Source organism: Coturnix japonica, chromosome 2 (genome assembly GCF_054131305.1).
Source record: "Coturnix japonica strain WE chromosome 2, WE-NBRP24, whole genome shotgun sequence".
NCBI lineage: Eukaryota > Metazoa > Chordata > Aves > Galliformes > Phasianidae > Coturnix > Coturnix japonica.
Window position 1 is genome coordinate 102,117,004 of NC_140664.1, and position 113,751 is coordinate 102,230,754.

A 113,751-nucleotide genomic window follows, 5' to 3' on the forward strand; every position below is an offset into this window, starting at 1 on the left:
GCCTCACCATCGCAGAGCAGAGAGGCAGGATCACCTCCCTCACCCTGCTGCCCACACTTCCTTTGATACAGCCCAGGACACGATTGGCTTTCTGAGCCATGAGGGCACATTGCTGGCTGATATCTGGCTTCCCATTCTTCAGTAACCCCAGACCCTTTCCATTAGGGCTTTATCCTCATATCCCCCAGCTTGTAATGATAGTGTGGGTTACCATGACCCAGGTGCAACACCTTGCACTTGGATGTGTTGAACCTAGTGAGGTTCACCTGGACCTACTGCTCGAGCCTGTCTAGGTCTCTCTGGATGGAATGTGGAGCAGCAGGCAGCACCATTCCTTCATCCAACACCAATGAGACTGGCAGTCACAGGACCATCTCTCAGCTTTAAACTCCTGACCCAGCAAAGAGCTTCATCTCCAGGGGTAATTTTAGGTCAAGGCCTCAGGACCTGTGACCTGCAAAGTCTTCCTCCAGGACAATAAATGAGCTGAAACTCAATGAGCTAAATTTTTTTCCTGAAAAAAAAAATTGTGTTTTTCTCTGATTTATTGTCTTTACATTGTAGACTGCAATGTGACTGCACTGTGCAGCCACACCTCAAGCACCGAGTGCAAATTTGGGCATTGCAATACGATAAAAACATGAAACCATTTAGAGGGTGTCCAAAGGAAGGCTACAAAGGTGGAGAGGGATCTGGAGACGAGTGAGGTAGATGGATGCGATGGAGCAACCCACCGCTGGGTGCCACTCTTGTCCTACCAAAGCACTCCAGAGAGGCTGCCGAGGAAGAGGAAAGCCCTGAAAGAGGCACCTGGGGCGGCCGTGGGGATGCCTGAATGGAGGCACCTTCTGAACGGAGCCATACCATCCCTCCGCAACTTCCTTGTAAGCTGGCCGAGATGCGACGGGCTACTGCTAGCAAACGTAATAGCGGCAAGGGCAGCTATCCAATTGAAATCACATAATTGAGACCTCAGTACCAGAATTCACCTAAAAATGGGAAGCTCTTACTGCAATTGTCAAATGGATTTTCTTCATGAATTATTGGCGATGCCTGCTGAGTAGTATTTTATCTATTTAGTAGACACCTACTAGCAGTATACACAGAAATTTAGGGTTATGTAAGACATCTATGCTGACAATTGAGAAAGGAAGGGAAATGAAAAGGAGGAGAAGGGAAGTGAAGGGGAAAGAAGATGAGGAAATGATTTTGTAAGCAGAGGTTTCAGATTTAACGTCTACTGAAAAATTCATGAGGTACCCACCTACATCTCTGTTTGACCCCAAGGCCATTAACCCCAGTGTGAAACCCTAACAACCACCTCTCCATGTGGGCTGTTGGAGCAGCCTTTCTTCTTGTGCCACATGGTCCCCCTTCAGAGGAAGCCCCATCCCACACGTGCTCAGTGTTCCCACAGCCCACAGCAATGTCCTCGCAGCAGTGTTCCTGTGTTACTTTTATGATCTCTGGAGATGGATGGACCCAGATCTCTACTGACACCTTTCTGTGTGTGCACAGCCTGTGCTCAGTCGGATGAATCCCTCCTGAACATGCGAGTGTTGATGGAATGTGAGCTGTATGAGTTTTCATATGCTGTGGGATCAATCTCTACTCAGCCCCCACATGCTGGGGAGGAAAGTTTAAGCAATATGTTGAGAAATGTTGTCCCCCAAAGACACTAATCTCTCTCCCATTGTTTTTTCTTTTCTTGCCTCATTTCCCCTTAAGCCTTCTTCAGGAAATTGCTTATGCTTTTAAGGTGAGATCTCTGATCTACCTGCAAGTGCATCTCCCCTTGGCCACAATCTGTACTTCACGAAAACTACTTCAGCTGTTTCAGGTGTTTGTCAAAGCGCTGAAGTGTAAACTGGGGTGAAAGAAGGGATGCAGGGAATGGAAAAATGTGTACCTGGATTTGAGGCAGACGGGAAAGTCCACCTTATGGGGCTCAGTGCAGAGCTCTGAAAGCCAGGATTTTAAATCAGAGCATGGGCCACCCCCAGGCTGCTCGTTCTCCTAAGGAAATCATCAACCTGAAATACATCAGTCTGCTTCAAAACCGAGCAGCTTGGAGGTAGTGGGGCAGGCCAAGGAGCATTTATTACCCCAAATCCTGCAATAGGCTGTGAAAATTTCAGTCGTGTCCAAGACATGCAACCAGGTCTTCTATTGGGTTGTTCTTTTTTTGGTAATTAATATCTCCCCAAATATCTCTGAGCTCAGTACTCTGTAAATCTCTCTCTCATTACTTTGTAAATTTTCACCAAACAGTTCAGACAAATTGTCTTCAGCAGATGGCTTGTTATGAATAGCTTGTGAATTTTTCACTTTGACATCTGCACTGTGTTTGTCGGGTGGTTTAATCAGTTCCTGGGCGGGATGACTGAGATGTTTGCAAGGGAGGAAAAATGAACACAGGATACTAAACAAGAAACAGTGCGTTTCAAGGACAAACATGTTAAGCTGACTGGAGTCACAAACACTTCCAGAGATTTCCAGCCCTCCCCGACTCTACTGTGGATTCCGGGTGCTGTCATATATGCCTACAAATCAAACTCACGTTGCTCGTTCAGAAGGGTGATTGTGAACCTCTTCTCATTATTTAAGAGCCACCTTATGTAGCCAGAACTCGTGAGCAGAATTTCCATTCCAAGGAGTTATGTTTTAACCACGTGCCGGGTTCTTACTGTCTCGACACTGACCGGAGGGTATTGTTAAGCGGAGCTGCAAGTCAGAATGGGCTGCGTTTATCTCCTTGCTTTGTCTTACTCAAAATAACGTCGGAAGATAAAGAGCGCTCTTTGATCATGTAATCTCCATCTCCTAAGTAGTGGCCACAAAGGATAAGTGTGCGTTGAACAGAAGTTCTAATGGCCGGCAGGGCAAGTGATTACAGTTTCAAGGAATGGGGAAATTAAAGAAGAAAGCAAAAGCCCAAAACACGGGGGAAACTGGAAAGGAAGGAAAAGGGCCAGTGTAAAAACCTGCAAACATCTTCAACAGAGCAGAAACATAAGACAAACAGAAGTATTTGTGGTTGGGAATTGGCATGTGCTCACTTTAGCTCCATCCCCTCCTAACTAAAGATAATTTAATGAGAAAATCACAGTAACAGGGATCAAATTATTGGGACAAGATTCATCTTTGTGGTATACAGCACATGGTGCAAAGAGCTCTTGGCTCCTAGTTGCTGGCACTGTGCAAATATGAAATAAAAACAGGACAGTGAGAAGCAGCAGGAGGTTGAACAACTGCACTAACAGGGGCAAAGCTGGCTGCGGTAGTGCAGGCTGCAATATGCTGCAGGGATGGCTGTGCCTTTTCTCACACCAACACTGGTGTGAGAAACGCTGGCCACCTCCAGCCTACCCAGTCCCCAGGATGCCCAGAAAGCCATAGTTGCCCTCATGTTTCTTGAAAGACTTGTGATTTTCAAGGCTGAGTTGCCATCCAAATGGTAAGTAATAAACACTTTAATAATTCATAGCCAGTCAGCAATACCTTAAATAATTGAACGAACAATTTGTCATCTTTCCTTGTGATGGAAGATGCTGGCTGAAGAGCAACTGCAAACAGCTTCGTGTCCACCTCACCCCTCCCCTGAGAGCGTGCTTCACCCCAGTGCATTCAGCAGCCTTCTGCCATCCATGCTCAGCACACTCAGAGCTTTGTTTCTGGAGCCATCTTCTTGCCCACCACCCTCAGTGAGGAGACCCTGATGTCCCAGCTCCCTCCCACCCACCTGAATTTGGTGACAGATTTCACTGCTCTGCAGAATGGTGTAGACCCAGATACCACTGATCCCACCCTGTGGCCAGAGGGACAGCGGCAGCCTGGAGGAGTCTTGGTGAGCCAGGTGGCCTTTCATTCCCACACCACCCAGCAAGTCCCAGCATGATGGATGTTATCTTCCAAAGGCATGTAGAAGTCCTTGGAGCAATGCTCAGTTCAGAGAGCCAAATCAGAAGATAAAACCCCAAGAGAAGTGCTTTTCAGCTAAAGCACTTGCTAGGTCTAATTGCATTTTTTTAATCCAAGAGATGAGCAGTGAGCTGCCTGCTCCAATTGCAGCCATGATGTCCCTAGCACGCTTTGAGGAGGACAGCTTGGTTGCACTGCAGGAAGCCGTCCAGCTCAGGGAAGTGCATGAAACTCCAGCAGCATCCTTCTTACCCTGCAAACACATCCATGCCTAATCAGCATGGCAAAGCACTTTCACGAGCAGCAAAGCAAGGCTTAGGAGCTTTACCCGTCCATGAACAGGTGTAAACTTCTAAGCATCAAATCACTTTGAAAATTCCCTCTTGGATTAGAAGTCACTTTGGTGTATTTGAGAATCTGACTCACGGCAGGAAGGCTCTGTTCTGGGCCCTTTGGTGGCAGCCCAGGCAGCAGGGAGAACAGGGATGGCAGCCCCGGGAATCCTGTCTGTGTCCCCTCAATAAGCTCAGAACCATTTTCAGTGAGATATGAGCGGATGTGCTTGGTTGATGTCAGGAAAACTGTCAGTTGCTGTATGGGCAGCAACCAGCCTTCTGGGAGATGCAATACATTATTCATCGTCTTCCGAAGATCATCGAAAGGTCAGGCTATTTTGGCCTCAAGGTGGATGTGACGTGCATTCAGCCTCCTGGGCTGGCTGTGCTCCTGTACCTGAAAGCCAGTGGTGTTGCACAATGTAAAACCCATAAAGCAGAGAAGACTGCCTGGCCATGCAGAGCGCTCTTGATGGGACCAGTCACAGTGGGTAGAAACTCTCAGCTGCCACTACTGGACTTGGGAGTCTTCATTTTCCTGACTGCACTGTGTCCTGGGGGAGCTCAATGTTGTTTTGACAGCCATACCCCCCAGTCAGGGCTTGACCAATATTTAAAGTGTCTTTGGGAGATGCTTAGCGTTCCCAATTAAAAATTTCCAACTTAAAAACAAAATGTACCTTCCTATTAGGTGACATCTTACAGGATGATGCATCAAGCAGTGTTGAGACAAGATAAAAAATGAATTTTAAAATATTCAGTTTCACTTATCTGACATATAAAAAGACAGTGACTGAAAGAAGTTTAATTCTGTTATTGCTATGACCATGCCAAAATGCTGCTTCATCCAGGAAATACAACACACTCCTTCGTACCTCCAGAATCACCACGGTGCTGTTTGCTCTCATGTTGCTCTAGCAACTCTCTAGCTGTGATGCCATGAGCAGCTAACATGCCACACAGGGGCTGTCCATGCTCCTTTTATTTCACATGAAGGCTGCTTTGTACATCCAGCAGCTTTAACCAGATTTGTATTTGAGCCACCAGTTGATGCCTGACTTGATATTCACCATTAGCGTCAGCCTGTGTATGGCCTGTTCAGATTTGGTTGGTGAGATGTAAAACATGATATTGGTTCAACAACCTGCTAGGACATGCATGAGGCACACCAGGCTGTGATGGAAAATGCAACTCATACCACTGTTGGTGATGGGCATTTGTCTTTTTCCCTCTTGGAAAGTTGGCCAACACTGTTGCGAGGCCACTCTGTCCTATCTGGAAAGTCGTGGCAACCAGGAGAATCATAATATCATAAAATTATAGAATTACTCAGGTTGGAAAAGACCTTAAAGATCAAGTCCAACCTCAGCCTAACCATAGCACTAACTCTAACATAGTACTAACTCTAACAACCCTCTGTTAAATCATATCTCCAAGCATCACATCCAAACGGCTCTTAAACACATCCAGGGACGCTGACTCAACCACCTCCCTGGGGAGCCTATTCCAGTACTTGACTACCCTTTCTGTAAAGTAGTATTTCCTAACTCCAACCTAAAGTTACCTTGGTGCAACTTGAGGCCATTTCTCCTCATCCTATCACTTGTCACCAGTGAGAAGAGACTCGTCCCTCTCTCACTGTAAGCACCTTTCAGATACTGGAAAAGGGCGATAAAGTCTCCCCTCAGCCTCCTTTTCCCCAGACTAAACATCCCCAGCTCCCTCAGCCTCTCCTCATAGGGCTGATTTTCCAAGCCCTTCACAAGCCTCGTTGCCCTTCTCTGGACCTGCTCCAGCACCTCCATGTCTTTCCTGTACTGAGGTACCCAAACCAACACAGTACTCGAGGTGAGGCCTCACCAATGCTGAGTACAGGGGCAGGATGACTTCCCTAGTCCTGCTTACCACACCATTCCTGATACAAGCCAGGATGCCATTGGCCTTCTTGGCCAGCCATTGGCCTTCTTGGGAGAGCACCCTGATGACTAGAGAAATGTGCCTGCCTTCAGAAAAAAGGCAGAAAGGAGAATCTGAGGAAGGAGCAGCTGGTCAGCCCCACCCCAGTGCCTGGGAAAACTATGAAGCAAATCCTGAGGGACACTGTTTCTACATCATGGGAAACAGGACAGTGGCCAGGAACAGCCAGTATGTGTTCTCCAAGCACAAGATGTGAAGGACCAGCCCTCTGGTCTTATAGTGGAGCAAGTGGCCCATCTGCAGGGGAGAGGAGTTAGTGGATATAGCTCTCAGCTTCAGCACGGCTTTTGCCACAGTCTCTGTCTCCCATAGCTTCCCTGTAGCCACACCACACTGCTATGGGCTGCACTGAGGGACTACAAGGTAAGTAAGGAACCAGCTGGATGCTTGGGCTCCAGAGGAAGTTGTCAGAGCTCATCAGCAGCCACTTACAAGCAGTGGGGCCAGAACTAATTTATACAGCCATCACCAACAACCTGCACAATGGCAGATAACACATCTTCAGCAAGTTTGCAGACAGTATTGACCTGGGATGAGGTAATCTCCATGGAGGGAGATTTCCTGAGCTGCTCTTCTGAAGGACCTGGACAGGCTGGAGAAATGGGACAGTTAGGAGCTTCATCACAGATCCACAGAACAACCCCTGTAGCTTTTCTCTGCCTACTACCAATGCAGCAGCTGCACTTCCAGAAACTACTAGTAGCAAACATTTTTTAGCTGGCTTATTCCTAAACACTTAGCAAGAGCCAGAGCACCAAAACATGCCATTTGCAGAGTCAGGGGCTGAATGCCTCTCAGAACACCAAAGTCACGACCAGCCCCAGGGCAGCATGAGGGCAGGAAGGTGAGTGCCTAGGGCTGAGGCAACACTTGGTCTCATCGCCTTGGTATGGGCTTTATGAAAGGATCAAGAAAGCTGCTAGTGGCCACTGTTTAGCTGGAATTTGGCCTGGAGTGAAGTCGACAAGAAAGAAGAAAAAGAAGAAAAAAAAGCCTAACATCAAAGCTTTCTTTTCAGGGTCAGTTTACACCTTCCCTTTGTCCGTATGCTGGGTCAATCTAGCAACTGGCTGCTGCACAGGGAGGAGCTGCTCAACCCTGGCACCCAGGCCTGCCCTCCCCAGCCCTGCTGTTGGCTGCTTGCAGTGTCCTGCCCAGCAAAAGCAGGAGCTGAGGGAAGGAGCATGATGAGACCTTTTCCAAAGCATTGAGCTGCCTGATTGGCTTGGCCACCTCCTGCCCAAGGGCTGGGAGGAGAAGGGACCTGACGGAGCTGCCTCACAGCAAAATGAAGTCCAGCCATTGAGAGGGCACAAGACTGAACTTCCCTATCCCAGATGCCCAGTGTGGTGGGACTACTGATCGACCACTTGTTTTTATTTAAAGTAAGGCAGCAATGTGTGGAGCTCAGATCATCCTTCTTCTCTGTGCACCACATAAGACTGTTTTCCTACCACCTCAGTGTAGCCACTACAAAACAGTCCTTCAGAAGTTTCCTGTCACGGCCTCCAAGTCACTTATCATTGATTATTTCTAGTTGCACTGTGCGGTCCATCCTGTCTTGAGGCCACAGGACAAAAGCCAGGAGTCCTACAGAGCGGCTGCTGCTCGGTGCCTTGGGTGTCTTCCCCGCTGATACACAGCAGAGATTGGCAACTAATCTATATATAGTACAGCACCGCAGCCCAGACACAATGGCAGCATTCAGCGTGCATACATGATGATGTCAGCAATGGATGTTTAATTGCATCATGGGAAGTGAGGGGAGAAAAGAATTGGAAGAAAAAAAAAAAGAAAGGGGGCCCCTCACCCCTCCACTTTACATAATTTCCTTCGCCGCCAGATGGGAACGCATGGGAATGCTGCCCCACATCTCAGCAGCTCCCTCCCCTAAGCCTGGCACGGCCACATCTGTTTCCCCGATTTCCTACGCTTCTGATCTTCTTCACCTGCCCTGCACCCCACCATCTTGGGAGAGCTTCCTGAGATGCTGCAGCCACATTTGATTCGGCTTCCTGAGCCTTGCTCCCTCCTTCCTTGTTTTTCTTTCTCCACTTGTGGCAGCATCCAGGGGCTCACAGCTCTGAAGGGCTGAGGAAGGGAAAGGTCTGCGCTGCAGGCACCACGCGGGCTGCTTTTATTTAAGCAATGAGCATCTTTAGCACAAGGCAATGGCTCACAGAAGGGGCAGTTCCCATGTGAGACTTGCAGCACCAGCTAAATCCTTCCGCATAGGGGTTGTGTACATTGAAGACAACACTACCTGGTGACAGCATGTGCAACATACAGACTAGCACAGCGCTTAGTTTCCAGCTAAGGGCACTGCAATGGCACCACCGCTTTTCTCTCAGTTCACACCTCTGCAACATCAGTGCCACACAGACCACACGTAGCACAGTCACCCAAGGCCCTGTTCCGCTTTCTGGATGCTCCTGGAGCAGCACCTGTGTCCCCACGAGAGCAGTGGACCCCATGGAACAGGGATGAGATGGGTAGCAGCAGGCTGCAGCCGGCCTGCATCAGGGGACACGCACCTCCCTCACTGGGGGCTGCTACCGAGGAGCCGCAATGCCGGCAGCCGGCTCGGGGAACAGCTGCCTGCTCCCCGCGTTTACACAGCTGCGTGGAAGCATTAGCAGCTGACAGGTCCTCTCCCTGCAGCAGCCGTGTGTGCTGCCTCACAAGGCTGAACGTGAGGAAATGGATCTGTGGACGTGGAGGGGAGCAAGGCAGGGCTGCCTTGTGGGCCATGGTTGGGTTGGCTGCAGGGACAGGATGACAGGAGCTGGATTCAACAGTCCTTACAGGTGCCTTCCAGCTTGAGATAATCTATGATTCCATGATTCTAAGATCCTACTAGCCTGTAGAGCTGGCATCTAACTGTCTACCTCCAGCTGCAAACAAACTTGCATTTCTTGACCTGCAGAGCGTGTTCACAAGACATGTGTCCTCTGCAAAGCTTTCCTAAGGGGATTTGGTGGGATATCTCCCTGAGGGTGAGTTGGAGTGCCTTTTTCATGCCACTCCAGCATGAACTTTCACATGCATTGTATGAAGTCCAACACCCAGCCAGTTCCAGACCTGGATTCAGAGCTTTCTTCATGGCAAGCATCGCCTTTGGAAGCCATTATGAGATTAGGTGAGAAGAGTAGACATTGTCATTTTCTGGCTCCCAGCCCATCTTGGAGGACAACAGCTGCAGGTTGTGCCATCAGCATTAGCGACTGCAGACAACTGCAGGTACTTGGTCCAACAAGGGATCTGATGGGGCAGGTGCGAAATGCAGAGAGAGTCCAGAGGTCTGGAAGAGAAAACTCATTTTTGAGGTGGAGTTACTGGGAGAAAAAGGTGCTAAAATTCCTTGTGAGGTAAATCCCACATAGTGAGTGTAAGTGCCTGATTTTCAGCCAGAATTTCTGTAATGAAGAAGGAATGAATCAGAAAGCAGAGGAAAAAAATTGCTCGGATGCAAAGTTACATACTCACCAACAGGATCTAGAGCTTTGACTTGCATAAATGTATAGGGGGAGTTCCCTTCTGGATCCCACCAGATCCCCATGAACACATCTTTAAACTGAAGGTGATCCCACTGAAGCGGATATGGATAGGCAGAAGAGGAGGCTTGAATTAATGTGTTACTTAAGCCAGCTCCCCTGATTTATACCACAGGGACAACACTCAGCACTGCTTTGCTCCCCAACCTTCCTTGAGACCCAGTATAGCATGCAGGAAGCTCAGCAACACATGCAGAAAGCTGAACTCAACTACCGTACTTACTAATGGATCCAATGACAGATATATGGCTGAGCCAGAGTCAGTGTGCAAGAGCAGGCATGGCAAATGTGGAATCTGAGGCAAACTTAGCAGTTTGTGTTCTCGGGGGGAAAGACGAGGAAAGGGGGGGAAAAAGCACAAATCAGTGCTAAAGTGGCTGGACTAATGTGGCACAGTTGTCTGTGGAGTGCAGTTGTGGTGAGAGCCAAAAACGAAAAGGTGGACATTCCTCAGAGTGTAATGAATAAGTCAGTAACAGTGAGTTAAGGAACAGCAGCAAAACCTTCCTCTTCCATTTATTTGGGACTCTTTGACAAGTGAGAAATCCCTCACGATGAAGGCAGCATCAAAGTATTGCTGAAGCTTTTATCATGGTGAGATCTGGAGAGATGTTCTCCGCATCCTTATGTGCAGAGCAGCCACAATGCCAAGAGGAGCTCACTGCCATTCGTTCACCATTATGTTGTGTGCATGCTAAGGGATGCACACCAGCTCCTCAGCCTCATCTGCTCTCAGCCACCCTGAGCTTTGAGATCACACACTGCTGTTATGCTCAATGCAGAGGAGGGAAGCTGTCTGCCTGCTGGGCCACTGCATACAGGTAGTACAAGGAAGAGCTCCTTGAGTGAGTGTTTGCCTCTAAAACTACAGTAAAATAACCCCAAACCCACAATCACTGTACCTGGTTCTACTTTTAACAAAGCTTTTAACCTCCAGACCCCGGACTTTTCCAGCTGTATTGCTGTTGGCAGAATACGTATCCATTCGTCCCATCGTGCTGCTGGCAGAAAGCAGGTGCTTTCCTTCAAGCGAACAAAATTTCCAAGTACAGGAGGAGGAAAGCACAACACAACCCCTGCAGCAGATGCCAGGCAGCCATTCAGGTGCAGCCTTCCACCCTGGCATCCTACTTTCCTCTGCAATAGAAGGAGAAAAAAATGTATTTTCAATGCAGAGTTCAACTGTGGTGGCTGGGCAGTTGGTCAAATTTTACCAAGTAGAGATGCTCCACATAGGTGACAGCTGGCCCAAACCTTCAGAGCTATCCCGAGGTGAGATCTGACTGAGGCCAGTTCTTCATGTGGTTGGAATGCTTTAATATTTTAATGCAGATGTGATGTGATCATGGCACAGCTGTGGTTTCACTGTGGTGGAAGCGATGGGCTCACCCTGTGTATGTGCTACGTTGTCCCAAATAGAGACTGGCAGTGGTGTGTGAGATGGGAACAAAGGAAAGACAAGAGAAATGGGCACGAAAAATCTGGGAGAGATGGGAATAAATGCGAGAAAGCTCCACAGAGCAACACAAAGGAGAAGGCGCAGAATGCCTCAGCCACCCACGGAAGCAGTGAGATTTCATTTATTTGGCACAGAGGAACAATGGCTGCTAACCAGGATAGCCATTGTTCTTTTGTTTTGGGAAACACAAAGTGTACATGTGCAGCACCAGCTTCCCAGGGAAAAATCACCCAAACAAGTTCTCATCCTGCTGTCTGCGAGGAACCTGCCATTTCACACCTCATCCATCGCCCTCGTGCTGCTACTCACCCGAGTGCTGTTGAGTTAGAAAATGAGTGAGGTACACCACTCTGCCTGCGGGGAGCTGAGGGGCTAACGGCTGGAGGCAATGGATTGAGCAGCATCGAGTCATTGCACTGAGCACCCTTCTGGGGGTCTTCATAAGGAAGTCTTGGAGTAGCCACTCCACACCACTGACTGCATCCTCTGGAGAAAGACAACTCCATGACACCATAATCCTCTTCCACAGCCATGGTGCAGAACTGAGAAGGGGCTCAATGGTTTTTACTCTCTGCAAGTCAGACCCATGGTGGGCTTCACCTGCAACCTTTGATGTGAACACACAGATATGTAACACAGAGAACACAGCCCATGGGCCCCGAGAGCGGCGGTTCGAAGGGACGGAGGCGAATCGCTGCCAATTCCGCCGCGTCGGAAGAAGGGCAGAGCCCGCCCCCGGCCCGATGCTTTCAAAGAGCGGCCCCGGCGCCGCGTCTCCGAGCGAAACGGGGGAGAGCGCGGCTCGAAGCGCGTGCAAACGGGGGGTGCCCGGAGCCTCATCCCCGCGCGGCGGCGGGCGGATGGGGGCAGGCCGAGAGAGAGGAGGGCGAATGTTTCCTGCCGCCGCCCCCCGGCCGCCCCCCGGGGCCGGGCGGAAGTCAGCCCGCGCCGTCGGAGCTTAAAAGGCTCCCGCACGCCGCGCCGCCCCAGTGCCGCGGCCGCAGCCGAGGCGGGCCCAGCGCTGCCCCGCGCCCCCCGCAGCCCGGGCCGGGCGGCACGGCCCGCACAGCCCCGCACCGCCCCGCAGCGATGGCTCTACATGGATCCCGCGCCGCCCGGGACAACGCCGCCTCCGCATCGGTGAGTGATGGCCGCAATTCGGCCGGGCCGGGCGGTGGGCTGAGGGCTGCTGAAGGGGGGGGGGGGCAGGGCGGTGTGGGGGTCGCCGCGTCGCTCCCCTCCTCGTTCCCCCTCTTCGGCTTTTCTTATAATTTTGTTTTCTCAATAAAACACCACGCGAAGAGGCGCGATGACAAAGGAAATGTGATCCCGGGCGCTGCAGGGGCTCGGAGCGAGGGAGAACCGGAGAGGAGGAGGAGGAGGAGGAGGAGGAGGGGGCGAGCGAGGCGCTCTCGGATAGCATTGCACAGCGGCTTCAATTTGTGCGAGCGAATATAATCCACCCTCCATGAATAATGCAGGGCGGCCGGCGGGGACCTGCCGCCTTTCCTCTGTGCCGGGCACCGCGTGCGGGCAGCCGCGCTCGCAGGGAGGGAAGGAGCGCCCAGGGCTACGACCCCGGAGCCGCCCCCCCCCCATCCCCAACGCGTCCCGCCCGCGTGGGTCTCCGCCGCAGGGTGGGCGCCGCCTCCAGCCCCGGTCATGCGGCGGCGGAGCGGAGAGGGCGTCGGGGGCGGGGGGAGCCGGGGGGATTCGGCGGTTCGGTGCCTCTCCTAGAGTCGCTCCGCGCCGCAAAAGCGGGAGGGGGGAACTGAAACGAAATTTCTCCTTGCCCCCCGCCAAGCACAGGTTTAAAGGAAAAGAGGACGCCACGCAACGCCCCACGAAAAGAGAGCGCAAAGGGAGGTAGAGCCCCGCCGCCGTCGTCGTCCGACTCAAAGCGACCCGCGCAGCCCGGCACGGACGGAGCCGCTCCCCGCGCCGGGGGGGCCCGGGCCGCCGGGCCCATGCGTTGGGCTCCGGGAGAAGGACGAGAGCCCGCAGCACGTCGTGAGCCTGCGGCCCCGAGGGGGAGATGAGAGCGCGGCGCTCGGGACGGAGCGCTCCGGGCACCGGCACCGTTCGTCTCACGCCGCGGGGAGCGGGCGCCGGGCGCTGAGCGCCGTGACACCGAAGCGCGGCCGGGCCGGGCGGCGGCCCCGGCTCCCGCAGCGCCGGATCGATGACGCCGCGTGCGCGGAGCCGGCCCCGCTGTCCCGCCGGGCGGAGCGCCTGAGCGATGCCCCCGAGCCGCCGCTGAGCCCCCCCGCCCCTGCCCCGCTCTGAGCGCCGCTCTCCCCGCGCCGCTGCCCGCCCGGGCGGGGCCGCGCCGCCCTCTACCCCCCCTCTACCTCCCCCCCGCCGCCAATGGCTTCGTTCCCGGAGGCCGACTTCCAGGTGTGCCCGCTGTGCAAGGAGATGTGCGGCTCGCCCGCCCCGCTCTCCTCCAACTCGTCCACCTCGTCGTCCTCGTCGCAGACCTCGGGCTCCTCGGGGGGCGGCGGCTCTTCGTGCGGGGGCGCGGCGCGGCGGCTGCACGTCCTGCCGTGCCTGCACGCCTTCTGCCGCCAGTGCCTGGAGGCGCAGCGGCACCCCGCCGCGGGGGACGCGCTCAAGCTGCGCTGCCCCATCTGCGACCAGAAGGTGGTGATCTCGGAGCCCTCGGGCATGGACGCGCTGCCCTCCTCCAACTTCCTCCTCAGCAACCTGCTGGACGTCGTGGTGGTGGCGGCCGCCGCCGACGAGCAGAAGAACGGCCGAGCCGCCGGCTCCGGGCCCGCGGCCGGCTCCGGCTCCGGGGGCGGCGGGGCCAACAACCGGCACCACGGCCGCCCGCCGCCGCACCGCGCCGCCGCCGCCTCCTCCTCGCCCGCCGCCGGCTCCGCCGCGCCCTCCGCCTCCTCGTCCTCCTCGTCGGGCGGCGGCGGCCCGGCGGCGCTTCTGCTGCGGCGGCCGCACAGCCGGCAGGGCGAGCCGCGCTGCAGCTCCTGCGACGAAGGCAACGCCGCCAGCTCGCGCTGCCTGGACTGCCAGGAGCATCTGTGCGACAACTGCGTGCGGGCTCACCAGCGCGTCCGCCTCACCAAGGACCACTTCATCGAGCGCTTCGCAGCCGGCCCCGCCGCTGCCTCCGCCGGCCCCGCCGCGCCGCTCGCCCTCAGCCCGCCCTACCCCGCATCGCCCTACAACATCCTCTCCGTGTTCCCCGAGCGGGCCAGCTACTGCCAGCACCACGACGACGAGGTGAGTGCCGCCCGACCCGCGCCGATCCCCATTTCTCCCTTCCGTCGCCCTGTGCGGGGCCCCACGGGGCGGGATGGAACCCGGCTGCGGGGAAGGGAGGGCTGTGGGCCGTTAGTGGGGTCCCCCGTTGTAGGGTGCTGAGCGTACAGCGCGCCCGACGGGGAAAGTGGGTCGATAGTTGAGGAGAATCGCTGCGTGGGTTGGGAAACTGCCGTTTAGGGAGCCAGACAAGTATTAGAAGCGCTGGCCCGTGTCGGGCAGCTGCCCGACGGCACAGGGAGCTGCGTGAGCGGCCGGCGTGGCGGTGGCCGTGCCGTGCCGGGGGCTTTTCCTCCTCTCCTTCCATCCCGAGCGCCGGGTCGCCGAAGGGGCGACCGCTGCTGAACCGCGCGGTGCAACTGTTGCGAGTTTGGTTGGGACGTGGCTTCTTGCGGAGGTAATTTGAGACTCGGTTTTCCTCGGAAAGTGGGCAATGGCTGTTCGCTGTCCCCCCGTCTGCGCTGCAGGTCCAGCCGGGGCGTGTTGCTGGAACCTTCCGGCACCTTTAGCGCGCTAAAAGCCCGTTTCCGTCCCGGTGGGACGGCCGCTCGCAAACGCGTGTGGTTATCGAACCTGGGGAAGCGTGTGGATGTGCTTGGTTTGCTCGGCTCCTCCAGCTCTGTGCTACCTCGAACTTTCTGGAAAGCTCAGGAGGAGCTTTTCCTCTTCCCTAGGAGTTGCCGGTGGCAAGTACGAGTTGAGCAGATGCTGAATATTCCCAGCATTGCTCTTAAAAAGGAGTAGCTGGGCCAGGAGCACCGAGGTGTACTTTGCTGTAGACTTGCTGAAAGCCTCAAACCAGAGGGAAGAAAGATGTTCCCAACTGGTGCAAACTGTACAGCTTAACAGAAGTGTAGACTATTAAAGGAGATTCTAGAATTCCTATAAGAAATAAAGAGTGTGCTTATTTTTGTAAGCGATGCTTTCTATTTTCAAAGTGTGGTTGGAGAAAAAGGGTCCGTGTCTCTTAGGGTTGGTCTCGGATGTCCTTGTGTCCTGTAGACCGAGAAATTGTTTTAAAACAAGTGAGCGCTTTCAAGCCTTCGACCCCTGTTGAGAAAAGCTTTTATCTGCAAATTAATGATCTACTGCTGTTCTTGATTGGTGAGTTTTGGTGGTTCCTTAATGTGGGTGCGCCTGATTAGTGTTTGCAAGTATTTATTATTAACTCGAGGGGAAGCATTTGGGTGAGACTGTGACTGTAGAGAATGGTTTAATGCTGTAAATCTTTCTCTCTTTTGCTAAAAATGGTGGGACAAGATGTGTACCGTTTTTGAGAAAGGATGGCTGCAAAACAGCGAGGGTTATTGCTTGTTTAATTCTAAGAATGCTATTTACAGCCTCATAAAAGGCATGATAATAGAAAGGCAGCCTTCCAGGAGAGTACTTAAGTGATACCCTAAACGCACTGTTAGACAGCCAAACAATGTGAAGTCTAACCTAAAATGCAGGGCTGAAATGGCAGCTTGGAACTTGAAGTCCTTGTAGTTACTAATTGTGGCTCACAGTATGCAAGTGGACAAGCTGGTGACTGCATAGGATGTTTCTTCACCATCCAGTGTCCCGCAGGTAAGTTCAGGTGCAGACAATGTCATGCATAAGCTTATGGAGCAGTAGCTCTCAGCTGTAGAGTTCTGCTTCCCGAGCATGCACCCTCCTCACCCTACATGTGATAAGTTGCAGTGAGGTTGACCTTGATTCTGCCATTTCTCTGGGTAAAAGTGGCTGGTTCCCTTATCTTCCTCCTCTGAATGTGACCTTCCAACATCACCGTTGCTTCCCACCTTTCAGTTCTAGTTTTGTCTGGTCTTTTTCCAAGTTCTATTTAGTTCCCATACTTTTCCTCCAACACATCCCCATTTTGGAATGCCTGCAAGTTAAATAGGGAAACAGCACTGTGGATGGCTGCTTCCTGGGTGTCGCAAGTCCTCCAAGATGGGTATTTGCAAGGCAAGATCAGCATAGTCGTTCATCCTTTTAGTGTACAAAGGTGACAGTTTCTGTTCTTTAGTGGGATATCAGCTGTGATCTCTGACTTGGTTCTGCTCTCATTTGAGCTCTTGAGTGCCTGCAATCACTGGCAGCGTGGCAGACTGACTTACTGTAACAGTAGTATTGAAGAAAATGAAATTCTAGGCACTAGTTGCAGGGTGGATAGTGCCTGCAAATACTGCAGTGCTGCACAAAAGGAAAGGAAGTAAACCATGTTCCTGGAAAAGTGCAAAAGCCAAACTTGCTATCTTTGTCATGAAGTTGCTCTTGAAACCCAGTCCAGTTGCTTAATGCGTGGAACCTCCCTGCATGGTATAACATGCTTTGGGGGCAGCCTGGAAAAGACTTTGAGATCAGTTGGATGTTACAGAGCTTTCTATGCAATACTTCTGCAGCAACTCTGGAATCATCTTCCATGTGACCGTGTTTGTTGTGTGGCTGGAATTCTCAGTGTTGTAGTCGCAATAGAAGCCAGTAGAACCTTCACCCTGAAGAGGATTCTAAGTTATTCTAATCTCTTAAGTGAATCAAATGTGCTGACTCCTGTCAGCATGCCTGATTGTCTCATATATTGGAATGAAAGGTCACCTATTTCTTTTTATAGAGATGTCAATAAGACTAGAAGCCAAGTTAGATGCTCAGAAAACGCTGGGATTGCTGCAGAATATTTGTTTAGGTGAAACTACCTGGATTCAAACGACTTCATTGTTGCAAAGAGTGGAAAACACAAGTCACGAGTCTCAAGTTGAATAATGCAGGGTTTCCTCGGTCTCACTCGGTGATGCAACACTGGTGGTTGGTCAAAACACTTAAATAGCGGACTTGTAACACTTGTGGGAGGGGAAGTGCAGAGCTGCCAGATCCAGTCAACTTAATGGTCTGTGACTCCATGGTTCTCGTATATTTACAAGTTCCAGCTTGGGAGTGGTTTAGAGACCACAGAGCAAAACCATGCAGCACCATAGCTTACTCCACTTCAAGAAAGGATTTTGAAATCCTTTTCCTTGGCCACACTGTTCTTTTTGCTTGCATCAGTTACAGCTTTGCTCAGGTTCTTTAATGATCTGCTTAATTTGCAAACTCATTAGTGGTTTCTTATCGAATCAGTGATTTGAAATAGTTTTGTGGGGATATTGTTGCACTTAAGCAAGGCTGTCTGAAATTAGATAGCTATTTTGAATTATAGAGTTGAATATACTCCTAATTTGTCTCCTTAGATTAACAGGAATAATTACATTTATTGCTTTGCAGGCTGTAAGAGAGACAATTTTTGTGCAGCTAGAGGGAGGAATTCCAACAACTGCCAGTGCAGCTCAAAGGTACTGGTCCTGGGTCATTGAATTGACATGTTAGCTCCTCTCAGCAGCCTGATTGTACAACAGGAGCAAGCTGTCTTAACGTGTCATGGCTGCTCAAAGGAGAGCATCTGTTCTCTTCCCACCAGCCTTGATTCGGTGCATTCATCAGGTGACTCCATCAGCTAGTTAAACCAGTTAACGTGGTAAATAAACTCTTCATGTAGCATTAGTGTACATTTACTTGAATCACGGGAGCCTGGTTAAAACTGAACTCCAAGCAAAAAGGAGGAAGAGATTCTGGGAAGGAAGAGTAGGTTGGATATGGTTCCCTTTTGTGGTTTGCCATCATTGCCAAATGCTAAGTGTTCTATATGGCACGCTCCGTGCTGTTCACCTTCACCCACCAGTTGCAGTATGTAAGTTGACAGTAGTGCAGCTGCTGTGGCTGCTTTAGCAGGAGAACTTGCACATCAAGAGAATCTAGACAAATACACAGTGCCTAGTGTACAGGACTGTTGTACAGGGTTTTTACACAGTGCTGTGCCCTTCATTTATCATTTTTGCCATGCCACTTCAGATAGCAAATGCATGTGCCAGCATACAGTCTTAAGACAATATTTTGGGTTTAGGTTCTGACACTTTTCTGTTTTTCTGTGCAATTTTCATCCCCGCTGAAAAAAAACCAGAACATTCTTAAGTTAATCCATTCATATATGGTCTATGTAGAGTGGACCTGATATATTCTGAATGATGAAGGGCTTCAAAAGGTGTTAAGTTTTTGAATGTCCTTTGTGTTTGTTTGTTTTTTAACTTCCATGCAACATTCAGATACCTGTTACTGAACAGGTCACTTCTTAAATGACCCTGCCTTGCTTTCCTTCAAGTTGTGCTTTCCCTCAGCAGATGTTTAACTCCTTGCTATTCCCTGTATGAAAAGAGATTATTCCTCAGCTGTTTTGTAAGAGGATGTTAACTTTACTGGGTGTGAAACAGGACTTAGAATACCATTCTGTACACAATCAACCTCTGTCCTCTTTTCCTCAGATACTCAAATCTCCTCAGCATTTAAGGAAAAAATTGAAGCTTTTCCTGGCAATAATTTAATATCCTTACGCTCCTGGCCCATTTAAATGTCTCTTCAGACAGTTTCCAGTGAGTAAATTGGAAGGAATGAAGATGCCTTATCTACTTGAGGGGCTTTCATGAGCTGTTTTTAGTGGGACACACTTTTCAGAAACCAGCAGTATAAGTGCAGTAGAAGCTTGCATACAGACTGCATCATGGATTTCTGAGGTTATCATTGTGCAAGCAAGATAGGCATGGAGCTAGTCTGCTGCATAGTGAAAAAAAATTCCCTTCAGTTTTATACTTGGAGACTTCATTGCTTCAGTAACATGGAGACAAGATCTGGCTGAATTTGATATCAGTTTAGAAAATGAGTCTTGTACCTTATGTGGAGTTTATAATTTCAGTTAATTCTTCAGAGCGAGCGCATAAACGCAAAAGCACATAAACATGCCTGGTAGACCATGCTTCCTTAGAGGAAAACTACCTGGTTACTCCGTTCTAAAGAAGGTACCATTCCTCTTTCAATACTGTCTTGACCCTGTCTCTTCCTAATTCTCCTCCCATGCTCCCTTCCTTCCTGCAGAGCTGTTGGTGTCTTTCATTCAGACAAAGAATCGTGTGTTGGGAGTGCAGACCTTAGGCTGTATTAACAATGCACTGGGTCTGAGACTAATGTTACCAGAGAGAAGAATCCATATAAGAGGTTTGTCTTTACCTGTAAAGAGTAACAGACCAACAACAGACTTATTAATACGATATTGGGTCATAAAAAAATCTCAAATATGTATTAAATAATTCTTAGAAATGTATTTATGTTGTAATTTTAAGTTTTAATGAAGTATGGAAATACTGAATGGGAGTAGCTTAGCAATGCAGGGATTTTTCTTAATGGTAGTAGATGTATGACCCTGATTCTAAAACCTCAAGGTGTGTGTCCTTGTTCTACATGTTTTTGTATGTGGACTTGTCGCCATCTCCTCCCACTGGAGGGCTGTGGGGCTGGGATGGGTGTCATCCTCTCACTTAATGAGCTGTTTGTGCATCCCAAAACAACTTCAGAATTCACAGGAATAGAACAAAGATGTTGTGAAGAATCATTGATACTATCTGACTGTCTTCTAGTCTTTACAGTGCAGCACTTCTCCAGCTATGTTCATCTTCTTACCTCTCCCATATTAACAGCAACAACTAAAAAAAAACAAAGTATGTGGCTAATATGGCATTAGCCCTTGTTTCCTAAATATGAGCCTAAGTTACTTCTCTCTTTCTCTCTTTCACCAGCACCCAACAAAGTAAAGTTTAGTGTTAGTTCCTATAGCTGATAGTCTCATTCACGTATTACAAATGCTGAACAACTTTGAATGCTCTAGTTCTTCAGCATGAGAAGGAGTAAAGTTTTCCCACAGACGAGGCTTATGAATGTATGTTCTGTGTTCTGCTGGGCTGCATTTTACCTGTGCATACAATACTCACACTTGACAAGAATTCATTCGTAGTTGCATGTGCAGCAGCAAGGAATGAGTGTTCCACTCCTCTGTTTCACTTTTGAATATACAGCATGCATTTCTAGCACCTCGAGGTGTGAGCAGTGATAGGGTGATGTCCTCTCAGCAGCTTTCCTACTTATGTAGGTGAATTATTATTTTTTTCTGAAGAGGCCAATTAATTCTTCACATGGAAACTTAAAAGCAGAAACTTCTTTCTTAGTGGTTCTGCTTGCTCAGCACCAGTGCAACAGAATAGCACTAACTTGGAGTCTTTCTTGTGTCAGTGACTATGGTATAATCCTCCTTAACTAAGGTGACACAGGTAACCACCAATGCTGGTCTCCTTGCTAGTGCTCTCCAGGACTGTCAGATAGCAACTGCTGCCCTTGAAACTCTGGGCTCTGGGGGGAGAAGTGGGTTGAATCCTTTTTAGTGAGCTAAAGGTAATAGCTAAACTTGAGTTGCATCATCTTCCCTTTAATGTTGGTTTCCACGCATAAGCAAAATATTCAAAGGCATTTCGTCAGGTTTGCTAAGCCTCGTCTCTAGTTGTTTGCATGTATTATGTGCTCATCCCTCCCATATATTCTGTGGACAGGCAACGTTATAAATCACCATCTACTGTAAATATTTCCTTTCCCTAGGTAAGGTACTGCCAATGTATTTAACCACCAAATGACTTGCTCAGATGGGTTAAAATGCTACCTGGGACTTCTGATTTGGATATGAATCTTACATGGGGTTATCAGGTGGTAGTTACAGCTTGTTGCTATATCTTACCCATGTCCCAGGCTGTCTTGGGTTCTGTTTGTATACTTGGGTGTTTGCTGTCCAGAGTGGCACGTGTGTGCCAGAAGACTAGTGTTGTGTAGTTCTTTGTTCAGCTGGTGTTGGTTAACAAAAGGCAAACTGTTATTAGGGGAAAATGTCGCTATCAAACTTAAAAACACCCTCTTTACCCTTCATTTCAGTGATTCTTGTTATGCATGCCATTCAAATTGTCGGTTAAGTGACTTGAATCTTCAGTAAGCAAAGCTTGAAAGCCATTTGCATTGTAGATGCCTTTAAGCTTTGTAATCCAGCCTAGTGCTGCATCGAGGAGCTATAGGATGCTGCAGCTCTCCAGTGGGAAGGCTGGTAGTGTGGGATGTGAAAAGCTAGCCAGAACTAGTTGGTACTGGTCTGTCAACTGACAGGGTTACCATTCCTATTCTTCTGTAACCTTGACTAATATCATGTTGTGTGATTGAGGGGGTAAGATAAATGTCAGTAAGTTTCTAGGGTTCTTCTATTGCTGTATCTTTCTGTTGTTCGGATGTCAGCTACAGAACTCTGTAGTACTGTGCATGTATATGTGGGGTAGTGAATCGGTTACTTTGAGGAAGAAGTCTGTAAGGGAACAAAAAGAGTCACCTCAAGTTGGTTTTTTGTTGTTATTGTTTTGGTTTTTTTTTCTTTAAAAAAGGAAAAACCTGCTGGTAAAGGGTTAAATTTCACCCCCCGCCCCCACTGCTATATATGGTGTGCCCAAAGGCACTGGAGATTTAATACATTGAAGTTGGAGCGTGAAGGGGGTCTGCGGGCTGCTAGACAAAGTCACTCAAATTTCAGGAATACTTGATCCATACAAGGATGTTACTTGAGAAAGGCATGACTTCTCTGGAAGAAACTGGTTGCCAAATGAGCCAGCTGAGTGTGTCCCTGAGCACAAAGTTTCTCTGGCTACATGAGCAAACTGGAAACCCAGTTTTCTTTAATGATGACTGATAGAGTCGTGTTAGCTATCTCCGTGCAGACAACAGTGCCTATCTGCAGGGATAATGAAAGCTGTGCTTCTCAGCGAAGTGTGAGCAGGCTTCGGAAACTGTTAAGCAGATAACTGAATTCTCTATTGAGCTATACTGAAATATCTGAATAAAAGACTGAACAAATGGCAGATATCATCCCCTGCCTACATGTACCACTGTAGAAACAGCTGCAACATGACAAAGGTGTCCCAGCACAATACATTTGATGTTGACTTGTGCTGAAGGGCTTTGGGTGTTATGGGCAAACATTTTTTGTAGACAGAAGGGGAACTATTTATTTACTTATTTATTTTTTAAAGCAGAGCAAGAGATACCAGACAGTGTTCTGGAATACAGCAAACCTTAGAGAAGAATTGCATCAAATGAGATATGAAAGAACAACTAGAACAGTGAGGTCCCAGTCTTCCCAGTGCTGCTCGTGCTCAATACAACAGCAACTGGGGGTGAATTGTACCAGCTTTGTTTTCCCTCCTCCCTTTGGAGTACTGAGGAAGTGAACAGGGCTAGCCATTAGCTCAAGATTACGAGTGGTGCTGGGTGACCATGTCCAAAAAGGTAATAGCATGCCCTTCCTTAAAGTCTGCTGCTTTCTCCATTGTGGATAATGCATATGTTAGTTGACAGTACTGTTCTGTGGGAGCCCATGCTCTTTTAGCATCACCTGTTTTCTCAAGGAGTCTGAACCTCTTAGCAGAACAGAAATAACATTTGACCCTTGAGCTTTCTGTTGCTGAAGCATGATTCCTTTACTTGAATTACACTGTGGCTGTAGGTGGTGGGATGGCTGGTACAGAGGTTAGTTAGTGGGCAGTCTGAGCAGGCTGCTATGAATAGAAACAGCTTTGGAGGGTCTTGAGCTGGTTTTCTGCATATCTGGCATGCTGCTGGAAGTCCATCCGCTCCAAACCTCAAGCCACTCTTGAGATGTGCTTTTGTCAGGGAGAAGCTGCACACAGGTTTGATATACTTGCTGTATATGTTCTAGACGTTTGTCATTTATCAAAATAATCATGATTTATCTTCATGTTATCTCGTTTTTGTATCTTATCAAAAAGTGGTTCACTAAGTACCTCTGAATCTAAACTCAGGAAGTAGAAGGTGTGTTCCTAAAGCCAGTTTTAGGAAACGTACCTCCTCTATTTAGTTACATTTGTACCAAGAGTAGGAAACCTCTCAACTATGTGTGTTTGAAAAGAAAGGATCTTGATTTCTCTAATTTTAAAACCATTTAATAGCTTCATTTTGATTCAGAAAACAATCTGAGTTTAGCGTCTCTGTTCTGTAGGTAGCAACCCATCCATGAAACCTATTCTTAATGTCTGTGCATTCAGCAAAGAGGGCTGCTGAGAAGTTCAAGCTAATGAAGCCACTCAGTAGTGTGGAGTTTGGGTGGAAGCTGCATTCATCCTGGGGATGAAGTGAATTGGTGTTTGGAATGCAGTTAACTGAGAAACAGCCAGTTGTCTCACTTCGCACAGGTATCCCTTGTCATCTGAATCAGTGCTTCCTCTACTTCAGACTCTTCTAGTCAGTCTGTACATTCTGTCTCTGATCTCTTTGTGGCATAAAGCAACAGGGTGAGCTGGCTCAAAACTAGGAATAAAGAAGCAAATTGCCAGGCTGACTCAACACTAAACAGTGAATGTAAGAATACACAACAGCTGAAAATGTGGTACAAAGGCAGGACAAAAAGTACCAACTAAAGTTCCTTATCTCTTGCCCACACTTGCTCTCTTCTTCTTCCACAAATTACATTCTCTTCCACAAATCTAGCAACCCATACACTGAAATGGAATTAAGGGACTCAAATACTTCAAACAAATTACAATAGTCGCAATTTGCTTTTCATTAGAAAGCATTCTTGTGTGTTAGTATTTCTTATTCCTAGATTCTGGTCATTGTCTAAACATCGTACATGTATTCACTTCTATTCAGTGATATGCATTTGTGAATTTGCCTTGATTTTATGTATTATCAGTATACTTTTACAGATACAATTCTATGTAGTATTTAGGAGTATTTGGCTAGCGGACAAAGATTCTTTTTTTCCCTAGATGAAAGGTAAATTTGATAGCTAGTCTAAGAATAGTATCTTGAGCCTGTCAGAATTGCTGTTTGGGTCTTCAGTGTGGATAGGTGTTCCACGAGACAATAACAGAAAGCTGTGCAACATATAGTAATAGAATAAATGATTCACACAGTGTCCTTTCTAATTAATTTGTATCCTAACTGAGCATGGGAAAACCCTGAAGTGTGTCCTATTGCTTAACGCCTATTTTCTAGCATGAATAATAGCAAAAACACGGTCTCAACTGAATGCATTTACTACTTGAAATTTTATCTTCTAGAAGAGAGACTATTTTCATCTGTTTTTACTTTGAAGATTAAATTCCTTTTAGTGCCCTCTAAAGTGTAAATACAAAAGGAAACATTTCTCATAAGCTAGGGGGTAGATTAGAAAAAGGAAGTGTTTTATGTAAAAACAAACACCAAAACAAAGAATTGAGTATAGCGATACTTCCCAGCTGAGATGACTGTGCTATCCAAATATGCTGTCAGCAGGTGAGAGGGATTCAATGAAATGCTATGCTGTCTTGGAAATGCCGTTTACTCTTCCAGGTATTTTCTAGCATAAGGAAGAACAGTTACAGTCCTCCAGAAATTAATGTGCATTTATGTATAGCTTGCCTTAGAATGAAAATCTGCTGTACTAAAGAGAATAAACTTTTTATAATTCAGCTCTGTTTGTCATTTCTGGGGAAATTCTGAGAGTTTTGACAAACTGGTTTATTCCTTTCTTTGAGGCATTCTGTGTTATGGCTTATAGTTTTCATAAGGAAATTTTAAGGTGTGTATGCGTAAAGAAATAGTTGCCACCTATTCTCACAGTAGGGGATTCTCATATTAGAAATACTGGCAATTTTCCAGTCGGTTTCTGTGGCATCGACTGGGCTTGATGGACAGCTATATAGGCCCTTGCCCTCATAGAAGGGGAAATATCCAAGGTGGCTTCCATAGCTGTAGATCTAGTTACTTGTTCTGGGTGCATATATTTGAGTGAAGAAGGAGCACGTGTGTCTTGGGTGATATGATGTGAAAAGATACAAAATACTACACGTGTGGTCTAAGAAAGGAAACCCATCTAACTCGGGCAAACTGCTGCCAGCAGTTTGCTAAGAGTGAATGGCTGTTGTTGAAACATACTTTCTACTAAATCAGTGAGAGTCCTGAATATCATGGTGTGGGTTGTTATTCTGCATTTCATATATGTTTCTTTCCAAGCAGGGGATAAATTCTTGCCAAATGTGTATGGTATGGCTTTTTTTCCCCAGTACTATTAGATATGCGTAAGTGCTTTTGGAAAGAAAGATCCTTGTAAATCAAAGTTTAAACAAAACAAAAAGAAGAATCAAAACCAACCAGATGAATTCTCAAAATACCCAGCTCTCATGCGGTCAAAGAAGCCACTTCTTGAAGTAAGCTGAGTTGTTTCATGTTTGATCCCATATGGAGTTACGGAGAGAAACCATTCCTTGAGTGCTTTTGTTAAATAAAGCTGTTGCCATGAATTAAGCAACACTGCCCTGGAATGTTTCTGATCATGGTCTTGCAGAGCTTGTGACCTTTGCACTGAACATGTGAACTGAAACTTCATCTTCCAATGTTCAATAACCATGTTAAGAATTTAGAGGTGAGGCAGTCTTGGGATTTCCTTAGGCTAGCTTAAATTCTGAGTGAAATTTAAGTACTGGTTTATACAGTTCCTCTTCCTTTTTTTTGTAACTAAGTCAGAAATGAAGAAGCTAAAATCAGAGTTCTATAAAACTGAGGATCCTTTGTCAAGTTAAACTGCCTTGACAGCCTTTTAATTTAATGGCAGCTACTAAAACTTAAAATATTGCCACCTTGTCTAGGAGCATCCAATTACTATAAACCTGGATGTTTGCAGTAATATACTCCAAATGATACTTAAAGGAAAAAAAAAAGGATTTAAATTGGATAGCCTCTTCAGGCACTGCGTCTCATTCTTGGTTAACTGCAGTGAGGAAGAAGAGCAGCTGAGAATCTGCATCTCCTGTGCTCTGTCACAGTTTTAAGTAGCTGGACTTCCTACTCTACGAGAAAGCTATCAACCATTCTTATCTTTCTTGTTTACTAGATAGAAGCACTGTAATCTCTTGGTCATCTTTGCCCTGACCTTTTAAAAATATTTTCTAGTTTATTTCTATATTTTGAGATGATTTCTGAGTATTTGGGAGGCTCTTGTCAACGTCTTAATGTCATACTCTATAGACTTGATTTTTGTATGGAAATGTTATTCATTAACTAATCTTACCCAGGAATAAAAGGGTGAGGGATTAGAACTTGGTTATAGCAACTCAACTTTCTGACCTGCCTCTGTGTGCATCTCTTAAAAACACTGGGCTAGGATGGGCTTGTGTTCTTGCTAAAATTAGATGACCAAATAATTTTAGCAGCAGTACTGGCATTTGAGAGTAATGATGTCTAGATATAATAAGGGGATTCAGTCTTCCTTTTCCCTAAAAAGGAACTGACAAAGTTTCCCACTGCTCTTGTTTCCAATAAAGAATGTTGATCGATTCTGAATTGCTCAAAGATGGAGAAAGAGGGTCATGTTCTAATTATGTTTCTGAGAGCAGTTTCAGTGAAGCTGGCTTGAATTTCTAAATACAGTTCTAAATACGAGTATTGCCTGTGTTGCATGGGGTTACAGTTTATCCCTAACTCATTAAAACTTCCCGAATAAGAGGAAAGTTGCACTTCTACCCAAATTACTTAGTTGTTGTAGGCAGCCTTGTCTCTTCCTGTATGTGTCTCATGTTATGCCATCCACAAGTGTTTGGTTATGGTCATCACTGATTCCTGAAAATGCATAGAAAAGGCTGACTTTGGCCCAGCCAGTCAAACCAAAACTGAAGCCAGGAAACCAACCTTGAGGACCATCCAATGCTTGTTAGACCTAACAAACCAATTCAACTGAGTGCTGGGAAAACTTCACACTTGACTAAGTGAAGGAGAAGTCTGACATGCCACTTCTCCGAGGGCAATTCACATAGAAACTATCTGGTGTAGAGCAGTAACACCCATATCCCAGACTGCAATCCCTACTTCATGTAGAAGACGTTAGAGGCATGCAGAAACTTAAGGAAGAGACAAGGTACTTAGAGAAAATGAGAAGATTGTGATTGTCAGGTTGTCTTCATTCAGAAGACGTGGTAGAGTGGGATTGTCAGGTTGCTAAACATCCTGACTTCTGTATTAGAAAATGGACTTAATTTCTTGGTATGCTACTTAAGCTACTATGATGGAGAGAGTGGTGGGCACGTGTTTGCAGTGTCTGTTCAGAAATCACATCTCAAAATCCTCTCCCAAATGTATTTAGTATTCTTACACTCCCACCCACATCAAGTATGTAATACAGGGGTGGGAGGTCATGGTGGAGGTTTGGCTTTGCTCTGTTGTATCCCTACTGTTTGCAGTTAACAGAGATGAAACAAGAATAATTCCAAGTTCCTGTTCTGTGAATGAACTTTCAAGTTTAACTTCTGAGATGGCGGTGTTGGGGTATCTTGTTGTGGCAGCTCATCAGCTTTATGGAGCAAAACCTCAATAACTGGCCTAAGAGAGATCAAGGATGAGCCTGGTTTTCTTTTCAATAGGGAAGAACGGTCTAGGCTTCCAGTCTGTGTTCCTGTGGTTCTTATTTCATGTCACTATTTTTTTTTTTTTTTTTATCCTGGGCTTAAAAAATAAAATAAAAAATCTTGTATTACTACAATACAAACTAGAAGATAAGCTGTCTGCACACGCTGTAGCCATAGCAAAAACGGTTTCACTGTGCAGGCTGTATGCATCATTGCAGATTTTAGAGTAAGGAAATAAAAAAGGGTAAATCCCTAATATCCTATTAAGTCTTACAAAGCCTTTCTTCACATCTTGTCTTTCTGTAAACACTTAATAAGTCTTCTTCATAAACCTTAAAGTTTAGGAGAGCTCTGAAATTTCATTCTTAAATGGCAAAAGTCATCCGTCAGTCCCCAGTGTTCCTAAAATATTTGTACTTTTTGATAATGAAAAAGTATATCGTGCTTAGTTTCGATAGCATACAGAGTAAATGGGCATTATGCAGAATAGTGTTGCCACGTTTTTAGTGGAACTGCTACTTATTGTGTATTTCCCAGAATCTTTCATATTGCTGAGTTAAGTCATACTATATGAGCAGTACTAATTTTAAAATGGAGGCTTGTTGAGAAGAGGACTGGCTTAAAAATTAGCTTCCTAACAATGTTTGTCATAGTGAGATAAATTCTTTAGGATAAAATCTTAACTGGGTCGTTTTTGACTGGGGGAAAAAAAAAAAAAAGGCCACGGATCGGGACTGCTTGCAGCTATTATGATGGCTAACAATTCTGAGAAGAACAAAAAACTACCTTAAGATTTTTTTCAGTCTTTTCTGACAGACCTTAAAGAGTTTTTTAACATCTCAAAACATGTTTGACCTCCCCACCCTTAAGCCATTTTGACACTCTTTACCGTTGCATTTCAACAGGAAAGAAAGATCCTTTTTATAGCCAAATGGCTTCCTCTTCGCTTCTCCCTCTTTTCCCTTCCACCCCCCACTCCTGAGTGCCTACATCTGTCTTGTTTAGATGGTCCTAAGGAAAAACAGCACAGAATGTGACCATAGGGTCAATAAGAATATATATTCCTTTTCATATTTGAAAGTAAGCCCTGTATTTGTTTCTGCCTGTTTCTCTAAAGTGTTTTAAAATCAGTTTTAGGGCTAGTAAGTATGCTTTCTCTTCCCTCGCTATACAGAATACTCAAACTGCAAAACAGCGTAGTCTAATAAGTTAACTGTGGAGTTCACAGGGCTGTTTCCCCTTCTACTGCTTCCAGTTTGATGAAATAAACTCTTTTTATAGGCCCTGTCTTTGAGTCAGCCATTGGGGAAAGCTTCAAAGAGGAGACCGGGATGGAATTTCAAGGTCTGCAGCTCCACAGAATGTTTGCACTAATGGTAGTGCTTGTATTAAAAAGGACAAGATTTGGGGTCTGAGTACTGCTTGTTTTGTGGGAATTGTGGTGTAATAAAGATGGTGAGTGTCAAGAAAAGTCCTAAGTGGGGATGACCGAGGACAGCATAATTGCTGTTTTGGGGAGTTCAGGATGAAGGCTGGGACTATGACAATCTGTGGCTGTCAGGAATAGGACTGTAATCTTGGGGTGTAGGAGCTGTCTTTCCTACAGGTAATTAGCTGAGGCTTGGGGGTGGGAGGTAATTAATGTGGCTTGATCATAATAACTAAATTTTGCTATAGTTAAAATCTATTTTTCTTGGAACAGTATCTTACATGTAAAATAGAAAATAGTTATATCACAACCCGTGTGTTAGCTCTTCTGAGGGGCCGGCTTTTGGATAGTGGTCACTATTGTGGAATATGAGCAAAGTATTTAAGGCTAGGAAATGCAGCCTAAATAGCATTGTCACAGAGCTGCTGCCCAACAACTTTGGTTCTCTAAATTTTGGGGAAACCAGTGCTTATAGTGACTCTCCTGGATTTCATTTCCGTGTTTCCTCTAGTAAGTGCTTGAACTTTGGAATCTACTTTTCATGCTTTTGTGTGGGGAGGCAGAGTGAAATGGATGTTTGCACTGAACTCAGCACGTGCGCCGAGCTTCAGATTAACAATGATTTGGCTCTTTAACATCCTTGTATTTGGCTTGTTGAACCAGCTGTACAGGGCTGTCCCATGCATTGGCACACTAGGTGCAAAATGTCACCTGGTCAGCTCACAGGTGCTTTACTTTTCATCAGCCATGTGTCGCTCAAAAACAGCTTGTGATTCTGTGCAGTGATGTAACCTAACCTTGCTCTCTCTCAGGCTTCTTTCTTCAGCTTGCTTTTGTCAACAGAGACTGCCAACACTTGACCAGGATGTGTTTAAAGAGGCAATCTCTCTTAACATGTGGTGCAGAATTTGTTGTAAATTAGTAGCTTGGGCCTAAACATAGAAGGAATGTTTTCAAGCATGTTCCGCCGTGAAAATGTGAATAGGGAATTAGATTAAGAGCGTAGATTAAAATGGCGTACACACTACACTGCCTAGGCCCTGGCTTTTATTTTCAGCATAGTAAAATTGGTAAATTTTTTGAGTGTGATTTACCAAGAGCGTGGCCGCCCCTCAGCTGGCACTAATGATGGCCTGTGTTGGAAAGCACGAGTACGGATCTGCCACTTTTATTCCTAGTCGTTGAAGGCTGAGGTTTGACCTCCCCAGGCTGCCCCGAAACCTTCAGCTCCTCAAAATGGAGGCTGTTTGCTGATACAAAGGCAATCAGCAATGCTGCCGGAGGGCGTTCCCTCTCCACCACTTGGCTCCTTCGGGCTGTGGTTGTGCAGTGGCCAGAGCGAAGTGCATGCTGTGGGGAGGAGGGGCGGCCCGGCCCCTCTTCCTCTTCAAGCTGGCTGCTCGCACACTGTCACTACTCTAGGTGTAAAAAACTGTCTTCCCTGTTAATTCCCAGCAGACCACACCAAACTGACTTGTGAACAGCCTTCAGGGTAGTTTTCAGCCCATCGGTTCTCCAGTGGCACCAAGAAGATGCTAATGTTCATGTAAGTGAGTTTATAAGGAGCAGAAGGGCTGCAACACGAGGTGCGTGGTCCTTAATAGGAGGGTCATGCCTTGAAGCAGTTGTGAAACCTCAGCTGTATATTTGCAAGCGTAAACCTGTGGGGCTGTGCCGTGTGCTGCTATCATGGAGAGGGCACTTCTTGTAAGTTAATGATCTTTGCCAAAGCAAAGCTGACTTCCTCTGACTGCTTCCCCATTGCAGCACTAGGATCTTGCAGTGCTGATGATGCTAAAGGGGAGGAACAGAGATAATTACCAGCGGCTGAGAATCCCTCAGGGTTGCATTGCATCTAACCACAATGCTAAATAACTATTTCTCAGAATAAACATTGAACCATGTGCACCTTCGCGTCCCAAGTTCTGCCTGCAGTGAAACTGTTTGGCCTTTTCCACATTATGCTATTCAGTAAATACAAGAACAGTCTTTATCAAGAGGCAGCTTTGGTCACAGCTTGAGCTGAAGGCTGTCAGTGTTACAACCGAAATCGGTAATGATGGGGTTTCCCCCTTGTAAATACTGTTTTAGAATGCAGCTATTATCACTTAAGTTGTGGCCCTTTGTCTTTCAGATTTGATGCTTGTGTCTGGCACCACAGCTCTTCACCTGTCTTACTAATTCAATTCTAGTTTTACTTTCTGATTCAGACGTTAATGAACAAATGTAACCTTGGGGGTAAGGGAAGAATATTCATGTACAGTGTAACTGGGACTTCTGTTCACTGTAAGGGTCTTTTGACCTGCTTATTAGTGGGGGCATTGTTCTGGTAAGCCATTCCAGGACCCATCCTGCCAGTCTTCTGCACAGGATTAATCATTTCCTCTTGACCTCCTGCTCTCTTTTCCTAACATGTTGCATTGATCAAAATCCTTAACTCTCGCAAGTTTGCTCCTGTTTTTTAAAAATGGGAGGAAAAGAGGGGGGTGGTGGAAGGAATGCAAAGAAATTAGATATAATGTCTGCTGTTAACATTCTGACTAAGTTTTTTTCCTTTTTCTTTTTTTCGTCTCCTTCTTGACTCCTCCCTTCTTCCCCCAAGAAAAGAAATCCCTTCCTGGTCTGTATTAGCTCCAGATCTCAAGCATCTTGAGTGCCTGTTTCACTGGAATTACTTTTTTTTTTTAAGCATGCAACTTCCTGCAAGATCAGTTTTGTTTCTAAAGGTCACAGTTAAGCTTTACCTAGCAGGGGCTTTCTGCTACTGATCTACCAGATTAGAGCACTGTATTCAACTTTTCCATCGTAGGTAAGGCAGCATCAATAATACTGCATATAACTTTTTTTTTTTTTAATGTCAGTAGGGGAGGGTATTAATGAGGTCATATAGGGTACCTCCTAAGAGAACTCCATGTTTATTTTTGCTGACATCTGTTAGACCTTTAAGGGAGCTGTTGACGTTTCAGATACAAGAGTCTGCTGCCAGCCAGCCTTGATTATGTCAGGAAGGAATACTTTGTTCACATCATCCAAGGGTCCCTTGGATGTCTCCTCTACTCCCTGCCTGATACTGGTGGCTGAACCAGAATTCCCAGGAGCAGTTTCTTTCGGATTCAAACTTCCAACAGAGAGGGTTGTTTAGACTCACTGTCCAGAGTGTTAATGACAGCCCTGAGGAGGGAACTAAGCTGGAGAAAACCAGTGGGGCTGAAACAAAGGCCTCCTTCTCATCATACCTGTATGTGCAGCTGCAGCTTCCCAGATAGTTTCTACTCTTAGCTCTTGAGGTGAGGATCTCAGCCTTTGTTTTTCTCTAAGCAGGAGAGAAGGCAAGGTAGGATTTTACACTTCCTGGAAATAAATCACTTAACCTATGTTGTTTCTGCAAATAATGATGCCAGCTGATAGGTTGTTTTTATGTTCATGGCCTTGCAGATCAGAGAAGTACTAGGTGCCAGGGCCACTCCCAGGAGCACTTTGTGCTTCTCTAGGCTGCCTCCATTTGGTTCAGCCTTGACACTCTGCTTTGTCTTCTGTAGGGGAATGGCTCCAGAAAGCTGGTTCATGGGACTGAAAATGCAAACCTGAGCACACACTCCTGAGTGTCAGAAAGGACATTGCTAGAAGTGGATCATGAGCTTAAAGTAACTTGATGTGGTTCTTCTATCAGAAATAGACTAGTCTCTGCTCTTCGTGAAACTGGAACTCACATGGAGTAAGAGGGACAGTGTGACTAGAAAGTCCATGGAGTCTGCCAAGATTGAGTCAGTAGCCCTGTGTTTCTGAAACTGGGGAGTTATTGGCTCTTATTAACCATTTGTTTTGGAGGAACCACTGAAATCCACTCTAATTCTTATCCTAAGGTAGTTACAGGATCATCCCCCTGGTCAAAAAAAAATGGTGAGTGATGTCTTTTCACTTCCCAAAGAGCAACGTATTAGGACCAAGCAAAAAGAATCCAATACAAAACCCACTTTTTCTTGCTTTGTGTGCATACACAAAGGAGTTGGAAGCAAGAGATCCTTTTATGAAAGTACGTCTGTGGAGGTGGAAGTGAGCTTGTTGCCTGTTTGGTGATAGACCAAGCAAAACTGTTTGCACAGAGGGGGAGTTCAGGTTGATCATTTCAATATCATATGTAGATCTGGAGAGCTGTATCTCTTGCTTCTCCCAGAAGGTGTTTTGGAATGTGGTGGGGTGGGTGCTTTCAGCAGTGCCCAAGACTTTGCATTAATTAGTTGTTTTTGGCTCCTGTTGGTCACCACACCCGAATGTGCAGGCTATTGTCCCTGACTTCTGCTGCTGCCTGTTACTCTCTCCAGCAGCTCGCCCAGCATCTGGCTCTAGTGATAAGAACCATGGTAGTGGAGAGGAACATGCAGTTGCAGAAAGGGGACCTCTGTTCTAACTCCTGCAGGCTGGTTTTTTTTTGACTTAGGTCCCTGCAGGGGAGACTACAAGGTCCCTTATTGTTATTAGGTGGTATTGAATGGACTGCTTTTGCTGAGGAGTAACTGCATAACATTGTACTTCTCATGTATTATCTCAGTTTTCATCCTTGAGATTGGATGCTTGAGGAAAAAAAAATTGATGTATTGGTTACTCTCTGGTAATTCCTTGTAAATGCTTTTGATTTTAGATTTTGAGTTTCTTCTGTAAACTTAAACAGTAGCAGTGTTCCATTCAGAAATGAGACTGGAGGTTCAATGGAAGTTTTTCTAATATAAGCAGAGAAGGTATTTTTCACAGAGCAGCCAGAAGAGAAGAGGTCTGGTCAGTCACCTAGATGATAACCATATTGTTTCACATCCATGGCACGCTCTGTTTATAAGAGCAAATTACTTACCTGTAGCACTGGTGAGTATCAGGCTGCTGCTCAGAGGGCAGAACCTTGTCTCATATCGATAGCTTAATAAGCAGAATGGCCATCAGAAGGCTCTATCCAAACACATGGATTCCATGGTTTTGTGGCAGAAGCTACATCACGGTGTGTGGTGCCCAGTTCTGCAACTCCAATTCTAGAAATATCCTCTATTGCCCAGTCCTAAAAAAAAATAAAAAAGCCATCATTCAGTGACTGACCGCAAGTTGGAAAGCAAGAAATGTGGGCAAGGTCTGTATGTAGAAGAGCTACTTTTTCTGGTTTGGCACGTCTTGCACCTATCAGCACCATAGATGAGAAGGCAGTACAGCACCAGCTGTAAGAGTTAATTCTTGTTTAAAGTTGTAGGTTATAGATCTCATGCAAGCCTTGGCCTTTCCCTCTTAAGAAGAAATGCTTCAGTGATAGAACCTGTCCTCCCTTTAGGAAACAGTGGGCACATGCTGGCTGCTCAAAGGGAATGCAGCTCTTTAATGGTATCTTAGAAGGGATTTTGAGCTTGTGCTACAATGTGACTAAACCAGAATGCTTACTGAGGAAAACTGAGCTGGCCTTTCTCTGAAAGGTCTTAATGGAGTCATCAAACATCTGTAACAAAAAGCAGCTGGTGTGTGTGGTTCTTCAGTGCTACCCAAGTTGAGTACCTGCAGAAGAGTTTAAAAGATAAACAACTCATCTGTAGCTCATTAATTTGCCTGCTGGCTGAACTGTGAAGTTGCTGTTCCTCGAGAAGTTACTGTTATGGTCTTCCATACTGCTTCCTTGAAACAGAACAGTTTCAGGTAGTATTTGTTACTAATGCGCAGGTAACTATGTTCTCACTGCTTTGAGCATTACAGCAGTAGGCTCTTTTGAGACGGGTCTCATTTCCTGTGGTGAGTCTGTGTTCAGGGCTTGTTACTTTCTACTGAGAATTTGAATGTTTCCTATAGGTTGACCTGCCCATCCCTAGTCACTAAGGTATTTATTAAGGGTGGTGTGCATTTCCCCATTGGCGGTGAAAGTACTGATTGTAAAAAGAACAGCAAGAACATGTTTTTTCACTCGCCATCAGTGACTAATTTCAGTTTTCAAAGAATACTTTTCCTTCCTTGCGCTCCTGCATATGTGGCTCAGTCCAAGCCTAAAGACACTGATGTGGCTCTTGGCGTCTCCTGGGAGGAGTTGGCAGTGGTTAATCCCCTAGCACTGGGGCACGGGATGGGGAAGGAGCTCCTCTGTTTGGATGACTTGCTGTTCCCTAAAATAGAGGAAAGCAGTAGCTTTTACTTTTCTTAGATCTGTCACAATAAGGTATAGGCTGGGTGACCCTTTTATACTAAATAAATTGATGAAAAATGCTTTAAGAATATGCACACTTTTTAAGTACACAGAAATCTCTTACCAGCTGATCACCCACAAGCTGTTTTGTGTATGTGCATGTGCTCAGCTGCTAATGGAAAATCAATTGTGCTTTTCAAATACACTTTGGTTGTATCAGAAACCACTTTGATACCTGTACTGCTTTTTTGTCACACAGCAGTAAAACCAATCCCTTTCTAGGAACTTGAAAGCAGTTAGACCAGAACTCTGTATGTGCAGACTTTGCATTCAGCAGGACTCTGCATAAAAACTGGGCTGGGAATTATTATCAGAGGGCAGCAGCAGATAAAATGTAATATTCTGGAGACTACAGAAAGACAACGTAGTAAACTGGCCTTTGCTTTCTGTGTTTGCTGCCTTAGCTGTGTTAAAGTGTTATCGTTGTTCCATCTGAAGAACCATGACCTCTTATCTCAAATGTATTGCTAAAAAGGGAGCTTTCCAATGCAATTTCTGAACTTAAATAATTCAAGGAAATAAATACAGTATTCCAGTGTTCTCTAGTATTTGTTATGTTCTTCAATTCCTTTTGCTCTCCCTACTAAATGAATAAAAGTAGTTGCTTGAGTTATTCAAATCACTTGAGTCTCTTTGCTTTACAGCTTGATAATTTCATATTCACTAATTGCACTTGCAGTTTAGCAGAGTAAACTTTGTCTGGAGGGACTGAAGGGTTAGTTTAATCTCTTGCCTAAACTCCTTTCCACCCCCACCCCTCTTAAGGATAATATTCCAGTGTGCCAGATTGCCCATATTGCCACCAGAAAATTGCTTGGACCACTTCTTAAAAAAATCAAAGGTCAACTCCATGCCTTGGTGGCAGCTGGGAAACTAATGATTTAATACTGCTTTGACCTTTGGCTTCCTAGTCCGTTGGAGTCTGACCCAATGTTTTAATTTTCCAATACTGCTGGGCAGTTGGCTTTTGTCTGTTTCCAGATGTAACTTGCATATAGAGGCCAGTTACCGAAGTGAGAACAAAACAACAAAACATCTCAGCCTAAAAAGGGAGGAAAAAATAACAGCACCTAAGTTCTTTTAAAATACAAAATACAGCTGTCCAGTGAGACTCCACTCTTCTACAACAAGCAACGTCAGGGTTGCCCTAACAAAGTGTGAAATACTTCAAGCCTAGATGCAAAGGTTGGGCAACTACTCAGCGGTTTTTTTACTTGTCTCTCAGAGATGCCACTTCTTACAGCTCTTTAAAAGGTAACTAAGTAAAACTAGTAGCTCTTTCCCATTATGCTGTTAATCTTTTCAAATCAATCTATTTTTTTCTTGTCCTTTCCTCGTGGAATAAGGGTCGATAATGTTTGATCTGATACCAGGAAATGTGAGAAAGGGATCCAGTTGGTTCATGAAAACGTGCCTGTTAGCTGTTGATGGGGGAAGAGAAGTGTAAATTGAGATATGGAAGGCAGCAATGAGCTCAGCCCAATTAGGAATTTCCTTCTTTCTGTTTTTTTATTTTTTTTTTTTAAACTAACTGAGGATCAGTGCTTTGTCATGGATTGTGAGAGTGATGTTGAAATGATGTTTCTTTATGGTCATTACACAAGGTACCGCTTGAATTTGCTATTAATGGTGCGGTAATGGTGGGGGAAGTACCCTGAAAGTCTTTCTTTAATGAAAAGGCCGTTGATTGTTTGTAAAGATTCTCCTTGAGAACAGGGTGCATATGGAAATCTGCTCAAAAGCGCCAATCGCTTGTTTTGTCTGACCTGCCTCTGCCCATCAGGTACCAATTGGATTTGAATCTTGCCTAAGTAAGCTACAGTGCAGCTTTCAAAGGTCAGTTCATACCCAGCCTGTGAGAGGTTAGTTTTGCAGAGCAGATGGGCTCCTAAAACTTTTATGGTCTCCAGTCAAATCACCTCAAGCTGTAATCTCATTAAATCCTAAGTGAATCAGTGGTCTGGTTATTACTTGAAAGGGGAGTTACAGGAAGCGATGTTCCTGAAGCAGTAGGTCTGTCTTGGTACTAAGCTACCAGAGGTACTTGCCTGTGTGTGGCTCTTAAAGTTGCTCCATTATTTTGATTGCAGTGAAGGTGGTATGCAGGGGACGGAGGTAGAGTTCCAGCTATTCCAGAAATCCCTGTCATGGGGAAAATGTTAACTTTCAGAGTTTAATTCTCCCCCGTGCTTTTTGTCACACGCACCCATTATGTTATCCCAGCAAGTCATTCATGTCTTAAAATAAATAAACCTAATAACAGACTAATGAATGGTTAGAGTGATTAACACAGCATAAAGTTGCTGAAAGGACTGCCTGACAACACCATTCAAAAAAACTTAGGAAGCCTGCCCTTCCTTCTTCCATCAGCATGTTGTCTTTGGGAGTTCCTTTGCTGGACTTAAGATTAAACAGATGAACAGACTTAAAGCAGAGGAAAACGAGTAGCTTCCCTGACATTCTTTCGACCCAAGCTGACTTCGTTCAGTGGGTTAATTTTCTTCTGCTTGGAAATGTGGTTAAACGTGTTTTGTTCTTTTGCCTGGATTGCAGAAAACCTTTGACTGGCCAAAATACTATCTCTGACCTTCTCAAACTTACCTTAACAGGCAAGGAACGTATCGGGCTAGTTTCACAGTACTTAAAAATAAAGTAATGAGTTAACTTCTGTTTTATCTTGTGTTTTACAGATAGCTGCGTTTGTCAAACCTTTGTTAGCTGAGTGCCAATTATGCTTGGCTCTAGAGCACAGTATATGTATGCAAGAGTATTTATAAAGACTTCCTGTTGATTGTACTGTGATAGTCTTAAAAAAGAGAGAAATAAAAAAGAATTCTCCTGCGTTGCTTACCTGGGCAAAAACCCACACTTTGTGTAAACATGGCCTTTGGGTGAAAAGACATGCCCAAAATACAAGCGTCTGCTGGTGCTTGCCAGAAATACTGTATTTTTAATGTGGGTGTTCGTGCTGTGTTTCATACATCTTTGCGCTGTAGAAAAGACTTCTTCCTTACGAGTGTGTTCCGTAACAAAGCAGTATCTCTTCCATCACAAAATTACTTTTCTGTAGTTCACACTACATGTGTTTTCCCAGACTTGAGCAAGGAGCTGTCTGTCTTAGCTTTCCCTTCTCCCCACTGTCTTTGTTAAGGTGTCCCGTTGGACACTCCTGCCTGGTTCTGCCTCTATGGCTTTTCTTTTGTCTTTGCTTTTGACTACTGAACAAACCTGTATTTGCTTTTATCCTGATTTAAAGCTCAAACAAGGATGCAGTGGAAGTTTAGACAAGGTTAACATGCCTGCATAGTAGCAGTTTAAAGCTAAAAAGTGTTTAAAGCTAAAAAGTGCTAAACAGCTGATGCTGTTGAGGAGGCATGATATTTTCACACAAGTTTTAAAATTATTTTACAAATGCCAAATGCTTTCAGATTTTTAAACGGGCCTGTGATGTATATTGCTGAACCATGCGAGTGTGTTAAAAACGTGTTTTAGTTTGGTTCAGCCAAAAATATAATGCTCTACAACAAATCGTTTCGCAGTGTGAGTGTATACACTACTTGCTACCTATGGGGTGTCCCATGGAATGGGTTAAAAATAGTGTGAATCATAACTTAAACCTTGACTGGGATGGAAGGCTGTCCTTAGTCTCCACAAACTGAATCTACTCTGTAACAGCATCTATGACCCATTGAAAAAGCATAATTAGTTGTTCATTGTCTTTAAGTTCTTTAAATCTACTCTGCAGTTTGAAGGAATACTCCTCTCTCCTTCAGTTGATAATTGTGTATTTGTCCTGGAACACTCATCTCTTTCCTCTTCTTCCAAATTCAGAAGGAGAGCTTTCTGAAATATCTCCGTGAGGAAAATAGCTGCGTATAGCAGAACACTTGAAATTAACAGAATGAAAACAAATAAAATTGCAGTACTTTGCTTTCTGATCTCTTGCCGTGGTGCCATCTCTTGGCTTTTAAAAAACAAACAAACAGAAACGAACGCAAAAACTTGAGGAGGGGGAAGGGGAGCCATAGGGTTTGAACTTGTTTGTTCCTGTATTTCATCAGTTTGGAAAGAAGAGTGGAGCAGAGGAGTGATTAATGTATAGCACTGAAACTTCTGAGGACTTGCTTGTGCTGTGTCACTAGAAAGACAGCTAGAGGTGTATAAAGACATACTTGAACTCTTCATCAAGACTTGCCTTAAATCTTCAGGAAGAAATATACATGTCTCATTCTGTGTTAACAGCTTGTAAACAAAGGTTTATCTGTTCTTACTGCTCTTTAATGGTGGAGATAAAATTATTCTGAGTAAATACCATCTGCCTTCTAGGAACAGATCTCCTTATTCTTAGATCTGTTTTTCTTTTATGATTTACAGTGCCTTTTTGGCAGCAACTGCAGAGCTGTGTCATAATGTGATACGTGGACAAGAACTTACTCATTCACTCACAAGGGATTAAAGAGTAACCTGCGGTAATGTTTGTTATATGATTATTGAAATGCCCAGTGGCTGTTAAGACAGCCAGGTCTTCCAAAACAAACATCAGATAGTAGAGTTCATTTGGAAGTAACAGTGCACTAGCACCCAAAGGATAACACTTTCATGAGGTGTCTTTCATAAGACGTGACTGTATAATCCTTTTCAAAATTAAGTGGAATTGTAACAAGCATATTAAATCTGATTAATTCAGTTTTGGCATTCTACCACTAGCAGTGACATTTTGATCCTCATCTTTGGCTTCACTTCTCTGAATGAGATACTCAAGACATTTGCACGAAGTTGTATGTTCAGAGCAGATAATGATTATTTTGACATGGATAGTAAAGTACAATTAGGTGGTATTAGCTGAGGAACCCTGATATGGTGTGTATATAATGTGTTGTTGGAAGCTACTGCCTGGCTCTGGGACTTAACCACTTTTCCCCCCTTCTTTTAATGCAGTCCAAATTTGGTTTTGCTTAATTAAGTTTCCACATTTATGAGGAATCCCAAGCAAAACCTCAGCATGTTGTAATTTTTCTTCCTGGTCTGAAACATGTGTACTTAGGCTAGTAAAGTTTTTACACTTGTGTATTTCTAGTGTGCGAGCATTAGAGAGGATGATGGTATAGACAAATGAAGTGTTTTTTGAGTCTTTTTTTCTAAATGTTTGTGTTAGCCATTTGGGGTTTCAGCGAGAAAAAAGCAAGTTTCTTCAAAGATGTTATCTAACAAAGACTTGTTACGTGGCTGTGTAGTTATAAAAGCAGTGATTGGGACAGTGCAAAAGGTACAGAGAAGGTAAAGAACAGAAGAGTGGGGCAATTCACTGCTGCCTTTGTGCTTTCAAAAAAAAGCCTGTTCCACATAATCAGTAACTGAAAACACTGCAGTATAAAACACTTGGAATGGGTTTATATGTCAGTTTTCCCAGACGAGTCTTGCCTGTATTTTCTAATAAAAGGCTGCAGTTGGTCGAATTTGCTCTGACCTGAGTTTGATGTGCATATGGTACTTGGTGGTAACTGGACCTGTTTAATAGGAATGGATTGTTTCACAATTAAAGAAAAAAGGTTAACAGCTCCTGCTGTGGGTGTTCAGTACCAAGACAGTTCTTGTTACAGCTTCTCTCTTAAAGATGGAACAGCTGAAAGGCAGAATTGGGAGCAACAGCCAGATTGTTCTCCATCAGACAGTCCAGCCTGCAGTAGCAGACAGTGCCTGATGCTGAGGGGAGAAGGATGGCATTTTCCTGCATCCATCTCAGAACGCACTCACAGTTGGCCAACCAGTTCATTTCTCACTGAGAACGTGATAGGCAGGAGGAATTCTTTCCTAATATCCCAGGTGACCAGCTTATGCCCTAAAGCATAAATTGGTATTGCTGTTCTTTGTTTTTACTGAGCATAGTTTCTGCTGGTGGGTCACAGTAGAGTTTCACTTCTAAATTTAAACTGATGGAGGTTTTTTTGTTGTTTGTTTGTATATGCAAGAGTGTTTAACTTTTACCACAACGCATCATTGCAAGCAGCCAGTAATTGCAGTCTCTGTAGTGATACTAGCTTGCATAAAACTAAGTAAATCTGTTGGAGAGTTGATAGTGGAAAATGGAGAAGGGACAGTGTCTTGGGCAAGTATGTGAACTTCCTACAAGGCTGTTACTTAAACTAGTATTACCAGAATCTGGCAGTGATGGTGTTAGCTGAATTGCTTAATTCTGTTACATGTGCGTTAGCAGTCCTCTTTGTTGAAAGAGCTTTGAGTTTAGTTAGCCTGAAACTTGATACACTTTACCCCTCCACCTTAATCTTCTTTTCAGAAAAGGTACAAGGAAATGCTTTTTTAATTCTGTAGAGATTATGTAATGTTATTAAAATTGTTTTGAACAAATCTGAACAGAGGCACCTTCCTCAAACAGCATTTACTTCTAAACATAAAGTAAAAATGTTGAGCCATCCCATGCTTAGATTATTTTAAGCCAACATCATTCACATATATAAATGGTTTTTTATCTCTGAAATTTGTTACTTTTGATGAATATTCTGTACCAATTGTGACTCTGGATTCTTGTGTTTGTTATTGACACATAAGCAAGTGGGAACAAGTAGGCTATAAGTCAGAGAATCATAGAATGGCTTAGTGTGGAAGGGAACTTAAAGACCACCTAGTTACAGTTACGCCAGACTCTCCTAGGGCCCTCTGGATGACATCCCTTCTTTCTGTTGTGTCAACTGCACCACTCAGACTGGTGTCATCAGCAAACTTGCTGAGGATATGCTTGACCTCACTGTCAAAGTCTTTATTAATAAGATGTTGAAGAACACTGGTCTCGAAATGGACATAGAGGAGAGAACACTCATTACTAGCCTCCATCTGGACATAAAGTCATTGACCACAACCCACCGGCTATGATCATCCAACATATTAGGCTAAACATCCATCTGTGGATGGGAATTTGTGGTTGTTCAGTTTTCTAGTATTTAGCTGCTGTGGATTGACTGAAAATTAAATTACTGTAATGTTGAAACAGTTGGATTTCTGAAATATGCACTTCAGTTTTCTTTCTTGCAAGAAACTTTAGATGCTGCATTTGCAGCATTACATGAAAGGGTAAGCAGAAATTCATGCTCTAAACATTTTTCCAAACCAAGGTACCGAGTACTGCTTGTTTAAAAACAAACCCTGCACAGTAACACTGGTGTGGGACCTGTATGTGTGTGTGTATCCATACACATAAACTGCAAAGCTAGGGTTTCTGTGGATAAATGTGTTCTTTCTCCTCAGTCAAGCTTTTCCTCCCTAACAATTAAGCATTATGAATTTAAGATGTCTAGCCTGGTAGGTTCTCTGCCCTCCCAGAGAAGCCCACTAAAAATATTAATAGGAATCTGTTGCATAAATAGGACTTAGTTCACCAAAGAAATTTCTTAGGGAGCAGTGGTTTGACTACAGGCTTGCTCTATAAGAAAACTGAACCTACAAAAGACCTGTTTGTGCTGGGATCAGGAAACTACTCTGGCATGCTGTACAGTCCATCAGCTTTAAGATATGTTCCACAAATGGCTTGTCCTCAACATAAGGGCTAGCTCCCTTGAAGGAGAGCTGGGAACTTTGGAGTTGTAGAATTCCTATTTTCCTCCCCTGGCCCCCCCTCTCCCCCCCCAAATCAAATTTTTGTAGCTTTTTGTTGGGAAGATGTATAATAGCAGCCTTGCTGTCAGACTTGTCAGCAGTTACCAAGAGCCAGAATGGAGAGGCAAGGCTGTAGGGACAGGACAAAGCTGAGGAATACATACAGCTGTTGAGATGAGGCCTGTACTTGATGTTAGTTGCAGGTGAGGGATTGTACTTCAAGCTTACTTTGATACCTGTTTCTAATAATTCTTGGAGGAGAATTTGAGAAGCTCCAATGTTGAGCTGTGTGTGAGAGGAGAAAGTGTGTTAAAGGAGTCTGTAGGGACATTTAAACTTGCTGTTTTTCTTTAAAACAAACAGACATAAAAACTCAATATGTGATAGGAAAAACCAGCAGTTGTCAATCCTTTACAGAATCACTTAAACTGTAGGCATGCTTTGTCTGAGCACTCAAGCATTTTTGGGAGCTGAAGAGTCAGGGAAGCTCAGTGATTGACTTGCAGGGACTTTGTAGTGGCCTGGACAAAACTTGGCTTGAAAGTGGAACTGGGTCCTGACCCGCTCCAGTATCTGCTTCCACAGCAGGCTATTAACTTGCTTTCTTGAACTGTTGAATATTTAGATCCGCCCACTGTCCCCTTTGCCAAGACCACCCTGCTGCTACTCGTGTCATGCAGATTTGGCATACAAGCTGCATTTAAACAGCTAATGAGTTGCATGCTGAAGCACAGGCTGGTCTCCCCTATTGAAAGCTCTAAAAGACCTGACTTATCACTGGCTGCATAATCTACTAGTTACTGATACTATTGCATCTGCCCATAGACTGGCTCCTTTACTTCCCTTTGTGCTGAAGCAGATGCTTTGACTTTTTAAGATGAAAGAGAGATTTTCTCAGCCCGAATAATTTTTATGGAAGAAAATCCTGAAACGTAGACTTGCAGTTATTCCACTGTGAAAATTATGCCTGTACCTCATCAGTATTAACATTAGAAGAATATTTAGACGTACTTATTTAGGGGGGAAAAGAATAAATCAGTTTATAAGGTGGATATGGAATGTTCTACCAATATCCAGTCTGTCAGTAACCTGAAGCAGTACAGTGGATCAGTGGGCCCAGTTAACTTGCACCCAGGAGCCCCGAGAATGCTAGCTGGTGAGCTGTTAACCTTAAAATTCCAGGTAAGTGGTGAAATGCTTTCTCTGTATTCGGATCAGATAAACAGTGCATTGCAGCTGGTGGAGGTGCTGCTGGGATACTTGGCATGCTGCAGTTTAAGGGCTCTGGTGGGTTGCTGTAACGAGTAGCTGCAGTCATCAAATGGAGTTCTAGTTGTAAGACTGCAATCCAAAGCATTCAGTTTTGTAGTACACTAAAGCCAGCAAATCTTTAAATTAGCTTCGGCAGTGATGCGACTTCATGTCTCTTAGCCACTTTGTGCAAACCTTGTTGCACCGTTACTGAGGATGTGGTCTTCAAAGTGTATCTTGCTTGTCACAGAACTAGCAAATACTGTTTTCCCCTCCTGAAAAGGACCTTCTAGGTGGCCTTTGCTTCAGTACCACCTAATGCCCAATGGATTTTCTGACCTTGATTAATGAAACTACACAACTTCCAAATAGTTTTTGCTTTTTAATCAATCTAATCTGACTGACCAGCATTGTCACAATACCGTTCTCTTAAATACATGGTTTCATGTCCCTTCAGCAGGTCTGGATTAGTCAAAAAGCCATGAACTGCTGAAGCAGCACGTTCATTCATTTTAAAAGCCTGTTATAACAATTTTAATTAATTATAACTTGTGATGAGCACCACCTAACCAGATTAAGATGCAGACTTCCACCTGCAAAGCTGGTTAAATGTGGAACTGTGAGGCTGGTTAAATATGGGACTGAACTGTGTTGCTTAGCTCTGTAGCTCAGCTGATACCTTAAATAAATCAGATAATAATAATAAAATCACCAGGGTTGGAAAAGACCTCCAAGAGGTCTGGTGCAACTGTCTACTTACCACCAATCTTGCCTTCTAAACAGTGTCCCTTGGTACAACATCTAAAACATGGTGACTCAACCTGGTACAACATCTAAAACATGGTGACTCAACCACCTCCCTGGGCAGCCCATTTCATTGTCTGACCACTCTTTCTTAGAAGAAATGTTTCCTAATATCCAACCTGGACCTCCCCTGGTGCTACTTGACAGTCTTCCAGCCACACTCTGTCATCAGCTGTGGATTCTTTTGCCCCTTCCCTTGTGCTGGCCCTATTGCTGTTGTCTTCACAGGGCCAGTTGATTTAATAAAGTGCTTTCTAATTTTTTTCCTGTTGTTAGTAAAGATCCACAGGTATCTTAATTGAGATGGGAGGGAAGTAAAGGAGGACACGGGAGGTACAGTACTTCTTGCAGTGGTGCAAGCCACCAGGTCAATTTGTAAGGTGAAATCACAGCCATGAGCCGAGGTTTCACTGGGAGCAGTGCTGGTTAGGTAGGGACTCAGCTCCTCCTTATGCGCTGGGTCAGGAGAGCTCCATATTTGTCGATTAATTATTAATTTGTTTGTTAGCTGGTACTCACAGAAGTTCTTAAAGCATCTCTAAAAGTTAATGTCCCAAATATAATGGAGACATTAGATGTGTATCACATAGCTTACTTGTATCTTCAGTACGTGTATGTGGTGTTTAAGATTTAAGAGTTAGCCCGAGAAGTTAAGGAACGTAAAGTGCTTTTCTGATCATGGTGTGAAATAAGTTAATAATCACAAGGTAGTGCTCACAGATTGCTATTAAAATGGGAGAGTAAAAGCGATCCAAAAAAGACTCAATCAACCAAAAAACATCAAGAACAACAACAGAAACAGAAAAACAAACAAACAAAAAAAAAGCCCACACCTTTTCTGCTTAAACTCCACAGCAAATATCTGCATTAGACTGACCCAATTGTCCAGAGCGATAGAATTTATATGCTGTTTAAAATATATTGGTGCTTGAACGATACAGGCAACCAGCTTTACCCCCCCCCCCAGATCTTCTGAAAAAATCAACGACAAAAACCTAAGCCAGTGCTGGAAGAGAAGGGCTGACATTCATTGGAAAACGAGTTTCTGCTAAATTCATAATGCCCCGAGCCTCACACGCTGCCTAACAAAGCCACCGGTGTTTGAGTTGCTGACAAGGGAATTAAATAATAAAGCACCTTTAGCAATGGAAAATTTCAGACTGACGATAGCGTGTGTGATTTTTCTGTCATAAACTCAAAATAAGTTAATGCACAAATGCCAGACGGAGGTCTTTCTGGAGGGAAAAACCAAGAGGCTACAGTTAGTTTGTGTAAGAGTGTTGTTGTTTAAGGTTACAGGGCAGCGTTCAGGGCATCAGACTTCATCTGTATTTTAAACTGTGGCCTTACGCGTTGCTGCCTTGTACAAAGGCTTTAATGCTGCAGGCATAAATAAAATTTGGTCAAGACACTGAAACGTGGTGACAGAGAGCAAAATGCTGGAACAGATTCCACGTGCTTTATTGACGTACATGCTCTTAAATGTGCTCTGAAGTGAGAGGAATCAAGCGTTTGCGAGCCAGAAAAGGCAGGTTAAGGATAAACCCCCTGAACTGCAGGTTTTGCTGAATTTTCTTTTGTCATGGTGCCTACTGCATTCCATTGCTTTTGTCTGCCCTTGGTATTTGGGAAATTTTGGAGAGGGCTGAAAGGTGGGGGGGCAGGGAGGGAAGAGGACGCTGGAAGCTGGTCAGCGAGGAGAGGAGCGCTGGTGTGGGAATTGTGGAGTGGGGTCAGGGTTTAACTTCAGCGGCCATTCATCAGATGATGATTGATTGCTGTGCAGTCCCGGGGGACGTTTAACAACATCTCCGCCCATCCCCCTGCCCCCTTTGAAAGCAGATGGACCAAAAAATGGGGAGAGCGACACCCAGGAATTCCTGCTGTTGTAAAATGTTTTTACGGTGCACTGTACAGCCTTTCCTGAAGCAATCACATTTATGGCCTTGCTGTTGTATTTCTTGGGCTGCTGTGGCTGTAAAAGATGAATAGCCCTGTAATATGGTTCACTGATTCTGTTTAAATTGAAGTAGGCTCCCTTTATTGTTTTGTGTCTAAAATTGTATGCCACCAATTCAGGAAATATTTCCTGTTTGGGAAATAATCAACCCGTAGCTGATTTATTTTAAAATAAATCACTTTTAACTATCTCCAAAACTGTTCTGCTCTCGCTTCTGACTTTTATCTCTTCGTTTGATTTTGATGGAGACTCTGAGATGCTATTTAATGTAACAGAATGGTTATTTTAAAAATGCACTCAACTCGCTTAGGGATCTTTTCTTACTGGAGACAATTTTACCAAAAAGAACATTGAAAAGTTCTGAACGCTGGAAAGTTTTCCTTTTTTTTTCTCTTAAACCATTTCCCCCCCCACCCTGTATTTGTATGTTGCTAAAAGGAAGGAAAAAAAATATATAAGATAAAACCTTGCAAAATTCTTGGAAATAGATCTGTTCCTGGTTTCTTCTCATCTCTGTTTCCTTCCTATCAGAACATTTGTGTGAGGTAAAAACAGAGTTTGTGGAGGTTTCGTTCAAAAAGCTGCTGGAAAATAATGAAATTAACAGGACAATAACTAAATTATTTGGTGGGTCCTTTTACTTAACGCTGTCTCTCCCTCTTCAGGAGGAGAGAACAGTTTTAAGACCTTTTTGTTGGTGGTGGTGAAAGTGGTTTGTTAGACTGTGCACCATAAGCCTGGCCTTTCCAGAAGACTTAGCCTTGCTCTTTCCTTCCATTCCCCCCCCCTCCTACCACGGCTCAAGACTAGGCTTGTTGTTCTTACGGCAGCGATACGAGCATAGAAGGAGCAGTATGTTGCTGTATTAACGGCACCACTGAAATTCAGGGTGGCCTTTCCTCGTTGCTAAGATTAGCAGAAGGGGGAGGCCCCGCCAGCTTTTAGGTGCGCTGCAAATGCATCACATCCGAATAGAGAGCAGACTCTTGTGTTGTCCTAGTTCAAGAAAATAAGAAATATGTGTATTGTTGTGAGATTATTTATTTATTTACTTGTTTATTGGAGTGAGCTGCTTGGTCATTTTTGTTGTCGGTGTGGTGGTGGTGGTTGGTTGGTTGGTTGTTGCTTCTCCTCTCCCTTTATATGCAGCAGGCATGGAAACTTCACCTAACAGTACCTGACCTTTGAGGCCACGACCTAGGGACTGGGATGTGAAAAGGCTGGGGCATAATAAATGGCCAGCTGTGGATACAAGCACAGAGGAGCTGGATTCTGCGCTCCCATCTCTGTCAGTCTGACTGGCACAGATCTCCCCTACCCCTGCACAGCTGGGTACTTCCCAGTTCTAACCCTGGGAGAGCAGCCTGCTGTGGGCCCCACTGCTTGGTAGAGCCAGTGTGTACATCCTGGGGGGTGCTCCTGTTTTTCTTTTGTCAATTAGTCAGCGTGCCCAAAAGGGAGTTTCTATGCAGTTCCCTGTTCATCTAGGAGCTGGCTGACTCTCAGTTTACTTTCGGTGACCAGCTCCCTTCCCTACTGAGGGCAGTAGTGATACTATGCGTTTGTGTTTTCTTGTGTGTGTATTTAAGATAACTTTTAAATAGCAGTGTAATGATGGAGATCAGTCCATCGCTGCTTATTCCCCTTTTTGTTCCCCAAGCCTGTTAACTCCTTTGCTCTCAAATTTAAATGTAGGTAATTTCCATAGTCTTCTACTTACTAAGAAACAAACAGGAGACTTTGTTGATGTCTTTGTAGCATTTACCTAAAATACTCACCACCCACATCCTACATAATCTGTACGTTTCTAAAATGAAATAATGGCTCTTGTCTCCTTCCGTTCTAAATTGAGGAGTGGTATTTTCCACCACATTCTGCTGTGTGGCAAGAGGCAGCTGAGCAGCTTCAGTTTAGTTTCTCCTTGGCTGGGGCAGCCAGATGACAATTGCCAATGGATGCTGTCACCTCACAGCGGGAGCGTACTGGTAGCAGGGCAGATTTGTTGTGTTCAGCTTTTGCCTCTGGTGTTGGCTACTTTGGAGGACTAACACCAGATACAACTTGCTTGTAGACTTCTGTTCGTATGGTCACCATTTTCCTTTCAGCTGCTGTGCTTGACTGAGTCCCTAAATCCCTCCTGTACGTTTTTAAAGTAGATCGGATTCGTATGACTTAACTTGATACCCTCCCTTGGTTTTCATTTTCTCTCAACTTCTCAGTTGCTTATGTGGAGTCATTTAGGAACATGTAATAAACATTCCCTGTAATTTCAAGAGCAAAATTACAGAACTGCATGAACAAGTGAACACTGCTTACAGATTTAGACAACTGCAATGTAAAGATGAGGGACATTCAAGTTGAGGGAGATGACGTATATTGAAAAATGCATTTTGGAAAGACAGCATATACATCCTTAAAGAAGACTGAGGACCTGAAGATACTGCTCAGGGGGTTAGAATTTGAACAGGCACAAAGCAACCTGTTCCAGTTTCCCCACAGCAAAATCTAACTGTGAAGAAAAGGGCTTTATTAAAATTTAACGTGCGCAGACACACATATTCCTTTGAGAAATGAATCCATACACCACTTCAGCTGTTGCGCTTATAGGAGAGCTTAAAATAGGACTTCATGCAATGCAGGAAGTCGGAGGGAATCACCTGTCCTCCCTCTCCCCTGTTCTTTTGCAGGAGAAGGGAAATGGGGATGCCACACACCATATCACAGACGTTTAGCTGGTGTCAGGACTGGTTGGGTGACAGCTGTGAGGAGACAGGCATATCAAATACTTGCCCAGCCTTTGTTCTGCTCTTGCTGCTTTCTCTGAGGTAGAATTTAAATAGCTGGTGACAGAGAAATTATTTGTACTCCTCAATGGCCGGCAGGGTTTTGTGGTGGTTTCCCGACTCTAACGTGGCAAGCTAGATTTTTCTAGCACCGCTTTAAAAAATATAGCGTATGTTGCTAGGAGTGAGACTGAATGTGAAGTTTCTTGTTTAGTGGTTTTGTACTCCTTTGCTTTCATCTTTGGAAACAAAACAGCTGATCTGTTTTCTTCTAAGAAAGCGCAGTTCTGTGGAGAATACTATTTTTGTGTGCTGCTTCCCTCTACTGGATGGAATGGAAACAATTGTGGCTGATGAATGGATCCAGCTTTCCAGGCTAATGTCTTGTGTAAGACTTCCATTGTGAGTGGGAAATACTTTCTAAGTGCTTAGTGAATAGAATGGGCTTTGGTTGTTACCCAGAGTTCTCTGTAAACTGAAACACTCTGATGGATATGTTACTGTCTTGTCTTGCTCTCCATATCAAGAATCTCCAGATATTACCAGCATAGAAACACTGTGGTAGAGCAAAGGTGTTTTTTTTTCAAGCTTTTATTTTGCTGCTGGGAGCTGACAGATGTGCATTGTGCCTGGTGCTGTGCTGCCCTGAGTAAGCATAGAGGGTTTGCATGTTTTGAGCCAACAGGATGGTTCTCAGCATGCATGGTGCTTTTTCATTCTTAGCGGGTGGGGATGCTCCTGTTCTCCAGCACAGTCACTATTAAATGACCCACTTCAGAGAATGTAGTCCAGTGAATGCAGGAAAAGTCTTCATCTGAAATTTACCATAGATGACATCTCCAACCCATAAGTGTTGGCAGATGGCTTCCGTTCTTAAGAGGAGCCGATGTGGACATTCTTCCTAGTATTGTATTTCAAAGAAAACAATGACACTTCCATCCAACTTTTAGAATACAATCTGAAGCTTACTAAGTAAGAGGGTTTGCTTTTCCTCTGAGGAGAAACTATTGTTGGTTTTTTTGTTGGTTTTTTTGGGGCACCCTTGCATTTCTTTTTCCCTCTTCAGTTCTTCATCAGATGGTGATACAGGTTTTTCTTTTCCAGGTACTGCATTTCTACTGTGATACCTGCTCTGTCCCCATATGTCGTGAATGTACCATGGGGCGACATGTGGGTCACAGCTTTATCTACCTCCAAGATGCCCTCCAGGACTCCAGGACTCTTACCATCCAGCTCCTGGCAGATGCTCAGCAAGGACGACAGGCTATTCAGGTAAGATACTCCCAACTCAAGTACTTAATTTTTTTTTCTATCCCTCACGGCTTGTCTGGTACAAGGCAGGGTGTCAGGCAAAAAGCTCTCTGCTGCTTCTGTCAGATTTCTCACCCCTTCTGTTCTCCCAGATCTGACAGAAGTGGCTGTGTAGCTGAGAACGAAGTGCTGTTATGAATTTTGCATTCCTGCAGCATAGTCCTGTCATGTAAATCATAATATATATGAAGCTGTTTCCAAATGCACTTGAACACAAGGCATTTTGAGCGAAGTTCTGATCTTGTACAGCAGTGCCAAGCATGTTTCTGCTTTTACAGATGAGACTTTTATTCTCAGATGTCTCTTATGTCTGTACAGTATCTACACTGTAACTACTTATAGGTCTGGTTATGTCTGCAGCGATGCCACCACATGTAAAATGCTAATTATCTGTTTTGATTGCCATGGAACTTCTAGTCTATCACTTTAAGGGATCTGAGCTACCTCCATACAAGGATTGCTCTGCCTACACAGGTGCACACTGCAGCTGCCGATTGCATCCTACCTCAGCTACTTTATAGTGCACACATAAATACTGAGTGAGGCCTTGAAGGAAGGTAACATGGTGCTTTAACGGGTAGAAGGAAAATCTGCATAGGAAATGAATTTGCAAGGATATGTTGGTAGCTAGTTAGCTTGTGCTGAGTAGTAGCTAGTAGTAACTGTTATGGTATTAGCAGTAGTTTTCCTTTCATAAAGAGCCTTTAAACAGGAAAGGAATAATACAAAGCTAGTTTGCACTACTACTGTCTAGTTTCGTCAGTCTCAAAAGCTTTGAGCTGGGTAGTCAACACTTTTATGTTAGATTTAACCAACAAGACTTTATTTTTTTTTTTTTTTTAGTTAAGCACTGGCAGAAGTAAGGTTTGTCAATTAGATGCGCTTTTCTCTCAAATGTGTGCTACATGAAATGAGCTGCCCCCCTCATCATTGCTTATTTTAATAGATGACTGTTTTGAGTTGGGTCTTTTAAACTTTGTTGTTAAACCTGTCAAATCTCTCTCTGAAGGAGCGGTCACAGTCAACAGCAGTGTCTGCTAGCTGGTTTCCTGCAGTGCTACAGAATTTCAGTGTATTCTAGGCATGTTTCAAATTGTAGAGCGTGTCTCAGAGTCTGCTTGTCTGGGAGCTGGAATCCCTCTCTGTGATGTGACAGCTTCATGTCTCCATAATAAGTGGGAATAAATAAGGCAGCTATAACCCTTTCGTAGGTGAGCTTGTTCAGCTGGAAAGGAGCAGATGATTTTACCTCTCTTGAGTCTTTGCACCTGTGGAAGGAAAAAAGCACTGTGATGGTATAGATCTTAACTGTCTTAGATACCTCAGTTTGGCTTATGATGTTGTTACCTGTGTCAGAACATTAAGCACCAGAGTTTTGGAGCTGGATGAACATTTTAAAACCTCATGTTTTAAAAACCCCAATCCCTGCAAAAAACTTAGCTTCCAAGGCTTGTTCTAAATAACATTATAAGCAGTATCTTCAGCAGCATCCATACAGAAACATTTAACAACCCCAGAATGAGCAAGAATGAAGGGATTATTCTAGTCTAGAGAACCTCAGTAGTGCAGTGTTTTGAATTTCTCTAGGCTTCCCTAGACAAGGGCTTGTCTGTTAGTAATTAAATTATTGCTTTTGGCCTTTAGGGCTCTTAATCATTTAACTGGTGTGGGTAAATCATCTGAATAGTGACTGTCTTTTGGAATAGAAACCAAAAGAATAATGCTGAGTATCACTCTGCTAGTACTGCATGCACGCTTTCATGCCTGCTTGCTCCTGGATTTACTTTGCTCTTTTTTCTTTCCCCTGTTCTCTTCTGGCTTTTCTTTTGGAGGCTCCTGCTCTTGTGGTGAGTTGACTACTTAATGATGGACAGGTAAAAGGTGGGTGGCCTGGCAGTGTTCACACAACTTAAGCAAATAGCTCTTGAATTTAGTTTATCTGGTTTTGCCCTAGTCCAGCTACTGCCCACACACGTTAAGAGGAAGTGCAGTTGGGCATTTAGCAAGAAAAAATATGTAAAATGAATGAGTCTTTTCAAGAACTGACTTTTATCAGGGCCTTTTAAACTAGACCACTCTACAGAAAAGAGTTGGTGAGTGGGCAGATCTGTGATGAAGCTGGGGAGTTAGTAATCTGTGTTTGCATATGTGGAAATGGGGAATACTACAGCTCAGGGCAGCTACTGCCTTAGTGTCAGCAGCAGCAGCTAGGAGAAATGCGGGGGTTAAAACTGAGGTGCTTGAGTCAAAGGTTGATGCAGTGAACCTGCTACACAAGGGAATTTTTATATAGAAGAGCCTGTGTTGGGATAGCATGACTGTAAAGCTGCGTGTTTATCCCGGGGAGGAGACAGCATGTCAGCATGCATTTGGGACAGACTCTGAGGAAACTAGACTAAAAAGAAATGGGCTTGAATACTTTTTTTAAAGCTTGGAAGCAGTCTACAGAACCAAATTCCAATGCAAGCTGCAATATGAGGAACACAGACTTGAGCTCTAAGGAGACTGAGAAGTAGTTTGGTGCAGTGACACCTCTCCGTGCAACTGATTCATGCTGCTGTATTAGTAACCTTAACAGGCTAGGAAGGTGATACCTCTGACATGAAAACCTGAGGATGAATGAGGAGAGGTAGCTTAGAGTGAAGGGAAAGAGGTGGGCTCTGAAGGGCCTTGCAGGAGAAAGGAAATAAGCCATGAGTCATTTGGCTGGAGAATACCTGGTTAACCAAAGTTGAAGGCTTCTAGGAATAAATGTTTATTTGAACTCTTCCTGTGGCTTTGGAAGAAAGATTGTTTTTCTGTCTATGGTGATTGCCGTACATTACGGTACGTTTCAGGAGTGACAAACCAGATGAGGCTTCGGTGGCTCATGATGCTGAGAAGTAGAAAGCTCACTCCTCAGAATATATGGACTCCTGTAAACCTGGCAACATGAGACTTGTTGGTGAATCTTCTTGATTCTGCAGCGATGGAAAGCTCCTGTTCACCAGCGCTGCTCTGGTCTCGGCCTGAATTGTGCATTTCTAAGCCTATCCCTAACGCAAGAACTTGCACTTGTAACTGAGTGGTGAACTGAGCCAGCTCAGGAGACAACCTCTCAGTGTGATTGCTTCTTTGGCTCAGTCAGCACCCTAGGCTGGCTCATTGCACTCTTATAGGGACCCATGGTGCCCAGGAATGGTACAGAAACACCCTGTTCTTGTAGGACCTCTTTCTGAGCAGACATACCTCATTATAAAGCTATCTTCCCTCTGTGCTCAGATACTTTTCTCACATTTTCAGTGGCTTGAAGTGATTCAAATGAGGATCTGAAAGATGAGGTAATGTGGAGTAAGACAGGACCGTTCCCTTTTGATAATGACAGCTTGTACTGCTGGCTTGTTTATACCTTATGAAAGTGCACACTTAGCTGTCTTCTTATCAATTTTTTTCCAAGGAGTGGGCCACAAACTGAACATAAATCTGTTTCGATGAAAGATAGATGGCTTCTTCGAAATGTCATGTTCTTAAAATACATCTATACATGTGTAATTGTATATATGTATGTATGTGTATGTAATCTAATGCACTTGCACAACAGTAAAGAAGCGAGTGTTTGCTCCCATTTGGTGTTAATTTGCAGGTGAAAGTGTTAAAACACAATTTAAATTGTGTAGGTCAGTTGTCTTTTTTTGTTTGTTTTACTAAAACTGTTTTGATCTGAGCCTACATCTTAGTTCGCTCGGTGGGGCATTTGGCAGTGCTTTAATTGAAATGTGGAAACTTGCAGTGGGGTCTTGTCATTAGCAGAACATGGAAGAAGAGACTTATCTTCCGGCATCAAAAGCTTAAACTTTGTCAGTAAGGATGGGGCAATCTGCTAATGCAGTGCCTCTTTTCTCATAGAAGTTGTGAGGGGCGTTGGTGTGAAGCAGATGAGCTGAACCTTGAACACCCTTCTTGCTAGAGAGGGAGGGCTAAGAAATTTTTTCCATTGAGGGAAACTCACTGGAAGAGCTCAGTTGTCTTCAGCTTCTCTGTGCCCTTCAGTGGGAGCTTCATTGTGGGTTTCTGCATGGGATTGGTGCTGCTGGGAGGCCAACCCCTGAGAAAGATGGCGCTGGTGCTGCAAGGCATCCTTCTGGTGTTGTCACACTGAGTAAGCTCAGACACCCCTGGTGAATGGCTCTGAAGCCAGGCTTGCAGGTTGGAGAGCCTAAATGGAAGCCTAGTAAACAAAAAATGAAGTTGAATGAATCATTCTTTTTCTAACAGCAGAGATGAAAGGAAATTTAAAATAGAATGCAATATCACAAATGATCAGATAAGCCCTTAATGTAAATATAGAATTTGTATCAAGTGAGCTGTATTTCTTTCTGTTTTTCTTTCTTCAGGTACTTCTGCTTTGTGCCTTGCTTTAATGAATTCCTTAGTTTAATATACAAGCAGATAGTTATCAGGGAAGATGCATTTTTATATATGGCACTGTCCATACTACTGCTTACCTTAAGCTTTAGGTAACAAGTGCTGTTCTGCAGCACATGCTAAAATGATTCTGTAAGTCTGACATGAGCTCACCTCTCCTGTAACCTTCCCCGTGTCAAAGCACTTTTAAACACTTTAACCACCAGAAGTGAGAATACTTCAGTTTGTTTCCAGTTTGTAGTCTGACCGTTTAAATTGACTTAGCTACTGTGATCTGTGCTGTGGCTGCACCAATATTACAATTGCTAAGCTGATTAATCCTAATATTCTTACTGTAAATATACTTTGTGTAAGGTCTGCAGTTAATTTCTCCAGTAGAGGAACAGTAGGAAGCTTTTATGATGGAGAAAACTGACTGTCTTGGCTGAGTTGTTTTACCTTGCACTGAAGCAAGTAATTGGAAGAATCCTGAGAAACCAGACATCTATCATTTTAATGCAAAGAACTGAAAACAAATAGTGTTTATCAGCAGAACACCTTCAGAATGTGGCAGAAGAGGGCTAACCTGAGATGCAGAAAGTTCAGTCATTAGTTCATTTAATTTACTTCTAAAGAAAGAGAGTGTTTGCCAGAGAATATGCTCCTCGAAGGTTTTTCTCCTGTCCCCCCTAGATAATCCTTTTAAAAAGGATGAACTTGCTCTTAAATTTCTCTGTGTTTAAGGTTTAAGTCTTCCACACAGAGGCAGGGAGGTATGTACCTAAGGTTTTTCATCCATTATCTGTGGAAGGACCTTTTTATAAACAGTTAGGCAAGCTTAACACTGATGATCTGTGATACACTTAAACAGCCTTTACTCTCATGGTGTCTTCCACGCAGGGCTGTGTTGTACAGCAGTATGTTCAAATTGATAGTTCTCTGAACTGAATTATTTAAATCTAACACTCTGTCTCTATTTGGATTAGCAGGCTCTTCTCTTTGAGACTTAAATTGGCCTTTTTCATTAGCTTTGCTGTGTGGATGTAATTGTGGATGTACTCATTTAATTTGGGTAGCAGAAGCCACGCAGTGGTACCAGCACCTTTACAGTGGCTCCACATTAGTTTGTAGCCTGTGTTTCCCCTTGAGTGCTGCACTCTTCTGACTGTAACTTCGATTTTTAAATAACTGGCACTAGTGAAAACAAGTAGTTTTGTATCTAGAAAAATACACTTAAATATTTCGTAGGCATTGAGGTCTTTTGTTCAAGTTCTTAATGTCCATTAGAAGATGGGACATCTGGAAAACTGATAAAAATTGGAAATGAAGAGCCCTGCTTTGGGTCCCTCCATAGTCAGCCCAGGTATGCAGAAACGAAACCAAAATGTCATACTTCCTTGCTGTTTCTGGCTCTTGCAGTCAGCTCCTCATTACTTCGTGTTACAGCATCAGTTTCCATGTCAGAACCACTGTAGCAAGGTAACTACTGTGAGTTTCTTGCAGAAACAGGAAGCAGTTACAAGAAAGTTGGCAAGGGTGTCTTCAAGGACACCTGGAGTCCAATACAACTTTGCTCTTTACCTTTTACTCAGAAGTGGCTGGAGCATATAAGAACTAGCCAGGCACTGGCTGGTTCTGGGAAGAAATGCTGGAATTGGCATTTTGTTGGCAGGCGCTGACACCCTGGCTGCCAGTCACAGTCCACAAGTTTATGCAGAGCTAGAGCTAATAAGATGTCAAATGTATGACTCGGTCGGTGTAACTACCTTGAGGCTTCAGCAAACTCTTTCGGTCTGTATAAAATGCCCAGAGACCATGAGACTTGCTCGTTTAACAATCCTCATTAAATACTTTGCAATTTGAGGGCACAGATAATACTGCGTGCTGTCGTCCTCTTCTGCTGATGTGTTTGTGTTTGTATGTTGCTTTTTCTGAGTAGATTTATAGGAAAGAACAAGGTGTTCCTAAGAGAGCTGGTAACTGTAGCTAGTGACAGATGTCTGCTGGACTGAATTACATTCCATCATGAAAACATGCTTGTTTGCCACATGGGAGCTTGATTTGCAAGGTTTCCATTTGTTGTGGCTCTGAGACACATCAAGTGCATGCACTGTCATTGCTTAGATTTTACTGTGTGTGTTTGAGTATTGGTTTCAGTCCTGAAGTTGGCAGGATACATTGCCAAGTCCTTTCATTTTTGGCAACAAGGCTCTGGTGATATCCATAACAGAATGGAGAGCGTCTTGTCAGTCTTTTGGCTCCTGAATAGTCACATGAGTGCGTAGGTGCAAGCTGCAAATGGACAACTGCACCTGCCAACAGCAGGAGCCACAGTAGCTGTAACTGGATTGGTAATGGATAACTGAACCAGATGGTTTCCTGATCGCAGCTCTTGTCTCCAGTTTTCCAAGCATGTGAGCTAGCTATAGCCATTTCATTCACAAACACTGGAGTGATGAAGCTGGAATGAGAGCGTTGAACGGCGCCTTTTTTAAAAGGATTTGAGGTGAAAAAATTATGCAGTGCTTGAGCAGAAAAAGGAATGCTGCTTCTCAACATTGTTCCTAACAAACTGGCTTCTCAGAGGACAGCTTCTATGCAGGAAATGCCTGCTGAACAACAGCGGATTTACTGTGGCAGAGCTGTGACACCCTGCAGTAATTGGAAAGTGCAGGAGATTTTCATGCTCCCAGAAGTTGTCCTTTAAACCCCTGTACTGGTTCATGGTACAATGAAATCATAAGCTCTGTAGAGTAGATTTGTTGTACACACTCACACAATTGTTTTTGTTTTACATACATATATATATGTATACATATATATGCCAATATTCAGGCTCTGCAGTATGAAGTGGGTGAAGACCTAACAAACCTAAGAAGTGTTATTCTGTGCATTTTCCTAAAGGTGTAGTGAAATGTAAGTAACCTCTTGCAGATTTGGTTGAGCCCTAAGAGTGTTATTTTTCTCTCCAGTTGAGTATTGAACAGGCCCAGGCTGTGGCAGAGCAAGTTGAGATGAAAGCGAAGGTGGTACAGTCTGAAGTCAAAGCAGTGACTACTAGACATAAGAAGGCCTTGGAAGAGCGAGAGTGCGAGCTGCTTTGGAAGGTATGTACCCCAAACACTTGTGCTTTGTACATTTGATATTGGAAAACTCTTTAACTTATACACTGAGCAGAAACAGTACCATTTATGGTGAACTCACTGTTATCTAGGGAGCCAGTTGCTGATTTCTGCCTCTAGTTGGTTTTATTTTGAAGCACTTCTTAACCTTGTGAAAAAGCTTTTTTTTGGTAGGGAATACTGTGTGAAAGCTTAACCACACACATAAGGTGGGCACTCCCCCTGCTGGCTCAGCAGGAGTGCATCACATCTCAAGTACTGAGGTGCGTGATGTCAAGAGATAGTGCCATCCTGGAAATTACTTCTCTCCTGCCCCCTATCCTGGTTGAAATGGTACCGTGCTGGTGTATATGTTGCCAGCAAAATGACTATTATGTTGGTAAAGTTATTTCATGGAACTACACTAGCCAAGTGATTTTAATCTTCTAAAGGAGAGGTTTGTATTTAAGTTGTTTTCTTAGTACTGAAATTTTTACAAGAATTAACTTCGTAGTTTCTGTACTTCTAAGGCTGTTTTTCTGAGGTACTTCTATAGAGGGAAAGGAGTTCACTTTCTACTCTAGGTCTTCCCTAAGTAGCTCAACAACCTTTTCTTTTGAGGTATTATATATATTACAGATGAAGTAAGAGCTGCTCCTACCTGTTTGTATCTCAAGAGGTTGAATACACTGAGTGCACTTTAAAGGAACACCTGAGGACAAGTTTTGGGTTATAAAACATTTCAGTAAGGAAAAGTAGTTCTTTTTAGCATGCACTGTGGAGGCATGGGAAACCATTGTAATGAGTAAGGAAGTTAAATATATATTAAGGTAATCTTAATTTTTTTTAGAAGCAGCCTTGTTTAAAAATAAATAAATAAATAAATAAAATATAAAAAAGCCATTACACTTTATATGAAATGACATTCTTATACATCTGTTAGCTGGTCAGTGTTTACCCAAGGGCTCTTCAGACAGTGAGTTGTCCCTCACTAAAGTACACTGATGATATTGTTCTGCAGCCAAGCAAGTGTTCAGACATGAGAAAAGAAGTTTTTCCAACAATAAAACCATTACGTGTTTCATTAATTTTTCAAGCTAAGTGCATTTGCCAAAGGATCCAGAGTGATTTTTCACAAGTAAAGATGAACACAGTCTAGTAAACACAAACAAATGCAGAACAAACAAACAAACAAACAAAACCTGAAAGCAAACAAACAAAACCAACCAACCAACCAACCAACCATTTTTGCTTGAGCTACAATTGCCCAAGAAGGGAACTGGCAGCTGCCGTCTGTGTCCTTTGAAGTAGCATTATATGGCATCCTATTTTAAAGCAGTAGTTCAGTGTGGCTGCTGGTACTTGTGGGAAAATATTAAAGCAATTGGACCCTAAAAATTCCAGATGTCTGGTGTTATCCAATCACATGGAAACAGTTTGGACAGGCAAGGAAGTGAGGAGAACCCATATCCATTAGCTGATACCAACTCTTAGAAGGCTAAGAGTTCTGTGATTACAGCCTGCCTTCTGAAGTTGATCTCAGTTCTCCCTTTAGAGCAGCCTTGGCCCCTGATCTTTTCTGTGTGCCCACAGTTACCTCTTTTCTCCAGAGTAATGAAATAAGATGTACTTCCCGATGATCTGTCAAGTACTCTGCATCTAGAAGGCAGAACAGCTCTTATCATGCCTTGTGCCAGCATGCTACAACAAATATCTTGACTGTTTATGTAGAAGTAGTGCTGGGATGTATTTTGGTGTTAAGTGAGACCTATTGGTGATTGGTGGGTGGTTGGACTGAATGATCTTGTAGGTCTTTTCCAACCTTGGTGATTCTATGATTCTAAGGGTTGTCTTTTCTGACATGTGCTTTTTTTCCCCCCACCCCTCATCCTCTCCCAGGTGGAAAAGATTCGTCAAGTCAAGGCTAAGTCGCTCTACTTGCAAGTTGAAAAGTTACGTCAGAACCTAAATAAGCTGGACAACACCATTAGTGCTGTTCAGCAGGTCCTGGAGGAAGGTCGTACTATAGATATTCTTCTGGCCCGGGACCGTATGCTGGCTCAGGTGCAGGAGCTCAAGAATGTGAGAGGCCTTCTGCAGCCGCAGGAGGATGACAGGATCATGTTAACAACCCCTGACCAGGCATTGTATATGGCCATTAAATCAATGGGCTTTGTCAGTAGCGGGGCTTTTGCTCCTCTGACCAAAGCCACTGGGGAAGGCCTTAAGCGTGCACTGCAGGGGAAAGTAGCCTCTTTCACAGTTATAGGTTACGATCACGACGGTGAGCCTCGCCTTTCAGGAGGTGACATGATCTCTGCAGTGGTAATGGGCCCAGATGGAAATCTGTTTGGGGCAGATGTCAGTGATCAGCAGAACGGAACCTACCTTGTCAGCTACCGTCCACAGCTAGAGGGAGAACATCTGGTGTCTGTGATGATGTGCAACCAACACATTGAGAACAGCCCATTCAAAGTTGTGGTGAAATCTGGGCGCAGCTACATAGGTATTGGGCTACCCGGGCTCTCATTTGGCAGTGAAGGAGACAGCGATGGGAAACTCTGCCGCCCCTGGGGGGTTAGTGTAGACAAAGAAGGCTACATCATCGTGGCAGACCGCAGCAATAACCGTATCCAGGTGTTCAAACCTTGTGGGACTTTCCATCACAAGTTTGGCACGCTAGGTTCCCGGCCTGGCCAGTTCGATCGTCCCGCTGGTGTGGCCTGTGACGTCTCACGCCGGATCGTCGTGGCTGACAAGGACAATCATCGCATCCAGATTTTCACATTTGAGGGGCAGTTCATTCTGAAGTTTGGGGAGAAAGGAACAAAGAACGGGCAATTCAATTATCCGTGGGACGTGGCCGTCAACGCAGAGGGCAAAATCCTGGTCTCCGACACAAGGAACCATCGCGTTCAGCTGTTTGGGCCCGACGGTGTGTTTCTTAATAAGTATGGCTTTGAAGGGGCACTCTGGAAGCACTTTGATTCCCCCAGAGGTGTGACTTTCAATCACGAGGGCCACTTGGTAGTGACAGACTTCAACAACCATCGCCTGCTGGTCATCCATGCAGATTGCCAGTCAGCACGCTTCCTGGGCTCGGAGGGGAGCGGGAATGGGCAGTTCCTGCGCCCGCAGGGAGTGGCGGTGGATCAAGAGGGGCGCATCATTGTGGCCGACTCCAGGAACCACCGGGTGCAGATATTCGAGTCCAATGGTAGCTTTTTATGCAAGTTCGGCACTCAGGGAAGCGGCTTTGGTCAGATGGACCGTCCTTCAGGTATAGCTGTCACCCCTGATGGCATGATTGTTGTGGTCGACTTTGGAAACAATCGAATTCTCGTCTTCTAATCTGCGTTTGAATTTGGAAGAAACTGTCTCAGGGAAATTCTTCTAAGTGAAAATGAAAAAAAAAAAAAAAAAAAAAAAGAAGAAAAAAAATACAACGTTGATTCAAACCTACCTCATCTTTAATTTTTTTACAGATGAATGTACTTATCTTTTCTGCAGGGAGTGAGCCTGTAAAGTTAAATTCTATCTACCTCATTGTCCTCCCTTCCCTCCCCGGTTTCTCTTTCCCCCCCCTCCCCATCCCAACACACTCGCAGTTCAGAAAATTTTACCTCGCCCCCAACGGGGTTTCATGCACAAACATGTGTTGCTGTGCACATTAGGTGGTTTGTGTGGTGAATTCTGTAGGCTAAGCCAAAAAGGCTCTGTATCTTTTTTTTTTTTTTTTTTTTTTTTAGTGGAGAAAACGTTATTAGATATTTGTATAGAGCTTGTGTTCCTAACTGTACTGCATTTCTGTGGGTGGGGACATGGGAGGGGGGATATGTTTTGTTTTGTTGAATTGCTGCTGCAGCAGAGAACTTCTTCCTGTTCTCCTTTTTTATACCTCAGTGTGTTTGATTTACTGGTGAACACAGCGTTTTGTTCCCAGAAGACTTCTGAACGTCTTGTGGAAGTGAGTGGGATTCACTCGCCACGAGGAGCGAGTTGGCAACTTTTTGGCATTTCTGTGTGGGATTTTGTTTGTTAGTTTTTCTTTTTCCCTGAAACACAGTAATCCAACAGCACAAAGAGAAGCTGATGAAAATGCACAATGAGCTTTGAGTTGAAACCAAATCGTTCATTTTAGTGGCTTAGTACAGTTGTCATAAAAGTTTAGACAAAGAAAGTGATGCGTTCGTTAATGTAACCTGTTGTTGAGGTTTGGGGTTTTTCTTTTAACCCTTTCACCTGAAAGCTAAATTAGTTTGAAAAAAGAAAGTTTCTTTTATCAGTACATGAACCTAATCTGAGTAACAGAGGTTACAGGGGGCATTGAAACAAGGAAAAAATCAACCCTTGGTTTACATTTGTGTGAAATGACAAGGTTTTTTTTTTCTTCCTCCCCCATAAAGAGTCTTTAAGGGAAAGAAAAAAAAAAGTTGAGTGGATTTGTTAGAACAGAAGTGGTACCTTTTTCCAAAATTAAGAAATAAGCACAGCTTTGGAGATTCAGGGTGAGTTTTGGAGAATTTAAGTCTGTTGTGTTTAGAGGATTGCAATAACTTTTATCCATGATAAATGCAACTGGTTTCTTTGTATGTTCATCTTTTGGCTTCCCCGGGAAGCTGGACTGGAGAAGTCCAGGAGCTCTGCTTTAGTTTTTAGGGTGGGGTGAGCCTGTGGCTCCATGTAGTTCTTGCTACAGATCAAAGTGAAAAGCTACGAGTTCCAGCCTAAGGCAAACTGCATCAAGATGAAAATTCGCTTCTTTTTGCTTTTTTTTCCTGTTTTTTTTTTTTTTTCTTTTTTTTTTTTTCCTTTTCCAGGGCAGTACCAAAGAATTCTGTGTGAAATAACCTAGTATGATCCTTAAAAGCTTGGAGGCTGGGGGAGGCGAGCCCCTTCAGGGATATAAAAATTGCTTTTTTTTTTGAGAAGCAGAAACTTTCTGGGAGAGTGGAGATCTTTCTAAGGACTAAGGACTAAGTTCTAAGGACTAAGGACTTTCTAAGTACTAAGGACTTTGAGTCCCTCGGAAGATTCAGTCTTATTCTTTTCTGTTCCCATTCCCGTTTGGCTGTTAGCGCAGATTCTAGTTTCTAGAATTGCCACTTTACTTTCTGAATAAGGCATTTAGTGGCAATGGTTAAAGTAGGGAAAGGGGCTTCTCTGTCACTCATGGATGGAAGGACTATCCAGTCTTTGCATCAGAAATGCTTTGGGATCTCCGTTACTGTTTGCAAGAGAAGGTCTCTGATGCATAAGCATGGTCACTACCAAAGTCTGAAGGGCCTTTACCATCCTCAGAGGAAAGGGTTCATCCCGCTGCCAGCTGCCATGCACAAAAGTGTCCTGAGATTGAAAGGCTCTTTACAAATTAGTGAGAAATCACAAGGTGCACTTTCCTTCTTGCTGCTTTTCCCCTCCAATGAGTGTTTGACCTTCTGGGTTTTGTAGAAATCCTGTTGCATACAGACGTCCTTCACTTAAAGGAGGCTTAAACTAAAGGACCAGAAAGAAAAAGACCGATTCTTTTAAAAGAAGGGTAAGGGAAAACACCTAAATTAAATAAAGTAACTGTGCTGCCTTTCAGCCAAAGCCTCGAGGAAGCGAACTCTTCAAAGCAGTGTGTTTCAGCTGGGCTTAATCTTAGGATAGCATGGTTTAAAAATAGTCTTCAAAAGGATAATCTTTTATACAGATGTCTGTCATTAAACTTGTGTGGCCATTCAACATATGGGTATGAGAGAAACCTAATTTACCTTCAGCTTCAAGTTCTACTTGTGTCCATGCCTCTCTCCTTGGGGGTGGCCAACATTTGTGGCAGATGGCCCTGTTTGTTTTGTATTATTCAGTCCGAGAATTATTTGAAGTTTGGGCTGTGAAAATGAATACCCTGCAAGATCCTAGATACCAAAGAGAATTGGTTATAAAAGCTTTAATATTTAGTTTGCGGTGTTCTTGCGTTTATCCTGTCATGTCTTAATGAAAATGCCAGGTCTGTTAATATCTTGACCTGAGTGGCTGTCAGTATTTAGAGCATTCTAGAAATGCTCTTGTGCTTTAATGCTTGTTGGGTTCCCCCCTTCTCAGGGGCTGGGAGAAGGAAATTGTTTTCTAGGCATTAAAAAAAAAAGTAAAAAAGGCTACGCATGTGTTCACCCTTGCGTTGAAGAGCAGAAGCATCCTTGCCTCTCTCCAGCCTGCACTGTGTAGAAGGTGACGTAGAAGTTGCCCTCTGCTCTTTTGTATGGAGCCATTGCACAAACCACCAGTCCAGCTCCCTCAGGAACAGGAGCGACTTCAACTTCTTAAGTTGCTGTCTGCTTAATCAGTGGGTTTGCTTACAAACAAAGGCCTCACCTGACAGGGAGCTCTTTTGTTTTAGAAACGCTACTGTTCAGCTACCCAGAATAATTCCAGATCCTTTGTCATAGTGCTAAGCACGCTCGGTCTCATTGAAAAGCAGTAGTGTAGCTTATAAAATTGAGTGTTTTATATGCAATGAAAATAAGCAACAATAATAATAAGCTCAATGACAACAGCAGATGCCCCATATGAGCTTTTAAAAAAGTAATATATAGTTAATTAACGAGACTCAGACCTTGCTTTTTTTTCCTGTGTGTGTTTTTGGGCTGTGCGTGTTCTAAGGTTAACGCCCCAGTACCGTAACATACACGGTGAAAGTGCATGGGGAGAAAGAAAGAAAGAAAGCAAGGCTTTGATGCTGCATTGCAAACCAAACAGGCCAAAGTGTTTGGAGTAATCTTTTGAACCAGTGGAGGTAGCATGGAGAAGGCTGAGGTGAGCTTGTGCCTCTTTCTCTTAGCTCCAGCAATGGCCAGTGAGAGATGTGTAACAGACCTGTTGATTACAACTCCCAAAGGAATTCCACCTTGCCAGGTTAAACCGGTGGCTCTCGGTAAACTTGCTTGACAATGTTATCAGCAGTCAGTATGGCTGCTCCAGGGTCAGCCTGTGAAGCAATCGTGTTCCTTCTCAGTTAAGCAGGAGCTTCAGCACCAAGCTGAAGCAGATATAATACTTGATAATGCAGGTCCGTCAGATAACTCACTCCTTTCCTTTAGTACCTTTGAAGTAGCTTAAAGGGAGCCCGTAACTATAAAGAAAGTGAGCAAAGGAGGGCAACACCCAAAAAACTGATGTGTATTGGGGCCAGACATAACTAAGGCGAGGGAAGGGTGAGCAAGGCGCTTTGGTGTAGTGTTCCCTTGGAATTGCAGGAAAATGGGCCCGGTTTGTTCTGTTAGAGTAAAACCAAAATCATTTCTGAAGAGTGCAGGTGGGTAGCCTTATCAGGCCATATCTTTGATCATAAAATTTGCTTTATTTCTGGTTTAAAAGAAACTGTGCCAAAGTGTTTTGTTTATTTTATTATTATTATTATTACTTTTTTTTTTAAAGGAGTGTAAGCCAAACGGTGCCAAAAGGTAAGAGGTATTTAAAAATAGAGATATTTAGACACAGTTTGGAACTGTATAAAAATGAACACTGGTACTTGTGTTAGACAAATATTGTACCTTTTGGTCTTCAAGTTCTTGGGAGTTTGAAACCCAGTCCGATGTGGTACAAAATGCACAACGAGAGATGCCACTGTCTTTTTCTTGAAGTTCTACCTCACTTTGCAGAAGTTGATCATCTACCTCAGTTCAGCATCAGACAGGTTTGAGAAATAGCTGGGAAATCTGCCTTGGCAAAGGATTCAACCTGCTTTGTGGGCAGGCATTTAATGGAAACAGATAGTGCATACAATATGATGACTTCTTGCTTTTGCTGGCGTTTTCCTACCTACCCCTGGAAATACTAAGCTGCCCTTGCTAGAGAATCTGTAAATGAAACCAAAGGTTCGTGTATTCTGGCAAACAGGACTGCGATACCTGAAACACTTGAGTTTGTTCCATTTTTACTACAAAGTTTGGAGATGTAGACTTGGTTCAGTATTATGACACTACTGGCTGACATACTCCTTGTCCATTTGCAGTGTTCTCATGTCTTTAAGACCTTTAGGTCTTCTCTCTACAAGAGAAAACTTTTATGCACACCTCCAAGTATGTCCTGTTCCTATTTGGAAAGACTGATGTTACGATTGCTGCAAACACAATGCTATACCAAATGCTTGAAGGGAACGTGATACTGATTGGTTTTAGACTTGGTGATTATGTTAGTAGCTTTCTTGACACAATGGGATTTTTTCCACCATGACAAAGCAACCAAGTTCCTATTCCTGGAGGGCGATATTCAGATCAAGAGAAGTTCAGATGTTGTCAGGAGAGGCAGCTGAAAACCAGAATGTTGGGTTTTTACGCAACTGAATAGTGATGTGCAGCATGCCCCTTGCTTTTCCTGTGGAGTAAAGTTGCAGAAGCACATTTTCAGATCACTGTATTGGAAGATCTCTTTTCTTCCCCCGCTCACTTGTGGGGGTGATGGAAGCGGGTACAGAAACTCCCTAATATTGATGGGCTGTGTTGGGTTTGGTAAATGTTATGGTGGAAAACGTACATTGATGTCTCTAAGTGATCTTACGGGTTGACGAGCCAGAGTGGCATCTTTTCCATCATTGTTTAACCAATAATGGTTCTAAAAATGCTTTGCGTACCTGCATGGTCTTAGACCTTCTATTAATGATTGTATCAACTTACAAACTCAGGTAGATAATTTTTTAAGCTCTTTTCATAGAGCCTTACTGACTGAATGTTAAGTGTCTGTGTAGTGACTTAGTTGAGTAACTTCCTTTTGAGCTACCAGACTAGTTAAAACGAAGTCCTTTTATAGGTTTGTAGAATCCTTTTCAGACGACGTAGTAGTTTTTCCTTCCGAGGGAGAGATGTCTGTTTCTGGGTTATGATGTTTTTAGTTTCTTTTCTAAACTGAAAAGTTTTTACCTAGGTTGTAAGGTGTGATAGTCACCGGCGTTGGTGGGGGGGTTCTTACTGTATGTGAGCTGTTGTGCTGTGCATCACCTGTCACGTGCCGCCTGGCTTAGTCGGGTAGAAATGGGAAGCCCGCAACAATATGGAGGTCGCTCACTTCAGGCTCGTGTGTGTGACAAATCATGTTTTCTCCTTTAATTGACTGCAGAGTACAGCCCCCATCTTATAAAAGAAGTTCATTACTGGTGTGTAACGTGTTGCCTCGATGCAGGCTTGTATCGGGATCCGGAATGGTTTTGTCAGCCCTTGGATGTTGGGTATCTTGAGACAATTGGGTTTGTAGTTTCCTGTTCTGCTGCAATTGTTTTCCTTCTACTTTAGTGATTAATCATGCTGCTCTCCTCATAATAATACAAATGTCTCAGCAGGACAGACAGTGCTCGGCTTTTAATGAGCTGCTCAGAGCTTTTATATCTAATGGATAATGAAACAGGCTGTGACAAGAACCTCCGTGCTCCAAACAGGGCATCGCATTTCTGCTCGGACAAAAGGCGACGTTGGGAGATGTGGGGTGTTGAGTGTTGCGTGAGGGAAAAGCGTGACAGGTTATGCGCAAACTTTTACGTAGGATAAGTAAAGCAAAACGTTAGAACTTTTTGTGTTAATGGAGGCTTCTGAATGTATCTCTGTGGTCCATAGGGGAAGGCTGAAGGATGTAGCAAGGAGATGATGTATCAGCTACTGGCAGCCTTAAAACAAAGTCAGTGTCTCTCTGGACTTTAAAATGTTCCTATGCAGTTTATTTTATTTTTGTTTAATCAAATAAATGTGAGTTGTTGTTTTTTTTTGTTTTTTTTTTCATGGCAAATCCGTGTCTGTGTTTTTCTGTATTCATCAATACAAAGTCATGATGCAAAAGGAAAAATAAAAGCCCTCTCCTGGCTGTGAGCTGCCCGGCAGCGGCTGGTGATGCTGCTGTGGTACTGCTGGGATACTATTGAAAACCTGAGCTTGAAGGCACAGCTATACAAGGGGAGGAGGAATGAGGGGTTGCTGTGGAGAGGCGTAAGTCACAATGCAGTGTCTTCCTGCGGTGGTGACAGGTACTGGGCTCAAGTCAACTCGCTTGGGCCACTCTTCACAACGTGCGCTGCGATGAGAGCCCAGGGCGGGCGGAGGGGTTGGGGGGGGGGGTCACGGGCTGCACCCCGAGCCGGGCAGCGCACTGCGGTTTTGCATGTGAATGCACCGCATTCCTTGGGGGGCTGGGAAGGGCCAGGAAGAATCCTCTCCATTCAGGACGCAGGACCACACAGCGAGCGGCTCAGACCTTTTTGTACTGAATCGGTCAATCTGCTTTGACATGAGCCATGCTTCGGCACTGGGGCTCCCTGATTTATAAAAGGGTGGTACTGATAGACCCGAACTGCTCCCTCATACCCCCTACCTGGGGACAGCGGTGGTGCCACTCCTACACCAACCTGCAGAAATATGATGTACCCGTTGGCTCAGAGCTCCGACAGCCTCGGGAAGACCCAGGGCTGCTGTTTACCCAAATGGAGAGGCTGTGCCAAAGCGTGTTACTGCACTGCTTCAACCTTTATCCCACATGAAGGAAAAGATGCATGTAGACACTGTGCCATTTCCAGCTGCTGTGGCTTTTTTCCCTGTTAAACATCTTGGGGGTGAACGTGGGACACCTGGTACCCAACTGCAGCCAGCTCACACACATTCCTTTGAGCAGGACTTTCAAGCTCCGCGTCCCCAGCAGCAGCACAGCTCTAGGACCTTCCCTGCTGGTGTGTGTGCCCCGAGGGGGCCAGAGGCAAAGCAGAGTGTCTGCAGTGAGCACAGGGGAGATAGATAAGGTGGGATCCCCACTGTCCCAGGGTAGCTCAGAACAGCCACAACAGCACTGACTGGGCAGGGAGGGGGCAGGGGAAATAGCGACATGCCATGCCAAGCCCTGGTTCACTTCCCCCTGGGTCAGGGCCTAAGGTTGGATGCCTCAGCTCTTTACTCATGTTCACAGTAAATAAGCAATTGTTATTTTTGCTGTCTTATGTTGGCCTGAGCAGAAAAGGCAAGAAAAAAAAAATGAGAAAATAGATAGAAATCAAAATAGATGCACACTGGTTGCAGGACTCGGTACAGATTCCCCTTTGCACTCAGCCTCTGCCATAGCCATGAGCATTCCCCACTAGGTGAAAACACACAGCACCGTACTGCACAACTGCTGCATCAGCGTAACTTCAGACCAACAGTGTTTCCCTCACATTTACTGCCCTCCCATCTCATCCCTTCACACAGCAGATATTACACACTTACTTAACCACACCATTTGCCACAAAAAAGGCCGTTCACATTTGAAACGGATCTCAACCTCTGTTCCATTCTAAAATAACCTTTACCAACAGGACGACAGGACTGGAGCCATTTAAGTGTTTTATTAAAAATTTACATAAAGGAACACACTCCAATCCGGGTATGCAGATGTCCGAGGTTAAAAAAATATACAAAATCCCCAGCCCTCCCAGGAAGGGCAGCAGTGAGCTCTACAGCTCCTCACTTCCTCTGCACCGCGGTGAAAGTCGGCATCTGAATGGGCTGGAGTGAGTGGACCGGCTGGAAAACGGGCTTCTTCCGCATGTCTGAGAGTGTTTTCACTGAAGGGAGAAGCTGATTCCTCTTGATGATCTGCAATGCCAGCTGAGTGTTACCTGCAATTGAAAACAGCAGTGACAGCTCTGTTGTGAGTGCAGCTCTGTCACCCTCACCGTAAAGAAGTTCTTCCGCACATTCATGCGAAACTTCCTATGCTGTAGTTTCATCCCATTACCCCTAGTCCTATCCCTACGCACTACTGAAAAGAGACCAGACTCACCACTATGGCTCTTACACCTCAGGTATTTATAAACCTGGATCAAGTCCCCTCTCAGTCTTCTTTTCTCAAGGCTAAACAGACCCAGTTCCCCAAGTCTCTCCTCATAGGGGAGATGCTCCAGGCCCTTCACCATCTTAGTGGCCCTCCGCTGGACTCTTTCCAAGAGATCCCTGTCTTTTTTGTACTGGGGAGCCCAGAACTGGACACAATATTCCAGATGAGGCCTCACCAGGGCAGAGTAGAGGGGGAGGATCACCTCCCTCACTCTGCTGGACACACTCTTTTTAATACACCCCAGTATGCCATTGGCCTTTTTGGCTACAAGGGCACAGTACTGAACACACACTTTGTTACAGAAAGAAACATTTCCAGAACTCCAATTTGGACACATCTTCGTAAAGAGAACTTTGTAAGCCTCCATTCAGAACACAAATGCTCAGGTCACCCGCATCCCTGTGACACAAGACACCTGAAGGGAACCCCTCATAGGGAACCCAGGGCTCTGAGCAGTCAGAACTGGTCAGGAAGTCAGCTGCATGTAAGAGCAGGAGGGTTGTGCAGGCCTAGCAGCAGGAATTGCCAGCCAACTACCAACATCCTCTACCAAGACACAAACTACTATGAAGCCATAAAAACAAACTCAAGCGGAAGAAAACCCCACGTGTTTGCAAGCAATTGCTCCACAGAGATGAGGGTGGAGACGCGCAGATCCAGAGGTAGATTTGCAGCAGTGTAAAATGGAGACAGCACCTTTTAGTTGAAGTTAGCCAGATTCCAGGCAGAACTCTGAGATCAGCTCTATTCCTCATCAAGTCCAACTCTGGGCTGACAGAATATTTTAAAATGCTATGGATGTGATCTACAACTTTGCCTGTGTTAGTCGTAGTCTTCAAGGGAAGATGATAAAGATGCCAAAGGTTGCATTCAACACTGCAGGTTACACATCAGGTTAGCTGTTTTCATGTCAGGAAAAGAAAAAGAATAAACTGATTACCATTCTGTAACTCCAGATACACGGCCAGCAGGATGGCCTCCGGGGGGATCTCCTTGGGGTGGATCAGTGAAGCAGCCTGATTGAAACAGAAGGGGTGGGGAGAACAAGTGCTTAAGAGAAAGGTCCAGCAAAAAGTGCCCCTGAGCAGACCCTGACCACCTTGCCTAACAAAAAGGAATCTTTTGTAACACGAGATTTTTTAAACCAATATACTCTATTAGGTTTATTCCTGTAAGGAGAGACTGAAACATTGTCTGCCTTGCAAGATTGCTTCACTCTAATTAGTAGCACCATCTGCTGTACGCTTCTGTCAATATGAGTCTGTCATCTTGAGTCAGCCTGCAACTTCCCGCTGAGAGGTGAAGGTAACCTCCACTGCTCCAAAGTTCAGAATACAAAGTTAACAAGGATCGTCACAAGCTTTCCATAGACCAGTACGTTTTACCTACAAAGTCAATAGAAACACCTGAGCTATGAAATCACCAGCATTTGCTGGGATCTAAATGGCACTTTGTAGGAAGCACATCTGTCCCTAAAGCCACTTGAGGTTCATCTTCCATACCTGATGGAGGCACTTTCGAGCTTTGTCGTATTCACTCCGCAAGCAGTAAGCACTTCCCAGGTTAAACAGCATCATTGTTCGTGCAGATGTGACTGAGCTGGGATAACACTGGGGGGTTTGCTTGCCAGCTGCAAATAAATTCAGTTATCATTTTATTAAGACTTCTATTCTGAACCACCCACGTAAGTTCTTGCACTCTGCTGAATGCTGAATATACTGGCTGCTACTTACATGACTCCATGGCCTCATTTTCTCCTTTGTCAGACCCTACAAAGAAAAAAACAAAAAACCCAACAATCACAAAACATCATTTTCTGACAACTTCATCAAGATCATTACAAAAATCACCGTCACAGATCAGCGGATACAAATTTGCTTCCCCTCATGGTCTGCCATTGAAGGGGAAAAAAACATTCTGGTCTAGAGCAGATAGGAACACTGAAGTTCAAATTGCAGGCATTACTGAGATCAGAGCTTCTGTAGCCTTAGCCATACGGGTGGGCCCTCGGTGTATTTTCCTGCTCCAGAACACAAGTGTTACCAACTGGAAGCACTACAATCAAACCAACCAACCAGCCCCAAACAATCTATGGTCTTAAAACAAGGTGTCTTCATCACTGCTGTATTTACATAAAAGTCATAGCAGAAAGGCAACTGGTAGCACAACCAGTCCTAATGAAGTGTGGATTCATTAACCTTGATCCTGTTCATTCGAGGAGACCCCGAGGGAAACATCAGTGACGTTCTCAGGGTTCAAGTGAGTGATGGCATCAGATATTCGATCAAGAGAGATGAGAGCTTCTGCTGCATACAAATGCCCAAGAAACCTACAACAGCAAAGTGTCAGGTGTAAGTGCCAGCATGACAACCCTCAAAATTCACTACTCTTATGTAAATGAAACTGACATTAACTCGAGCATCTGAAAACTAGTACTTAATAAATATACACAAAGTTGGCTTGCTCGTAAATATTGCCATAATGCTCCATTCTGACACCAGTGAATTCTGAGAACCAATTCATACCCGGGGACCGATGCTCATTACTTGGGTATGGCTTTCCTTCCAAGAAATTACAAATGAATGCTTACACAAACACCCCTTGGATACCAAGACACATAATTGGAGGTGTTAAGTAAGCATCCAATAATAATGAATTCTCGAAGATATTTGCATGGTAGGATCCTGAGGACTCCACCTATCTGCAGGCCTGTCCATAGGGCACAAACAGCTTCCCAAAGAAGAACTAAACAAAGCTGATGCTACACAGCAGTAGCTCAGCTACTCAGAAGCTTTGGAGCCCTGTTGACTGAGAGCACTGTTAGTTTAACTAAGCTTTAATCTGAAACAAAAGTTGAGCATGTGATTGTATAACATACATTTCAAATTAACTGTAATGAGTTATTAAAAAGCATCACTCAAAAGAACTTGTGCAAGTGAGATCTGTTAAAACAAGAGAAACTTCTTACATGTAACTAACCTATACGTCACTTAAGAGGAACAACTCAGTGCTCCAGCCTGCACAGAGGCTTTGCTTCTTGGCACCAAGTTACAGGGCTCTGTCTTTGCAAACAACTCTTGTCTTGAATTTCTTGCATTAAAAGAACACTGCCTTCATTGAACTACACATTACCTTCCAAACTCCTCTGAAGTCCAGCTTTAATCCTCGCTAAAGGATGAGCTTCTACCATAGTTTGAAGGGAGACAAAGAAATTAATTGACACAGAACCTTCTAGAGTATGCTGCCTCCAGCAGTTAAAATTGGCACGAGTTAGATTGCTCTCCACACGTACGTTGCCAGTTTTGCCAAATACCATTACTACCATCATAATAATATCGTTACTACAGACACGAGAAGCTTCAGCTCACGGCTCTCCAACAGAAAAGAGAAAGGAACAATGACATCAAACTTACTTCAGAGACCCGGACAGCTTTGGTTGCTGAAGGAGCTTATCTGCATGATTCAGTGCCATAAGGTTATCGCCCAGAGCCAGAGCCACGTAAGCACTGCAGGCAAGTATTGAGCACCTGGAGGAGAAAAGGGAAAAGGGAAAAGGGGGAAGACAATGTGTTAATATTCTGTGATTTCAAATGCAGCTGTGAAATTTCTTCCTTAATAGATGTGCAGCAAATCCAGATGAAGACTACTTACACAGAGTACAAAAAGAACTGGAAGCAGGAGCAAAGAGCACGCTGCCCATCACTACATTCTTAGTAATTCTGGAGATTTACTTTCACACAGCAACAGTTCAGACTTCATTTACACGTAATAAAAGCAATAAAAAACTATTTGCCTCATATATGAAGATGTCAAATGAATGCTCATATATAAATGTATACCTACATATTCATTTTAAAAACCATACAACACCACTACATTAAATATTTATCTCTCAGTTGAAGTTATTGTACATTCAAGGGCAAATATTTGTAATTACCGAAGTCCTATATGTACCTAGAAAAACTAAGAACAATATAATCTCTAGATAATAGCTAATAATAACAGATAATTCTCTGTAATTTAGCAGCAAAAAAACACAAAAAAGATTTTGTTAGATTTAGTACATTTTATTCTAAAAGTAGTACCTGAAGGAACAAATTATTCACTAGCACAAAATACAAAGACCTCAGCTTATTAAAATGAAAGACAGTTTTTAAGTGCTGAAGAAATAAATCCTCAGCCTTCAATATCATCCTCACAGCAAAGAGGGAAGTCAAGGAGCTGGTGTTCATCTATGGCCTCAATCGTGTTCTCTCAATCAGGAGATGCACACATTGTGTTTTACCACAGCCTCCTTTCAGGCAGCTGTAGAGAGCCATCAGGTCTTCCCTGAGCCTCCTCTTCTCCAGACTGAACAACCCCAGCTCCCTCAGCCGCTCCCCATAAGACTTGTGCTCCAGACCCCTCACAGCTTCACTACACTTCTCAGAACACTGTTCTCCATAACAGAGGGACCTCACCAAAGCACTGTTTGTCTCAGGAACTTTCCCACCCTCGTTTTATTTGTTAAACCTTGGATCTTCACTTGCACTTCTCTGCCCTCCCTCCTCCTTCAGAAAAGGAGAGCAGTTTTCTGTAGCACACAATGCTATAAATCACCTGGAACTACAGACATATTGTAGCTGTCAATTAAATTGTAACATATTTCATTCTTGTATTGTACAACGTCTGTACACAGCGAGACAATAAAACAGCAGAGGATCCTGCACTGTCAGTTCCGTGTTACACAGAGCTGTAATCCTCCTCTGCCAGGAGTCTGATTTCAGATGTGGCATTCTACGGCTGCAACAGGCTTCCCTGTTTCTAAAGCACACAAAACACAACAGTCTGTGTGACAAAAATGACTTCCATTCTCCACCTTCACACAACAGTCCCACATTGGGATGCCTCCATTCTGCCAAGCTTCCTGTTGTACTGGCTGGCCCCGCTCCTCAGGCTCTCCCACAGCACCGCTTGGTGGGGTCAGCCCATCCTGGGACATGGGCCTCTCTCTGCTGGGCCCCATTTTGCTCCCAGTCCTCCTGCCCCGCTCCCAACCCAGGGCAGCCGGCCTTGCAGCCTGGAGGAGGCTGCTACCCACTGCCCTTCTGGCAACTGTCAAGCCCACTTTGAGTCCCGCAGTAAGTCATGTAATTCGTGGCAGGGCCTGGGGTGCCTTTATTCCCCGTTCCCAGGAGGCATGCTCCTTAATTATGCACAAGCAGGGGGAGAAACTTCTCCAGTGTTTCTCCCTACCCCCCACTTCCTCTTAGCGTGCCCAGATGTCACATCAAATCTGAACACATACAAAAGCTTTCAAGAAAGAGAGGAAAGCTTCCCCAACTCAAGTCCCAAACCTAAAATATTTCTGAAAGGTTGTGACTGTGGGGAAGGGGGGGGGAAATCCCAAAATAATGGCCTGCCTCTAAGCAGACTCTTTCTTCTCTGCCCCAAGGAAGCAAGACTTTTAAACAAGCAGAGATGCTGTCCCACCAGCCAAACACCTTGCACTGCTGCTCCTGCCCTTTCAGTCAATACAGGTCTTCTACCCACCAGAACTTTAAAACCATTTTTAATTTTGAAAGTCTATATGCGAACAAAAGGCACGCTCCAGCCATACAACAATAAGCCCATCAAGTTGGAAACCTATCCCTCTGTTCTAAGGACTCGTTCCCATCTAATCCCTTTAAGACCTCTTCAGCAAAAGCCATCTAAAGAAGAGGAAAACATTGAACATTCCTTCCAATGCCGTCCTCGCGCACTTGGACTCATTGTTGAAGCAGCCAAAGCGAACGGAACACTCAGGAGACCTGACAGCTAATCAGAGCAGAAGAATTGCACCACAAGGGAAAAGACAAACTAGTTTTTCACCCCAGTCAGAATTCTGACAAAACTCTGCAGGTCGTCTTTAAGCTCTGGAGACTTCCAGCATTACTGAGCCCCTGCATTCCTGAAAGAAAACCGCCTTTGCACTAGGAAAAAGAAAAATGTTTTTTTAAACCGCCAGATTATGTCAAACAACCTCTTGTGTAGGTCTAGGCAACAAGATTTGTCAGCCCACACTTGCTGCAAGTTTACAGAACCTGAATGATACATTTGGCTGAGCTCATTTCGCAGGGCAGAGGCAAAGTAAAGATCACCCAGTCCTTCACCACTTACCAGGAAGGCATAAAAATGGCACCTCGAAACCAGTTAGAAACATCACTAATCTGAAATAACTTTAAATAGCTAATTAGGCCCGGTGGTGGATATATACCACCTGGCTTTTTTTGTTTCGATGCAGACAACACAAACCAAAACATGAAGTACAGAATACAGATGGTGCTTACTGAGTGGGGGAACTCAGCACCACCACAGAGGAGAAGGCACAGAACCACGCAGTGAGGAAGAAGGGGGTGAAGCAGCTATGGAGGATCATTGTAAGATTTCTGTATTGAGCCAGGGCCAACCAGAACAAAGCAACCTTTAAGGGGACAAATGCAGCAGCATTGGGAACATAGGGAGGAAGGGATGAGGTATGCTGGTGAGTGACAGTGGTTCCTACATTACTATCTGTGAAATCAGTGGTGATGCTACTGATGCACCTGGAATGCTGTATACAGCACTGGGGCACAAAAACGTCAAGGCAATATAAAATAAAGCAAAACATAACGGAGGACTGGAGATGGCTGATGGAAGAGTCAAAACAAAGAACAAAAATGATGAAATGGGCCCACAGTTAAAATCTATTCAGAATAAAGAAGCAGATCAAGCTATTCCTTTATCTCTAGTAGCTTTGAAGGGTAAGTTATCATGTTCAAGTTCACACAAAACTGCGTGAACAATCTGAGGAGACAGTTACACCAAGGGCTGTTGTTACCCATCTCACTTTTACAAGAAAATACACAGGAGTCTCCAAATGTAGCACCGTGGGCTACCACAATTCCATAAGCCCCAATAGCACTGGGTAGTTCTGGTGCACTGACATATATTAGAGGCTGGAAGCAAAGCTACTCAGAGAACGAGCCAAAACCCTGAAGGAAATTCTGGAGTTTTTATTTCCAAAGCATACAGTCTTAGCAGCATTTGGTGTCCTCAAACTTCTGCTTGTTAACTATAAAACCTTACTATTGCATTACTGCCTATTACAAGAAGAGTCTGTTCAAGCAATTTGTGCACAACTACCAAACAATACACGTGAAGTCTTGTATGGAGAACAAGTTATAAGCAAATATTAGTCATTCAAACTCTCATTAGGATGTACAAAACTACATTAAAAAACTGAAATATTTAAGTTCTCTATGTCAGTATCAGAATCAATGGAGACTTTTCAATCCAGTGACTGTCAGCAGTGTGGAAGAACTGAAGCACACAGACACCAAACCCTCAGGACAATCCTTGCCAACATTCAGTAGTTTAACTTTCCCCAATGGACAAGGATTTCAGCTTCCTCCCTTGGCTTCTCAGTGAGCAACTCAGTACTGTTACGTATTACTGTGTACACTGTTTTTAATCCTATGCCTTCTGTTTCAAGTAATACACTCTTACACCACTTCAGAATAAATAATGAAGGTCTCAGTTATGCTTCTTCAGATTACTGCTTTGAATTGCCTTGAAACGACCCCAAGTAGATTTGCTACACACAAAGCAGTAAAGTAAAGGTTGAGCTGGCCATTATAAAACATGGGTTACCTGTGGTTAGGCTTGAACAGTGTTTTACCCAAGCATTTAAGTGGGAAATTAGTGTACAATTTGTCCATAATGAAAACTTAAAACAGGTTTCTTTTTTAACAGGTGGTGCAAGCATTATAAGAGACTTTCGGCAGATTAGCAGCCTCTTGTAATAATTAGTACTATTAGCTCTGATAATCCTGTTGGAGAAAAGGGGTTCCAGATAACACCACGCTCATTTGGATAACTCATTTGGAGTCACTCTATTTGGAGGACACTTAGACTGCTAAACAAATAGCTTAAGGGTCTTTGGAAACACAAAAGCATTGCAGTCAAATTTATGTTATTCTGTGACATGGAGTCAATATGCATGAACATATCAATATATGAAGTCAAATGGCAGGACAAGGGTGATCTCACTGTTGTACGCAAACTGTGGATTTGTTGCAGATGGAAAAGCTGACAACCAAAAGGTGTTTTTCTGCTTTGCCATCACTGGCTCACATCACCTAGTGCAGAAGATATTGCACATAACATGGAACAACAGCTTAAATGTCAAAGTCATATGATATAATGGATGATTGCATTACTGCAATGCTAAGAAATTTAAAGCTCAGATGTGCAATCAAAGCAAAGCCAAGCACATCAGCTTAGATTTATGTTGTCTAATTAGGGCTGTAATAAGTTGGCACCCTCACATTTGTCTTTAAACTTCAACATATTTAGTGCAACCCTCCTTGTTGTGAATTTGTGGCTATTTTGTTATTTACTTGCCTTAAATTTTCTAATTCCTGTTTCTTCAAAGGTGAAGAAGGTGGAGCTGCAATGAATTTATCCCCTTCGTGACTTTTATTGCTAGAATAAAAAGATAATATTAATTACAAGGAGTGACTATAAATTACGTACAAATTCACAGTATAATATGCATCAATATTTACTCATCCCATTTAAAAAGTCTGCAAAAAAAAAAAGAAAAACTCCATAGCCTAGAAATCAGGGATATGAAGCTAAGCAAAAATTGAGGCAAATACTCTTACCATAATCATTCTGTTTGAGAAAGAAGAATGGGGGCATTTGCTGGGAAGGATCTGACTGACAGACCAAACAAACCATGCCACTTTCCACAGCCTGAAGCTATTTCTGAACTTCCATGTGGTATAAGAAGTTTAAACTCCAGAGATGCAGAAATCTGTTTGCAGCCTCTTTTCCTTCAGCCACTAAGAAAAGCAGCAGAACAGCTACTCCCAGTAATTACGCATATATTTTATAAATGATAAAACCTACAAAGTGCTGCAGCCTTCATTAGATTTATAGCTGTCCTTTAATATTTCAAAATGACTGCACTGCATCGTACTGAAAAAAACAAACAACAACAAAACCCTCACTCTATTTTAAATCACGGGCAACTTCACTCTCCAGTAAGTGAACAGAAAACCTCTTTCCAAAGGAAGAGGCAGGAAGAAAGGTTAATACCTGCACCCTGGCAGAAAGACCACTGTACTTTATAAAGAGACAAAAAAGATCTGAACTGAAGCTAAGTTCTGTCCACGTACCAAGCACAGAACCTTCCCACTTATACTCAGCACTGTTGTAGCGCAGATACCTCATTCCTTTGCCAGATAGAACATTTAAAAATACCCCTAACCACTGAAAGTATTCATAGTTTTCTAGTGAATAACAAAAGGAAATACCCAAGAGTCGGCCTGTTCAATTAGTGGGATTTGCTTCAAAATCACCCTGTTCAATTAATGTGATTTTCTTCAAATGCCCTCTATCTTTTGCTGCTCTCTCACAGAGGGTCCCTTGTCAGAGGGAACAAATCCTGTTAGAGCCTTTCAGAATGTAACACGCAAATTCAAGAACAGCCTGCCTCATTCCTGGGTATTCTGAAGAGATGAATGATCACGGAGATATCAGAGACTTCTAACACTGAAGAAGCATCTGGTTATAAAGCAGAAGGTATTAAAGAACAGGGGCATTATTTCCTTTCCTCACCCCCACAGAAACAAAGCAAAGCAAAACAAGCAGTAGGTCTCAGCTGGGTAAGGGCTGCCATTTTGTTTTCATCAGTGCCTCTCACTGGGCCCCATAAGATTAATTTAAAGTCTCACTTAAATCAGAGGAGCTTTATTTCAATAGGTTGCATACAGCTCATCAGGGGAAGTTGGGCAGCTCACAATGTCCAACAAAGAAAAACACCAACCAAGAAAAAAACCAAACATCCAAGTAGACAAACTACAAACCAGCCCGGGCCCAAAGAAGCAGCCCAGATTTATAGACCATTTGATCACTTGACAGGATAGACTGTCCTTGAGAGGAAAGGGTTACAGGGCTGATGAACGTCAAATCTTATCACAGACAAATCTTTATAACTGAGCTGCTAGACATCTATATATTGAATCGTATATGGCACACGTGTGCACATACACAAAATCATTGTAATGCGAAACTTCACTTACAATTAGAGAAATATCAATAGGCACTGCAGGGGTGTGTGGGAAAACAAAACATTTGCAGCACAGGAAAAAAAAAGATGGTCAGTGAAAAAAAATAATAATAAAGAATGTCTCTGTGTCATTCATTAATGTGGTTTCATGACAGGAATAAACTCTGGATTTTGTTTAGCAGCAGTTAAAACAACAGGCATCTCAACTACTTCTTTGGGTACCCCAACTGCTAAGAGCGTTTATACACATTATCTCTTCTGCTGGCCAAAATACAACAGGCAGCAGGTACAGATTGCCAGGCTAGAGCTACTTTGGAAAAAAAGAAAGGTCTATAGGTAATTAAAATTATAATATTCTGATTACCTGCATGCTTCACTGCTTTCACTGTTTTCTGTATTTCCCCCTAGCTGATTATTAGTTTTAGATCCATTTTCCTGCTTTGGCTCCTGCTGGTCTTCTGGAAGTAACAGCAAGGCATTTCTTAAACAAATGGCTGCAAACTCCATGCTGGCTACAGGTATTGCTGAGGATTGCCCATCACTGGAAGAGACACAAAGTTAGCTGGTGAGTACCGATCCTAGTACTTGAAAAGGAAAAGCAGAGATCCAGAGAGACCTGGATGCAAGTCAAAGTAACTAGATTCTACCTGCAATTTTCTGGGGTGGATTACCAAAAATATGTATTTTAACATGAGAGAAAGAGGACTGAATTAGCTATCTGGAAACACAAGTTTTAGATAGACAAGTATATTTTAAGCTTTAGTGGCTCTCTTAGTTACAACAAGCACACAATTAAGCCCTCTGCTGGTTGCTACAGAGGAGGCACCCAAATGATTCAGGAGGACTTAAGCATTTTAAAACACATCTCTCTCATTACAAGTATTCCAAAACGAACACAGTTATTTTGTGACAGCTTAAAAGACTCTCAATAAACAAACATGCATCCTTAAAGTTATCATAACAAAATAAAGGCCCATGAAAAACATACTTACTTATAAATGACATTCTGTATTGATTGGGACGCTAGGACTATCTTACGGTGGTAGCCTTGACCTACTATAGATTGCACGATCCCCTTTTTGCTGGGAAGACCTTTAGTCTCTTGTTCCGACGTCTGGGGGAAAAGAAAAGGGGAAAATAAAGAAAGGAAGACTAAAATATCAAGGCAGTCGAGCTGTTGAGAGTCTTGCAAGGTGAGAACTGAAGTCTTCAAACCCAGCTACAACGTAAATGTTACTGGTTTATACAGATACAGTTTTAAGTTTAGGTACCATGAAGGATCAGATACCTTCTATTGTCTTAGTGTTGCACAGGGATTTTACTGCACACAGTGCTCTCACAGATCCCTTCTGACAGCTTGTCTGATAGCCCACTGACCTAGTTTCTCCTTTGTTTGGAAAGCAGAGGAACAATGAATCAAGTCATATTAAAAGAATTGTTAGGTTATCAAGAAAATAAATTATATGGATTGCCAAACAGTATCACAATTGTCATTATTGCTTTTGTCTTTTCTCCCTGCTTACAGAGAACTCAAGATGTTCTATGAAAAACTGATCTCAAGGTGTTCTAAGGGGAACACAAAGCTGAACTATAATGAGTGCAAAGTTGCACTAAATTTACTAGTTCAATGGACTGTTGACTGCAGGTGTTCTGGGGATCAAACCTAATGTATACTAATAATCAGCCCCAAGACTTTTATCTGTACCATATTCACTAGCAGCACTAACAGCCCACAACCATAAGCCATCTTAACAGCTTTGCTGGTAAGTACAGTCAGTGAAGAATTGCAATGGGAAGGAAAAAAATTATGCTGTCTTCCACCTATACCTTATAAGCTAAAATATTAAAGCAAATTTGAATTTGCTTTAGCAAATTTACCTTTCCGTATGATGTTCAGGACATCAATATGAATGCACAGTAATATATCAAGGACCATTACTGCAAATGGAGTTAAAAGGTCAAATTAAACACACTCGATTTCATGGCTTCACTTGTCACAATACAAGTCCGCCTTTAAAAACCACTTCCCTTTTGTCTTTAATGTTAACAGCATCCATTCTCCCTCATAAGATTATGAATTCAGGTAACACCAAGCTGCCTTTGTGGCTCACATTCAGACTCCCCGATATCCCCATAAAACATAACAACTGTAGGAGGAAGAAAGCCAGGCTTCTGGAACCTGACACGATCAACTACTTTTAGCCGGTTTGCAATAAGCAAAGATGTGCACCACTTCTGTCTTTCCTTCCCTTTCCCAGACTTCTAAACACTGTCCTTGTAAATGGGAACCTAGCTCTGTTTTTAATTTGCCACAAAAATCCATGCTCAACAAGCCTCCTGTACTCAGTTTCCCAATAGAGATATCAGTGGTACATTCTTTCTTATCAGTAGGATAGACACAGAAAATTAGGAAATTACTGTGAAGAAAGTTGTTCTTCCTGCAGTCACCCTGCTTTATAAAACCAAGCACCCAGAACTACAGAATAACATCAAATATATATATGAGGGCTGCTCCAAAAGTAATGCCTCTTGCTTTATTATGCTGGCCCATATCAGGTGCAGAAGGAAAGCTGATCTTATTCACCTGCCAGAACAGCAGCAGCACACTTAGTCACAGCTTACACTTTAGAAAACAGCCCTGTGCTACAGACACAGGATGTCAACAGGATAGTTTTAGGTTTTCTCCTACTACTCCTGTTAAAATTTCAGCTAGAACCTCATCACTTCAGAACTGTAACAATTCCTAGAGACTAAATACAGAAATCTGAGGTATTACAGTCAGGAATAAAAGCTGAGGAAGAAAAACAACCTTTCCCTGTCAAAGCAGCAGCAACAAAAGCTACTGCAGTTGCTTTTGTGCATCAGACCTCAAAACAAACATCAAACCCACAAGCAGCCAGGCTTGCTTTCTTTGGATACTGCTCAAACTGGCCACTGACTCCAACTTCATCTTGCTATCTCTGCAATCCAGGAACAGAAATCCTTGCAAGTACTAATTTAGTACAAAGGAAAAGATTTTGTACAAGTTTAATTCCTTTGTACATGCAAAGACAAAATTTAGTTGTGAAGTTCATATTTACATAAATCATTTATATGGAATTGCTACCTATATTAAATGAGTGTAGGAAGCTCAAACATCAGAAGATAGTAGTCAAACTACTAGTGCTAGTAGCTACATACTAAGTAGATAGCATTCTCTACAGAAAGGGGTGCCTTCCCATTAGAATGGTGTGCCTCACTAATAACAGCATAAGTTTATCTCCAAATGACATCTTTATTTTTCTTTCTAAAATTACTTGAGACAGAATAAGAGAAACCGACAGATGACTTGCAGAAATCTAAAGTGCTTCAAACCAATTCAGGATTACTTCCAGATTATGGTTTGGAATGTCTTAGAGGTGAAAAAAATAGTACTCATCCAGTTTTACCAGCAAAAGTCTTGTAGCGTTACTGAAGCAGGTCTATATCATCCACCTACATGTAATTGTTTTATCTCATGCAACCTTTAAAACAGTCCACTCAAATTTTTATGAACTCAGAAGAGCTGATTTAACGCTGGGTCTCAAGGCACTGTTTCTACAGAATATACAAACATTGGTTTTCTTCCATTTGTTGCAACTTCAGGTTAAGCACACACATATATAAGAAGAATTCACCTGGACCTAGGGGTGATACATACTCAGGTCTTTAGATTACCTTGAGTTGGGCTATATATTTTTTCATCCTTTCTGTGATCACATGCATTTCACAATACCAATCAACAGAAGGAATGTGCAGATCTACTTACCCCTTTATTGGCAGCGATGCAACATTCTGCTATTCTCAGCCACAGACGAGGGTTCGAGTGATAAACCTGGACAGCCTCAATCAGGCATTCAAAGGCAGCTAAGGGCCTCCCAATGTGCAGGAGCTGAATTCCACAATTGTAGAGCAACTCATATCGTTTGTTAGTCAGCAGCGTACACATGGGTCTCCCTGAAAATTTCTTACCTGCACAAAAGGATACATCATATTGGATGTGCAGCCTGAGGGAGCTGAAAACATAATATGGTAAGGGGGCAAGAGCTGAAGTAGGAAGGGGGCTGTGGGAACTAAAAAGCAACCAAACCAAAACACGAAAACTGACTTTCATTATTGAAATCAGCTAAATTCCTTCTGTAAACAAATTCTTTCCACACTAAAGTTGGTACTCAAGATAAATCCATCACATTTTCAATAAAGGTTGAAGTAAATTAGATGTTAACTACTTATGTACTTTGTCACCTGAGTTAAGTGTCATGTAATACCACTGAATTCCAGATTTATGAGAATGTCTTTTTCAGTCTTAGAAGTTCCAGAAGAAATCTACTTTGCTGTTAAGAAGCAGAAAATGTTTTCTGCCTTCACACTACTATGCAGGACTACAAGGGCAGGGAGAAACAGCAAAAATACCAAGAGGTGTGATAAGAACTAGTTTTTAAACTAATCTGAAATGAATAAGTTATTACTTCACCATGAAATAATTTGGGAGAGAAAAAAAACTTGGGTGTTTCTACTCAAAACAAGAAAACTTTTTATAATGTATATAAAATAGGAATAAGTTTCAAAACAAATGGAACAGGAATTTCATTGGTAAGTACTGAAAGTCTGCAAGATTTATTTTCTTTATTTACCCATCCCTTTTCCAGCACCTGTTTTTATCTCTTACAAGACTTACCTGGATCTGAACTACCTGTTCCTAGCTGTGCACATGCATTATCATTTTCTTGTAAGGCTTTTTTAAAGTAAAAAATTCCTAAATTGTGCTTTCCCATTGCAAAGTGGATGCAGCCAAGATTGTTCCAGAACATGCACCGTAAGCATTCACCTGAGAGAACAGAAAAAGACTACTTTTATAAACTGAAAAAAGTCACTGAGCTGACAAAGCATCCCCACCACTCTCATGGGTCAGCAAGATGTTCAAGGATTATGAAGTTACATCACTGTCTCCAGTATTTTAACAACCTGCCTTTCTGTTTATCATTCTGTTTCTCTTGGACACTTGGCCCAAAGTGATCCATGGGTAAAGACCAAAGACTTTCAGATCTTATGCACCATGTTCCAAGACACCCAGGTAGAAAGCCAATTTGACGTATTGCAACTTGAAGTGAGTTTATCTGTAATTTTTCATTGTATTTAGAGTATATAAACATTTCTAGTTTTCCAACAGATGGCTCTTGTAAAAAGGAAATTCCTTAATGACATTATCTACCTAAGTTTTATAAAATAAACAAACTTGTTAACCTCACCATTCAGGCAGGAAACATACCCTCCTCCTGAAATATATCATGCTCAGACTAACACTGGAAGAAGCTTCTTCCACACAATGGCAGAAAAATAAACGTTTGACTTATCTGCTGATAACTGAAGCTTTACAGCGTTACCACTGTTTAAAAAATAATATTCAATAAAGACATACCACAAAAAAAAAAAAAAAGAAAATAATTAAATATATACATATTACGGCAACCAAAAACCAGACCATTTCCAAACTAATTAGCCTGATGTTACTTTAATAGTAACCTAGGAAGATCATTAAGTGAACATTCTACTGTTGCTTGTGCAAAAAAAGTGTAATTTGAAAATAAAACTTCCTATAAATGGTACAGGAAGGACTTCCAGAAATCCATTTTCTTAGTTGCCACGTTGTTTAAATGACCATTCAATGAAAGCCACAGCTTTGTTAATTGAAGGAGTGCACCAATAAAAAGGAACACGTACTCAGGATATAAATCCATGATGCTTAGGGCCTGCTGCTTTAAGTAATCATTAATGCCTTTAAAGTTAGTATCAACGATAGTAGTACAAATAGTCCTATTTGTACCACATATGTAAGTACTTGCAGGATGAAGGCTTTCTATTTTATTTTACCTGTTTTCATGAAGCCTGGATGTTCAGCAATGTTTGCACTGTTTAAAAGTTTGACTGCTTTACGGTAATTGCCTCTCAAATATTCAAAATTGCTCTTAAGAAAGAGAGAAGGAGCTGACTGTGAAGAAGAGAACAATAGTTAATTATCTCTTTTTTTTGTTTTTTTAAGAAACAATTTCTAATGCTTGACCCTGCTGCCACTTTAAGAATACATGGGCTTAGCCCCTAGTGATTTAACAAAGTAACATTTCTTCATTGAACACTCAACCTCTTCTGAAAAGCAGAACTAGTTTTTTGTTTTGTTTCTGCTTCAAAACCAAATACTGTGCTAAAGAACTCTGCCACAGCAGTGGCAAAGTACAGAGGATCTCCCTTTTGTTTCAAGAGGATCTTTCTCCAACCTGCTTCCTAATACATTCCCCTCCATGCTTCCCTCCCTGTGGAGCTCAACAACTTCCTCCTGAGCTGTGGTTTTCCTGGCCTGCCAAAAGACACATCACGACCCAGAAAGACTTCCGTCAAACCAGCACCTGTTGAGACTGGCAACAAAAGGCAAGTGCTCTCCTCCTACTCCCTGATCCTCAGTTAATGCAGAATATACATGGCATGGTACACACAACTCTGAGTTGAGAACTCCTACACAAAAGAAGAAACCGCTTTCTAGTAAGAGATAAGCCTCCAACAAACTACAACAACTACCCCAAAAAAGACAACACGCAAAACCCCCCCAAATACTGAAAACTCCCAAATTAATCTTTCTCAAGTGGTTTTACTCAGTAATGACATCCAAAAATTTTATTTCCCTGAGCATTAATGGCCAACTAAAACTTACTTTACCCTGCCCAAATTATAAGCCACCCTTAACCACTCTATTGCACACAGCATTGCATTGCTATTACTTTAAATTGTTAACAACAAAGTGCAACCTTTCGAGCAATTCGAAGTCCTACATCAAATACACTTAGAGAAAAGAGATTACAAACCCAACTGATTGTACACAGCACTATTTCAGACATCCATCCTCAGGAAGACCTTTCCTTGTAAAGTAAGTTACCAAATCCAGTTTTAAGATAGGGAACAGACCTAGATTACAAAAACAATAGCTTTAAGAATACTTACATTTCCAGCTGTATTCATAACAGACTTGATCTCCCTTTTGCATGCTTTTAGTGACTTCATCTGGATATAGGCTCTCACCTTATACTGTTTAAAATTAAATTCGTTATATTAGAAACAGTAACTTGTGCAGGTTTGCAAGATGGACCATACCTAGAGATTTATTATAAGATTTCCTATATACATTGTAAAATAGGTAGTGAAAGTCTGTTTAAAAGGTTCTTCTAAGGAAGAATTTCTATTTAGAATATCAACAACAAATTTATACAATTCCTATCTGCAAGAGGCAAACGTGCATTTTATTCACTGGCCAACATTCAACAGCTCTACGTTCAAATACCAAAACATCAGCACATAAAACAACAAATTAATTAAAATAATTTAACTTGTAAATCCCAGACAGTTACCTGTTCAACCAATAAGCAAAAGGTGATAGTGAAGCATATTGTTTCTTCACTCATTTCCCCAAAGAGCAGTACTGGGAAATAAAACCTCACTGATTTAGACTGTCTTGCAGACAAACAGATGTAAGATTATTAGAGCTAAATGCCATTTAACAAAATTATGTTAAGACGTAGGTATTGAAACTGGGATTTTTCTTAGGTCAGTTTCTCCTGTACATGGATCTTAAAAAAAAGGGTCAGTTAAATTCATTTTTCTGACCTACAAAATGAAATTGAAGATGACAATATCACAATTCATGCTGAGCTAGATTTGAGGCAGGCAGCTCTCAGTTTTAAGGAAGACTGAATGGATATTCTTGTACAAATCACACACACACCCACCTGATGTATCTTAGATTTAGCAGCTTCTATTAAAGCTCCACTTTCAGCTTTTTGATTGGATGAATCTTTATTTGTATTATTACCTGACTGTCAAAAGAAAACAAAAAACAGAAATAAATAAAAAAGCATTAGGAGCTTATGAAGGAAACCGTAAACTGAACTTAAAAGGTGATTGGTAAAAACAATCTCTTTTAATGATGAAAATTGATATTCAATAATGTTAAAAGAAAAACAAACAAATACAAAAATGTCCATATATTCCACCAAAAACTTGTAACTTAAGCTTTGCAATCAAAACCAAAGAAGGAGGACATCAGCCTATGAGGTACAGAGCTCTATATGAAGGTTAGCATTACGCTAATCTGATCCAGTATTGAGGAATTCTAAGAATGCTCTTATTCAGAAATATAGTTTGCATGCTCCTGATTGTCTTCTCCATATTTCCTCTGGCAGAATTATTATATACTCACAAATAAAGTTTTATCTTAAGTGTGACATTTTATCAACAGGAGAAGATAAAAATGTCCACTTTCCACTTCCAAGCCACTACCCATTCTATAGTAGTTTCCAAAAGGTACATATCAAAGATTGCATTTGAAAGCCTGCCTCATACTTCCAGACTCTACATTAAAGGAATTTTTGATTTCTCACCCTGTGGCACTAATTTCACTGACATTTCAAACACAGAGTATCACACAATCATCATCCGGGACACATAAAGATAACCAAGTATATTTGGCACTAAAAACAACTGACTTTCTAATATAAGTCTCTGACTTGGGACACTTCTTAGCTCTTGGCACAAAAAGGGTGGGAAGGAAAGACCATACAGCTACTGTACACAATTAACTTGGTTATTAAAATGTGGCAGTTGTCTGAAGTTACAGACATCTTAACAGCTTTAAAATTCTGAACTATTTTAAAAGATTTGGATTTAATAGAAACATACCTTTGGTAAAGACAGCGGCATTCATGCCATTTTAAGCTTACCTCATTTTTTCCATTCTTGCTGTTATTGTTGCCCTGTGAAATCATTTTTTCCAGGACAGCAAGGAGATGCAAGGCCTTCTCAGCCTGGTAAGTCAGCAGGTATAAGTCCACAAGCAGGAAGCACACAGCCTGGGCAAACTTCTCCTCTGTATCAAACAAAAGAAGTAGATCGGTATTAGAACTGTAAGATCCTTCCTATCTAAACAATCACAGAACAAAAAAGCAATAATTAGAAAACCAATTTAAGAAAAAAGCTGCAAAGTGCATCTATACAACATCATGAGAAAAAACAAAATACTAAATAAGAAAAAAGATAAAAATGCAGACACCTACATCACACAGACAAGTATATTAACACAAAGAGGTAATTCTTTCATACCCATGTCATCTGAAAGCAAAGACCAGAGACAGCTTAAAAATCACTTCACATTGATTTTGAGAACTGATCTAAGCACACTGGCACCAAGGATCCAGCGTCTAAAGAGACTGATGGGCCATAAGCCTATACAGAATCTTACAGAACTTAAGGATTCCATACAAACACATCTCTGCATGGCTGGTTTCACAGAGTAAGCTCCACACAGGCATACTGAGAACTGAGGGAGAAACAGCATTATACTTACTGGATTTGTTGAGACCCACACATACAAACACTTCATCCCTGTTCATAAATACCTCCTGAAGTTGTCAAATATCCGTTTTAGTTTTGTTATACTCATCTGCTAAGTGTCTCTGAAGCACCTTCCCACCCAAATTCAAACGCTGTCCTTGTAAGTAAAGATTACTCATCATTCCTATGCCTGTCTTTTTTTATTACTATTATGTACATTTACAAGTCACTTTTCTGATAAGCAGAGGAAGATCATTTACTCTGCCTCGTTACTGCACAAACAAAACTCTTCTGCCTACACACCGAAAGGCTCTATAAACTGGTACAGCTTCTCTCCAACTGATATAGCTTCAGTATACTGACGCAGATGATACAAAATAACAGCTTGATTGTAGTAAAGCATACTATTTTCAACATCATCTAAACCATCCATTTCTTCAACAGCAGAGTGAACCTGAAAAAAAACCCAAAACACACAGAACTGAATCTTGTTTATCCTTAAGCTTTCCAAACTTACGATGTTAAAGCATCAAATGTTTATTATAGAAAAATAGCCCAAAAGTACTAATGAGCCTAAAGATAGGGCAGTAACAGTTACAAGCTAACAAAGGGAAGAGGCAAAACGTGTCTTCCTATTTCACTGGAAGATTCCATCCCCCATTAGCAGTGCTTACATATCAAACTTTCATGCAGTGGTTGCATTACCTGGTTCTTCAGCTGGTTCAGGGTTTGTCTCAAATTGTCTGTTGTGGTCTGGTTACTTTTACAAAACTCTGCAACTGCAGTATTCAAAGTTATTTTGTAGTCATCTTTGTTTATGTCTTGAAGGGTGTTCAGGTGTTGCAAACAGGCATCATAATTTCCCGCCTGGAAACAGCAGGCATCACAAAGGGATTAGTTTAAACTTTGTATCCTCTCATAAGTCAATAATTTTTAATGGCAGCCTCCTCCTCTCTCTGAGTCTAGAGAGCAATGTAGGATTTCCTTGACCAACACAAGTAAACAGCTCCACACCAACTCCATTTGTCATGCAGACTGGTATGTATGAGAAGCAAGTTAAAGCTGAGGTCCTAACTAAAACTGAACAAGAATTTGATGGAAAAAGAACAAATAGAATAGTTAACTATTACAAACATGTTTCTACAAAAACTGTTGTTCTTTTGGTTTCATTATATCAAGCTTTAAGATTCTTTATTTCCTCAGTTTCCACAATCTGTCTCCATCACACATACACTGAGCAGCTGCCTGTCTAACTCCTGGCCCACCTTTTTATGTTTGTTTCTCACTTCATCTTCAGACTGGGTTCCAGTTTAGCCCCTGCTTAATGTCTGCCTAACACAGGCCGGCAGAAGAGGAGGGTTACACATCTTTCCTAACTTTCCCAAGACAGCCCTAATTTATGTTGCTGAATGAATTATTCAAGAATATTATGCTCACCTTGAGGTGCCATCCAACCCAAGCCATTCTATGATACGATTCTATGATTCTATGGAAATGTATGCACTGGCTTTGTAATACAAGCATTGATTTTAGTATAATAACTTGCTAATACATTCTCCGCCATGCTAAGAAAACTGGGGAACAAAAAATTCTATAAACCAGTTTAGCAGTTATGTGGTAGAAGAGAAGCTTGGGCTTGGCTGTGTCTTACCAGAAAAGCTTGTAATGCACTGCTCGACAACTCCTTCTCCTGATCAGTGATTCCTGAAGTACCAGCTCCATCGTGCTTCTCAGCACCTTGGTCTGACAAAGGATGATAGAAAAGTTTGTAAACACAACAGAAGTAATTCAGCTCAAAAAACATTGTTTGTGCCCGTTCTCAGGATCCTCCTGCCAGCTTGTAGGGAACAGCATTAAGAAAATGCTGCAACTATAGTTTTGCTATGTTCCCTTCTAGATGAAGACCAGTCCAGCATGTAAGGTTTTGTTTTTGATGGTTTGAGCAGTTGTACAGTAATCTAACATGGTTTTAATTGTCTTCAGTTTCCTTGAAATAAAATTCAAAACTACTGGAGGGAAAACCAGAACAACCAGTGCCACACCAGACCAGCTTGTATCTAGAAACCTCAACTCACATGTTCACGTAGTGTTTTTGAAACAAAGATTATACACCTGCCATGGCTTCCACTGCTGCAGATAATTAATTCTTCAATTCCACAACAAGGCTTTTGCTTGAGCCCGTATTTTGCCATGTTAATGGGTTTGGTGGGCACTGTATATTCAATGTCTGTCTTTTCCTAGAAAGAAAGGATGTAATGCAAACTCTGCTAACTTTGTTTTCACACCAAACAAATGAGAACATTCCTCTACGATCTCCACTACAAAATCCACTCCCCATAAGCACCAACACACCTGAATCATCCACTACTCACTGGCTACAAACACTTGAAGTTTATTTACGAGGATGGACAACAATAATAACCAGGCCTAGGGACATTCCCGATGTAATATCCATGGCAGGATCAAAACACAGTCACCATTCAGTTCCTGGGTTGCATTTGCTGCAGGGAAACACTTTCCACCATCCTACACAATCATACATTTCAGCAAGAACCTATTTGTTGCTTGCTGAGGCTTCCACCCTGCATCATGATGCCCATGAAGTTGAGATGTTAAAACTCAACCATCTTTCACCAGCGAGTCACAACGCAATGGGCTGCGATATGGACAAAACTCAGGGTACAGCAATTCTAGTACTTGGGAGGGATGGACTCTGAGGGTGCTACAGAACTACACACACCTACTGTGAAATCTGACTGCACATAATTGGGGTGGTCAGCAGGGGCAGGGAGGTGATTGTCCCTCTCTACTCTGCTCTTGTGAGGCCCCATCTGGAGTACTGTGTCCAGGTGTGGAGCCCTCAGTACAAAAAAGACATGGAGATTTTGGAAAGGGTCCAGAGGAGGGCCACAAAGATGATCAGGGGGCTGGAGCACCTCCCCTATGAGGACAGGCTGAGGGAGTTGGGTTTGTTCAGCCTAGAAAAGAGAAGGTTGCGGGGTGACCTCATTGCAGCCTTTCAGTACCTGAAGGGAACTTACTCCCAGGAGGGGAGTAAACTCTTCGAAAGGGCTGACAATAGCAGGACACGGGGAAATGGTTTTAAGTTAAAAGAGGGAAGATTTAGGTTGGATGTTAGGGGGAAGTTCTTCACTAGGAGAGTGGTTAGGCCCTGGAACAGGCTGCCCAGGGAGGTTGTGGATGCCCCGTCCTTGGAGGTGTTCAAGACCAGGTTGGACGGGGCCCTGGGCAACCTGATCTAGTAAATGTGTATGTTTGGTGGCCCTGCCAGGCAGGGGGGTTGGAACTACATGATCCTTAAGGTCCCTTCCAACCCGGGTCATTCTGTGATAATGCATTCACCAGTGGAACCTTTTCCATAAGGAGAGAGAAAAAAAACATCAGAAAAGTTCAAAAAGCTTTGATGTGCCACAGTTTTCTCACAGACAGAGAGGAAAGGAACAAGAAGCATCTCTCCTCATACTAACCACGTAATAGATCTGACTCCTTAATATTTGTGGTAGAGAACCCACTGACTTTCAAGGACCTTTTTTAACAGCAATGAAGAAATAAATGCATTTTCCCTCCCACCATCATGCTAACAGATAGGTTATCTGCTTTACTTGCTCCCCAGGCCTCAAGGTTACACCAGCATAAGCAACAACAATGCAGATATGTGAGAATCCAAACCTTGGGACGTTTCTAATGCTCAGCCTGACCAGGAGCTCCCCACATACACAGGTTTAGCTCTCGGTAGGGCCAGGCAAAGCCGCAGCACTGGGTACCGCCTTTGTCTGGTAAGCAGGTAAAACAAGCAATATGGTGCTCACAGAGGTCTGAACCTTGATGTGACACATCTTTAGGTAAGCAAACAATAAATGAAAGACACTGTTAGCTGCCCAGGAAACGTGCCACTTACACAGCTACATGGTGTATTTCCTAGGGAAGCATCAGGGCAGCTCTACAGACTTCACTATGCCTCTACATCACATGTAGAAAAACAAAAACGAACAAGTGTTTTAAACAAAGCTCTCCTGCAAAGTCACTTTTATGGTTACAAACTGAAGGCCGAGATCTCACACCTGTTAGCTGCACCTCCAGCGGCCACAGCCTCCAGGCCTTTCCGTACCAGTTACCAGAGCGTATCCCTCCGCCCGGGCCCACGGCCGTTCCCCCGCTCACCCGCAGTCTTGTCCGCCGCCATCTCTGCCACCGTTGCCACGCGAGACGAGACGTTCCCCTGCTCCTCCACCAAACACCGGGCCGCTGTGGCACTACTTTCCCTCCGGTCCCTACGCGCCGCTCCGTCCCTATTACCCGCCGCTTCCGGGTTGCCGGCGCCCGCCGACGTGCGGCCGTTGCTGGGGACCGCGTCTGACGTCACGACGCCGCTGCGCTCCCCCCCCCCCCCGGAAGGGGCGTCGTGCTCATGCGCCTCGCAACCTGGCTGCGTCCCCCCGGCCGCCATGTTGTTGGCCTTGCGCGGAGTGAGGCTGGTCTGCCAGCCTTCTTAGAATCGTAGAATCATGGGATCGTTAACGTTGGACAGATGGCTAAGATCACCTATTCCAGCCACCAGCACATCCCCACTATGCCCAGTGACCACATCCCTCAGTGCCATAATTTGAGGCCATTCCCTCCCATCCCATCACTGTTACCGGTGAAAAGAGGCTGACCCCCACCTCACCACAGCTCCTTTCAGGCAGCTGTAGAGAGTGATCAGGTCTCCCCTGAGCCTCCTCTTCTCCAGACTGAACAGCCCCAGCTCCCTCAGCCGCTCCCCATAAGACTTGTGCTCCAGACCCCTCACAGCTTCACTACCCATCTCTGGACACACTATAGGGCCTCAATATCACAGATCACACAGAATCACAGAATGACCCGGGTTGGAAGGGACCTCAAGGATCATGTAGTTCCAACCCCCCTGCCTGGCAGGGCCACCAGACATACACATTTACTAGATCAAGTTGCCCAGGGCCCTGTCCAACCTGGTCTTGAACACCTCCAAGGACGGGGCATCCACAACCTCCCTGGGCAGCCTGTTCCAGGGCCTAACCACTCTCCTAGTGAAGAACTTTCCCCTAACATCCAACCTAAATCTTCCCTCTTTTAACTTAAAACCATTTCCCTGTGTCCTGCTATTGTCAGCCCTTTCGAAGAGTTTACTCCCCTCCTGGGAGTAAGTTCCCTTCAGGTATTGAAAGGCTGCAATGAGGTCACCCCGCAACCTTCTCTTTTCTAGGCTGAACAAACCCAACTCCCTCAGCCTGTCCTCATAGGGGAGGTGCTCCAGCCCCCTGATCATCTTCGTAAATGTCCTTGCAGTGAGGGACCCCAAACCAAACACAGTACTTGAGGTACTCACCAGTGCCGAGCACAGAGGGATCATCCCATCACCTCCCTGCTCCTGCTGGCTGTACTATTTCTGGCACAGGCATCCAGCTACTCTGTTTTCCCTAATGCTACTTTGACACAATGCAGGGGAAGGTTTGTAAGGAAAGGTGATACTTTGTTTAACAACAAAGTTACAAAGTTAGAAAGAATTCAACATGCACATAACCTCCCTGCTCTGAATGCCTGCTCCTGAATGCTCAGGAATGTCTGATGTGGAGAGAGGCAGCCGCCTCTCTCAGGTTGGGTACAGTGTCTGTTGCCAGTGCCAGAACAGCAGTCCGATAGTCACAGAGCATTTTGTACTAACACAGAGAGGCACCACTGTGAATTTACTGCTCCCTGCTATACTTTTGCTTTGACAGTCCTGTCAGAGCGAATTCAGCCTGAAATATGGCAGCACTGGTACCCAGCTTTGCATCTCTTCTCCATCGTGACATCAGGAGGACAGTCATGGTAGTTTGTTTCATCCCTCATGCCATCAATGTACTGCAGGGCTTGTTTACCCGAGGGATACTTACAACAATCTTTTGTCATATATTTCCAAAATGAAAATGTTTATCCTTTCTAGGGGATTAAACATTTTCTTGGTTAGAATAGAATATCTTTTTCTCCTTCTTATTACTGATTAAATCTTATGGTTATGTGTGTGAGAGACAATGAAGAGACACACACCCTTTGTGCGGTCCAAGTGTGTGGTCATGCAATCAAAAATGTTATTGACATTTGTCCTTGAAAAATTAATACAGCAATAACATCAATACCTTCCTCCAAGGACGAGGGAAAGAGGTTCTTGAGTGCACATATGTATGGTTTGCATTATTCTGCCTGAGAATCGTGGCAAGTGAGCAGACAGAAGAACATGCATCTGGTTCCAGAGAGGCAGGTACGCCACCTGCTGAAGGAGATACAGAATAAATTCAAATGTCCTTTGAGAGAATAAAAAGTGTGTTAGAAATAAAAGTCATCTTCTAAAACTCCTGTTTTGGAGTTTTAGTTTTTCAAGAAATAAATCATCACAATTCATTCAATGCTTTCTTTTTAGTCCTTGCGTTCTCAAAACCATCAAGACAGCAATCCCGTCCCCTGCCTTGCAGCAGATAACCTCCCTGCTGATCACAAACGAGCAAAACCCAGATCATAGGGGAGAAAACAGGGATCTACAACAACCCCATCACTGCCGGGCTGCTAAGAAAGGGAAGAGTAGAGCCAGCTCCAAAGGAAACTGTAAAAACTACAGTTCTATGGCCAGATACTACAATATGGAAATCTTGGCAGTACTTTATTTTTCCCGCTGCTTTCCAAATCACAGGCGATTAGGTTAACACCTACCCTGCTACTAATAGGGCTTCCTATCTCTTGCCCCTCTAAACCTTAGAAGAGTCTAACCCGTAGGTGGCACTATGCAATAAAACAAGGCACGTTCCAGGACTGCATTTCCCCATACAGATGGAGTTCTTATTTAAAATGTAAACTAGTGTAAATGTAAGTACATTGAATGCAATTATTAGTCTCAGTTTAGTAATCCTCTTTTTCTGAATCTGTCCACCAAAGGCAGTTTCAGTGCAGTATTTGTGCCTTCAGAGTGCCATGGAATATATTTTCCTGGAAAATGATGGTGCATTGCAGACTGTTGCCATTTTTACTCTGTCTGCAAGCAGTAAATGAACCAGCATGAGCTGTGTCTGCTTTAGCAACTCACTTAGAGCCACAGGAGCAGGCTGATGGCTGTAAAAAGCTGTTCTGAGGTCCTTCGCACTCCTGGCACACTCACACAGGTTGGTTTGGGTAAGGAGCAAAATGACCCAGTACATCTTGGATTTCCATGGGGCAAAGCCCTCACACCAGACATCACATCCCCAGCCATGGAACTGCTGGGAAGCAGCATGTTCTGCTTGGATCTGCCTCAAACAGGTCTGTGCCACACCAGACTCCAGTGTCCTCACAGGTGGAAGCCAGCTGACTTTTCTCACTGCTGCTGTTATTTCTGATCCTGCTCCTCACTGACACTGGAACTTGCAGTGGTGGTGCTGTGGGGGAGGAGTGGTGGATTCACCCTGCAGCCACAGCAGCAGAGCAAGACAAACACCTCAAGTAAACCCTTCTGACACCTTTTTTAACAGACACGAGGAGAGGCAGAAAATCTTCCCAGAAACACTTACCACTCATGACAGTATTGGTCACAGTGAAATGTGGAAGTAGGGCCTGGGAGATGAGCTGAGGCAGATGGGGCTTCACTATCCCTGGCATGTGTGATGGGAGCAGGGGGTACAGAGCTCCTGGGAGCCAGGATACCATGGGGAAATAGATCAATTGAGTTGGAGGCAGTTAAGGAACTGATGCCACCACAGCCTCAATACATTTCTCTGATTCCCCTTTTGAAAAGATGTTCTCACTGTCTCCCCTCAGCATGCAGCACCTGGTAATTAATTCCCCTGTGGCATCACCTAACTCCTCTGCTTCATTTTTATCTACTCTGATTCTGCTTGCTTGTGGTACTCTTATGTGTTTTCATTCCATTTGGCTTTCATGATAGCTTCACAATCTTTTTCCGTTAATGGGTTTGTCTTGGGATCACCTGAATTGTGTTACATTCTCAGACTTCACTAGGATAAATAACACTTTTTTTTTTTTTTTAATAGAATTCCACAACCTTTCCCCTTTCTGGTTCCATCCAGGAGAAATCTGTGCATCCAGTTAGAATTCTCCAAAAATCAATGTGGTCAAGGAAGGAAAGCCATGAAGAAATCACTCTACATTCTGGGTTCTTTACTTTCCTGTAGAGAAGGTTGGCCTAAAGCTTGTGAAAGTTCAGTGTCCACTTCAAGGCTCAGATTGATAGAAGAGCCTTCATTTCAACAGGATTCCAAACCCCAATCCTTAACTCACAAAAACTTCCTGTGTTACACAGTTTAAGGGGAAAAGAATGAGGTCTCTAAATCATTTTGTGATTACATCAGTGCCTTTCAGCACAAGCAGGAACTGATTTATTCACCATAGTAAGATGTCTGCTTGACGTATGTGTTTATGTCCAACACATCAAGCACTGCTTTATGCCCTTCCACATCACAGAGTACTTTGACCTCAAGACACAGAAAGCAAGTGTACTCTGTGTTGACTCTGACACTTGGAGCAAACTGTTGGCTCTTCAGGCCATCCTTAAGCACTCATCCTGTGCCAGCCTATGCTAATAAACAGACTGCAGAAAGCCCAACACTCAGTGCCCTTGGTATTGCAACCATTAGGAAGCTGGTGTTTGGTGAGGAATGGTTATGTCTCCAGACAGAAAAAATCTGTGCATCAGAAAAGATACATCAATTCATATAATTGCATGTTTCTGGTAGTTATTATTCTCAGCATTTCACCAGACTTTAGGAAGAGATGGCTTCTTTCCTGAGACATTTCAGGCAGTTCTTTTTCTCTTTAAAGTTACAAATGAAGCATTTTGCTGATTGATGCTATGAGTTGTTGAAAAGGCAAAGAATGGGTTCAGTACAGTTTTTCTACACTGACACAGTGCAGCAATGCCTTTGTGCATGTTCTCATTATGCTTCCTTTTACTTTCAAGTTTCCAGGGGACTTAAGTAAATCTGAAGTATTTTTTTCTTCCAAAGCTTTTATGAACTGAAGAATGTAAGGCTGAGTGTATTTCTTAGTTCACATAGTTTTCCTAAAGATGTTGGACTGCTCTGGTGGAGTTATCTTCTGAAGAGATGATAGAAGGCTTGTTTATCCATTCTTTGCCTAAAATAGCAGGTCTCTGTGCAGCTCACATCTAAAAGCTTTCATAGTGCACATCTGCAGATCACATGAATGAAGATATGAGTTTTTTTGTTGTGAAAACCAGCAGGAAACACACTGTTGGCAGCTCCCATGGCCCTTCATTTAAACTCTGTGTAAGGCAGTAAGGCTCAGGTTGCTTCCAGTTCAAAACGAAACTCTGGGATTTGATGATACGCTGTTAAACACAAAGGCTTTGCCTTTTTCAGATTAGATTTTAACTTGCTGAGTAAATTAATTAACAATGAATAATCAAAACCTGATTAAATGTAGCTTCCAAGTAAAATACTAGATATAACCCTGGATAAATTCAGGACTAAAATCTCATCCCCTGTATTTATTTATTTACTTATTGAGATTAACGCAGGCTTTATTTCAACAGTTCACATCAGCCTTTTGGGTTCCAGATATACTTGGCTATGGTAGAAATCTCTGTTCTAAAACTGTTTTACCTTCTTTCTGTCAGTCCTTTCTTCCAAATCCAAGTCACTTTTAAATGAATGTGACTTTAAAGGAAGGAAGAAAAAACGTTAACGAGAATAGAAAAATGGTCCAAAACATTAAAAGGATGGAAAGCTATTTAAAGAACAAAACAGTCTCAGGAGCTGTAGAATCTCTGTGGACTGGCATATGGGAGTCATATGTCAGCATATGCCTGCACTGCACGTACAGTCAGTATCCATTTGCTCAATTTAATTTGTGTCCAAAGCTGTAGTAAGATCAGGTTTCAGTGCAGTAAGAAAAATGTAAAAGCATAACAAAATGTTTAATTTTTAATTATCTGTTGAAGCCATCTTGCACGAGTTTTTGTTGTTGTTGTTTTTCTTGCCCTTTTTTGTGACCTCTGAGAGCATCCTAACAACTAAGATAAATGTACCCATTCCACCCCATGTTACATTCTCAATGTCAGGAAAGATAGGACCAACAGCACAGTTAGCCAGGGATCAGGCACTACAGTACTGAAGAATATGGCAGGTACTGACTCTTTTTAGCCTCTGTGTGGGGATAAAACTGAGAGGAAACTATTTGAATGATGTAGTGTATACAAACATGTACCCTATGGGCAAGAAACATGAAATTAGGACACAGGGGAAGCAATTTCAGCTTCCTGTTCCAAATCCAATAATATAATAACTTAACCACTGTGTTACTGTATTTATTTTTTATTTCCAGACCAGAAATCCCAATTGAAGCCTGAAAAATATCCCTCTGGAAAAAAGATTTGCTGAAATTAATATCATTTATATTTCAATCAAATAGAAATATAAGAAAAATGCTGGGAAATTTCCAGTGTAACTCAGCTGCAGAGTGGCTGCAAGATGCGAGCTAACCCTGCTTAGCACACTGCTTCCAAAGGAAAGATCCCTTCTGACATCCCAAAGTCGAAGTAGCTACGTGTGACAGTTTTAGGGCCCGTATTGCTGCTGCTGAACCATATGTTTGTCTATCCTGGCAACTGCAAAAGTAGGTTATGCTGAGCTGCACATATCAATAGTTAACAGAAATAATAGTGAATGTTGCGTCATACTTATTGGGTCTTCATTATTTGTTACATTACTTGGTTGTATATGGGAAGAGAGCATTTAAGTTAAGCTTACTGTGTGACTGTGAGCTAGGTTTAAGTGAGAAAGCTGCAGAACTTCCAAGTGTAATACAGCACTGACTGATTTACATAAAGGAAGTAAATGATGTACGTTGTTTACTTCTATGCGGAAACAACGAAGAATTTAAATCTCTAGTCAGGAAGTCAGGGAATGGATTCTTGTCTCAGGTAAAATCCCATGTAATTTGGCCAGCACCAAAGGAGCATCACCAGGCTGAGACCATTACACTCCAGATGAAAAATTCACCTGTTTTTAAATCTGAGCCAGGAATGAGTACAGCAGATCAGTGGTTCAGTTTCACTAAATGGGACAAAATTGGGGGTCAACAACTAGAATAAGGGAAGCTGCATTTAACATGCATAGACTGTGGGATTAGACAATCACTTGAAATTCATCAGAATTCCTGTCCGAAGATTGCAGCACTGAAATGAAGGTATTGCCATACCCAGACATGGTGGTGGCAGTGGGGAGGAGAGGCTGTGTGATGCTTGCTGTGGTTTCTGCTTCACTGCACTACCTTGCAATGACATTAGCGCATATTTTGTATTCTGTGAGGGGAATGCCTCCATCCTCCTCTCTGCTACTTAGAAACATTGAAGAGATGAGATCTGACACTTGAAAATGCTACAGCATTTGTGATCTCGACAGGCTATAAACTGGCCTTCTTGGATGCAGAGAATTTGGGTGCCTGGAGTGGTTTTGCTTTGTCCAGCTGGTGTCCTACCATCTCCAGCACAATCTGAAACACAAAGCTGCTTCCAGACTTGTTATTGACTTGACTTTACTGGCCTTGTCAGAGCTAATTGGATTTGTGACACGGTCAGATGCTTATTTCTTGATTCTGTTGTCCCTTGCCTTACAGGACACATATGTCAGGAGAAACCACAGTACATCTAGTGAATACTAACAGTGTACAGATAAGAAGATAAAGGTGTACAGAAAAGATATATAGACATGCCATAAACCTTCTTGGGAAAAAAATAAAATAAAATAGGAAATACGATTAAAATTTATATCTTATTCTAATCCATCCTAATATTTTCAATTAGATCTCTGATTTGTCAAGATAATTAGAACATTTATGACTCTTTTTATCTGAATACATCCATGACTCTCTGGACAGCCTAATAACACACTTTCATTTGGTCAGGCATGAATGCCCAACTAAGTATTACTGTGGATTAGTGCTATTTTGCAGAAGACAGATATATCACAGGAGTATGAGGTTATTCTTTCAGTAAAATCTCTTCATTTACTAAGTATTAAGCAAACCTCTACTCACTTATTACAGTCACAGCCTACAGCCATAATATTAGTATTCCTTTCTTTGTGCAACAGCATTTATGCTTTGTATAGGAGATGACACGTAGTCGCCAGCAATTAAACAGCTCTTCTGTAATTAACTTTAAAAACCTTTATTACAACAAGCAGTATTTAAGGTAAACTTCTTAAAGCATAATGAAAAACAGGCATCCATAACTGCAATAAACATGAAGAGACTTAAAACAAAAGCCCCAGATGAAGAGGATTTCATTTATATCTACCACAAACATCACGAAACTGGGGGAAGATTCACCAGGTAGGATTTATTTGGAAATGCAGTCCATCTGATTATAGACATTTTGGCTAGGTGAGAGGTCCATACATTGCCTTTAAGAACCGATAATTATATATGGATACATAAACGACAACTGGAGGAAGAAGAGAGGGAGAAACAAACAAAAGAAGCACTTAAGCCTATGCTTAACTTTAAGTTTGTATCTAAATCCTTGTGAAGTCAACAGCTATGCAGTTGGAACTATGCAAGCACATAGCTGAAAATATGACTGCCATGATAATCTGACATGGTATTAAGTCTGCAGGCAGAAAACAGCCATACAACTACTTTGAGTCTGTAAATGGTGAGGCAGGTAGGTTTGTGAGAAACATACTAGCAACATTTTGATACTGATGAGTGCAAAATGAATTAGATCAATAAGAAGTGGTTTGTCCATACAGCAAGAACCAGATAGTATAATTTATCTTTCTTTTGTTCTGATTTTATTATTAGCTTAGCTCCAATGTTTTCAGTACACATAAGGCTGGCACAGCACAGATACAAATCAATTGAATTTGGTTTCATTTTGGACAGCTCACTGAAAGCATCTGCTAAATGCACAACAAGGTCAGCCATCTCCAATCCGCCCTATCACATTAGCTGAGAAACAGTAGAGCTAATAATATCTCTTTCAAATTACAGTGCTTCCAACCTTCATACTGTATTGGTTTAGATAAGCCAGTGGCCCAATCAGTGAAGGCAGGGTTTGGTTCTTCAGCTCTTTAATGTGGATAACCCTGTGAAAGCAAAAGGTTTATTCACCTAAATCCCAAGCCCATTATTCTACCTGATGACTAACTTCAGGAATGGAGCTATGCTAACTCGGGGAACAAACCATGAAGTAAATCATTACCAAACTGGGGTACCAGTGTTTCTATTTCACAAATTAATTATATTAAGCATCAGTTATCTTATGTTCTAGTGTATTATGTTAATGAAAAGTTCCTTATTATGTTTCTTTGAGGGTATCGTAAAAAAATTATCACCTCCAGACAAGAGCTGTTAAAATATTTTCTTTATCACACTTGCTTTGCTACATCAATTTTCTATTTATTTCAATACCATTATTTAGATTCAATCAAATGGAGAGACTTTGGTATTTATTTGTCATCTGGTAGCACTTCACATATATTATCTGGAGCAGAAGAAAGTTCTTCTCCAACCACCCCTACTACTATGGAATTGATCTATTTGTGGAGCAAGCTCTATTAAGAAAGACAAACTTTCAAACACTTTAATGCAAAAAACCACTAAAGAATAAACAGAAAAAAAAAAAAAAGAAAGCAAAACTGTTTTGTGTGATTTTATTATTAAACTGGTGTTGCAGTGGTTAGTGCTATTATACAAACATGAAGAGTTACAACCCCAGTTTCACTAGCACTGCTCTGTGCTATTAAATTGTCCTGTTCTCAGTCCTGAAAAGATAGGAGAAAATCTATTAAGATGAGGTTTCTTTTATTATTACAGTCCTTCCACAGTAGATTACTAATACTGAAGATGTATCAAACACCATGAATACACATGCATGCTAGTCCATATGACACTGCTGAAGTCTGGTTGAACCTAAATTCAGACTCATAGGAAGAACAAGAATGTCTACTAGAATGAAAAGAAAACCCAGAACACAGGCAAAATCTAATGCTCTGTCAGAAGCCATGTTCTGATTTAAAGAGCAACATTCCTCTAGACATGCAATTGCATTTGGTGTCATTTCTACCTGTTCCTTTGAAGCAGGACTGCTAAAGAGTGCTGTGTAAATGCATACATCCCTCCTTTCAGATACAAAAATCATCCTGACTGACAGGAAGGGATGTCCTCTGATAAAAGAATTACTCAGAAAGCTACTAAAAGCTGGCACAAGGTAAGACATTTCCAGATTTGAAAGCTCCTTGACCCAGCAGCGTGCCTGGGAGCTGTCTATGCTGTACAGCACATCACATTATCCTTTTGGGGCCCTTTGGGCGGTACTAGAGAGGCAGTCCCTCTGGCCTCCTGCCACGCAGCCGCAGCCCTGGCAGCACTGCTGTCCCTGGCACGGAGGCAGCTGCAGTGTTTGGGAGGACAGACAGCCTGCCAGGCAGATGGGTAGGCAAGCTGGCAGGAAACCAGTAAGCTTCTGATGAAAGCCTCACAGCCTTGGGTTCCATAGCGTTTCTTATTTAAATCATGGAAATGAGTGTTTCTATTCGTACTACAGTACCAAATAATTGTATTAGCAAATGCGTTTTGTAAAAGTCAATTTTCTCTCTCCACACTGGGTAAAATTTAATCTGAGAGTTTTTCATCAACTTCAAATAAAAATGCGTATTAAGGAACAAAAGCCTAATTAGAAAAACTGGCATCAAAATAGGTAGAACCATACAATCTACCTGATAGCTGAGTGTCAGCTGTAGCCTGTATAGTGCAGTAGTGAGCTCTATAGCAATTCTGCAGCTACTCCAAAGAGACACTGATGAAATCCCACAAGAAAAATATTTGTTTAACATGGCACTTCTGTAGGAAGGCAAAGGCAATTAGTGGACAGTGACAGCAAAAATTAACTCACCTGTACCATGCTCACAGACCACATCCCTCAGTGCCACATCCAAAAGGCTCTTGAATACTTCCAGGGACAATGACTGCACCACCTCCCTGGGCAGCCTGTGCCACTGCCTGACCACTCTCTCTGAGAAGAAATTCTTCCTAATATCCAACCAGAACCTCCCCCGGAGCAACCTGAAACCATTACTTCTTATTTCCATTGTCACTCTCCTAAGCTTTGTTGACATCACTCTGCTAGATGGAGTTGAAAGGATAATACAGCCTGACTCAGTTTAGTATGAGCTTGCTTCAGAACAAACTTTATTCCGTCTCCAGAAGTATTTTAGATATGAAGTAGCAGATACTAATTTTAATAGTTATATTGCTTATTGTGTCTGTGCTAGATCCTTGTATCTGTACAATACATCAAAGAGAAAATATCTGGCCAAAGACAACAAAGTGAGCTGCACTACGATGGCAAGAGATTGTAGGGATCTACTGTTGGCACAAAGGAGAGAGTGTCTTGGTTTAAGAATGTGACTCATGCTGTCTTTGGTAGAAATGCTTAAACTTAAGTAGAGTAGAAGGCTGGCATTTCTTTTCAAGAGGAAGTTCTATCTCTCACCACAGATAAACATGTCTTATTTCATTTTGGCAGCAAAAGATGCTTCCACTCCTATCTGAGTTAAAACTTCTCATGTGGTTTGAGTTCAGCACTTTTGAAAAAGAGAAATCTCATCTTCTGTGGAAAGCAAGCTTTTAGTTTTGTTGGCGTATACATTTCCAGTCAAGCTGAGGAGTTGTTTGGCTTACGTGTCTCTGTCATGTGACAGTGCTAGCCCTGATTCCAGAGGATGAAGAAAAAGATATCTGGTGACCTGAAACTAGACCTCAGGCATCTACCCAGGGAAACAGAAGTGGCACAAACATTGCTTTCCTCTGACACTGTCCTGGAAAGTCTTGTTTCTAAGTTTCCATAGTCATGTATTTCACAGTTTAACATTTCTGATTTGTGAAGAAGGCGATGGCCAACTCCTTCTCCCAGGTGATCCATGGGAATAACAGGGCATAGAGGCAGAGTGTTAACACTGCAACGTACTGCTTTGCCATACACTCTATGGAGTACCAAGAGAAACTCTGCATTCCTAGCAAGTCTTCCATTGCAGTGGATTCTTGAAGCTCCCTAGAAGTTATAAGCAGCTCCAGACAGAATTTCATCTGGCAAAGCAGCAGCAAACACAGCATAAAGAGTAGAGAAGGTCCAGCTTTTAGTGTGTCAGTAGCATCAGTTTGAAGTTATTTTTAACTGCCTTGAAAGCTTAGCATCCAGATACAGTTAATCCTTTAAAGGATTTGCAGGTATTCATAGCTTAATAAGTAAGCATACTGGATTAAGCCAATAGGAGATTGTAGCCAGACAACCAAAGAGAACTTTACATGCCAGCATTCAAAAAAATTACATTTTTTTATATACTCATGCCTGACAATCACACTCAATAGTCTGTATGTGCCAGAATCTCATACTGTGATGAAATAAAAATGTTAATTAGAGACATTAAACTCAACACGTGATAACTAAATCATCAAATGCTGGTGAATTTCTGTTGTCTTTTTTCCCCTCTATCCTGTATGTCCTTTGAAAAGCAGAACTACACCCTGAAAAGGAGTTAAAAAGGCATCTACTTAAGCAATAAATAAAAAATGAAACAAAAGGAGTAAAAATTTACTTTGAGAAGAACTAAAAAAGGAAGAGGCCAATTGTAATAGGTCAGATTTTACATTGCCTGTACTCTTTTCCTCACAGAGAAATATTCACATTAGGAAAGTATCAAGATTCTCTGACACTGGCTTAGCTGTGAGAGATCTGGGCTCTTAAATATATGTTTATTCATAAATGAAAAGTAGACGGATAATAAGAAAAAGACAAATTCAGATGACACAAAATTATCTGGCTGAGGAAATCTAAAGCTGGCTGTGAAAAGCTACAGAGGATGGTTCAATACTGAATGGTGATAAAAGGCCGGAGGCTATTCAGTGTCAGCAACTGTAACACATGAAGGGAGGAGGGGAAAACACAGTTACATGAATATATGTATGGAATTAGTCAGCATCTCCAGAAAAGAAATCTGGAAATGTTTCAGTGCTTAAAAAAACAATCAGGAATTTAGAAATAATTAAAAAGAAGTCTGTATACATTCAGGCCACAGCCTCATTACGAATAGTACATGAAGCTAGGGCCCTTCCATTATCACAAAAGCTGTGGTGGAATTAGAAAAATAACTGAAGGAGGATGTAATAAAGACGTATTAAACTATGAATGTTATGCAAAAGGTGAGATGGGAACAATCATTCTCTATCAATCTATATCATTGGAAGGCATGAACATTTATTTGGTAATAATAAACTCACTTCCATTATATATAGGGAAGGCCCAAACTGTATGTGAACCAAAACATTCATGACTTCAGTGCTAGAACATGATGGAAAAATATCACCATAAGCATGATGACCTCCTCACAATTTTAACTCATTTTGTAAAATAAGAATCCACTTATTCAAACAGGATACTAGGTTAGATTGACTTCTCATCTGGTTGGATTTATTGTTGACTGCCACCTGAAACAGGACTGTGGAATTCAGGGACATAAAGATGGAAAGAAACTTCAGAACCACTGTGAATGGTCCACTCTCATGCAAGCAGTTGTATCACTTACACCTTTTCAGAAATGGACCAAATCCCCTTTAATAACTACTCATTCAGATGATAGTCCCAAAGCATCCCTGCCCTTGTAAAAAATTCTTTCTGATTTCTAGGTTCAGTGCATTCCTAGTCAGTCCATCAGTCATGCTCTTTTACCAGAACTGTTCCTTAGATTAAACGAGGTTTTTATCTTGGTAGTGGTGTACTGAAAGAAAGAAATCATTCACTCTGTTAATATTCATTTTGCCTGGCTAAACAAGTTGAATTCTTTTATGGCACACTTGTCTTACAACGTGGTAGGCAATGTGAAGAGGTCCAAGAAAACTGGGACAGCCTCCCAGGATCCTCCTGGTTCGAGGAGTTGTATAGATATGCTGGCACATTCCTCTCGAGCTGATAAGCCCCGTCACCAAGGCAGCCAGTTTTCCTCAACATTCAACACCAGGCTATCGTCACTGTACTGATTCCCTTTTGGATCAGCTCAGTGGCAGTTAGCTCAGTTATTTCTGTACCACACTTCACTACGTGGTGTAACTACACTCCTCACTGTGTGCCGCGCTTTTGCAGCCCTATGGGTCATCACACTGCCTTCCTCCTAACTGCCCCTGTTTTGATTTGCCCCTCTGGAATGCAGGATTTCCACAGAACAGATCCTGACTTATTCATATATTTCAAATTCTTCATGTTTCTATATTAATCTCTGGCACACAAGCTGAAAAGGTTGTGGTGCTATTTGCCTGAGTCTTCACTGAGTCTGAGCTAACAGCTTTGCCCTGAGTCATCACAACGATTCTAAAGCTCAGTGACAATTGTATTATGGGAATGACATCATTCCTTATCATTTTCGAAGAAACACCTCCTTAATATAGCGATGGCAGACAGTGGTATCGTCATCACCTCGTTCCTAAGAGATGCCAAACGAGAGAAGAAATGCAATTAAAGCAATAGGAAATGAAGATTGGCTCAACACCTGACAGTGGTTCTATTTTTTTCTAAATGTTATTTGAAGAAACATCACCACCACCACCACCAAAAAACAGTTTATCTTCTCTCTATACAGTCCACTTTGCCAAGCTAGCCAGGACATCTTTCTGTCTCTGACTCTGTTCCACAATGCAGATTTGTAACTGTGAGTCATTCTCACTAACAGGTACTGCACAGAGGCTTTGGGAAGCCTACCATTCATTTAAACGAGTGCATCCCTTTCTTATTAGTTAAGGCTTCCTTCAAGATTAGGAAGGACAGTGGTCACAGAGTAGGAATGAGAGCAATTGCTTGGACAGTAGATTCTATCTGACGCAAGCGATCAGCATGGTTATCTGCACAAATGTAAAGTAAAAAAGGATTTGAGAGCAAAAAGGGTCTCCAAAACACAGGGAATTAGAAAGAACTTCATTGCAATGCGAAGATGGTATGAGAAAGCGCTGGGTGCCACTGGCTCAGTGACTTTGTGGATAAGAAAATTAGGGACTTCCATGTGTTTTATAGATGGATTTGAATGATGAGAAGAAGACGGCTATGAAAGACACGGTGGATTTGAAGAAAGGATACACTGAAAAAATTAAAATGGAGAATTTTAAAAAATGGTAACCTTCTGCATAAATTACAGTCTAGTTATTGAATATAACCACATAACAAGACTATATATTAATGGTTATTACTATGGAAGCAAGATTAAACAATTATCAATGTCCCACATGCAGACTATACGTATTTGCCCCTACACGAAACCACAAAATGTTTATTTTTAGATTTTATTTTTATAATGTTTATTATCATTACAACTTGCAGCCTTTAACATACGCTTTGGAAATCTGTAATAGCATACCTGAAATAAGTCCACGTACCCAGAGATCTGCATTTGCTGGGCAGCACAAATACCAACAGTGGTCCTTCCCTTTCTGCTGTCATGACAGATGTCCTACTGGCACTGCACCTGGTGTCTTTGTCCCTCACACACTGAAGAAGTGAACACATTGAAGTAAGAGGAAACACCTTGCAGAAAATCTCTGCGCTCAGTCCTATTTCATGCTTATTTTGCACTGCTGCAATGCATCTGCCATGAGAGGGGTTTCACTTGATTTAGTTCAGGAGAGGAATCAACCTCACAACAAGTCTCAAGGCCACTGAATTCACCCACCAATGCACAAACCCCTCATGTTCCTAACTTGCATTTCAAATGTTAGTTCAAAGGCAAAATATTTGCTTTGGAGCCTTCAGAATATGTGGTTAAAATACTTTAACTGTATTCCTACAGTGATGGGTCAGCAAGTTTTCACCACAGACCATCATCTTCTAGGCAGATGAGATTGTTTGCAAACAAGTGGGGGAAAAAAATTAATCAAATTCAGCAACCTTCAGTGGGACAGCTATCAATAGATACTCTGACCAGAAGAGGGAAAAGAAAAGGAAAGGGGGGGTGGAAGGGGGGTAGGGGAAGGAAGGAGGAAGGTTTTCTTCATCTTGGGAAGATTCTTGCCAAAATATGAGAAATCATTTTAATAAGCCATAAGATGCCAGATTACTTATTTTACTGTGTGAATAAATCTGTGAAATATTCTTGTTTGAGACTGTTTTGTTTGTTGGCTTTTTGAGGATGCGGTGTTTGACATTAAAGCCTGAATCAATTACATTTAAAAACAGTTAAATGCTAATAAATAATATCATTTTAGAAGAGCCACTAATTCTCAGCTCCATCCCTAGAGCTGCTGCTGTCATACAGGGATTAAGAACCAAACCTAGACTTCCTCTCATGTATAGCTTCCTTCAGAGAAGGGCAGGGAGAAGAAACTGGCAGGTGCTGTGAAAGGCACAAGGGTGGAGCATCTGCTCCTGTGTAGATTTTCCAGTCCTCCCACCCACTGCAGGGAAAGAAGCATCTGAAGTGTGCACACGGCTTATTTTTAGCCAGCCAGGCAGAGGGCCATCACATGGCCTTGTCCCATCACACCATTTATCTCAGGGATGGCTACAGATGCCTGCTGCTGAGACAGGATTTTTTCCATTCATGGCCTGTTTTTTTTCCTCTTCCTTCATGCTATCTTATATATTAAAAATGTGCCTGGATAATATATCCTCCTGGTAGTCTCAATGCAATTCTGCTCATCTGTTTTGCACATAGCATCTCTCAATACATCCTAATACATTTCTTCAAGATTTAAATTACCCCCCAGCCTCCCTCCTCTCTGAAGAATTAAAAGTATAGTTTTGCTTACTGAAAACATTCTTTTTTTTTGGGGGGGGGCTTGATTTCAAGTGAGAACTCTTACTGCTACTATTACTCCCTTCATCACATTAAAACTTAAATAAATAAACAAATAAATCCTAAGAACTGTGAGGCTGTTCCGAGACAAGTAGTATTTTCTTCCCCATATGGACTGTGTTTTATTTTCTATTTGAGCCTTATTTTTCTGTCGGTTATCAGATTACACTCCATGTGCTCATCTGAACCAAAGTTTATGCAGCTCAGAGGATGAGATACCTCGAGACAACATGCACAAACTAGCTATGACTTCACTCAGAAACATAGTTTCTTGCTTTATGGTAACCCATCTACAGCCATGCTGCCTGAGAACCAAACAACCAGCATAAAGCAAACCACTTACCTGACAAGCAGTTGCTCAGTTGCTCTGGATAAAGAGCCAATTGCAGGTAGAGCAGAATTATGAATAATGCACAAGGAAGTGCTGCTGCTGGCCATCTCTACACTAGGCTGAGAAATATGTTTATGTGCAATACTCTTTATCCAGAATAAAATATGACTGAGACATTTCATTCTTTGAAGGAACAATCCTGCTCAAACCAAAAGAACAAACATGCTCATACCACGTGTCCCTAGAGAGCTGAGCATGCCCTGAGGGTGACATACCTGCCATCCAGCTCCTTTCCTTTAGACCACGCACAACTCCCTTCTGCACACAAACAGAGGGTACATAGTAAGGGCTGGAGTACCTGACAGACTGAGGAAGCTGGGCTTGTTCAGCCTGGAGAAGAGAATGCTCTGGGAATACCACAGGGTGTCCATACGGAAGCATAGAAACAGGAGGGAGACTGATTTTTCACATGTTCTGCTAGTGATTGGACAAAGGGGAATGGCTTTAAACTAAAAGAGGGGAGATTTAGATTAGATGTTCAGCAGAAATTCTCCTCTAAAAGGGCAGCAAGGCCCTGGCACAGCTGCCCAGGGAAGCTGCGGTGCCCCATCCCTGGAGGCTCTCAAGGCCAGGTTGGATGGGGCCCTGGGCAGCCTAATCTGGTGGGTGGTAGCCCTGCCCATGGTAAGGGATTGGAGCTCAATGATCTTGAAAGTTCTCTTCCAAATGAAGCCATTCTATGATTCTATGATTTGCCAACCAGACAAGTACAGCACACTTTAGATTCCATTGGTTCCAAGTAAATTTAAAGGTGTACACATGCTCTGCTACATCAGCTGCAGAATGCTAACCAGTTTAGGTTAAAGAAATAAAACTCTGTCTGTGAAAGGAAACTCCTTTGTCTTCTTTGCAGCAGACCGTAATACTCTGCTTTGTAAAATTACACATAGCTCTGCACATATTTAAAAATCTACAGTGAATATGTATTAAATAAATGCAGAAGTCAGTGGTCACACTGCTGCACATCTCTGCAGAAGCTGCCATCAACAACCAACAAAAATCATTGGAGAATGGATAACAGAAGCTGCATGTGGCCTAAAGAAAAACAGAAGTAAGTAAGACATACCTGGTCACATTCTAATACTTCTTATGGATTCATCCCAGCAAGTCTCTGCTTGTTCTTTCCAACATGTGTACTTTTAGAAATGTCAGCATTCAGGCTGAATATTCAATCTGTGTCGATGTTGCCCCTTTGCAATTCGCACTACTGTCAGTTATTCAGCCCAGTCAAACAATACTTTTCATTCCCTGAAAGAGCAACATAGCGTTGTAAACAAGAAAGTCATCAGCGATTCACTTTCAAGATTCACTCAGATGACTGCAGTGAAAACTACCCAAAAAATCACTTTCAAAAATGATTAATGTCTCCACGAGCACTCTCTGAATTTTACCTATGTAGAAATTCACATCGACAAATAATGACAAATCACACTTGCCTTTCTATTCAAGGTTTAGTTTTGTAGCTCTTAATAAACTGTAGCCAAAGGCAACAAAATACCTTGTGGAAATTCTACTTACTCAGCTTCTCCACTGCTGCCTCTTCAGAGAGATGCTTTCTGCACGTACAGAGAGCGCTGCGACCTTTGTGATTTTGGTTTCAACAACAAGGTCAACAGTGCTGAGAAGAACAGCTTTGCCTTAAAGGTAAAATCTCTCCGACAATCTAAAATGGGTCTATTAAATGTAATTGAACTACAATAATTCATTTCCATAGGCCTATGGACAAAATGCCTTCTACATTCACAACCAATTTTACAGTATTTGGCCACTGACAATACGTGCGGGCAGAGAAGCTGGCCTATTACTTCTCGGATTTCATGCAATGTTAATTCAGACAGAACTTTTTAGGTGAAGACTGACAGCCAACAAGGAGCTCTGTGCAAGAACAAGCAGAAGAATACACAACACAACTGGTTGCTCCAGGACTGCCCACCTCAGGGTACTTCAGAGGGATGCTGATCTTGTCCTTAAACCACGGACACCCCTTTTTCAAGTTAAAACTGTTACTGACGATCAATAGCAGAAATAAAGTTACTTGTCATCATAACTACGGGGCCTAATCCTTCATTATTGTTGTACAACTCATAGAACTGATCTACCCCTGCAAGCGTAATGGTGCCTGGGTATCAGAAAGGAACAGTAGTTTTGAAGTAGATATATTGATAGCATGATATTTTAAGAAAACAAATGATAAAGGTGTAAGTTTAATTTTACAGCTTTGTACTGTGGAAAGCTCTTCTATTTAGTGTGCTTGGGTTAATCCCTACAGGTTATGTGAGGCAGCAGAAAGGGAGGCTTGCATGTTTGCTGTGTGCAATTCCAGTGCCCATCAGATACAGGTTGCATGGAACAGCAGTTCCCATACATCCGTGTTATTGTCTTTGCCAGACAGAAGATTAACTTGCAGAGGGGGAAAGGAAATAACATTTTATAGGTTTTCATTCTTTTCTATGGTTACTTCATCTTCACTACAGGCTTTTCTAAACTTCCTCCTCCATCACACACACAGCTAACAGTAATGCTCACTGTATAGCA

General features: G+C 43.0%; 3 protein-coding genes and 1 long non-coding RNA gene across 5 annotated transcripts; 2 read left to right on the plus strand and 2 right to left on the minus strand.

Annotated features, from left to right (window-relative positions):
* Positions 1-10,270: 10,270 nt before the first annotated feature.
* LOC146762097 (uncharacterized) lies at positions 10,271-11,200 on the minus strand. Its single transcript, XR_014942944.1, has 2 exons — positions 10,690-11,200; positions 10,271-10,598 (listed from the first exon to the last, which is right to left on the minus strand). It is a non-coding gene; the product is annotated as an uncharacterized LOC146762097 (long non-coding RNA).
* An 87-nt stretch (positions 11,201-11,287) lies between these two features.
* LOC146762098 (uncharacterized) lies at positions 11,288-13,432 on the plus strand. The gene is made up of 3 exons (XM_085539262.1): positions 11,288-11,355; positions 11,886-12,386; positions 13,051-13,432. The coding sequence occupies exons 1-3, from the start codon at positions 11,288-11,290 to the stop codon at positions 13,283-13,285; spliced, it is 804 nt and encodes a 267-aa protein (XP_085395388.1). The 3' UTR covers positions 13,286-13,432.
* Positions 13,433-13,535: 103 nt separating this feature from the next.
* On the plus strand, positions 13,536-62,213 carry TRIM71 (tripartite motif containing 71). Its single transcript, XM_032442365.2, has 4 exons — positions 13,536-14,489; positions 50,989-51,156; positions 58,551-58,685; positions 60,579-62,213. Exons 1-4 carry the CDS (start codon positions 13,614-13,616, stop codon positions 62,028-62,030), a joined length of 2,631 nt encoding a protein of 876 aa, XP_032298256.1. The 5' UTR covers positions 13,536-13,613; the 3' UTR covers positions 62,031-62,213.
* A 7,782-nt stretch (positions 62,214-69,995) lies between these two features.
* CNOT10 (CCR4-NOT transcription complex subunit 10) lies at positions 69,996-94,321 on the minus strand. 2 transcript variants are annotated; one of them, XM_015853992.3, is made up of 19 exons: positions 94,153-94,321; positions 91,622-91,713; positions 90,676-90,837; positions 90,274-90,424; positions 89,361-89,506; positions 88,371-88,457; positions 87,589-87,672; positions 86,470-86,587; positions 85,277-85,426; positions 84,368-84,570; positions 81,573-81,694; positions 80,945-81,121; positions 78,909-78,989; positions 73,919-74,032; positions 72,704-72,834; positions 72,239-72,274; positions 72,008-72,135; positions 71,446-71,521; positions 69,996-70,287 (listed from the first exon to the last, which is right to left on the minus strand). In XM_015853992.3, exons 1-19 carry the CDS (start codon positions 94,172-94,174, stop codon positions 70,133-70,135), a joined length of 2,235 nt encoding a protein of 744 aa, XP_015709478.2. In that variant the 5' UTR covers positions 94,175-94,321; the 3' UTR covers positions 69,996-70,132. The 2 variants fall into 2 exon arrangements, with proteins under 2 accessions (XP_015709478.2, XP_085394439.1); XM_085538313.1 differs by lacking the exon at positions 86,470-86,587.
* Positions 94,322-113,751: the final 19,430 nt, after the last annotated feature.

Coding starts and splice junctions, on each gene's coding strand:
- LOC146762098 (XM_085539262.1), top strand. CDS start 11,288: ATGCGAGAAAGCTCCACAGAGCAACACAAAGGAGAAGGCGCAGAATGC. Junction 11,356..11,885: donor CTCAGCCACCCACGGAAGCA/GTGAGATTTCAT, acceptor TATGTAACACAG/AGAACACAGCCCATGGGCCC. Junction 12,387..13,050: donor ACAACGCCGCCTCCGCATCG/GTGAGTGATGGC, acceptor CCCCCCGCCAAG/CACAGGTTTAAAGGAAAAGA.
- TRIM71 (XM_032442365.2), top strand. CDS start 13,614: ATGGCTTCGTTCCCGGAGGCCGACTTCCAGGTGTGCCCGCTGTGCAAG. Junction 14,490..50,988: donor GCCAGCACCACGACGACGAG/GTGAGTGCCGCC, acceptor TTTCTTTTCCAG/GTACTGCATTTCTACTGTGA. Junction 58,686..60,578: donor AGTGCGAGCTGCTTTGGAAG/GTATGTACCCCA, acceptor ATCCTCTCCCAG/GTGGAAAAGATTCGTCAAGT.
- CNOT10 (XM_015853992.3), bottom strand. CDS start 94,174: ATGGCGGCGGACAAGACTGCGG. Junction 90,425..90,675: donor TGAACCAGCTGAAGAACCAG/GTAATGCAACCA, acceptor GTTTTTTTTCAG/GTTCACTCTGCTGTTGAAGA. Junction 87,673..88,370: donor CTAAATCTAAGATACATCAG/GTGGGTGTGTGT, acceptor AATTTTAAACAG/TATAAGGTGAGAGCCTATAT.